Here is a 144,179-nt window from a genome sequence, read left to right on the forward strand (position 1 = left end):
TTCCATACAGCAGGAGAGATTGGACAAAAAACTTAAAGCAAATGAGCAGACAATGGAAAAATTAGTCAAAGAATGGGAACAGACGAAAATAGAAGTCTATGATAAGATCAACAGAAACAACTTAAGAATCATTGGAGTCCCAGAGACCCAGGAAGAAAATTTCCAGGAAGAATCAATGGTCAAGAACATCATTAAAGAGAAACTTCCAGAGCTAAAGAATATATGTGATCAAATCCTGCATGCCCGAAGAGTACCAACCAAAAGAGACCCCAGAAAAACCACCCCAAGACACATCCTAGTCACAATGACAAATCCCACAGATAGAGACAGAATTCTGAAAACAGCAAGATCAAAAGGGGAAATCATGTTCAAGCAAGCTTCCCTGAGATTTACAGCAGACCTGTCACCAGAAACGCTCAATGCCAGAAAGCAGTGGTGGGATATTGTGACAAGACTGAATGAAATGAATGCTTCACCCAGAATACTATACCCAGCAAAACTCACTTTCCGGTTTGATGGAAGAATACATGGTTTCACAGACAAAAAACAGCTCAGAAACTTCACAGACACAAAACCAGTCTTAAGAGAAAAACTGAAAGACCTAATCTAAGACAAGACTACCCAAAAGACACACCAAATTTTGAAATAAAGATGGCGTTAAATCCCAGGACAATTCTTTCTCTCAACGTCAATGGACTAAATGCACCAGTTAAGAGACACAGAGTGGCTAAATGGATCCAAAAACTCAATCCAACCTTCTGCTGCCTACAAGAAACGCACCTGAATAGTCAGAACAAACATAGACTCAAAATAAAAGGCTGGAGAAAAGTTATCCAAGCAAACAACACCCATAAAAAAGCTGGAGTGGCCATACTAATATCAGATAATGCAAACTTTATACTCAGGAAGGTTGTAAGGGACAAAGACGGACATTTTATATTAATCAAGGGGTACGTAGAGCAGGAAGAATTCACTCTCCTAAACATATATGCACCGAATGAGGGGCCAGCAAAATATTTAATACAACTGCTGACAAATCTGAAAAATAATATCAACAACAACACAATAATTGTGGGGGACCTAAACACGGCTTTGTCAACACTGGACAGGTCAACCAGACTGAAACCCAACAAGAATATACTAGACCTGAGGAGAGAAATGGAAGAAAGAGGCCTAGTGGATATATATAGGACACTCCATCCCCAGAAACCTGGATACACATTCTTCTCCAATGTACATGGGACATTCTCCAGGATAGACTACATGCTGGCACATAAAACATACCTCCATAAGATCAAGAGGATAGAAATTTTGCAGACTACCTTCGCTGACCACAAGGCTCTGAAATTATTTGTGAACTCCAAAGGGACTCAGAAGAAACACTTTAACACCTGGAAGTTAAACAGCCTCATGCTCAATAACCAGTGGGTCCGAGATGAAATCAAGGAGGAAATAAAAAGGTTCCTGGAAACAAATGACAATAAAGACACAAACTCTCAGAACTTATGGGACACAGCAAAAGCAGTACTGAGAGGAAAATTTATAGCTTTGCAAGCACACATCAGGAAGGAAGAAGGAGCTTACCTGAGTAGCTTAATGACACAGCTAATAGAACTAGAAAATGCTCAACAAAAGGACCCAAGAACAGGAAGACAGAAGGAAATAACAAAGCTGAGAGCAGAAATCAACGAAGTGGAAACTCAAAAAACAATCCGAAAGATCAACGAAAGCAGAAGTTGGTTCTTTGAAAAAATAAACAAGATTGATAGACCACTGGCAAACCTAACAAAGAAAGAGAGAGAGAGAAACTTGATAACTCGTATCAGGAATGAAAAAGGAGAGATCACTACTGATATGACAGAGATTCAAAGGGTAATCAGAAACTACTTTGAAAAACTCTACGCCACTAAAAATGAGAACCTGGAAGAAATGGATAAATTCTTGGACTCTTATAATCTTCCACGGTTGAAGGAAGAGGATGTAGCATATCTAAACACCCCCATCACCATTGATGAAATTAAAACAGTAATCAAATGTCTGCCGAAAAACAAAAGCCCAGGTCCAGATGGATTCACTAATGAATTCTATCAAACTTTCCAAGAGGAACTACTGCCAATCTTGGCAAGACTCTTTCATGAAATTGAACAAACAGAAACACTTCCAAATAGCTTTTATGAAGCCAACATCACCTTGATACCTAAACCAGACAGAGACGCTACCAAAAAAGAAAATTACAGACCAATATCACTGATGAATGCAGATGCAAAGATCCTCAACAAAATCCTGGCAAATAGGATTCAATGCCTCATTAAGAAGATCATCCACTACGATCAAGTAGGTTTCATCCCAGGAATGCAAGGCTGGTTTAACATCCGTAAATCTATCAACATAATACACAACATCAATAACAAGAAAAATAAAAACCACATGATCATATCAATAGATGCAGAGAAAGCATTTGATAAGGTCCAACACCCATTCTTGATCAAAACTCTCAGCAAGATGGGAATGGAGGGAACCTTTCTCAATATAGTGAAGGCCATCTACCACAAGCCAGTGGCAAATATTATCCTCAATGGAGAAAAACTGAAAGCCTTCCCTCTAAATTCTGGCACAAGACAAGGCTGTCCTCTCTCACCACTCCTATTCAACATAGCACTGGAAGTACTTGCTATAGCGATTAGGCAAGAAAAGGATATCAAGGGAATCCAGATAGGAAAGGAAGAAGTCAAGCTCTCACTGTTTGCAGATGACATGATACTCTACTTAGAAAACCCTAAAGACTCTATCAAAAAGCTTCTAGAAACAATAGACTCATATAGCAAGGTGGCAGGCTACAAAATTAACACACAAAAATCAATGGCCTTTCTATACACCAACAGTAATAAAGAAGAAATGGACATTAAGAAAACAACCCCATTCACAATAGTACCACACAAACTCAAATATCTTGGAATCAACTTGACTAAATATGTGAAGGACCTATACAAAGAAAACTATAAAACTCTGCTCCAAGAAATAAGAGAGGACACACGGAAATGGAAACACATACCCTGCTCATGGATTGGCAGGATTAACATCATCAAAATGTCAATACTCCCCAAGGCATTATACAGATTTAATGCCATCCCTCTAAAGATACCCATGACATTCTTCAAAGAAGTGGATCAGACACTTTTGAAATTCATTTGGAACAATAAACACCCTCGAATAGCTAAAGCAATCATTGGGAAAAAGAATATGGGAGGAATTACTTTTCCCAACTTTAAACTGTACTACAAAGCAACAGTTATCAAAACAGCATGGTATTGGAATAAGGATAGGTCCTCAGATCAGTGGAATAGGCTTGAATACTCAGAAAATGTTCCCCAGACGTACAACCATCTAATTTTTGATAAAGGAGCAGGAAATCCTAAATGGAGCAGGGAAAGCCTCTTCAACAAGTGGTGTTGGCACAATTGGATAGCCACTTGCAAAAAATTAAACTTAGACCCCCAGCTAACATCATGTACAAAGGTAAAATCCAAATGGATTAAAGACCTCGATATCAGCCCCAAAACCATAAGATATATAGAACAGCACATAGGCAAAACACTACAGGACATTACAGGCATCTTCAAGGAGGAAACTGCACTCTCCAAGCAAGTGAAAACAGAGATTAACAGATGGGAATATATTAAGCTGAGAAGCTTCTGCACCTCAAAGGAAATAGTGCCCAGGATACAAGAGCCACCCACTGAGTGGGAGAAACTATTCACCCAATACCCATCAGATAAGGGGCTAATCTCCAAAATATACAAGGCACTGACAGAACTTTACAAGAAAAAAACATCTAACCCCATCAAAAAATGGGGAGAAGAAATGAACAGACACTTTGACAAAGAAGAAATACGCATGGCCAAAAGACACATGAAAAAATGTTCCACATCACTAATCATCAGGGAGATGCAAATCAAAACAACGATGAGATACCACCTCACACCCCAGAGAATGGCACACATCACAAAGAATGAGAATAAACAGTGTTGGCGGGGATGTGGAGAGAAAGGAACTCTTATCCACTGCTGGTGGGAATGCTGTCTAGTTCAACCTTTATGGAAAGCGATATGGAGATTCCTCCAAAAACTGGAAATCGAGCTCCCATACGATCCAGCTATACCACTCCTAGGAATATACCCTAGGAACACAAAAATACAATACAAAAACCCCTTCCTTACACCTATATTCATTGCAGCTCTATTTACCATAGCAAGACTCTGGAAACAACCAAGATGCCCTTCAACAGATGAATGGCTAAAGAAACTGTGGTACATATACACAATGGAATATTATGCAGCTGTCAGGAGAGATGAAGTCATGAAATTTTCCTATACATGGATGTACATGGAATCTATTATGCTGAGTGAAATAAGTCAGAGAGAGAGAGAAAAACGCAGAATGGTCTCACTCATCTATGGGTTTTAAGAAAAATGAAAGACACCCTTGTAATAATAATTTTCAGACACAAAAGAGAAAAGAGCTGGAAGTTCCAGCTCACTTCAGGAAGCTCACCACAAAGAGTGATGAGTTTAGTTAGAGAAATAACTACATTTTGAACTGTCCTTATATTGAGAATGTATGAGGGAAATGTAGAGCCTGTTTAGGGTACAGGCTGGGGTTGGGTGGGGAGGAGGGTGATTTGGGACTTGGGTGATGGGAATGTTGCACTGGTGATGGGTGGTGTTCCTTTTATGACTGAAACCCAAACACAATCATGTATGTAATCAAGGTGTTTAAATAAAAAAAAATTAAAAAAAAAAAAAAAAAAAAAAAAAGAAAGAAAGAGAAAGTGAGGGGGAAAGAAAGAATGAAAGAAAGAAAGAAAGAAAGAAAGAAATAAATAAAGAAAGAAAGAAACCAAAAAACCAAGAGGTTAAGTGACTGACAGAAGGTCACAACAATTCCATCAAGAATCAGGAGGCAAGATCAAAAGTGTTGAATGCGAGCCTGGTGGCGGTAGAGGTAAGGTGTCTGCCTTGCCAGCGCTAGCCTAGGATGGACTACAGTTCGATCCCCCAGCTTCCCGTATGGTCCCCCAAGCCAGAAGCGACTTCTGAGGGCATAGCCAGGAGTAACCCCTGAGCATTAATTACCAGGTGTGGCCCAAAAACCAAAAGTGTTGGATGGTGAACAAAGTGTATCGGGGAAAATATAGCAGGATGGCATGAAAAGTCAGAAGCAAGAATGACTGAAGGACAGGTAAGGCCTGGTTGCCCCCATGCCACCTTGAGTCTCCTCACCAACCTTCAGCACAGGATATTGGCACATCATCAGTGTCTTGAGCTTGGTGAATGGATGAGTCAGCACACAGGAGGCTCATTAACATGTGTCATATTCTGAGTAACTCAGAGCTTGTCTCTCCAGCTGGGCAGAGGACTGGGACAATCTCTCTTTCCCCTGAACAATGGGGCGTGAGAAACTGTGGGCGCCTTTAATGGTGCAGGGTTCAGGGCCTGGGTCCGGAGGCGGCTCACTCAGGTCCAAACCAGGCTTCCTGTTCCAGAGCCCTTGGGCAACTGATTCCACCAGTCTGTGCCTGGATTTCCTCACCTGGAAAATGGGCAGATGCATCTGATACCTTCAAGATGTGGATCAAGACTCAATTAAAGGCACCAGAAAGATTGCTTTGTAGCCCGGAGCACAGACACACAGATGAAGGAAAGGACCCTGCAAGGGCTGGGCCCGTGGTCTGACTGAGAACAACTGAGGCCATGCACACCTCAAACCTAGGGAGATTCGAACCCAGGGAGATAAGTGAAGAAAGTGGTGATGCTAAGAGCTGTGGCTAGACAGTCACCCTGGGCTGGGGGCCAGAGTAGGAAAGGGGGGATCTCCCATAGGGGCAGGGAGGAGGAGCTAGGACCACAGCTCAAGTCCTCATGGGGGAGCTTCTGCTGGGAAAGCCCTCTGGAGTCGATAACACCTCCCTTTGTCTCCCTCCCCCACTCCCCGTCTGCTCTTTGACCAACCTAGAAGCTACTGGCTTTCAGCTTGGCAGTGGGGTCTGTTACTGGTTCCTATGTGAGCCCCAGAACCCCTAATCCCACACCCAGAACTCACTTCATAAAGAGGAAGGGAAAATGAAACTTGGGATCTGAAGGAATCTAGCAAAAGCCTCCTCAAAAGATGTCCAGCTTAAGCCCCGAATTCTGAGGTGTTGTAGACTGGGACCCTCCTTGCTAAGATGATCAAGAAACTTGAGAGGTCCCACATGACTCCATTCTGACTGGCCAGACACTCAGAACTGGTCTGGACACTCCTGCTTAACAGTTTGACCCAGCAAGATATACACTACATGCCTTTGCCTTCCAGATCCTAGGAAGATCTTGGGATCTTACTTCCCACTGCTCTCTTCCCAATGGGATAAAATCATTCCATGGGCATTTGCTTGTCTCTATATGACTAACTTAGAGCCTTTCAGAGTTGGTCCAAATCACTATGTGTAAGAAGCTAGAGCAATAGCACAGTGGGGAGGGTGTTTGCCTTACATGTAGCAGACTGGGTTGGATCCTCCTCATCCCATATGGTCCCCTGAGCCTACCAGGAGTTATTTTTTAAGTGTGGAGCCAGGAGTAACCCCTGAGCACAACTGAGTGTGGCCCAAAAACAAACAAACAAAGCACTATGCCTATTTCCTACCCTTTTTATGTGATAGGTTTAAGAATACTCTATAACACACACACACAAAAAAAAAAAACAATTTTTAAAAAAAAGAATACTCTGGGGCTGGAGAGATAGCATGGAGGTAAGGCATTTGCCTTTCATGCAGAAGGTCATTGGTTCAGATCCTGGCATCCCATATGGTCCCCTGTGTCTGCCAGGAGCGATTACTTGAGTGTGGAGTCAGGAGTAACCCCTGAGCACTGCCAGGTGTGACCCAAAAACCAAAAAAAAAAAAAAAAAAAAAAAGAAGAATACTCTATACACAATTTACTTTCTGCCCAAACAGAATCTGCCTTTGCTCACCCCTTCCAGGACTAACTAATCTATGAACAGCAGAAGTTTCCTGCCTGGTGCAGTTCAGGTCGAAAGTGCCTCTAAGGATGTTAACTGGGCTAACTAACCTGCTTGGAGGCCGTCCCTGTGTTCATCTGTTCAGTGCGCACCTGCAATAAGCTGACTTTGCTCTACCCAAATAGTGTCATCCTTCTGGTAAATTCTCTGACTACCCCACGGCTAGACTCAGCAGGGCTTGAATTCAAGTGCCTCCTCCTAACGTTGAGGGTCCACATTCTTATTTTTGCAGAAGCTGGGTTTGGAGACCATGTTTGGCTCTGCACTCAGGGCTTCCTCCTGATGATGCTGGGGGAGCCATATGAGGGGATATAGTGCAAATTCAAACCTGGCTCTGCCAGCCTGTAGGCCAAGTACTCTCCCTGCTGTGCTCTGGCTCTGACAGAGGATCTTCGATCTGCCCTCCAAAGGAGCAGCCCCCAGGAGCTGCTGTGCTGTGGCCTCTCTAGGCCATTGCAGAAGGAGTGACCCAGAGCTGGGAGCACTCACCTTCTGGAGAACTGGGGTACCCTACTAAGCCGACATGCAAGTTAGTGGGACTACAAATGGCAGCTGACTTCTCAGGAGAAGCTACAATCTGGAATTTTAAGTTCAACCCACCGTATTCAAAATATGGACAAAGAAATAAAATCCAGGTGAGACCTGGTTTCTCGTTGGGCCAGAAAGCTCAGGGGCCTTTGGACATTGGAGGCTGAGGTCAAGGTCATCTCAAAAGGTCACAGAATCAGCTTCAGGGACTCCCACTTCACTTTCTGATGTCAGGTCATTCTTGAATATTAAGAAAATGAAAGGTTGGGGCCGGTGAGGTGGCACTAGAGGTAAGGTGTCTGCCTTCCAAGTGCTAGCCAAGGAAGGACAGCGGTTCAATTCCCCTGGCGTCCCATATGATTCCCCCAAGCCAGGGGCAATTTCTGAGCACTTAGCTAGGAGTAACCCCTGAGCATCAAATGGGTGTGGTCCAAAAAAACAAAAAAAAAAAAGAAAATGAGAGGCTGGAGTCATTGTACAGCGGTGTTGGATGCTTGCTCTGATGCAGCCAACCTTAATTCAATGCCCAGCATCCAAAGTGGTCCCCCTACACCACCTACCAGTCAGTGATCCTACCAGCCAGTAGTAAAAAAAAAAGGATGAAAGAATGAGGAGGAAGACCAGGAGAAGAGAAAGAGGAAGAAGATAAGGAGGAGGAGGAGGAAGAGGGGAAGAAAGAGAAAAGAAGGAGGAGGAATTGGAGGAGGAGGAGGAGGAGGAGAAGAAAGAGGAGGAGGAGGAGGAAGAGGAGGAGAAGGAGGAAGAGGAGGAGAAGGAGGAAGAGGAGGAGAAGGAGGAGGGCCTTGGGAGTTCCAAGGGCCAAGAAAGAAGCCCAGGTGTGTTAGGTCTGGTTTGTGCCATGGATGAGTGGAAGGCCCCAGTATTACTCCTGTATGTGAGGGAATCAAGAGGGGTTGTGAGCTCAGATTCCACCCATAAAGGCTCCCTCTTTTATACAGGGGTCTCAAACTCGAGGCCCGCGGGCCGCTTTGTGGCCCTCAGTACAACATTTTATGGCTCTGCCCTGGAGGAATCTTTCTTGGTTTTGTTTTTAGTTGTTTGGGTCGCACCCCCGAATGTTCAAGGCTTCCTACTGACTTTGCACTCAAGGATCACCCCGACTTTGCCTCCTGTGGCCCCCAGGTAAATTGAGTTTGAGACCCCTGCGTCTACTCCCAGGCAGAGCCTAATGGGGGCCTCCTTTTCCTTCCCAGTGTGAATGGTGATCTGAAGCCACTTAAGAAGCAATTATGGAGCTTCAAAAGTGAATCTGCCGGAAACTCTTGCGAGTGGGGCAAAAAGAGCCTCCAGAAACATCGCTCGCCCAGACGCCATTTTCAGGGAGGGACTTCAGAGCATAAAAACCGGCTATCCTTTGCAAAAGCTGGCTCCCTGTGTGTGACACCAGGCGGGGAAAATCCGCGAAAGTACACCGGCCCAGTGGGGCTCAGCTGTGAAAGACTGTGAGTGTGACCTGTCTATGTCTGTCCACTGTCCTCTTGCGTGAAACTCTTGCGAGTGGGGCAAAAAGAGGCTCAGAGGAGCACGGCCGCTCCGCTTCGCTACGCGGCCGTGCACTCTTTCTAAGGAAAGAACTCCATTGCAACAAGAAGGAAAAATCACACTAAGAACGGCGCTATATCACAGAAGCAAACATTTCTCTCTGGACTGTCTTCTCTGTTACATGCTCGGGCCTAAGATTTGACCCAGTGTGAGGCTTCATCCACGGAGGACTCCCCTCCCTTAGAGGCAAGTCAGCCCATCCAGAAAGGGAGGAGCCAGAGGAGTGTGCTGCCTACATCATATAGACAATGAATACCACTACAACACGTAGAAAAACCCACAATACAAATGTGACAATGGGGAAACAGCGCAGGCCAGCATCAGACATAGAGAATGAAGATGACAATTCTGAGGACCAGATAATGACTGAACAACTAATCAACCTCTCAGATAAGGACTTTAGACTAGCAATATGGAAGGTGCTCAACAGACTCCAAGAAACCATGGATCGAGTTGAACAGAACACTAATAAGAACCAAGAAAATATGAAGGCAGAAATGACAAAACTCCAAACTGAAATAACATGTCAACTAACAGGCCTGAAAAACTCAGTAAACGAAGTGAATGACAAAATGGATAAGCTCTGGGACAGGGTATCAGAAGCTGAGAATAGACTTGGTGCTGTGGAAGATGAGATACATAACAATTCCATACAGCAGGAGAGATTGGACAAAAAACTTAAAGCAAATGAGCAGACAATGGAAAAATTAGTCAAAGAATGGGAACAGACGAAAATAGAAGTCTATGATAAGATCAACAGAAACAACTTAAGAATCATTGGAGTCCCAGAGACCCAGGAAGAAAATTTCCAGGAAGAATCAATGGTCAAGAACATCATTAAAGAGAAACTCCCAGAGCTAAAGAATATATGTGATCAAATCCTGCATGCCCGAAGAGTACCAACCAAAAGAGACCCCAGAAAAACCACCCCAAGACACATCCTAGTCACAATGACAAATCCCACAGATAGAGACAGAATTCTGAAAACAGCAAGATCAAAAGGGGAAATCATGTTCAAGCAAGCTTCCCTGAGATTTACAGCAGACCTGTCACCAGAAACGCTCAATGCCAGAAAGCAGTGGTGGGATATTGTGACAAGACTGAATGAAATGAATGCTTCACCCAGAATACTATACCCAGCAAAACTCACTTTCCGGTTTGATGGAAGAATACATGGTTTCACAGACAAAAAACAGCTCAGAAACTTCACAGACACAAAACCAGTCTTAAGAGAAAAACTGAAAGACCTAATCTAAGACAAGACTACCCAAAAGACACACCAAATTTTGAAATAAAGATGGCGTTAAATCCCAGGACAATTCTTTCTCTCAACGTCAATGGACTAAATGCACCAGTTAAGAGACACAGAGTGGCTAAATGGATCCAAAAACTCAATCCAACCTTCTGCTGCCTACAAGAAACGCACCTGAATAGTCAGAACAAACATAGACTCAAAATAAAAGGCTGGAGAAAAGTTATCCAAGCAAACAACACCCATAAAAAAGCTGGAGTGGCCATACTAATATCAGATAATGCAAACTTTATACTCAGGAAGGTTGTAAGGGACAAAGACGGACATTTTATATTAATCAAGGGGTACGTAGAGCAGGAAGAATTCACTCTCCTAAACATATATGCACCGAATGAGGGGCCAGCAAAATATTTAATACAACTGCTGACAAATCTGAAAAATAATATCAACAACAACACAATAATTGTGGGGGACCTAAACACGGCTTTGTCAACACTGGACAGGTCAACCAGACTGAAACCCAACAAGAATATACTAGACCTGAGGAGAGAAATGGAAGAAAGAGGCCTAGTGGATATATATAGGACACTCCATCCCCAGAAACCTGGATACACATTCTTCTCCAATGTACATGGGACATTCTCCAGGATAGACTACATGCTGGCACATAAAACATACCTCCATAAGATCAAGAGGATAGAAATTTTGCAGACTACCTTCGCTGACCACAAGGCTCTGAAATTATTTGTGAACTCCAAAGGGACTCAGAAGAAACACTTTAACACCTGGAAGTTAAACAGCCTCATGCTCAATAACCAGTGGGTCCAAGATGAAATCAAGGAGGAAATAAAAAGGTTCCTGGAAACAAATGACAATAAAGACACAAACTCTCAGAACTTATGGGACACAGCAAAAGCAGTACTGAGAGGAAAATTTATAGCTTTGCAAGCACACATCAGGAAGGAAGAAGGAGCTTACCTGAGTAGCTTAATGACACAGCTAATAGAACTAGAAAATGCTCAACAAAAGGACCCAAGAACAGGAAGACAGAAGGAAATAACAAAGCTGAGAGCAGAAATCAACGAAGTGGAAACTCAAAAAACAATCCGAAAGATCAACGAAAGCAGAAGTTGGTTCTTTGAAAAAATAAACAAGATTGATAGACCACTGGCAAACCTAACAAAGAAAGAGAGAGAGAGAAACTTGATAACTCGTATCAGGAATGAAAAAGGAGAGATCACTACTGATATGACAGAGATTCAAAGGGTAATCAGAAACTACTTTGAAAAACTCTACGCCACTAAAAATGAGAACCTGGAAGAAATGGATAAATTCTTGGACTCTTATAATCTTCCACGGTTGAAGGAAGAGGATGTAGCATATCTAAACACCCCCATCACCATTGATGAAATTAAAACAGTAATCAAATGTCTGCCGAAAAACAAAAGCCCAGGTCCAGATGGATTCACTAATGAATTCTATCAAACTTTCCAAGAGGAACTACTGCCAATCTTGGCAAGACTCTTTCATGAAATTGAACAAACAGAAACACTTCCAAATAGCTTTTATGAAGCCAACATCACCTTGATACCTAAACCAGACAGAGACGCTACCAAAAAAGAAAATTACAGACCAATATCACTGATGAATGCAGATGCAAAGATCCTCAACAAAATCCTGGCAAATAGGATTCAATGCCTCATTAAGAAGATCATCCACTACGATCAAGTAGGTTTCATCCCAGGAATGCAAGGCTGGTTTAACATCCGTAAATCTATCAACATAATACACAACATCAATAACAAGAAAAATAAAAACCACATGATCATATCAATAGATGCAGAGAAAGCATTTGATAAGGTCCAACACCCATTCTTGATCAAAACTCTCAGCAAGATGGGAATGGAGGGAACCTTTCTCAATATAGTGAAGGCCATCTACCACAAGCCAGTGGCAAATATTATCCTCAATGGAGAAAAACTGAAAGCCTTCCCTCTAAATTCTGGCACAAGACAAGGCTGTCCTCTCTCACCACTCCTATTCAACATAGCACTGGAAGTACTTGCTATAGCGATTAGGCAAGAAAAGGATATCAAGGGAATCCAGATAGGAAAGGAAGAAGTCAAGCTCTCACTGTTTGCAGATGACATGATACTCTACTTAGAAAACCCTAAAGACTCTATCAAAAAGCTTCTAGAAACAATAGACTCATATAGCAAGGTGGCAGGCTACAAAATTAACACACAAAAATCAATGGCCTTTCTATACACCAACAGTAATAAAGAAGAAATGGACATTAAGAAAACAACCCTATTCACAATAGTACCACACAAACTCAAATATCTTGGAATCAACTTGACTAAATATGTGAAGGACCTATACAAAGAAAACTATAAAACTCTGCTCCAAGAAATAAGAGAGGACACACGGAAATGGAAACACATACCCTGCTCATGGATTGGCAGGATTAACATCATCAAAATGTCAATACTCCCCAAGGCATTATACAGATTTAATGCCATCCCTCTAAAGATACCCATGACATTCTTCAAAGAAGTGGATCAGACACTTTTGAAATTCATTTGGAACAATAAACACCCTCGAATAGCTAAAGCAATCATTGGGAAAAAGAATATGGGAGGAATTACTTTTCCCAACTTTAAACTGTACTACAAAGCAACAGTTATCAAAACAGCATGGTATTGGAATAAGGATAGGTCCTCAGATCAGTGGAATAGGCTTGAATACTCAGAAAATGTTCCCCAGAGATACAACCATCTAATTTTTTTTTTTTTTTTTCAACCATCTAATTTTTGATAAAGGAGCAGGAAATCCTAAATGGAGCAGGGAAAGCCTCTTCAACAAGTGGTGTTGGCACAATTGGATAGCCACTTGCAAAAAATTAAACTTAGACCCCCAGCTAACATCATGTACAAAGGTAAAATCCAAATGGATTAAAGACCTCGATATCAGCCCCAAAACCATAAGATATATAGAACAGCACATAGGCAAAACACTACAGGACATTACAGGCATCTTCAAGGAGGAAACTGCACTCTCCAAGCAAGTGAAAGCAGAGATTAACAGATGGGAATATATTAAGCTGAGAAGCTTCTGCACCTCAAAGGAAATAGTGCCCAGGATACAAGAGCCACCCACTGAGTGGGAGAAACTATTCACCCAATACCCATCAGATAAGGGGCTAATCTCCAAAATATACAAGGCACTGACAGAACTTTACAAGAAAAAAACATCTAACCCCATCAAAAAATGGGGAGAAGAAATGAACAGACACTTTGACAAAGAAGAAATACGCATGGCCAAAAGACACATGAAAAAATGTTCCACATCACTAATCATCAGGGAGATGCAAATCAAAACAACGATGAGATACCACCTCACACCCCAGAGAATGGCACACATCACAAAGAATGAGAATAAACAGTGTTGGCGGGGATGTGGAGAGAAAGGAACTCTTATCCACTGCTGGTGGGAATGCTGTCTAGTTCAACCTTTATGGAAAGCGATATGGAGATTCCTCCAAAAACTGGAAATCGAGCTCCCATACGATCCAGCTATACCACTCCTAGGAATATACCCTAGGAACACAAAAATACAATACAAAAACCCCTTCCTTACACCTATATTCATTGCAGCTCTATTTACCATAGCAAGACTCTGGAAACAACCAAGATGCCCTTCAACAGATGAATGGCTAAAGAAACTGTGGTACATATACACAATGGAATATTATGCAGCTGTCAGGAGAGATGAAGTCATGAAATTTTCCTATACATGGATGTACATGGAATCTATTATGCTGAGTGAAATAAGTCAGAGAGAGAGAGAAAAACGCAGAATGGTCTCACTCATCTATGGGTTTTAAGAAAAATGAAAGACACCCTTGTAATAATAATTTTCAGACACAAAAGAGAAAAGAGCTGGAAGTTCCAGCTCACCTCAGGGAGCTCACCACAAAGAGTGATGAGTTTAGTTAGAGAAATAACTACATTTTGAACTGTCCTAATATTGAGAATGTATGAGGGAAATGTAGAGCCTGTTTAGGGTACAGGCGGGGGTTGGGTGGGGAGGAGGGTGATTTGGGACTTGGGTGATGGGAATGTTGCACTGGTGATGGGTGGTGTTCCTTTTATGACTGAAACCCAAACACAATCATGTATGTAATCAAGGTGTTTAAATAAAAAAAAAAATAAAAAAAAAAAATAAAAAAAAAAAAATAAATAAAGTTCTAAAAAATTAAAAAAAAAAAAAAAAAAAAAAAAAGTGAATCTGCCTCATTAACCACCCCAGAGTCTGGGAGGACTTACTCTGAAATTAAATCAAGCCCCTTCTCATCCTTTTTTTTTTTTTTTTTTTTTAGTAATATAACTACTGTTTATTAGGAGCTCTGTGTTTTTAATTACAGCAGTGAGGTAGGAATAGAAAAAAAAATTAGGTGACAGAAAACATTTCTCCTGGCCCACATCTGAGCCTGTATATTCCCCTTTTTATTCTAGAGCTAAACACTGCTCACATCTGATACGGAATCTTCTAGAACTTTGTCTATACTAACTCATGCATATTCAAACTTACCTGGGATATGGACTGAAGGGCTGGAGCACATGCCTGGCATGTGTGAGGCCTGAGTTCAATCCCAATTACACATGCCTCACTGAATGCCAGGTGACCCCTAGTACCACTGGACCCAAACAGTTTATCACTGAAGCTGTGCACTGGACTACACAGCCCTTACCCCAGGCCAAGTATCATTGGGAATGATCCAGTGTCCCCAGAACCCTGGGAAGGTGCCCTTATTATCTATATAATAGGGATGCCAGGGATCAAACTCAGGTTTCCTACATTCATGGCATCATTTTCCCACTAAGGCAGGTTAGTACTGTCTCTGATGATGATGTATGTTTGAGTAGTAAAAATAAAAAGGGTATTTATTTGCTAATGTTGATGTGGGATGACATCAGGGAGCCACACAGAGCAAGAGCAAACCCAGGGCCTCATATATGACAGATTTATATTCTTAAGCCACATGTATGATACCAGAACCACATGTATGATACCAGAACCACATGTTTGATGGTATGATGGGAGTTTGTCTTTAAGATTTTGGGCTTGAGTCACATCTGGTGGTGCTCAGGGGTTAGTCTCTGATCTTTGCTGGTGCTCCAGGGTCACTGTGAGGACCATACTTGGTGCTGGGCCTGCTGTAGGCAAAACAATTTCCCAGCTACTGATCTCTCTTTCTCAGTTTCTTTTGGGGGGGCCATGCCTGGGGTCAGGGGTGCTCAAGGGGTTACCCCTGGCTCTGCACTCAAAAATTACTCCTGGCAGGCTCAGGTAACCATATGGGATGACAGAGATCGAACCCGAGCCTGTCCGTTGACAGTGTGCAAGGCGAATACCCTATGGCTGTGCTATCACTCCAGCCCATACATTCATTTTTAATGTTAGATTTAATGACAGAACACCCACATAACCCAGCGATACTACTTGGTATTCTGTCCCCAAAACACCAACATGAATATTCAACAGGATCTGTGCACACCTGTGCACTCACTTAGTACAATAGTCAAGATAGTGAGAAAATCCAAGTGCCCAATTATGGGTGAATGGATCCAGAAGTTGTGGAACATAAATGCAATGAAATAGAATGTATCTGCAAGGAAGACCAAATCATACAATTTGTCAGTGCATGGCTAAAACTTGAAGGTGTTGGGTTGAGAGAAGAGTGTCAGAAAGAGAGGGACAGATCCAGAATAATCAATCTGGCATGTGTGGGACTTAAAGATGCACAGAAAGGAACCAACAAAGGGCCAAAAGCAGAGTTAGGCTCAGAACTGAGTTCGGCAGGAAAAGTTTTAAACATGAGTGGTCTTCGAAGTCTTGGTGAAACAAAGTGGATCTTCTGGTGACATGGTATGAAATGATGTGTGCACAGAAGTATCATTATCAGCATTATAAATCACCTCAATGAAGTGTTGTTGTGTTTTGTATTTTTTAAATTTATTTATTTGGGCTACACTTGGCATTGCTCAGAGGTTAGTCCTGGCTCTGCACTCAGGAACCATGCCTGGCAGGCTCAGAGGCCTATATGGGAGGCCAGGGATAGCTCCAGCCCCAAAGTTTTTTAATAAATGCTGTTTTTATTTTATTTTTTTTGGTCATGTATTTTATGCTAGCACAATAATTAGCACTAGTATTTAATCTAGATATTTGTGTGTTTTTTTTAAAGACCCTTCACTAGGTGCAACATTCCCATCACCAATGTCGCAAGTGTTCCTCCTCCCCACCCCACACTGGCCTGTACTCTAGACAGGCTATCTACTTCCCACATTCAGTCACATTTTGTTATGATAGTTCTCAGTGTAATTATTTCTGTGACTGTACCCATCACTCTCTGTGGTGAGCTTCATGTCATGAGCTGGACCTTCCAGTCCTCCTCTATTTTGTCTCTGAGAATCATTACACAAATGTCTTTTATTTTTCTCAAAACCCTTAGATGAGTGAGACCATTCTGTGTTTATCTCTCTCCCTCTGACTTATTTCACTCAGCATAATAGATTCCATATACATCCATGTATAGGAAAACTTCATGACTTCATCTCTTCTGTTTTTTTAGCCATTCATCTATTGAGGGGCATCTAGGCTGTTTCCAGAGTCTGGTTATTATAAACAGCGCTGCAATGAATATAGGTGTGAGGAAGGGATTTTTTTATTGTATTTTTGTGTTCCTAGGGTATATTCCTAGGAGTGCTATAGCTGGATCATATGGGAGCTCAACTTCCAGCTTTTGGAGGAATCTCCATATCGCTTTCCATAAAGGTTGGATTAGACGGCATTCCCACCAGCAGTGAATAAGAGTTCTTTTCTCTCACATCCCCGCCAGCACTGCTTGTTCTTATTCTTTGTGATGTGTGCCAATCTCTGTGGTGTGAGATGGTACCTCATAGTTGTTTTGATTTGCATCTCCCTGATGATTAGTGATGTGGAGCATTTTTTCCATGTGCCTTTTAGCCATTTGTATTTCTTTTTAAAAAGTTTTTAGATAGGGCCTGGAGAGATAGCACATCGGTGTTTGCCTTGCAGGCAGCCGATCCAGGACCAAAGGTGGTTGGTTCGAATCCCGGTGTCCCATATGGTCCCCCGTGCCTGCCAGGAGCTATTTCTGAGCAGACAGCCAGGAGAAACCCCTGAGCAACGCCGGGTATGGCCCAAAAACCCAAAAAAAAAAAAAAGTTTTTAGATAAATTAAAAACAAACACCCTCTCTGTCCTATCTCTCTGGCCCCAAGAGTTTCACTTTTGAAAGATAAAAGTTATGTGACCTACCGTCCTCTTACAGGTGCCCCAATTCAGAGCCAGAGTTCCTTTAACTGGCCTTCCAGGACCTCCCCTATGCTAAACCCACCCAGCTGGGCTTGGGCTTCCTGACTCCTCCTCACTCTCTTTTCTGCTGCTGATCTCTCTGTCTCTCTGTGTGTCTCTCTGTGTGTCTCTCTCTGTGTCTCTCTGTCTCTCTGTATCTCTCTGTCTCTGTCTCTCTCTGTCTCTGTCTCTCTGTCTCTCTGTCTGTCTGTCTGTCTGTCTGTCTGTCTGTCTGTCTGTCTCTCTCTCTCTCTCTCTCTCTCTCTCTCTCTCTCTCTGCAGAACTTTATCCTGTTCAGGACCTTAGCAACTGCTGTACCCTTAGCCTTAGTCTGGAACTTTCTCCCAAACATCTGTGGGGTTGCTTCCTCACCTATCTGAAATCCCCATTTAAAAATCCAACTTCCAGAGGCCAGAGTGATAGCACAATGAATAGTGCATTTGCCTTGCACATGCCATGCAGGATTCAACCCCCAGCATCCCATATGGTCCTCTAAGCCTATCTGGCCCCAAAACAAACAAACAAAAAATTTAACCTCTAGGTACCAGAGTGACAGTACAACAGAGATGTCTTTTGCCTTGCATGCAGCTGACCTGAATTTGACTCCCACATCCCATAGGGTCCCCCAAGATCCACCAATAATGATCCCTGAGTGCAGAATCAGGAGTAAACCCTGAACACCACCGGGTGTGTCCTCCTCAAAAATTCAATCTCCACCCCCTCTCCTTTGGGCCAGGTTGTTTTTACCCCTCTAGCAGCCCTTGCCATCTTGAAGAGCCAGATTCTGCTTCTGATTTCCCTACCTTCCATAGGACGGAAGCTGTTTCCAAGACTTCGAGCCTTGACCTGACCTTTCTCTGGGTTCCCAGATGCAACTACAGCTTTTTAGTCAAGAGTCCAATTCCATTCACAGATCCTTTTCTCTGTGTCAAGGCCCTGCAGCTTAGGACATTATTTCATCTGGGTTAGGAGGGAGGGACAAAATGGCAAAAATATGTGCAGGCAATGAGCTGGACAGCCCAGAGCGATAGAACGTCAGCTTGGCTGCACCTTTGACATCTGGGCTCTGGGGCTCAGCTTCTGGGAACAGAATGAGAAGTGCCATCTTGGCAGTGAGTGGGGCCTTCTGCAGCCAGCAGGGCCCAGAGACGGGGACTGGCTCAAGTGAGGGAACAGGGCCTCACTCAGCTATTCCAAAGGCAGGCAGAAGCAGGCTGGCTGCTGTGTGGACATCGAGCCAGGCTCTTGGGGAAGCAGGTTTCCCCACCTGCTGCTCAGCTGTAGGGGATCCAGGCCAAGCACAAACCAAAGCTTCAAGCTTGTATCTTTCCTAGAGAATTGGTATGGATTTTTAGGTACTATTTCCTGATTTTTGTTTTGTTTTGTTTGGGATCATACCCAGCAGTGCTCAGGCTCTGCACTGAAGAGTCACTCCTGGCAGATTTCAGGGGAACTGTATGAGATGCCAGAATCAAACTTGGGTTGGCTGCATGTGAGATAAGCACCTTACCCACTATACTATTTCCTGATTTTTTTAAACATCAAATTATTTTTTAATACCACATGATCTGACAACATGTGGTTTGAAAACTGGATCTCTCCCATTGCCCCCCACCATTCCCAAACTCCAGGATGCCTAGCTACTACATTTCTGTGGGTTTAGCAAAATGTTTCCACATCAGACTTGGTCCTAGGAATATCTGGTTTTGCTGTGTTCTTTGGACATTCTGACATCTACAAGTCTGTTTCTTTAGTTATTAAAAGGGAACAGAAATAAAGCTGCTTCATCAGATTGTTTTGGAGACCAGAGGAGATTTAGCAGGCGTCTGGCAAATAGGAGCACTAGCAGGAGAAAAACTAATGGACAAGAGGAGGAACATCGAAAGAGAAGAGTGAGCAAAGGGCCTGGAGGAAAGGAGAACTAACAGTGGAATAGACTGGGGTTCACTGGAGCCTGGGGAAGATGGAGGAGAAGAGACTCAGGATTCAGAAACTCAGTTATTGAGTCTACCAACCTTCCAGAGATCTAGAGCCTGGGTTGACACTGCTCTGAATCTGGAAAAGGCTCTCTATCTCAGGGAATGGCTAAGCCCGAAGCCAGGGTCTCCCACTATGCACCTAAACACACCACAGAGGACTCTATAGCAGGTGTGCTCCTGTGTGCTTGCTCTTCTTAATTGGGTCCAAGCATACAGACTGTCAGGGGTCTGTAAATAGATGAATTAATTGACTCCCTTCTTTGGCAGTCTGACTAAAATTTTCACCTGAATCAGTGAGGAGTATCTGGGCTGCAAGTAACAGATAATTTAGGAAGAAGGAAACTTATAAGATGACACCCAGCTATTAACCCAAAACAAAGGCTTTCCCCCATCTTCCTTTTTCCCTTAAATCTCTCTTTAATATGTAAAAGCACATCTGGGTTTTACTCCATCCTGCCCCACCTGGTTGAATTTTGTACTGGGTTTAATAAAGAAAGAGAAGTTCTGGCTTTTGGCTCAGACAGAGACAGCACAAGGCGAAAGCAGATGTTGACTCCAAGACTCCTCCTGACTGGCTTGGTTTATTAATCCTTTGCAGCTACCCTACCTGCTTCAGACCTGTCTGCCTGAAGCTGGAGATCTGGTGTGTGGAGTGATTTCACAACATGGGGATATGTTTTACAGTAACTCATGGATTTAAAACTGGTTTCAGGTACTGCTTGATAGGGCTCCAGTGATGAAAGCATGACCTAGTTTCTGACATCTTTTTGATTGGGATACCATCATCATCATCATCATCATCATTATTGTCATCATCAATCATCATTACCATTTTGGTTTGGAGGAGCTCAGAGGTTACTCTTGGCTCAATGCTTATGAGCTGTACCTGAAAGTACCCAGAAGACTTTGCAGGTACCAGAATGGAACCAAGTATGCCCCATGCAAAGCATCTCTCCAGCCCATTTGAGCTACTTTTCTGGCCATTAACCCCCTGTCTGTAATATAGGAATCACTCTGGGGAAGAGAAGACAGACAGAGCAGTAAGGGGACAAGGCACAGAAATCCAAGAATCCTCTCCTTCCCCCTCTGCCTAAGAATATGTTGGGAATGAGAGGTGAGGAAAGGGGTGACTCTAAAGCTCAATTAGGATCAATTCCCTAAATGATGCCCAGGCCCCTTATTCCTGCAGGACCAAAGAAAAGGACCATCTACCCAGTCATTTCTGCAGTCTTGTTTCTACTGGTTCTGGAGGGTGTGGTATCAGATACCCTTACTGATTGCAGCTAGGCAGCTGATCTTGGAGCCCCTTTCATATCTCCTAAAATTACACCAGTTAAAAACAATAATTGTTCTTCCACAATAGAATGCACATACTCCCCTCTCCAGAACATTCCTTGGCACAGAATCCTCCCAAACCACTCATGAATCTACCTAGATACTACTAATTTTTCTGGCTGTACCATAGTTCACCCCCAAGTCTGTTTCTGGAAAACATTTTCATTAGATGAAAACGTCCATAGGTTCAAACACCTACAAAATACCAGAATGGGTCCGCTTTGACATCCCTGTTCAGGCCATATTCCAAATCAACAAAGTATATATATAATATATATATATACTCTGGTGTATTCCTGGTGTTCCCCAAGAACTCCCCAAGCACAGGGTGGGGGGTGCAGTTCTGGTTGATCCTGGCAACATGGGGCCAAGAACATCTCTGTTAGTTCTGAACATGGAATCTTCAGGCCCACATGGTTAGGTCACGATCGCTGAGGGATGACACCTTAAGAAGAAAGGAAGCTCATTTATTTTTCTCCAATCCAAGTTGTCAGAGAGAACATATCTCTCTTTGTTGACAACTGGCTTAAAAAATAAATCTTAAGAGAGATAGCATAGAGGTAGGGCGTTTGCCTTGCATGCAGAAGGATGGTGGTTTGTATCCCGGCATCTCATAGGGTCCCCCAAGCCTGCCAGGAGCGATTTCTGAGTGTAGAGCCAGGAGTAACCCCTGAGCACTGCCGGGTGTGACCCAAAAAATTAACTAACTAAATCTTAAGAAACCAGAACCATAACAGGTAGGGTTCAATCCCTGGCATCCCATATGGTCCCCAAGTCCTGCCAGAAGTGATCCTTGAGTACAGAGTTAGGAGTAACTCCAGAGTACCACCAGATATGCCCCCACCAAAAAAAAAAAAACTTAAGGGGCTAAGTAGAGGGCTCAAAGGGCTGGAGAGCATGATTTGCTTGTGGGATTCCCTATGTTCAATTTTTGGCACTCCATGGTCTCCACCCAAGTGACCCTTGACCCCTGAGCTGAGAGTAGTCCCTGAGCAGACAGATATGGCCCAAAACTATGCTAACTAAAAATACAACCTTAAAATAATCAACCAGTCTGTAGCTACGAAACCCACCTCCCCTTGCACCAACCCCACACTGGAGGTCATGACACCCAGGAGGGCATATCAAGTAGCTCTATTTCAGGGTTACATTATGCTAAGAAAGGAAAGGGGCGGGCTCTTGCTTTGCATACTGCTGACTTGGGTTAGATCCCAGCATCCCATATGATTCCCTGAGCCCCACCAGAAGTGATTCCTTTGTGCAGAGCCAGGAGTAAGTAAATCCTGAGCCATCAACGAGTTTTGCCCAAAAACCAAGGAATGAAGAATAGATAGGGAGAATTCTCCAGACTACCATGCATTGTGGGAAACTGTATGAGATTGTTATTTTTGAAGGTCAAATGTCCTTAAATACCAACATTCCATGTGGTCACAGACTTTTTCACAGTGGTTTCCATGACCCACAGATTCCTGGGGACTGGGGGCAAGCTTCGTCAAGGCCCTTTCAAGATTGTATTGTCAAAATGATTTTCACGACATTCACATGCTGCTTCCTCTTTTTTGTTTTTCTCTGACTTTATTTTTGTTGTTTGTTTGTTTGTTTCTTTAGGTGGTGGGGCCACACATGATGACGTTCCGGGGTACTCCTGGCTATGTGCTCAGAAATCGCTCCTGGGTTGGGGGACCACATGGGATGCCGGGAGATCAAACCATTGTTCGTCCTAGGCTAGCACCGGCAAGGCAGATGCCATACCACTCTGTGCCACTACTCTGGCCTCTCTGACATTATTATTATTATTATTATTATTATTATTATTTTGGTTTTTGGGTCACACTCGGCAGCTCTCAGGGATTACTCCTGGCTCTATGCTCAGAAATCGCTCCTGGCAAGCTCGGGGGACCATATGGGATGCCGGGATCTGACATTATTTTTAACTAACAAGAAATAGTGGGCAAAATTAAAATAAAACTGGATTTCCTGCATTTATTTCAACTCAAGCAACACTTCGCAGGACACCAAACTCAGAATCAGGTATGAGAATCCTGCTGTCTTTTAGGGAACTAGACATAAACAGGATTTGCAAAAAGGTTCGATGTAGTTTCCTCCCCCCCCCAAGCATTTTTTTTATACTTTTCTTATGATAGATTGACACATTAACAACAGATCCTCAAAGTACCTCTAAATTTCCCAATATAGCTCACAGAATCAGAAACTCTGGGGTATTGTGAACTTGTGAAGAGCAAAAATGCTAAAATTTTGATAACTATTGGGACAACCCTCTAGAAATAGACAGGAAAGGAAGTCAAAGAATCAACAGAATTAGAAACATCTAAATTTGTGGAGCTGTTGCTGAGTCCAGAGAACGAGGGGCTTTTAGAAAAATTAGTTTCTGTTGCTATTGTTGAGGGGATCACACCAGGGATACAGAGGATGCTGCTCATGGGCATATGATGCTAGGGATGCTCAAAAAGTACCACTTGGTTTGGACCAACTCCCAAGTAATTTTGTTTTGGTTGTTTTGTTGTTGTTGTTTGCTTTGTATTGTTTCTGTTTTGGACCACACCCAGTGATACTCAGGAGTCACTCCTGGCTCTGTAAGGAGGAATCACTCTTGGCAGGTTCTGGGACCATATGGGATGCTGGAGATGGAACCAGGTTGTAGCGTGCAAGACAAGTACCCTACCTACTATGCTAACACTCCATACACCAGAAAAAAAATGTTTTTAAACACAAAGGAACCCATCAACTGCTTCACTAAGTTAACATTTGACATTTACTTGTCATCTTCATAAGAAATTAAACTTTTCAGCAGAAGCTACAATCCCTATAACTGCCACCCTTTCTGAACCACTCAGTATCCTGAATTCCAGTGATTTCTTTCTCAGTATACCATTTTACATGTCTTACAGTAGCTGCAATTGTTGCTTGAAAAATTGCACTGAAAATAATTCAAACCACACAAATTAATATTGCACAGGCTCTGGGTTTATACTGCCTGAGTTCAAATCCTCCTGTGTGACATTGGGCAAAGTATTCAATCTCTCCAGTTCCAAGTTCCTCATCTGTATAATAAGGATAATATGATTTCTCATAGGGTTGAGATTTATACAAATACCTAACAGTGATGGCTAACCTTTTTGAGCCTGAGTGCCCAAACTGCCACACAAAACCAAAGAATTTCCTCAAAAGTGCCAGCACGTTGGGGCCGGCGAGGTGGCGCTAGAGGTAAGGTGTCTGCCTTGCAAGTGCTAGCCAAGGAAAGATGGAGACCGAGGTTAGATTCCCCTGGTGTCCCAAATGGTCCCCCAAAACCAGGGGCAATTTCTGAGCGCTTAGCCAGGAGTAACCCCTGAGCATCAAATGGGTGTGGCCTGAAAAACCAAAAAAAAAAAAAAAAAAAGTGCCAGCACGTCAATAAAACCTTAATAACAAGATTTTAGCATCTAAAAACTATGCGGCACGTGCCGCAAATCTTAAGTGCGGACCTTCCCGCGTGCCAGCTGCAAGGCCTCTGCGTGCCACCACTGGCACGCGTGCCATAGATTCGCCATCGCGGATAGGACAATATTTGAGCCAGAATGAGCATGATTTAAAAAAAAAAATGTTTGCCAACTCTCCTGTTCCAATTTTTCTTTTCCTTTGTGAGTCTGAAGCCTGTGAAAATTCATGTAAATAAATGGAATATATTCTTAAGGGCTGAACTATATTCCATCCAACAAATGATCCCCATTTTATTTGTTTGTTTGTTTGTTTTTGGTTTTTGGGCCACACCCGCTTGACGCTCAGGGGTTACTCCTGGCTATGCGCTCAGAAATCGCCCCTGGCTTGGGGGGACCATATGGGACGCCGGGGGGGATCGAACCATGGTCCATCCTACGCTAGCGCTTGCAAGGTAGACACCTTACCTCTAGCGCCACCTTCCCGGCCCTTGATCCCCATTTTATAATGATACCTTTTACCCCGCGGTCCTTACACATCTTGCTTGAGTGTTGTGGGGTCACGAACCTGCGAAGTCACAGGAGCATGAGTTTGTGTTCTTTGGAGCCACCATTACATAGGAAAGGGAATCGTCATCCAGTGGGAGGTCAGGAGGTTTGCAGGGGGTGGGGTGGAGGGGGGAGGCTATGTTTGAACTCACTGACCCCAGCCCCAGCCAAATGAGAAGAGAAGCAGCAGGGAAAGGACGCTAGGGAAAGCCGGAGTCCTCAACTAGAAGAGGCTTTTTGTGGTTTTGCCAGGGTTTGCTTGGAGGCCCTAAATATGTGGTGCTTGGGATCACAGTGGAGTTTCTCCAGCCCTTGTGGTCCAAGGCTCTAAATTCACTTGCTCTGTGAATTTTTCTTTTTTCCATTTTGGCTTTTTGGACCACACCTGGCTCAGGGTTTACTCCGGACTCTGCCCTCGGGGATCACTCCAGGCGGCGATCAGGGATGCCAGAGATCACAAGAATCAAGTGAGTTCCGCGCAAGGCAAGCGCTCTATGCGCTAGAACCTTTTGATACATGGATTTCTAACTCGAACCTGCTACCTTCGGGCCTGCAGGCTGGGCTGTGGGTCCTGGAGTTCCGGCGGGGAAAAGAGAAGGGAACGGTGGCTGAGAAATCTAAGGGCAGCCCAAGGCTGGGAGGCCTCTGGAAAAATGAGCTGCACACCCCACTCCCTGCCTCGCCCTGGAGACAATCCGCCTTGGGGATGGGCGCGGGGAGCGGTGTAGAGGTGCGGGGTGCGGCTGCACAGGTGTGTTTGTGGTGTTTGAGGGACGCGGGCCAGGACCGACCCGCGCACAGGCGAGGGAGGAGCCAATCTCTTGCTGGTGCGGGTATTGTGCGGGAGTCGGAAGGCCTGTGACAGCCCTGCTCTTTTTGCGGGGAGGAGGCGGCCTGGGCGAGCCCATTTGGGTGCTTAGGGAGAAGGGGCGGGGGCCGGAGAGATAGCATGGAGGTAAGGCGTTTGCCTTGCATGCAGAAGGACTGTGGTTCGAATCCCGGCGTCCCATATGGTCCCCGAGCCTGCCAGGAGCGATTTCTGAGCTCAGAGTTAGGAGGAAGCCCTGAGCGCTGCCAAGTGTGACCCCCAAAACCAAGAAAGAAAGAAAAGAAAAGAAAGAAAGAAAGAAAGAAAGAAAGAAAGAAAGAAAGAAAGAAAGAAAGAAAGAAAGAAAGAAAGAAAGAAAGAAAGAAAGAAAGGGAGGGAGGAAGAGAAGAAAGAGGGAGGGAGGAAGGAAGGAAGGAAGGAAGGAAGGAAGGAAGGAAGGAAGGAAGGAAGGAAGGAAGGAAGGAAGGAAGGAAGGAAGGAAGGTGGGAGGGAGGGAGGGAGGGAGGGAGAAGGACACTGCAGGGGCTGTGAATGTGGACGTGGTAGTTGCGGGAAAGGTGCAGGATGCGGGGATGGAGCAGACGGTTCTTGGAGCCAAGAAGGCGCGGGCGACTCGGGAATAGTGCGACGGGGCGAGCGCTTTAGGCAGCGGAGACCAGGCTGGGACGCGCGGGGAGCAGGTGGGGAGCGCTCGGGAATTGGGGGACTGGGCGGCAGGATGGGACAGGTGGTTTTAGGAACCGAGAGGGGGCGGCCGGCCGGCCAGGGAAGCGGGCGTGGGACGGACTGTTTGGGGAGCGGAGATGGGGCGGGTCTGGCCGGGCCGCGGCTCGGAGCTCGGCAAATGAGGGCCGGGGCGGGCCGTTTGGGAAGCCGAGACCGGGGCGGGCGGATCGGGGAGCCGGGCCGGGGCGGGCCGCGGGGGAAGGAGGCTCGGCAAGCTCCGCCCGCGGCCGCTCCCCGCCTCCTAGCCCGCGCCCGGGCCAGGAGCCGCCGCCGCTGCCGCCCCGCGCTCCCCGCGCCCCGACGCCGCCGAGCCCCGCCGAGCCCCGCCGCGGGACGCAGGTAGGAGCGCGCGGGGCACCGTCACCCGCCGCGTCCCGCAGGAGGACGCCTTGGCCGGGGATAGGGGTCTGTGCCGCAGCAGCTGACAGCGCTGCGAGGGCCGGGGACTGGGGCTCGGTGACAGGTCACAGGTGACAACTGCTAAACCCCAGCGAGCGAGGGAGCGTCGGGCCAGCGCTGACGGGCACCCGCGCCCCTGCCAAGCCCCGCGCTGCTCCAGTGTCGCAGAGTGGGGGGCCGCGGGGCGAGGGGAACCCCCAAGTCCTAGAGGGTTGAAACCCTTGGAGTTGTGTTCTGGGGAAACGTGGGGTGTCTCTGAAGGTCTTACAGCCGCCCTGTGCTAGGACAGAGGTGGGGCGTCCAGAAAAACAGTTTTGAGGTTTGGCATGAATCTCTCCTTACTCTAGCGTGGAGGGAGAAACTGAGGCACGGGAAGATGAGGCACAAGAGGCCTCTCAGCGGCCCCAGGCTTTGCCCACTCAGAAGTGGCCCGTTGGTCCCTGGTGGCTGCGGATAAATATTACCAAGGTCTTCCCCCGAAAGGGGACAAGGGGATGGGAAGTAATTTCTCATTCTGGGGACTGTTCTTGGATTCACAAATACCCAGCAAAGTTAACAGCGAAAATACATTGCATTTTATTTTATTTTATCGGGGGAGAGGTCAAGATCTAGACCACACCTGTTAGTATTCAGTGCATCCTAATTCTGAGATCAGGGATCACACCTGATGGACCATATGTGAAGATACCATATGCCTGGGATCCAGTTGGGGTCTCCACCACATGCCAGACATGTGCCTTCACTCCACCTCGTTTCTCCAGCCCTTGCTGAGGGGTTATTTATTTATTTTATATGTATGTATATATATACATACATATATATGTATGTATGTATGTATGTATAAAATACATATATATGCCTTCTGAAGGACATTTAAGTCACATGTGGTTTTTCTTCCCGCCTCTTCTCTAAATCGATATCTCTGGGTCGAATAGAGTTTTTGGTTTTCTTCTTTGTCCTGAACTGTCAGCATCTAAGGATGCTCAGCTAGGTCCCCTTTATCTCCATGACTCATGAATATGTTTGATACACACACGTGTACACTTGCGTATACCGTGTCTAAGGAATGCACTGCACAAGAGTCTTCTCATACACATGCTCCTCACATACCAGCAGAGGCACAGCCCTACCCAGGGGCACACACACCCCTGTTTCCTTGTGCCAGTGGCAAGGAAACTGGCACTAAAGGCTTCCTCCTTCAGCTGTGGTCGCTGCTGAATACAATGTTGGGGACACTGTCATGGCACAGTGCTGCCCACCCCCCCAACTCACCCTCCAGCCCCAAGGAATCACAGGTGACAGACTGGGGTGGGGAACCTTTGTGCACAAACGGCAGGATCAGGCACTGGCAGAGAGTGCATATGCCCCTGTAACAGGGAGCAGAGTTGGGTGGGTGCCTGATCACAGACAGCTAAGGAGAAGCTGGAACCAGAGTCACCCTCTGTGACATCCCAGTTGCATCTTCCTCACTCAGCAGGCATCCCCCTATCTGAGGAGGTGCAAAGGTCAAACATGGATAGAACTCATGAAGCAGGAAACAGAGAACCTGGACAGAGACCCCACAGGGGCATAGTGGGAAAGGCGCCTGCCTTCCATGTGGCTAAACCAGGTTCCGTGCTGACACCTCATATGGCCCCCTGAGCCTTCACAGAAGTGAACCCTGAGCACAGAAATAAGAAGTAAACCCTAAGTATTGACAGGTGTTGTCCAACTCCCCCCACCACCACCACCAAATGAGGAGATCCCAAAATGGCACCTAAGTGGGAGGATGCTCTGATACCCCACATGCAAGTTGGGGATCTCCTGAGCGAGAGTGCAGCTAGTTGGGGGTCACACTCAATTCTCAGGGCACCCAGAGGTGTCTTAGTACAGCCCATGGTACCCTAATCTATAATGTAGCAGAGCTGAATCCTGACCAGTGAGGTGACTCATGGGTGAGGCCCTGCACACCAGAGAGAGACAGAGAGACAGGGATCTAGACAGAGTCAGGGACAGAGACAGAAAGTTCTTCACTTTGAGATTCCAGGGGTGCAGCCATGGTGAAGCCTTAGCCCAGACCTAGGAGTAACCCCTGAGCATTGCTGAGGGGTTATAGGGTTTATAATTTGGGTTACAGACCCAATTCAAACAAAAAAAAAAAGCTATCCCCCTCCCCCCCATTACATATAAAACGATCTCTGGATCCTCCTGAGACAAGAGGGTCTCAAAGCTGATGCCTCTGCATCCTTCCAGAGGTGACCCCTGTATTTGAGCAGATGCCCCCAGGGCACCCAAGTCCCTCAGCCCTGATATTCATAAAGGACAACATGAGCATGAATCAGATCAGACTCTGAGCCCTCCCACAGATGAGGGGTCTCAGGCAAGTCAGAGGCATTTTGTGACTTGGTTTCCTCCATGTTCTGCAGAACTAAAATTTAGCACTTGCCTTAAAAGGTTATTTATTTATTTATTTATTTTGGTTTTTGGACCACACCCAGCTGCGCTCAGGGGTTACTCCTGGCTATCTGCTCAGAAATAGCTCCTGGCAGGCACGGGGGACCATATGGGACACCGGGATTCGAACCAACCACCTTAGGTCCTGGATCGGCTGCTTGCAAGGCAAACACTGCTGTGCTATCTCTCCGGGCCCAAAAGGTTATTTTTTTGTGTTTCAGAGTCAGCTTATAGCTGTGTCTTCCAGAATGGTGTATAGGGTGTGATCACTGTGGGTGCCATGCTACTACTGCTGCTGGATCATTGTGCGGTTCACTGCCTGATCCCCCATGTGCATCTGTCTTCAGACAATGCTGGGCAGAGCTGGGGATATGCAGAGAGCTGGAGTGCCTGCCTGGCATGCACAGGGCCCCAGGGTTAATCTCTGTCACCACATGGCCTCCCAAACACTCCTAGGCATAGCCTTGGCAGTCTCTGGTGCTAGTAGGGAAGACTCCCCAGTACTGTGTAAACACAAATGGAGGGTGAGAAAAAATGTAAGTGGTGGGGAGTGAAGGAAGGAAGGGAGAGAAGGAAGAAAGAAGGAAGGGAGAGAGGGAAGGAAGGGAGAGAAGGAAGGATGAATGAGAAGGAGGGAGGAAGGAAGGAAGGACTCAAGGAAAGCAGGAAGGAATCAAGGAAGGAAGGAAGGACATTTCAAGGAAATGTGGACTTCCACAATGGGCTTTGAAAGATAAATAGAAATTCTCAGGAGCATCTAGTAAGAAAGGCTCCTCAACACAGAGTTTGTGTTTGAGTTTGTAAACAGCCTTTACAAAGTGAGCGATGGATTGAGAAGTGACGAGTTAATCCAATGTTAGTCTCCCATCGCTTGTCTCAAAGTACTCGAAGAGGCAGGAAGACAGGTCTGGAGAATAAAGAAAAGGGTCTTAGCTGGAGAGGTAATACTGGGATAAAGCCTTGCCTGTAGTCGATCCTGGTCCAACCCCTGGCACCACATACAATCCCATGAGCACTGCCAGGTGTGGCCCAACCCACCACCTGAAATAAAATAAATTTAAAATGCAATAAAGGACCATGAGTCAGGATGGAGTTTGTGGCTGGAAGGGGATGAGGTTGTGCTGGCTCCCCTTGGTACAGGTGTGCTTTTCTCTACTTATGGTGACCTGGACCTGCATTCTGTGATTCTCCTTTTTCTATGAGGCACAGCAAGCAGAAGTTCTGGCCCTGGAGCATACCTGGTAGTCAGTGGCAGAGCCACACTCTCTTTGAGCTCACTCTCTTTCTCACTATGTAGTGGACAAAGTGACTGCATTGCAAACTCCTGCAAAGGCTTGTTGTGGGGACACGGTGGGACAAACTTATGGCCTGACATGGTCTCTGATGTGGAACAACTGCTGTGACTTATTTGTTGGGTTGGGGCTATACCCAGCAGTGCTCAAGGGTTACTCCTGGTTCTGCACTCAGGAATTATTCCTGGCAGGTTTGAGAGACCATATGGGCTGTGGGGATGAAATTTGGGTTGGCGGTGGGCAAAGCACATGTGCTATGCTACCACTCAGGCCTCCATTTACTGTGATTTTTCATGGACTAAGGATCATGCCCTTCTAGCACTCAGGGTGACTCCACCACCTCCCAGTTTGGATGAGGGACCCCAGGGAGTAGATGGCTCCTAAATCAGAAGTCTGGGCATCACATGGAGCATGTTGCCCACACAGGACCTCAAATCCACCCAGGTCTTCTGAGCAGAGACTCTTGGCATAGGGCTGGCAGCCTGCCTCATGGCACTTTATGTACTTTGGACATGTGCTTAGATTTCCAAGTAACTGGCCTAAAGGAAATCTGCTGAGATCGCCAATTTCCTGTGCCCACCAGCACATGGCAGAAAGGCCAGAAGGTGAGGATTGAGTTCTACAGTGGAGAAGTAGAATGACATGGTAGGAAGAGTGACACTAAACAAAACACATGGAAGAGTGACAACTAAACCAAGAGACCCTAGGAGAAATTGCATATTTTGGGGCAACTAATTTTTGTTTGTTTGTTTTGTTTTGTTTTGTTTTTTGGTTTTTTGGGGGGCCACACCCATTTGATGCTCAGGGGTTACTCCTGGCTAAGCGCTCAGAAATTGCCCCTGGCTTGAGGGACCATATGGGACGTTGGGGGGGGGCGGAGGGGGAAGGATCGAACCAGGGTCCTTCCTTGGCTAGCGCTTGCAAGGCAGTCAGCTTACCTCTAGCGCCACCTCGCCGGCCCCAGGGGCAACTAATTCTTGAGAAAGGCACCAAGAGCATAAAATGGAGCAAGTAAATTTTTTTTCAGTAAATGTACTGGAGGTGGAGTGCTTTAAAGATAAAACAGGAGGTGAGGTGCATGCCAACCTTGAGCCAATTTCCTTGACTTAGGGGATTGGTCCCCCAAGCACTTAAACACCTGTTATTTTAATATATTGATACAGTTCATGTGTATTGGTAGGGGGATGGTGAGGCCTTTCTTGGCTCAGCTCGGCTTGGCTCAGCCCAGCTCAGCTCAGCCCTGCTCCTGCAGCCCCAACGGCCTGGAGGGTCTGAAGGTTACAGGGTGACAGCAGAAAAACTCACAAAGCGGTCAGATGAAGTTCCAGGAGTCAGCCAGATTTATTTCATGGTCCTAACCATACATTTTCTCACATGGCTTCTCTGCTAAACCTTTTCCAAGTAGCCACTTCTCGGCTCCTTCTCTGGTTCTCTCTGCCTCTGACTCCCTTTCAGCTGCTCTCCAGGCTTCCTTGCTGACTGACTCCCTGCTGCTATCCATATCTCAGCTGCCTCTGCCTTTTTTTCTCTCAAACTCTCTTCTTATCCTCTCTCTCTGACAGGCAGACTCCTACCCCCCCATTCCAGGTTGGGGGGGGTTATCATTCAGGTGGGATAAACAAGAAGTTGGGGGAGGGAATAACCCACACATACCTACTTACTTATCTGTCCATTATCCATCTGTCCAGCTGCCCTTCCATCTATCCATTCATCCATCCATTGATTCATCTATCCATCCTTCCATCAATCTACCCACCCAACTGCCCCTCCAGTCACCCACCCATCATCCACCCACCCATACATCACCCTACACCTCTCCCCTCATTCATCCATCTACCCTCACTCCTCCTTCTCCCCAAGCAGTTTAAACCCCCTTCTCTTCCCTCTGTTGACATTGTAAGGCTGAAGGTTGGATATGCCTTACTGTGCCATATGCAACCTTGCATAAGACAAGTACTCTTTTTGTTCTCTTAGTGGGAGAACCTTCATTCCCAGCAGTGCTCATGGGTTACTCCTGGATTGTTTCTTAAGGGCTGCTCTTGGTGGTGTTGAGGTATAATATGGTGTATATAGCAATCAAACCTAGATTATCCACACACAAAGCAATGTAATATTGCTACCTGCTGTAGTATTGCTCAGGTCCCTAGGCACAGGGTTCTGCCAAATTATCTCATTTAGTCTGCTCAGTCCTTATCATCTCATTCTGTCTTCATCCTCAGCCCATTCTCTCCATTATACTCCACCATCATTTCTATCCCCATCATCCCCTCTTCATCATCTCCACCCCATTCTCTGCATCATCTCACTACTCATCATTTCCATCATCTCATCATCTCCAAACCACCCCATCTCCAGAATTTCCATCATCATCCCAGACCTCTATCATCACTGCCATTATCCTGTTCACTCTTGTACAAGACCAGGTCAAGGCTCTCAGCTGGAGAAGCATCAGCCCCCAGTCCCTGCAGATACAGCCCAGAGCTGAACACTCTAGGCTGCAACCTCACTACTTCCTCCTCGGACTCTGTGCCTTTGAGCAGCTACCAACTCCGTCTGAGAAGTGGAATGTGGTCTGAGATTTGGAGGCACTCCAGGGACACCCAGGGCTTCTGTGTCCCGGGGGTCCTGAGCTGATGTGTATGAAGGTCCCGTGCTGAGGTACAAACTTGCAAAATCTCAAGCAAGTGTGCAACCCCTGACCCCTGACCCACAAGCTGAGGGTCGCTATTACCCACTCAACCTCCCAACATTCTTGCCAGGCCAGAAAGACTTAGGAAGGCTCTGGGCTTCCTACATCTACAGATTTGGGGCCTGAGCTCGACCAAGCCAGTTCTTGGTGCTGGTTAGCACCTCTTTCTCACAAGTCAGAGCTCTTCATGCCAGGCAGGCTGCAGGCAGAGGTCCAAAAGGATTAGGCCAAGGAGGCCACCCACAGCCCTGGCTCCCATCTTCCCTATCTGTTTCACTCCTGGAGATGACAGCCAAGTTAGGCCCAAGACTACCGAGCTTTATATGGCTTCAAGTTTTTGAGCCTGCCCCGCATTGCCATAACCTCAAAATTCGTCCAGGCCTGGGAAGGGTCATGGAGTGTTGAAAGGCTCAACCCTGCTTCCTCACTCCCTCACTTTCTGGTTGTGTAAGTTGGAGCAGGTGAGCCTGAGTGTCAGAGCAGGCTAACCCAGGGCAGCCTGGCCCCTCACCGCTCCCCAGTTTCCAGTCCAGTCCTCCAATAGCACCTTATGGCCAGTCTCCTGCAAAGCTGCATTCTGCTTTCTTCCAGGGTCCCCAGACCCTGCTGGCCCTAGGATTGAGTCAGAAACTTTTAGAAAGCTTCAGATTCAGCCCCAGACTCAAGACTTGGGGCAAGTGGGTGGGACCCCACTGTCCCTCAGGATTATGAGGAGCTACAGACCTGCCCCTCAGCCTTCATCCCTGCGCTGAGCCTTTCCTGCCCCATGTAAGCAGCTTTCCTGGCCAACCCACAGACCTGATTTTTGTGTCCCTGATGATATTTCATATTGGGGGGTGTTTCCTTAGAAATATTAGTTTCTCATGACAAATTGACCTTATTTCTTGGGGGCTTCGGGGGCTGTGTAGGAATCAAGCCCCAAACCTCACATACACGGCACATTCTCTGTATGCTGAGGGATACCCCTGATCCTGCCCATCTTTCTTTTTGAAGGGGTTCACATTCAACAGTACCCAGGAACTGCTCCTAGCTGGGTGTTGGGTAAAGAGTGGAGAGCAGGCCATGCCAGGGTTCAGACCTGGAGCCCTCCATGCTAGGCATGTGCTCCACACTTATGAGTCCTTACTCCCGGGCCCTCCGAACTCACATTCCCATGTGGCAGGATGGGTTCAGAAGAGTCTTTTATCATTTTTTAATGATCAGATACTGGGTGTCTGAGGGTGTCGAGGTCAAACCCGTCCCCCTGCCCCTAACACACTTAATGGTCAGAAACAAAACTCTAAATAAGCACATCTCTTTTTTTTTTAATTTGGGTCACACCCGACAGCACTGTAGTTACTCCTGACTCTGTGTTCAAAAATTGCTCCTGGCAGGCACGGGGGACCATATGGAATGCCGGGATTTGAACCACAGTCAGTCCTGGATTGGCTGCATGTAAGACAAATGCCCTACCACTGTGCTATCTCTCCAGTCCCCCTTTTTTAAAATTACTTTATTTAAATACCATGGTTACAAAGTTGTTCATAATACAATTATACAACATCCTTTAACTGGGCACATTTCCCACCACCAAGGTCCCCAGTTTCCCTCCAGCTCTCTCTCCTACCCTCTCACCTCTCTCTCCTATCTGCTTCTGTGGTAGACATTTAACTTCTCTCTCTTTCTGTTTCTCTCTATCTCTCTATCTATCTTCCTTTTAGAAACTGGTTTGCAATATAGTTACTGAAGGGGTATCATGCCTATCACTTCATCTCCTTTTTGCACCCAGTTTTTATCCAGAGTGATCATTTTCAACTATCATGTCCTAGCACTCCCTTCTCTGCCCACACTGCACCTCCCTCTTTGTAAACCAACACCTTTTCAATTGCAACATGCTCCTGAGCCCCTAGGTCTTGGTAGCTGCAGCTGGCTACAGGCTCTGATTTTTGCTACCCCACATGGTCTCAGTCCACCTGTGCTGGCCCTAAGGCCAGTTCTCTGGGCTTCCTTCCCTACACCTGCCTTTAGCCACAGTCCTGGGGGAGCTGGAAGGTGGGTTCAACCCAGATGTTCCTTCTTCTCCTTCCTGAGGTCCCTGTTGGGGGCTGGTGAATGATAGCCCAGAGGGTGGGTGTGGGGCCCAGCTGGGATCCTGAGTCTGAACTCTGCCTGGGTGTGGGAGCCTGGAGTGCCCCAGATGGTGGAATTTTTGGTTCCAGATTGTGCATCACAGAGGGACCTGGTTAGATTTGGGGCAATGCAGGGATGGAACCTGAGACCTCACACATGCTGGGCCAATACTAGTCCTCAGAGCCTTTCATCAGCTTGAAGACTTCAGAGACATCACAGGAACCGGAGGAAGCAGAATATCCTGGCCACCCAAGTCCACCCTTTTCCCCATTTCTAGGGCTTCTGATCTGTAATGTGACTGCGAAGGGCTGATGCCAGCAGCTCAACTATGGGGTCTGGAGTGGAAGTTGGGGGGGGGGGGGAGCTGTTCTCTTCCTGCTAGCTGTAGCCACTGCTCTGGGGGACAGAGCCCTCTCGTGGGTCAAGCTGGGCCCAGTGCCATCCACTCTAACTGCCTGGAACAAGAATGACCACTGGGGCCTAGACTGGTTCCCAGAGCCCTTGAACTTGAGAGGGCTGCCAGCCGGATCTGGATGGGGGAGCGGCAGGCCCCAGGACAGTGAATTCTTTCACTTGCTTCCTCCACCTTGAAGTTGCTGTGTGGGCCAAGGGCCCTGCCAGTCGGGCCCAGGCAGGCCCTTCTTTGTTCACGTGACAGGTGTGGCACCTGAGGTAGAGGTGGGGTGCAGTGTGTGTGCAGGCTGAGGCAGACCAGGGCTCCCCACACATACCTGTGACCTTAGACTCCTCTGGGTAGAGTGGGGAGGTGCCACCCTACAGGACTGACTCTCAGATTAAGGGAGATGGTGCGGGTGGAGGCTGTTCACCCTCCCTGACCACACAGGAGGGCTTAGCCTGTGATGGCCACTACCTGATAGGCTATTGATTCTGATTTTTCCTGTCTTCATCTGCCCATAGCCCCTCCCCCCTGCTACTCTACTATCCTCCCACTGCTGGGCAGACAGATAAAGTTTCTGTCGGGTCAGGTCCTTTCCATATTCACCTCTCAGCAATAACACACCAGTCCCTACATGGAGCCAAAGAGCCCTATCAAGTTCTCCAAGTGCCACATTAAGAAGAGAAGGCAGGGGCCGGAGAGATAGCACAGTGGTGTTTGCCTTGCAAGCAGCCGACCCAGGACCTAAGGTGGTTGGTTCGAATCCCGGCATCCCATATGGTCCCCCGTGCCTGCCAGAAGCTATTCCTGAGCAGATAGCCAAGAGTAACTCCTGAGCGCCGCTGGGTGTGGCCCAAAAACCAAAAAAAAAAAAAAAAAAAGGCAGGGGCTGGAGTGGTGGCATAATCAGTAGGGTGTCTGCCTTGCATACGCTAACCTAGGACAGACCATGGTTTGATCTCCCAGTGTCCCATATTGTCCCTCAAGTCAGGAGCTATTTCTCACTGCATAGTAGGGGTAACCCCAGAGCATTACTGGGTGTGGCCAAAAACCAAAAAAAGAAGAGAAGCCAATGGAGCCAGAGAGACAGCATAGCAAGAAGGGTGCTTGCCTTGCATGTGGTTAATCTGGATTCAACGCATCAATGCATCACCAGTGTTGCAGAGCCAAGAGTAAGCCCTGATCACAGCCAGGTGTGGCCCAAAAGAATATACAAAAATATACAAAAATAAAGACTGAAGATGGCTAGAGCACAAGCTTTGCATATTTAATCCTCCTCCTTGCAATGTCCCCTAAGCAGTACTAGGAATACAGTACCAGAAGTAGCCCCTGAACACTGCCAATAAAAAGAAGAGAAACTGGCAATGGACCAGTGTTCTGGTCCATACAGTGGGGAGAGAACTTGCCTTGTACATGTCGACCCAGGTTCGATTCCCAGTATCCCATATTCCTACAGCTCAGGAATAATTCTTGACTTCCTGAGCATCACTAAGTATGGTCCCCAAATCAAATGAATAAATAAATAAGGGGTCGGAGTGATAGCACAACTGTAGGGCATTTGCAGTGTATGCGGCAGAGCTGGGATGAACCCAAGTTTGATTCCTGGTATTCCATATAGTCCCCCCAGCCTGCTGGGAGCGATTTCTGAGCCTACAGCCAGGAGTAACCCCTGAGCCCAAGAACCAAATCAAATCAAATTAAATCAAATCAAATAATAAACCAGCAAAAATTAATTTTATGATAGATCTTATTGAACCCATAGATTTGAAATACTTCACCTTGGATCAATATTGGAAATCATAAATAAGATTATATTTTTGTCCACCATATTTTTTTGTTTGGTTTTGTTTTCGGGTCACACCGGCAGCACTCAGGGGTTACTCCTGGCTCTACACTCAGAAATCGCTCCTGGCAGGCTCAGGGGACCATATGGGATGCCGGGATTTGAACCACTGTCCTTCTGCATGCAAGGCAAACGCCTTACCTCCATGTTATCTCTCTAGCCTCTAACTCAGGTTCTTATGCCTCCTCTTTAGTCCTTTTTTTGGGGGGGGGGCACATCCAGTGACACTCAGGGGTTACCCCTGGCTATGGGCTCAGAAATCGCTCCTGGCTTGGGGGACCATATGGGACATTGGGGATCTAACTGAGGTCTGTCCTCAGTTCAGATCAGCCGCGTTCAAGGTAAATGCTCTACCACTGCGCTATCGCTCTGGCCTCTCTAATGTTTTCTTTTTTTTTTTTTTTTGGACTTTTGGGTTTTTGGGTCACACCCGGCAGTGCTCAGGGGTTACTCCTGGCTCTACACTTAGAAATCACTCCTGGCAGACTCAGGGGGCCATATGGGATGCCAGGATTTGAACCACCGTCCTTCTACATGCAAGGCAAACACCTTACCTCCATGCTATCTCTCCGGCCCCACTATATCTTATTTTTAAAACAGTGACTTGGGGTTTAAAATCCCCACCCCACCCCCGAAAAATCTGCTATCTCAACCGTTTCTGAGTGCACAGCTGCACATTTTTTTTTCTTGCAAAATCTCCCAACTTCCCACCTCCCTTTGAGTCCTGAGTCTCTAAGGTCAGGGGGTAGGTTAGTCCTAGGGAAAGCAACTTGGTGGAGCTCCCTCTTGTGGGGGGTACCTTGCATGTGAGAGACCCTGGATTCCATCCCTGGACCTGCTGAAGACCCCAGAATTCTGCGAATGCACAGCACGAGGAAACAAACCATAGAGGGCTGGAACGCATTAGTGTGGGTTCGAGGCCTGGGGTGGGATGGCCTTAGGAGCTGGATCATAACTGGGGAAGCTTCCAGAGGTGGATGAGCGGGGCTAAGGCTCCAGGCAGTAGGAACAGCAAGTGCGAAGGACCTGAGGCAACCTGACCTGGGTTCATTGAAGGAGGGAGGGAGAGAAGGGAGGAGGGGAACCCGAGGTGGGTGTTTTTGGGGCCAAGGGATCCTCCTGATGTGGTTTTATTCCAGATGCCATGGAAGGCAGTGGATAAAGGTGTCAGAGTGCTTGTGGCCAATTTGGGACACAGTTTTCTTCCTTTCTGCTGAGTAAAAATGAATGAAATCACAATCGAGGCAGGAAGGGTGGAAAGTGGTTCAACAAAGAACTGTTTCCATCACCTGCCAGGCCAAGCTCACCCCTTCCAGACCCATCACCCCATCCCTGCCTCGTAGAGAGCCCCCCTTTCCTCCTGCTCTCAAATTGCTTGCAGGTTCCTTCTCTTTCTTGCTGCTTTGATTCCTAGGCTGGGATGTGCCCAACACAGTGATGGGGTGGGGGCTTATTGTTTTCTCCCAGTGCTTCAGACTGAGGCTTGCTGGTAGGTTTGTCCTGAGACCTTCCTGGCCCATGAGCTGATCCATCGTGACCCACTTTGGTTGTTCCTTGGAGACCAGGAGTTCCCAAAATTCCCTCTTTTCATCAGCGCTCTCCTTGTCAGCCTTCTTCTCCAGTGCTCACCACTAGTGACTCATACTTGGATGTGGCTTAGCTAATACAAATTTCAACACAAGTATGTTAAAGATTCTCCCTCATGGACAGAGAGCTGGGACAGTGGGGAAGATGCTTGCTTGGCTCGCAGCTGACCCCAATTCAATCCTTAAAACCTTATAGGTGCCCCCAAGACCCACCAAGAATGATCCCTGAGCATTGCCAGTGTGGCTCTTCCAATGAAGAAATAAAAGACCCTCTCTCCAAATCCCAGCACAGTCTCAGCATGTAGGAGTTGGGGCTTTATTTATTTATTTGGTTTTTGGGCCACACCCGGTGACGCTCAGGGGTTACTCCTGGCTATGCACTCAGAAATTGCTCCTGGCTTGGAGGACCATATGGGACGTGGTCAACCGCATGCAAGGCAAATGCCCTACTGCTGCGCCATCACTCTGGCTCCAGGAGTTGGGACTTTAAAATGTGAATTTGGGGGCCCGAAGAGATAGCACATCGGTGTCTGTCTTGCAAGCAGCGGATCCAGGACCAAAGGTGATTGGTTCGAATCCCAGTATCCCATGTGGTCCCCCGTGCCTGCCAGGAGCTATTTCTGAGCAGACAGCCAGGAGTAACCCCTGAGCACCGCCGGGTGTGGCTCAAAAAAAAAAACAAAAAAAAAGTGAATTTGGAGCCAGAGAGATAGCATGGAGGTAGGGCATTTGCCTTGCATGCAGAAGGACAGTGGTTCAGATCCTGGCATCCCATATGGTCCCCCGAGCCTGCCAGGAGCAATTTCTGAGCATAGAGCCAGGAGTAAACCCTGAGCACTGCCGGGTGTGATCCAAAATCCAAAAAACAAAAAAATATGAATATGGGGGCTGAAGAGATAGGACAGTGGGTAGATGTTTACCTTTCACATGGCTGCCGCTGTTCAGTCCTTAGCATCCCATATGGTCCCATGAGCAGGGTCAGGAGTAACTCCCAAATATCTACAGATGTGGCCCAAAACCAAATAAATAAATTAGATATGAATTTGAAGAGGACACAGCTTGGCTCTCAGGGTGGGAGGATAGAGAAAAAACAGACACTGTGCTTCTGGCACCTCCCTGCTCCACCCCTGCACTCACCTGTGAACACATGTAGTCACACACACATTCACACACTCACATACACTCGTGCATACTCACGTTCACACACATTCACTCAGTCACACACTCACACTCACGTATACTCATACAATGAGTACATACACAGTGGAAAGTTTGAAAAAGGATCTAGCTCTTCCCCAACCCTTGAAACCTGTGCATAGCAGCTGAATCAAAGCCCTACCCTGGGCTCAGGTTTATTTATTGAGCACCTACTTTATGCACCAGGAGATACCCCCACTACCTCCCAGTAGCTGGCTAGATTGAGGGGTTTCCAGGGGAGCAAAGCAAGGAGGTGGCCTATTGGGGAGGGTGGTGGCCTCCGTATGATGGAGTCAGTTTGTATAAAGAGGGGTGCTAGATCTGGGGAGCGCATATGATCTGGGTCAGTGCAGCATATTAGCATGGAAGGGATTCCCAGAGGGGTTCATCTTTCCTGGAAGAAGGCGCTGCACACCCACAGTAAAAGCTGGAGCCAGCAGGGCCCTGAGAAGACAGGTTGACCCACAGGGTCACCCAGAGAGTAGACAGAACTGATCATGTCCCCAGATCCTTTTGCACTGCCAGAGGGACTGGGCTCCCTGAGAATAGCGACAGGCTGGGCCTTTCCCTTGCAGACATCCCAAGCCATTAGATGATCCAACATCTGGAAGGTTTCATCCAAAGGGAGACACTCATTAACCAATCCAGGAGACTTGGCCGACTTCAAACACTCTATGTTTATGGAGTCTATGGAGACCTGCCCTGGCCATTGCCTGTGTGTTCGCATCTTTCTGCCCAGACAAGATGAAATTGCCCATGTGTGCCCCACCCGATACCCTATGCTTTCCCTGTGCCCCAAGAACCCCATTTTAAGAAGAGCCAAGAAAGGGGGTAATGGAAGAGGCCAGACTCTACCCAGATCCCTGATTCCACAGCTCCCTTTTTGGTGGTATTTTGTGGTTTTTTTGTTTTGTTTTTGTTTCTTTGTTTTTGGGTCGCACTTGGCAGCGCTCAGGGGTTACTCCTGGCTCTATGCTCAGAAATCGCTTCTGGCAGGCTCTGGGGACCATATGGGATGCCAGGACTCGAACCACCATTCTTCTGCATGCAAGGCAAATACCTAACCTTCATGCTATCTCTCCGGCCCCTTTGGTTGTATTTTGTATGTGGTTGTTGGGAGATGGCACCCTTCCGTGCTCAGAGCTTCCTTCCATCTGTGCTCAAGTACCACTGGGTACCAGAGATGGGCCCAGGCTTCCTTTGTACAACAAGTACTCCAGAGACTCTCCCTAAACAGTGTTCAGAGGCTACACCTCAAGCAGATGCTTAGGAACAGCACCAGAATTTGAACCAGGGGTGTGTGTTCAGCCCTTCGAGTCCTGTCCTAAATCTCAGATTATTAGTAATAATAAGAAAACCAATTCTGAAATCTCAAGGGAAATACACAGAAACTGTGGAACTGAAGCTTCTGTGTGAGCCTCAAAGTATGACTAGGTTGATCTTGTTTGACTCTGGACACTGATTTCTGGGGGTGGGGGGAGCCCTCGCCCCCTCCCCTACAGTCCCCAGGGGCCCTGACACGGTCCAAGGCCCAGCAGATACTATCAGCTCTTCTTGCCTCTTGCCTTGGCCAATGGAACTGTCACATTTTTCCTTCCACCCTCACACCCTCCCCATGCAGGGCAGGGACAAGCAGGATTGTGGGTTTATGGACTTGCCAGCAGCACCCCCAGACCTGCCCTGGCCAGTGGATGAGCTGCCTTTCCATGTCACGGTGATCTTACAGGTCAAGGCTCAGTGTCCCTGCATTTTTGACAATAAGGAGAGTAAACACAGCACAAACACTCTGTCAACAAGGTTTTCCAGGCAGGAGCAGTCCAGGAAGTGTAGGTTCTGCCTCCAACCTCCCTGCCCCATGCCCAGAAAAGGGGGCCTTGGGGCCGGAGAGATAGCATGGAGGTAAGGCGTTTGCCTTGCCTGCAGAAGGACAGTGGTTCAAATCCTGGCATCCCATATGGTCCCCCGAGCCTGCCAGGAGCGATTTCTGAGCATAGAGCCAAAAGTAACCCCTGAGCACTGCCGGGTGTGACCCAAAAATACAAAAAAAGGGGGGGGGGACTTACTATTTGCAGGAAGCCTCATGCCACAGGAGACCCAGGTCAGTTCTCCTGGGTGACTACATCTTTTCCTTTGGATTTTCTGCTTTTGATTTGCTTTTAGGGGTCACACTTGATGGCAGTTGGGGATCGAACCCTCAGTTGGCCAAGTGGTGAGATGAGCACTTTAACCCCTGTAACTGTCTCTTCAGCCCTGGATATTATATTTTAAAAATATTTTTGTTTTGTTTTTTGTTTTTGGGCCACATCCAGTGACACTCAGGGGTTACTCCTGGCTATACACTCAGAAATTGCTCCTGGCTTGGGGGACCATATGGGGCACTGGGGGATCAAACCATGGTCTGTCCTAGGTTAGTGAGTGCAAGGCAGATGCCCTACCAATTACACCACTGCTCTGGCCTAAAATTTTTGTTTTAACTGGAAAGGAAGCAGAAGACAACTAGGGTAAGTATATACCCAACCAGAATTCCTGCAAATCTTCTTTCTGCCAATCATTTAATCTTTAATTCTGGCTAGACCCCCCATCTCTGGGCTCCAGAATTACCTCTAAATTCTTCAAAGCCTGCATTCTAGAAAAATTCTTTTATAATCCCTCTGACCTAACCAACACATTACTGAACATCAGTTTTTCCAAAGTTATACTTTTGCTTTTATCAGGCTAATATTTTATAGCAAGCTTTTTCTATTCCAGACTATCTTTAAAAAATGTTTTGGGGTGTGATAACACATTATAGGGCTTTGCACATAGCCAATTTGGATTTGATCCTCATCATCCCATGTGGTCCCCAGAGCCTGCCAGAAGTTATTTCTGAATGCAGAGCCAGGAGTAACCCTGAGCACCACTGGGCACCACTCAGCACCCAAAAACAAACAAAATTATTTTGGGGGTCAGAGCAATAGTAGAGCAGGTAGGGTGTCTGCTTTGCATGCAGTTGGCTGGGCTTGATGGCCAGCATCCTATATGGTTTTCCCCAGAGCCAGTCAGGAGTGATCCCTGAGCACAGAGCCAGGAGTAAGCACTCTGCACAGCCAGCACACACACACAAAAAAAAAAACCAAATATATGAGCTTTTATTATACAAGTCATATTGGTTTCTTGAAGGAAAAGTTAAAAACATAAGTAAACTTCAAAAAAATGATTTTAAATATCTTTCCACACAAAAAATAATATGATTGATCCCATTTCATGGTTTTGATTTTTAGTTTTGTTTTGTTTAGGGGACATACTGGCAGCACTCAGGAGTACTCCTGACTCTCTGCTCAGGGATCACCCCTGGCAGGGCTCAGGACCATATGGGATGCTGGGGATAGAATCTGAGTCAGCAGCATGCAAAATAAGTGCCTTCCCCATTATACTGTTGCTCCAGGCCCTCCTATCCCATGCATGTCTCCTATGCACCCAGACACCTCTTCTTCATCTGTAGTTATTTAAAAACAAAAAATTAGAGCTGGAACCATCACAACATTCCGCTCTGTGTAACTTTTCCTGCTGGGAAGAGCTGAGTCCAGGCAGAAAAGCCACTTGAAGGTTGTCATGGTGACTTTTCAGACCCACCTGTGGAACGTTGTGACCACATATGACACATGTGAACCTGACAAACTGGTGCTCTCTCTATCTTCCTTCTAAGCCCATTTTTGGAGACTCGGCTGATTGGCCAAGGCAGGTGCCTTCTTGCCTCTCCTTAACAAAACATTTCAGAAAGAAAGGTTTGGCTGGTGCTTAGGCCACATCTGCTGTCTTGGAGTTTGGGGTTTTCTGGCTGCAGGGGTCTAGGACACGTGCCAGGAGACTCTGGGTGCTGGGAAGTGGATACAGTCCTAGTCCCAGCACTGGGCAAAAGCAACAGAACAGGTTTTGTGGAAACAGCAGTGCCAACAACTGGGGGTTGCAGAACCCCGGAGGTGGGGGGACTGGTTGTCTCAGTGTTTCGAGTCACACTTATCTGGGGTGATGGCTTTGCCAGTCAAGCGAGAGTTTTTGCTGAATCTGTTTTCCGATACTATGCACTGTGTGCCCTTTAGACGGGCACAGGCACTGTCTTTCATCTCAGTAATTGTTTGCTTTGAGGCCTATTAGAAAACAGCTCTAATTAGTGCCTAGACCTGTGATTTCGTGGATATTCTTGCTTAGAACCAAGCTCAAGTGGATATTGGAGTAAAGAGCGAGTCAGCATAAGGGCAAAGATTAAGAGCAGGAAAGTATAATTGGCACCCAGGTGCTGCAGAAATAGGAAGGGTCAGCGGACCCTGGAGTGTTGAAGGGCTATTCCCTGGGAGCAGGGCAGAAAGAGGCCAGAGACCATCCTGCAGGCTGAGTGCTAGCTTTTTTGCTTGTTATGTTTTGCTTTTGTTTTTTTGGTCATATCTGGCAGTGCTCAAGACTTATTCCTGGCTCTATACTCAGGAGTCACTCTTGGTAGTGCTCAGGAATGCTGTAGTTTGACCTGGGTTGGCTGCATGCAAGGCAAGTACCTTCCTCAGGATTGCTGAGTGCCATATACTTTGCATGTGGAAGGCACATGGCTCACCTGGGTTCAATTCTTGCCTCCCCAAATGGTCCCCTAAGCATGCCAGGAGTGATTCCAGAGTGCAGAGCCAAGAATAACCCTTGAGCACTGCCAGTATGTCCCCACTTTATTTTTACTTTTATTTTACCCTTCACCTCCCCAACTTTTTTTTTAATTAAAATACCTACTATTCTTGGGGGCTGGAGTGATATAGTACAGCAGGGAGGGGACTTGCCTTGCATGTAGCTGCCCTGGGTTTGATCCATATGATCCCCTCAGTCTCACCATGAGTTATCCCTGAACATGGAGCCAGGAGTAAGCCCTGCCAGGTGTGACCCTCAAACAAATACCTAGTAATAAAATAAGAAATAGAATCTGCTACCCTGTGATGCTACCCCAATCACAGCCTTGCAGTGGGGTAGTGGGCGTGTCTCCTGCCCCAGAGACCACCTCACCCCATGACCAACAGGTATAAATCTCTCCTCATCTGACACCATGGAACGTCGAGAAGGGACAGGGACTGTTGTTCCATTTCACAGTGGAGAAAAGTGAGAGCCGGAGGAGTATCCAGTCAAAGGCTCTGACTGAAGCCTCCACTTGAGACAACACAACCCAACTGAGGTCTGACCCGGAACCAGAGGACCCCATCCCTGATAGGCCTATCAGGAGTCCTGGGCTCTTCACACCTGTGTCTGAGATCTGGGATGCAGCTGGGAATCCTCCCACCTTCTCCATAACCTGTAGTAACCTGTAGTGGACATCCATGGCTAGCCTCACACATGCTACTACAGTACCCACAGAGGGCAGTGACCCCAGAGTATCCCCCCATGGGTTGCACAAGTGTGGCAGCCTGAGCTGGCCCTGAGAGCCCAGAGCTGAGATGGCTGGGACGGGGATGAGCTGAGAACACCACTGGACTTTCCACCTGCTTCCCGATGTGCTTGGATCCTGCACACGACTAAGGACAGGGTGTGTTGGGGCTCCAGGGGCCCCAGGTTTCAGGGGTCCAAGGCAAAAGCCTCAGCTCACCTGAGACATTCCCGCACCTGCTGCAGCCAATTTCACTACACCTTTGGGTGCTATTGGCTCCTCAGCAGCTTTTCCTTCAGGCCATGATAGTTTCTGGTCTGAGTGACTGAGGTTCCTACCCCTACTGTATGTCCACATGCCATGCACATGCCTGTGCACACACATGTACATCTGCACATATGCACATATGTATACTCACAGGCCAACAAGTACACAACATGCCTCCACATGCACTTACATGCACACACATATGAGTTCCCTGTGCATGCAGACACCCCAAGCAGAGTCTTCATGGAGCAACTGTCACATCTGTTTATTCATTTATTTATTTTCTGGGGCTGAGGCCTCCTGAGCAGTGCTGAGATACTTGGGTAGAGGTGGGTACAGTAATTAATACTCTCAATATTGATACCACAAACATTAACACTATTATATCTACCTAAACTTTAATTGAAAAATGTTTACTAGGGCTGGAGAGATAGCATGGAGGTAGGGCGTTTGCCTTGCGTGCAGAAGATTGGTGGTTTGAATCCCAGTATCCCATATGGTCCCCAAGCCTGCCAGGAGTGATTTCTGAGCGTAGAGCCAGGAGTAACCCTTGAGCACTGCTAGGTGTGACTAAAAAAACAAAAAACAAAAAAAATGTTTACTGAGGAAAAAAATTAAAATTAAAAAATTGTTTAGTGAGGATTTGGAGAGATAGCACAGGGCACTTACCTTGCATGAACACAGTTTGATCCCCAATACCCCATATGGTTCTCAAGCCCCTCTAGGAGTCAACCCTGAGCACAGAGCCAGGATTCAGCCCTAAGCACTGCTGAGTATGGCCCACCCCCAACCCCTGCCCCATAAATACATGCAGAGGAGTGTCCATTCTTGAGGGCACCTAGCCATTTCATCCTTGGATTTCCTGAATGTGATGTGATGGAAGGGCCTGTGGGTCTGGAAGAACCGGAACCTAGAGAAAATGAGGTGCACCTATGTGCATGGAGACAGCTGAGGCCCATTGCCCCACTGCAGACTTCCCTGTCACCATGTCCTGAGCTGGGCCCTGGAGTGTGGTGGGGCTAGGCAGCCTTTGCTTTCTATTTCCAGATCAGCCTTTGACTCAGCCTTTGATGTGTCCTTTGACAATGGACACATCACAGTCCCACATGGCAGCTGAGCTCCCCATCTCTCAGCTTCAAAGGCTGGGGAAGATCCAGGAGGAAATGCTGGGGACAGTGGGCTTGAGCTACCTGTAGCAGAGGCATAGGAAGAAACAGGAGAGAAACAGGAGAGTAAAAGGTATTTGCTTTGCCCACAACCCACTGATTTCACCCCCAGCAATGCACAATATTATCCTCTGAGCATCTTGGATGGGTCCCCTCAATTCCTCAAAAAAAAAAAAAAGAAAGAAAGAAAACAGAACAGTTTTCTATATGTGGGCCAGCAGACTGTTTTGAAAGAACTCTGAGGGACTTTCTGTCCATCATGAAGTTGTTTTCACGTCTCTTACTTTAAAGATCATTCGGCACTTAACTTACTGCACAGACACATACAGATTAAGGGGAGCTGGAGCCTGTTAGCACAGGGAACACAGCATGGTGAGGGTCTTCGTTCAGTGCCTAATGCAGTGAGCAACCTCAGAGAGAGAGTAGAAATAGGGATCACAGATGTTTGGGGCCTATTGAATTAGCAGGTACTAGGGAGCATGGAACAGAACCCACCTTAGGAATACTTTTGTGAATGCCTATCACTAAGATGCCTTTTGATTTCTGTGAACAGGCTGGGCACACACATCAAGGGATGAGGGCCAGTTTTGTTCACAAAAGGCCAGCAGGTTAGAGGGGAGGGGACCGACTGCACTTCTGAGCTTTTTTCTGCTCAGAAAAAATCCCTTTAAAGACACATAAAGTCGCTTGTGGCTCGGGGATGGTATGAACAAGGCTATATTTGGAGCTGAAACTCGCAGGCCTTGCAGTCAACTAAGAATTCCTTAATTTGAGGCTGGAGCGATAGTACAGCAGGAAAGGCACTTGTCTTACATGTGGTTGTCCTGGATTCCACCCCCAGGCACCCCATATGGCTCGCCAAGTGAGTCCTGAGCACAAAGTCAGAGTGAGTCCTGAACACTGCCCAGTGTAGCCCCAAAACAAAAACAAGGGGAAAAAAATGTATTGAGTGTTGAAACTGCCGGAGCACCAGATTCACAGACAGGAGTGTGCTGGGACGATTATCAACATCACTTTTTGTTTGTTTGTTTTTGGGCCACACCCAGTGGCACTCCTGACTATGTACTCAGAAATCACTCCTGGCAGGCTCTGGGGACCATATGGGATGCCAGGGATCCAACCAGATCTGCCTCGTGCAAGGCAAATGCCCTCCCTTCTGTACTATCATATCATTCTTGCCCTCTTATTAATAGTCACTTATAATTAACTTCTCCACCCTTTCAGTATTCATGGACGCCTGGATTTTTCAATTGTTACCGTTTTTGAATAAGTTACCATTCATTGTGAAGTGGATTATTTTTGCTTTGTTTCCCTGGGGAGGGGGGGGTCGTCAGGGCAGCTATAGGCTGGGGTTAGTGGAGGAATCATTAGGTATCAGAGCTAAAAACTTGGCTCCTACATGCAGAGTCTGCACCCAGCCTTCGGGTTTTTTGTTTGTTTGTTTTGTTTGGGGGCCACACTTGGTGATGTTCAGGGGTTACTCCTGGCTATGCACTCAAAAATCGCTCCTGGCTTGGGGGATCATATGGGATGCCAGGGGATTGAACCACAGTCTGTTCTAGGTTAGCACAATCAAGGCAAACGCCTTGCCGCTTGTGCTAACGCTCTGGCCCCCAAGCCTTTCGGTTTTTGTTGTTTTTTTTCTTTGTGGTGTTGGGGGTCAAACTTGGGGGCTCACACAGGAGAGGACTGTGTTTGACTCTGAACTACTTTATCCAGACATGCAGTCTGGTGGAGTTGGAATATTCTCTATTGTCTCTTTCCAGGACACTCTGGAGACACCTTCTGTTGTCCCCACTTAGACTAAGATAAGAGCAGAGATGGGTCAAGGGACAGGGGTGGAGGGGTTCTGGCACCTGGAGAGTGGGTGTGGTGCAGTAACACTGTGTGCCTAAAACATTGAGAATGTAAGAGTGTACACCCTGTTACTGCCTTCAAAATAAATAAAAAGTGCGGCAGTACACTTCCTTACAATCTACCTTTTTTTTTTCTCTAGTAACTCCTTCCAGGAAGTAATGGTATTTCTACACCAAAATCTGAGTTCCTGGCATGCACTGGATGAATTTCTAAATCGGGATGTTGTCTTGGGCCCTGGACACCATTTAACTGCTCCGCTAAACCTGTCTCCTCTCTCTCTCTCTCTCTCTCTCTCTCTCTCTCTCTCTCTCTCTCTCTCTCTCTCTCTCTCTCTCTCTCTCTCTCTCTCTCTCTCTCTCTCTCTCTCTCTCTCTCTCTCTCTCTTCTCTCCTCTCCTCTCCTCTCCTCTCCTCTCCTCTCCTCTCCTCTCCTCTCCTCTCCTCTCCTCTCTCCCTCTCCACCCACATTCTATGGCTACTTCCATGTTTCAGAACAAAGAGACAGTTATGTTTTGGGGGCTACCCTGATTGAGCAGAAACATGCAAGATTTTTCAATAATCACATTCAAGTCCATTTTCAAGGGAACCTTCAATTAGCTCTAAAATTCCTGCTGTGCCAATAACCTTGGATAATTGAGGTTTTGCTATAAAAATAAGTACTGGGGGTTGTAATGAAACAATGTAATGACCTACATTTCGCAGGCATCATATAGGCATGCCAATGTGTGCAAAGCAGAAAATGAAAGGCCAGGGAGAGAAGGTTGGGTTTAAGTCCCCCGGAGAGTGGGTCAGGAATTGGGGAGTGGCTGCTCCCTTTTAGGGAAACAAGGGCAAGTCAATTCCGGTTGAATGTTGCCATATAAAAGTTTTCTGGGGGCCGGAGAGATAGCATGGAGATAAGACACTTGCCTTGCATGCAGAAGGACGAAGGCTCAAATTCCGTCATCCCATATGGTCCCCCGAGCCTGCCAGGAGCTATTTCTAAGCTTAGAGCCAGTTGTAACCCCTGAGTACTGCTGGGTGTGACCCAAAACAAACAAACAAAAAAAAAGTTTTCTGATTTTTTTTTTCTTTTGTGAGATGGTGTTGGTAATTTGGGCCTACACCATGCAGTTCTCAGGCTTACTCCTGGCTCTGCACTCAGATCACTTCTGGTTGGGCTTAGGGGACCATATGGTGTACCAGGAGTATAACATAGATAAGCTGCTTTTAAGGCAAGTGCCCTATCCGCTGTGCTATGTTCTGACTCCATTTTCTGAGTTTTCCAAATACGATAATCTAGATTTTTTAAATAAATGTGAAATTTCATTATTTTGAAATCCCAATAGAAGTGTTTTGTGAATGGCCAGAGCTATAGCACAGCGATAGGGCATTTGCCTTGCAAGCAGCCAACCTGGGACAGACCTGGATTTGAGGCCCAGCATCTCATATGGTCCCCTCACTTCCCTCAGACTGCCAGGAGCTATTTCTGAGCGCAGAGTCAGGAGTAACTGGAGTGCCGCTGGGTGTGGCCCCCAAACAAACAAACAAAAAAAGAAGTGTTTTGTTAAAGCTGTAGGTGTGATTTGCAGTATAATGACTCCAGGTAAGTATAGCATTTGATGCGTGGTTGAAAATGTGTGGTCCAATTAGCCACCCTCCCACTCAGGTAGAGACTATTTTCATCACCTCAAAAGTTTCCTTCCACCTTTCTAGTGGAGCCATTATTCACTGTCAGCCAAGCTATAATTACGCCTTTGCCTCTGTTATTGTCCAAGTATCTTTTTCAGGCTTCAGAGAAAGGATATTTCAGAACACCTACTCTTTGAGTCTTGATTTTTTTCCTTAGCCTATTTTTGTGTTTGTTTGTTTTTAACTCACACCCGGCAGTGCTCTGGGGTTAGTCCTGGCTCTATGCTCAGAAATCGCTCCTGGCAGGCTCCGGGGACCATATAGGATGCCGGAATTCGAACCACTGACCTTCTGCATGAAAGCCAAATGCCTTACCTCCATGCTATCTCTCTGGCCCCTCCTTAGCTTATTTAATATCCCTTATGTTTTTCTGTGTATCAGTGGCTGGTTCCTTGTAATGGCCAAAGAGTATTCCATTGTCTGGTTATGCTGCCCTTTATTTACTCACCTGTAGGTGGATATTTGGATAGTTTCCAGTTTGAAGCTTTTCATGAATATGGATCCTGTTGCTATCCATGATCTGGACTTATGTAAACGAACAGGTTTTCGATTCTCCCAGATAAAGTAAAGTCGAATTGTGAGATCCTAAGACCCATGTCTTAGATGCTTTCTGAGACTCACTGCCCTTGGCTTCTCCCTGGGAATAGACCCAAGTTGCCTTCCAGCAGGTCTTTGGTTTTGCTGGGAGGGTCCCACCTCCTCCAGTGGATTGATTAGTTGGGAGGGTTCCACTTTCTTCAGTCAGTTGGATGGAAGGGTCCTCCCCACCCCAGCAACTCTGGGTTCTATCAGTTCTTTCCATGGGTGGGGCTTGGGATCTCCCCGTGGTCTGGATTCACATTTCATCATGTCACTCACACGTCTCCTGTGCCATGGGACACTCTGGTATCTCTCTCTCTTTTTTTTTTTTTTTTTTTTGGTTTTTGGGCCACACCCGGCAGTGCTCAGGGGTTACTCCTGGCTGTCTGCTCAGAAATAGCTCCTGGCAGGCACGGGGGACCATATGGGACACCGGGATTTGAACCAACCACCTTTGGTCCTGGATCAGCTGCTTGCAAGGCAAACGCCGCTGTGCTATCTCTCCGGGCCCACTGGTATCTCTTTATGGGATTTTTTTTCCCAGTCTTTTATGCATTTGCCTTGCTGCGTTGCAAAGGTTCTTTGTATGTTCTCTGCCCCTATTCTTGGGCAGGAAGTGAGACCCTAGATTCCACCCCATGAGTTGCTTTTTTTTGGTTTTTGGGCCACACTCAGCAGTGCTTAGGGGTTACTCCTGGCTATCTGCTCAGAAATAGCTCCTGGAAGGCACAGGGGATGTATGGGATGCTAGGATTCAAACCAACCACCTTAGGTCCTGGATCGGCTGCTTGCAAGGCAAACACTGCTGTGCTATCTCTCCAGCCCCTGTGAGTTGCTATATTAACAGTGTTTGGAGGATGGGGCCAGAGCATTAATACAGCAGTAGGGCTTTTGCCTTGCTTGGGACGACTCGGGACAGAGCCAAGTTCAGTCCCTGGCATCCCACATGTCCCCTGAGCCTGCCAGAAGCGATTTCTGAGCGCAGAGTCAAGAGTAAACCATGAGCGACGCTGGGTGTGAACCCAAAAAAAACCCAAAACAAACGAACAAACAAATGAGTGTTTGGAGGAGCAGAAAATTTTTCTCTGGATAAAGTTCCATGATGTAGGCACTTTTATTGCTCCATTTTCTAGTGATGGATCCTCATTGCTGGAGGCTAGTGAGAGTTCATCCCCAACACTACAAGGCCATCTGAGCACAGAAGTGACCACAAAACCAAACAGCAACCACAAAAGAGTGAATTAGTGAAGACAATTAGTGAAGACAACTGCTTGCAGGGCCTGGATGATGTTGCTTTTGGAGATTTTAATACAATCAGTAGCTTGTTTTGTTTTGTGTTACTTTTGCTTTTACTTCTTTTTATTGAATTACTATGATTTACAACGTTATTCATAGTTGAGTTTCAGGCTTACAATTTTTTTGGGGGGGCCACACCTGACAGTGCTCAGGGGTTACTCCTGACTGTCTGCTCAGAAATAGCTCCTGGCAGGCACGGGGGACCATATGGGACACTGGGATTCGAACCAACCACCTTTGGTCCTGGATCGGCTGCTTGCAAGGCAAACGCTGCTATGCTATCTCTCCGGACCCACGCTTACAATTTTCTAACACCCATCTCTTTACCAGTGTCTGCTTTCCTCCGCCAATGCCCTATTCTCCCTCCTACCCTTAGCCTATCTCTGTGGCAGACACTATTTACCTCCATTAAGCACTCCGTCCTTTTCCAGAGAGACCACCTGTCCCATCCCTCTGCTACACCCCAGTGACAAGCTGCCTTTGAGCATTTGATATCCCTCTACCTTATTTCTTTATATCACACATACAAGTGAAATCATCCTGTAGACGCCTGTTCCTTTGCCTCCAACTAACATCACTCAACATGCTATTCTCCATATCTATCCACTCAACATCATACTCCTCACATGGAACCACACAACAGCAAATCAATGTCATCTTTCCTATGGCCGAGTAGCATTTTCTTATGTTGAGGAAGATGCGTCATGTTTTGCTCATTATTTCAGAGAAGAGTCCTCTGGGTAGCAGTGGGGGCCAGAACAGTCTGGAAAATATGGTCAATGGCTAGAGTGGCCCAACAAACGTGTGGGGTGTGATTTCTGTCAGAGGCAGAAATCGAGACAGGCATGGGTAGATGGAGCAGTCCAGGACACTCTGGGAGAGCAGCTGCTGTGTCTAAGAGAGGGACGGAGCTCACCGTGTGCTCTCACAGGGAGCGGCCATGGCGCTGAGGAAGTACCTGCTGAAGTGCCTGCACCGACTGCAGAAGGGCCCGGGCTACTCCTACAAGGAGCTGCTAGTGTGGTACTGCGACAACACCAACACCCACGGCCCCAAGCGCATCATCCGTGAGGGCCCCAAGAAAAAGGCCATGTGGTTCGTGATCACGCTGCTCTTCGCCGCCCTTGTGTGCTGGCAATGGGGCATCTTCATTCGGACCTATCTGAGCTGGGAGGTCAGCGTTTCCCTCTCCGTGGGCTTCAGGACCATGGACTTCCCCGCTGTCACCATCTGCAACGCCAGCCCCTTCCAGTAGGTGGCCCCAGAAGGGCCGTGGGCTGGGTCCTCCCTCCCTTCTCCCTCTCTCCCTCCTCCTTTCTTTTGTTGTTTTTTTTTTTTATTTGTTTGTTTGTTTTCGGGCCACACCCGTTTGATGCTCAGGGGTTACTCCTGGCTAAGCGCTCAGAACTTGCCCCTGGATTATAGGGATCATATGGGACGCCAGGGGATCAAACCTCAGTCCTTCCTTGACTAGCGCTTGCAAGGCAGACACCTTACCTCTAGCGCCACCTCACCAGCCCCCATTTCCTCCTTTCTTTCCTTCTTCCTACCTCCTTCCTTCCTTTTCTCTTCCTTTCCTTCTTTCCTCCCTTTCTTCCTCTCTCCTTCTTTCCCTTCTTCCTCCCTTTCTTCCTCTCTCCATCTTTCCCTTCTTCCTCCCTTACTTCCTCTCCCTCCCTTCCTCCTTCCTTCCTTCTTCCTTCCTCCTTTCTTTTCTTCCTTCCTTTCTCATTTTATTTCTTCTTCCCATCTTTCCTTCTCCCTTTCTTCCTTTATCTGCCTTCCTTTCTTCATCCCTCCCTCCATTTTCCTTTCTCCCTCCTCCTTTCCTTCATTCATTTCTCCCTCCCTCCTTTCTTCCTTCCTCTTTTCCTTCCTTCCTTTCTTTCTCACTCTCTCTTTTTATGCCTTCCTCCCTCTTTCCCTCTTTCCTTCCTCCATTGATTTCTCTCCTTTCCCTCCCTTCTTCCTTTTCACCCTTCTTCCCCTCCCCTTCCTCTCTCCCTCATTTCTTCCTTCTTCCCTCATTCCATCCTTCCATCCTTCTTCCTTCTTCTCCCTCTTCTCTTCCTTCCCTCTCACTCTTACTCTTCCCTCCTTTCCTCCCTCCTTTTTATCTCCATTTGTTTGCATCCCTTCTTTCCCTTTCTTCTTTCTCTTCCCTCTTTGCAATCATCTGTCACAGTGAGGAAAATTCCCAGTTCAGAAATATCCTGAGCTTCAGCAGCCCTGGTAGACACCTGAGAGTCCTGGCTACAGGCATCTCCAGCCCTGAGTCCCTCCCAGTTTAGGGAGCATCTACCCTGTGCTGTCCACTTTCAGGACTGGGACACTGGCTCAGGGGTAGACAGAGGCTTTGATATGGAGAAACTTGCTTGATCCCTGGCCCCAGAGTCAACCAAGCAATAAAGTCAAATCTCCATCCTACTTGCCAGCTTCAAAGGAAAGACACTCCTCTTGTCCCATCAAAAGGGAATTCATTCTCACAGTGATGACCAGTACAGGACAGTGGTGCCCCGACAAGCCAGACCATGGCGTGTGTCCAGGGAATGACCAGGACTCAAGCCCATGAGACCACACCAACTCAGAGAGGGGGGAAATTTTGCCAGAGATACACACTGGACCCTGGTAAGACTCAAACCCAGACTTGGTCTGACTCTGGAGCCACTCTAGGGAGGGTTAGTCTTAGAAGTAGCCATGAGGGAGCCCCATGTGAGAGCAGAGAAAGACCAGAGCACAAGCACAAGCAAAGTCCCAGGGGTCAGGGCTCGGGACACTCCAGCACTTAAAAGTCAGGTCGCTCTCTCTCTCTCTCTCTCTCTCTCTCTCTCTCTCTCTCTCTCTCTCTCTCTCTCTCTCTCCTCTCCCTGCCCATCTCCCCTACAGCACCCCCTCTTTAACTGGGTGATCCCCACTCCGGGGTGATTGACGTCAAAGTAAAAAAAAGTAAAAAAAAAAAAAAAGTCAGGTCCAGAGCACATTCTTGTTTAAAGGTCCCAAAGTGCATGTGGATTTTGTTGTTTCATTTCCAGTTATCTTTTGAGTAAGAGGAGTTGTCACAGGGGGACCCCTATTTGTCTCTGTGTTGGGGATCCAGCCCAGCACCTTGCACTGCTCAGTCGCCTCTCTGGCACTGGGAAGTCTTTGGAGCTTCTCAAAAGGCCTCAATGATGAATACTGTAACCAGAGCCCCTTTCAGGACACTGTGTATCCTCTTAGTCCTCCTGTGGAGTTACATGCTCTCATTAACCCCTGTGGCTTAAGAAAGCGGGTCTCAAACATACCCAGTGCCCCAAGTTGACAGTCATTTCATCTCTTTTCTGCTGCCCTGTCCTCTGTGTATGACACATGCTCAGTGCTCCCCAAGTACTCAAGGATGAATGAATGGTGAGGGAGGTGGGAAGGTGATGTTCTGTGCCCTGTTTCAGCCTGAGACACATGTGAAGCAGCACTGGGCAGAGCATTCTCTCTCTCTCTCTCTCTCTCTCTCTCTCTCTCTCTCTCTCTCTTCTCTCCTCTACTCTTTCTCTATCTCTCTTTATCTCTGAACACCATGAATTACAAAGACATTCCTGATTGAGTTTCAGGATTGCAACGTTCTAGCCCCCATCCCTTCACCAGTGTCCCTTCCCTCCAACAACATTCCATTTCCCTCCTACCCCCAGCCTGCTTCTGTGGCAAACACTTTTTCCCTTTTAGACAATGTGCTTTGCAAGTCTGGTACTAAAAGGGTGTCTGCGTATCACTTCGCCTCCTTCCAGCACTCAGTTCTCTTCCCCTTCCCAGCACTGTCACAGTGGCCCCTTCCCTAGCCTACCTGATCCCTACCCTGTTGCAAGCTTCCTACTTAGGCATAGTCCTCTGCCCTTGGTCTCTCTTGTCTCTGGACTTTATTTTCCTCCTCCATTGCTTTATTTCCTGGGCAGGGCATCTTGTGAGGACAGAGTGGGGGGCCTGGCCTGAACCTTGCCTGGATCCCCCTGCCCAGGTATTCCAAAGTGAAGCATCTGCTCAAAGACCTGGACGAGTTGATGGAGGCAGCCCTAGAGCGGATCCTGGCCCCCGAAACCAGCCATGCCAACGCCACTTCAGCCCTGAACCTCACCATTTGGAACTACATGCCCCTGGTCCTGATCGATGAGCGGAACCCCCGGCACCCCGTGGTCCTCGAGCTCTTTGGGGACAACCTCAATAGCTCAGTCAACAACAGCTCAGCCCCTGGGAAGTTCTGCAGTGCCCGGGTGTGCAAAGTGGCCATGAGATTGGTAAGTGGGATTACCTGGGTTAAGCATTAGGCCCTCAGTAGAGACCCTGGAAGTTTATCTTTTGTAACTGGAAAAAGCAGGGGACAGGCTGGGAGAGGCCTGCTGTGGACCATTGACTCATTAGGGTGTTGGTGACATATTTTAAGAAATTCCCCTGATTCACAAGGCATTGGGTTCCAGAGGGAAGCGCAGTCTGAGGCCAGGTCTCAAGGCCCGGCATGTCTTACATCTGTATTGGGTGATGGGTGAGGGAGAGGCAGGCTGAGGTGGACATGCCTGTGCCCTGTGGGTGGGGAGACAGTACCCTCAGTCTCACACACACAACACACACACACACACACACACATGCACACGGGCTATGTACCAGCTCCAAAGTCCAAGGAGCTAAGAAGAAAAGAGAGCTTGGTACCTCCTGAGAGAGTGTCTGGAGCTCCTTCATGAGTTGCTTTTCCTCCAGGTGTGTGGTTGACCTGTGTCTTCATATTTGTGATATGAGACCACGTGACTATGGATGTCATAAGACTATCTGTGTGCGCATTTGTATGTACATTCATGTAAACTCTATGTGTGTGCTTTGCTTGTGTAAATGTGCCTGTTCTGTGCTGTGTGCTATCATGTTTCCATGTATAAGCATGCCTGTTTGCACTGTCTATGTTTATCATAAGCGTGCTTGCCAATGTGTATTGTCTCACATGTGTGTGCATGTCTGTGTTTAGCTTCTGTGTGTTCTGTGATTGGACCTGTGTATGGTGTTTGATTGCACCTGTGTTCAGTTTGTCGTTCATGATTGCACATGTATGTTGGATGTGATCGCACCTTTGTATGTGTCTTTGTGTGGTTGTACGCGTGTGTTGTATGTGATTGCACCTGTGTGTGCTGTGTGTGATTGTACCTAGGCTTTGTGTGATTGCATCTGTATGCATGCGTGTTGCATGTGATTATACCTGTGTGCTGTCTGTGATTTCACTGTGTGTATGTGTTGTGTGTGATGGTACCTGTGTGGTATGTTATTGTATCTATGGTGTTGTGTGTGATTGCACCTATGTTTGTTGTATGTGGTAGCACCAGTGTGCATGTGTCGCTTTGTGTCTGTTTCACTGTGTGCACGTGTTACTGTGTTTGCGTGCGTGTGTGCTCTCACCTGTGTGGGGGACTTGGTCCTGGAGAGCATGGATCATGTTTCTAAGACTAGAGTCTTCTGTGGCAGTGGGGAGTGACCCCCCCTGCTCGGCCCCGCACCCACCGGCCCCTCTCGGCCTCTGCAGTGCAGCCGCAATGGCAGTGAATGCACCTTCCGCAACTTCACCAGCGCCACGCAGGCGGTGACCGAGTGGTACGCACTGCAGGCCACTGCCATCTTCGCCCAAGTGGCCCTGCAGGAGCGTGTGCGCATGGGGTACCCAGCCGAGCGCCTCATCCTGTCCTGCCTGTTTGGGGTAGAACCCTGCAACTACCGGTGAGAACCCCCACTTAGCTCCCTGCTCCCACCTGCTGAGGGAGAGTCGGAAGGGATGCCGGGAACCAGGACAGACAAATGAGAAAGTGGTTTGGGGGAACCCCAGGGTTAGGCCTCAACCAGGCGGTCGGGAATACAGTCCACAGCAGACCTGCCTCTTGAGAGGTCAGAGATGGATGGTTGTGGGTGGCTGCACCCCTGGCATCTGGTGCTGCTGATTGTCCTCCTCCCCCTTCTCCCAATCTTCTTCCCCTCCTCCTCCATCTCCCCTTCATTCTTCTCTCCCTCTTCCCCCTCCTCCATCTCCCCCTTTTCCTACCTTTTTCTCCTCCCCCCATATCCTCCACAAGGCTCCAGGGCTCCCTTCCTAGAGCTTTTGTGAAGGGTAAAAGCAAATTCGATCAGGCCAACCTTGGGCCTCTGAGTTTCCCCAAGTCCCTTGATATGAGAGGATGGCAGAGCAGGAATGCCTGTGACCCTAGACATCGCAGACCTGTCAGGTGGGGAAACCAAATCTGCTTCTGAGACTCCAGCTCTATCTCAGTGTTGGGGTCTTGGCGTGGGCAAGGGTCCACCAGCAGGGGGTGAGGGGTGCCTTACTGAGTGGCACAAGCCCTGTGCACTCCTGGTTCCAGGACACTCAGCCGCTCGGGTCACTTGGGTCTCTGCTCCTGAGGCCAGGGCCCGAGTTCAGTTCCCCAAGGCAGGTGGTGAACATGCTGGAGTGATGGACCCCTTGTCCCCCACACATGCACCCCTGCCAGGCTCTTTGCTGGTGTGGGCAGGAACCCAGGTGCCCCCCTTTCAGGCCAGTGGTCAAATAGCACCCCCCCATCATGAGGGGACCAGCTGAAACTGTATCAGCTGTGCAACCTTGAACACCCTCTTGGCTTTGCAGCTCTCTCCACAGCATTCTCACTGCTCAAGGGCTGTTTGTGGGTTCTGGGTGCACCTACCTGCCACCAGCCACCCTCTTAGTCCATGGACACTCCCCTGGATTCAGTCCTTCTCAGGTACCCTACATTCTCCTTTTTTCCTTGCCTGACCCATTTCTTTTTCACCCTAGAGAAAGGGGCTCTGGCATCCCCCAGTTCAGATGCCGAAACCCTAACGGACTTAGACAGGTCATGGCCCATGTCTGAGGTCACACAGCTGTTGCTTTGCCACATCACCTTTCTGCCTCCTCTCAACTTAGCAGCCTCAGCAGGTCTGAGCAAAAGGTGCCACTGCTGCTGGCACCTCTGCCTTGTGCCTGTTTTCCTGCCCATGACCCCTGCCTCAACTTCTTCATCCAAACTTCCGGCCACATGATTCTCTGCCATCCTGTTGACTGGGCTTCCCAGACAGGGTGGTATTGGGAACATGAGCCCCATATTTGGACCCTGCATTCCCCACTGCCTCCCCTCAGCCCAGGCCTGGGATCTGGCTGCCAGTACAGTGTGTGTGTGGGTTTGCTACTTGACCTCTCTATGCTTCATCCAGAGGAAGTGGATGGTGAAATGACCTCAGAGAACTCATTCCAGGCAGAACCTCCTGGCTCATGCAAAGAGCGTTAGCAATGTCCCTAGCACATGGCACCTTTTATAAGAATATTCAGGGTGGGTGGAATGATAGGATAGTTGACAGGGCATTTGCCTTGCACAGAGCTGACCTCGGTTCGATCCCCAGCACCCCATAGGCTACACTGAGTCCACCAAGAGTGCTCCCTGAGCACAGAGTCAGGGGTCAGCCTGAACACTGCTGGGTGTGGCCTGAAAGAAAAAGTACAGAAAGGGAAGGGGCTGCATCCAGCCTGTAAGAACCATGACCTGGACTCTGTAGGATTGTTACTGATTTTCTCTGGAATTTTCTTTTTGTTATTGGCATTTTGGGACTATGCCTGGCTGTACTTTGGATTACTCTTGGTTCTGCACTCAGGAATCATGCCTGTAAGCTCAGGGAGCCATATGGAATGCCAGGGATCAAACCCGGGTTGGCCACATGCAAAGCAAACACTTTACCTTCTATGTTATTGCTCTGGCCCGTGTCTGGAATTTTCTTACAAAATCTTCCCGGTTTGTTCAGTGGTTACCTCAGGGGTCTCCTGCATACCCCTGAATATCCCCCCATTTATTTGGTTTATATATAGTAAACACTATTCTTTTTTGTTTTTTTGGTTTTTTTTGGGGGGGGAGGGCCACACCTAGTGATACTCAGGGGTTAGTCTTGGCTATGCACTCAGAAATTGCCCCTGGCTCAGGGGACCATATGTTATGCTGAGGATCAAATCAAGATCTGTTCTGCATTGGCTGTGTGCAAGGCAAACACCCTACTGCTATGCTATTGCTTTGGTCCCAACACTTTATTTTCTTACCATCCTGAGGAGCCCCAGTTTCTGTCCCCAGAGAGGGCTTTCCTCTGGGGGGGGGGTGGTCACTACTCCAGGGCACCTGCCGCACCCCTATAATCAGCCCACTTCCTGCCGAGAACATGCATTTCCGGCTCATTCCTGGGGCCTTTCCAGCCCTAGTGGCTCTTGGCTCCTGGAGGGAGCAGTAGCCTCTAGAGTGGGGAGTGGGGTGGGGTGGGGCTCCAGACATGCCCCTGCTTTGTCTTCACTTTCAGACCCTGCCAGCCCTTTGATAGTTCTGCAATCCGAGCACCTGCAATACAAGGTGCAGGAGCAGCCCCTCAGCCTGTACCTCATCTCCTGTCCCCCCCCCCAGTCCTCATGTCCACCTCTCAAGTCTTCATCTCTTCCATCCCCCTCTCCTGTTTCCTGTCCTTCTTTCCTGTAGCCCCTTTTCTGTATCTCCCTTGTCCCTTGTAAGGCTGCTTCTCCTTCAATTTGGGGGCCTCTGCATGACCAGGGTCTCAGCTCCAAACCTCTAAGATCACATCTGCAATCCAAGACCCTGATCATGTGGACAAGATTCTCAAATTAGGCCATGATGTCCCTTATTTGGGGGGTCCTGATTAATCTGCATGCAGTCTTACAAGGAGCCCTGAGGAGCAAATGAAAACATCAGAGGGACGATGATTTCCAGATTCCCAGCCCAGGATGCCCCTCACCCTTTCCCTCGAATCCTGAGACTCATCTCTAATCCTCTCCCCACTCCAGGAACTTCTCGACCATCTTCCACCCTGACTACGGGAACTGCTACATCTTTAACTGGGGCATGATTGAGAAAGCGCTGCCATCCGCCAACCCTGGAGCAGAGTTTGGTGAGTCTGGGCTGGCACAGCCCCCCATGGGGCTGGAGGGGCAAGATAGTTGAGCAGGTAGTTGGGGATGGGGAGTGGTGGTACAATGCCCAGGGAGCAGCCTAGGATGGCTCTGTCACATCCTGCTCTGCCTGATAACCTGGGCAAGGCCAGAGCCTTAGTTTCCTGGTGAGGCCAGGGAGGGGAGAGAGCCCTGAGCCCCCAGAGCATGTGTCCATTACCGTTAGCTCAGGCGTGGCTGAAGTAGCTTCTGGTGAGAATGTGAAACTTTTTTTTTGTCCTCTTGGGTCGCACCGGGCAGTGCTTGGGAACTGTGCAGTGCCAGAGATGAAACCTGGGGGTTTCCCATAAAGTGCTTTATGCTGGGGGAGAAGGTAAGAAAGAGGTGAAGGCACTTGCCTTGCACAAGGCAGGCCCCAGTTCAAACCCCATTGGGGACTTCAATCTCTACCAGGAGTGATCCCTGAGTGCAAAGCCAGGAGTCCGCTCAGAGGACCGCCAGGTGTGGTCCCCACAAACATAAATAAATAAACAAATAAATGAAATAAATGTTTAAATAGATTATAGGGGTGGGAAGTGTCATGGCCAGGGCGGGACCCCTCGAGGCAGCAGCTGTAGTTTTTCTGTAGGTTGGGGAGCAGGGGTTTCCCAGGGTGCCAAGGAAGTGGGTTGCAAGGAAGTAGAGGTACCAGGGAAGTGGGGTTGCTTCACACGGGGAGGGGATTCAGCATCTCGACTGTCCCCACAGGCCTGAAGCTGATCCTGGACATCGGGCAGGAGGACTACGTGCCCTACCTGACGTCCACGGCGGGGGTGCGGCTGCTGCTGCATCAGCAGAGGTCCTACCCCTTCATCAGGGATGAGGGCATCTATGCCATGGCAGGCACCGAGACCTCCATTGGGGTGCTTGTGGTATGGCTCCCGGGGCCCGCCCAGTTCTTCATGTTATCCTGGCTTCCACCTCTCACTCAGGCTTTCGGGGAGGCAGGAAGAGGTGGCGGGGCTCCCCTGAGCCAGCTCTGTGCCGTAGGACAAGCTGGAGCGCATGGGGGTCCCCTACAGCCAGTGCACGGTTAACGGCTCAGATGTGCCTGTGCGCAATCTCTACAATGAATACAACACCAGCTACTCCATCCAGGTGAGCTCCAGTAGGGCCCTCCAAAGCTGTATGACATCCTGGGGCCTGTGGAGAGCATAAGATGGTGTTGGGGTGCAAGATGTGAGCTGAGGGTGGCTCCCAGCCTTGTGGACCGAGGCACATCAGGGGTGGTTCAATGTCAGCACTTCAGGGGGATCCCTCCCGCCCCTCCCTCAGTACTTCCTGCTCCCCAAGTCCTTCCTGTGGGGAGCACAGAGACAGCCCATGTTCCCTACCTTGGATTCCCTCATCCAAGCTGTGTGGCATCCCTGTGTCTGCCGGGGAGGGGAGGAGACAGAGAGCCTGGACATTGCTCTGCCTACCCAGAGTCACCAGAGGGATCAGCATGCCTACCCTGCCTAGCCTGGTTGGGACATGATGTGATGTTCCCCTGCTTATGTCCCCCCTCCCCCAGGCCTGCATCCGCTCATGCTTCCAGGAACACATGATCCAGAACTGCAGTTGTGGCCACTACCTGTACCCACTGCCCCCCGGGGAGAGATACTGCAGCACCCGAGACTTCCCCGACTGGGGTGAGGGGCCCCCACAGTGGCCCTTGCCAGTCCTGGCAGGTGGTGGACAGAGCCCATGATCGGGCACCTGATTCCACGTGCCTCTGAAGGGCTAGTGGTTGCATGTCCAGGAGCTGTGCCCACAGCAGACCATAGCTGTGACATGTAAAATCATGTGTTCATACCTGCAGACATGCCCCTGTGCACTCCTGTAGGCATTAGTCACCTGAGCTGTACCCATATGTGTGTGGGGGTCTGGGGCACTGGCATGGGGACAGGAGGAAGGCTCTGGGGCTGGAACTCTAACCCAGAACCACCCCCTCCAGACACTGATGGACACAGAGATCCCCCATGGATACCTTCTGCTCCCTCTGAGACGGGCCCCAGAAATGGGGACAGCAGAGGGAGGAAAGGCTGCGGGGCGGATTTGGACTGCTAGATGGTGAAGAGGTGGGAGGTGGGGTGGGAGGCTGCCCTGGGATAGTGCCAGCCCCTCAGCCTTACCCCCCAACTCTCTATACCCCCAGCCTACTGCTATTCTGCCCTGCGCATGAGTGTGGCCCAGAGGGAGACCTGCATCAACCTGTGCAAGGAGTCCTGCAAGTGAGTGCGAGGTGTTGTGAATGAAGGTGTCATGTGTGTGGGTGCCATATGGGTGTAGGTCATGTGGGTCAGGATGTCATGTGTGTCAGTGTCATGTGCGTGGTGTCATGTGGGGTTTTAGGCGCCATGCAGTGTGGGTCATGCATGCATCTTATGTGTCATTTGTAGTATCATGTGGGGGGCATGTGTGCCTCATTGTATGGAGGTCTTTGTGTTCTGTGGGGTATCATTGTGGGGAGTCATTATGGGGTGTCCATGTATGGGGAGACATTGTGGTGTATCATGTGTGGGGTGTCTTATGCATAGTCATTGTGGGGTGTCGTGTGTGGGGTCATGCATGCCTGGGGTGTCATGGATATAAGGCATCATATGTACGTGAGGCAACATGCATGCTATTGTGTACATGTGTCATTGGACATAGTGGGTGGTGCATGCACATTTATGTGTGTTGGGGTGCATGTGTGAGTGGGTGTTGTGTGTGTGTGTGCTAAGGGCGTCACACGGGCAGCTTTCTTGCCTCCGCAGTGACACGCAATACAAGATGACCATCTCCATGGCGGACTGGCCATCAGAATCCTCTGAGGTGAGCAGCCTATGACTGTGGGGGTCGAACCAGCCCAGGGGAGTGCAGTGACCCTGCAGGGAGAACGTGACCATCCTTTTCCTGCTTGAAGCTTGGCAGAGGCACAGAATCATTTAGAATAAGAACTGTAGAGTAGGAGAGGCCATCTCAGAGGGTGTCCAGGGAGATTTGGCCTAGGCTTGGGGCAAGGGGAGTAACCAGGTCAAGCCCAGCAGCTGGAAGTTGGTCAGGGTCACTGGACCTGCAGCTTAGTTATTGGAGACCCAACTACCTTTCCCCATACCAGGTGCCACCATGCATTCTAGAACCTTCCTCTCTGCCACTAGCCTCCTTCCCTCAGCCTTCCAGCATCTCCACATGTAGCCTTTGGGTGCTGGGATGATGCAGCTGTGGGGGTCCTACTCCACTGGCTTGGGCTGGGCAAAAGGCTGTGAGGTGCACCATTCATTTCTTCTCTCACCTTCTCACTGCCCAGGACTGGATATTCCATGTCTTGTCTCAGGAACGGGACCAAAGTGCCAACATCACCCTGAGCAGGTGAGTCTGGGCAGGGTGGAAAAGACAGATTTGGGGGGCAGGAGTCGGCCCTAAGATGCTCATCACCTTATCCCACTGGTCAATGAGAAGTGAAAGGGAGGCCAGCTAAGGCCTTAGTGCCCTAGCCACAACGGAGAGTCTGAGTCCCCATTTGTCACCTGTTTATCCCCTCATCCTTCCATTATCCTTCCTTCTGTTCCCCCTTATCTTGTCATCCTGTTTGGATGTCTTAGTCGTCCATGATTCATCCTGCTGCCCAACAGTCCACCAATCTATTACTCTCCATCCACCTATTTTCTTCTCTCCTCGCCTCTCTTCCCCTCTTCCCCTCCCCTTCCTTCCACTCTCCTCTGTTTTTCTCTGCTCTCCTCTTCTCCCTCTTCTCTACTCTCACTTCCTAGTCTCTTCTTACTCATCCACCTTTCATCCTCCCATCTAGCTACCATCCATTTGACCTTCCATTTTCCCATCCTCCCACTTTCTTCTCTCCTTTTATGTGTTCATCATATACTCTACCAGTCACCCACCCATCCTTCTATCCACTCTCTGCCCAGTCATCCGCATCATCCATCCTTCCATTCATATACACACAAACACAATCCTCCACCTCTATATCTTTCATCCATGCAACATGAATGTGCATTGAATTCAAGACAGACTCAGATGGAACAGTGTCCAGAGCAATGTAAACAGGGTTGGGGAGAATGGAAATTCTTCAAACAAGCACGCATCTAAAACATGTTAGCAAAAATGCTTAGCTGAGAGTCGAGACTTTCTGAGTACCATAGCGACAAAGGGTGCCAGACACCCTCTGCCCTGTCCCAGGTCTCCTGCTGTGGACAAGAATGAGATGCAGGAACGTGAGCATGTGTGGAGTGTGCATTCATGTGCTCATCAGTGAGCATGAGTATCCATGGATACTCATGGATATCCACGGAGCATGCGTCCATGTGCTCATATGTGACATGTGTTCACGTGTGTCTGTGTGGAATGTGTCCATGTGTTTCCATGTGGAGCATATGTCCCTGTGTGTGCTCATTTGGAGTGTGTATATGTGCATTGCTGTGGGAGCCCACCCCTGTGCTGTTCCTGCAGGAAGGGAATCGTCAAGCTTAACATCTACTTCCAAGAGTTCAACTACCGAACTATCGAGGAGTCTGCAGCCAATAACGTGAGTGGGGCAGTAGAGGGAGGCGATTCCTCAGGGGGTTGTGAGGGTCCTTGCAGGGCTCAGGGAGGTGCTCACCGCCCACTCTGTGCAGATCGTCTGGCTGCTCTCCAATCTGGGAGGCCAGTTTGGCTTCTGGATGGGGGGCTCAGTGCTGTGCCTGATCGAGTTCGGGGAGATCATCATCGACTTTCTGTGGATCACAATCATCAAGCTGGTGGCCTGTGCCCGGGGCCTGCGGCAGAGGCGCACCCAGGCCCGCTACGCTGGCCCGCCGCCCACTGTGGCCGAGCTGGTGGAGGCCCACACCAACTTTGGCTTCCAGCCGGACCCCAGCATCTACCCCGATGAGCAGCCCCCACCCATCCCGGGCACCCCGCCCCCCAACTATGACTCCCTGAGGCTGCAGCCCCTAGATGTCATCGAGTCTGATGGGGAGGGCGAGGCTGTCTAGAGACCTCCAACCTGTCTGTGCAGCCCAAAGACTTGGACAAGACACCAGGTCCTATACCAGGCTCCTCATTTGCCCAAGGAACAGGGTCCCCCCCAGGGTTTCTTTGCCAAGAGGGAGCCAACGCTGGAGGGTCACAGCACCCACAGGGAGCTGAGGTTCTACCGTTTTCCTGATCTGGAGGTGCCAGAGCCCCTCCGGACACTTCCCTGTAGGCAACAGATCCAGAACTAGGGATCTGGCCCTCGCCCTGTAGAAAGGCAGTGTGATAGAAGACAGAGAGAGCATCAGGGGGTGGGGAGGTGCCTGGTGACAGTGTCCTGTGCTAGAGAATAAAAGTAGGAAACACAGAGTGATGCTGTTTCATGCGTCCTGGGGGCAGTGCCTACTCAAACCTCCTTCTAGTAAGGACCATTCTAGAATGGCCTCATTCTTGCTTCTCAGGGCCAGGGACTGTGGCAAAACCCTGCTTTTCCACTTACACTTGATGGGAACCCTGGGCTCTGGGCATCCTTGAGTGGCCATGGCCTGGTAGGAACCCCTGACCCTGAGCCCTCTTAATGACCACCAGTGTTAAAGCAGTTTCCTTAGAATAGGGGAAAGGGGATATGGCCCAGACCCCAAGGACTGCACACTGCAGTCTCACCCCAGAGGTCCCTCCCTCCCTACTGTGACTCCCACTTTGACACAGAGTCCTAGTAGTTGCCCCCTTTCCCCGGGTGGAGCCTTTGTTACATTCAGCACTGGCCACAATGCATGGAGCACTCCTCGCAGGCCAACGCAAGGCCACAGGCTTGGTTGATCTTGCTTTGTTCTCGCCACCAGTGAAAAATGTCATCATCCCAAAGATGGTGAGATGCAGGGGTCACACTCATGACTGGCAACAAAGCTGAATATCCAGCCTTGTCCTCTTGGTGCTGGTTATGACACCACCTGTTCCTGAGCAAAGCCTGAACTTTCAGATTCATCATTCAAGCTGTAGGGCAACAGAACTGAGGATTACCCAGTGACTCCTGCGGGCCAATGGTGCTGTTATTCAGGACAGACTGATCCATGGTTTGGGGGAAAGGACATAGATTTCCAGCACAGCAGGCTCAGGGCCTCCCCCTACTTGCTTTCTCCCCTGGCACGATCTCTCTCAATTACATGGTGTCTGTGTGCAATTCTTGCTCTTTTGTTGGATCAAACCCAGGTCTCATGCATTCAGGCATGTGCTTTACCATGACACCACATCACAGTTGGTTCTGACACCCTTGGTTCTAAGCTCCAATACAAGGCTGAGGAGGGAGACCATGCTTGGCATCTTACACCACACTCCATGGGCTGGTGCTACTGCCCAGTTGGGTAGGGATGTTCAGGACTGGTGACCCCAGGAACATGGGTGGGCTGGCTTTTCCCCATGCCCAGAGCTCTCAGTTTAGGGCTAGGCTGCCTTACACATCAGGGGAGCATCGAGGGATGCAATGATGGAAGCCTGGTTCCCTTCTCAGGAGCAGCTTAGGTTAGTTCACTCCTCTGTAGGTTCCCAGAGATCCTGCCTACACTCCATCAGCACTTCAAAAGTCAACTAGCATCACCCCAAAATTAGTTCTCACCTTGGCCCCCAAAAGAATAGAGGGTAAGGATGCTGGTAGACACATCTGGGCACTCACATTCCCTTGACCTGGCTCTATCTCAGTGGCTTAGAGAGGCTGAATGGCTGTCTCCAGGCCAGACACTCCCACAGAGATCACCCCAGGCCTTCTGCTTCTAGGCATCAGTTTTTCCTTTCGAGTTTCCGGTTCTCACCTCAAGGCTGGAGCCAGGCCTCTGGGACAGCCGTGATCCAGGCCATGAGAAAACAAAATATTTTTCTTGCTCTGGGTTCATAGCCAACACTTGCTCGGGGCCAGCTAAACTGGTTCTGAGGATGTGAGGGCAAAAAGCGAGCAAACCCCAGGATGATGGCCCTGAGAGGCTGTGGGAACAATGGGGCCCCCTAGGGCCCACCAGGCTGAGACAATCTCAGACTCAGTCACAAATCCGCTCTGAACCTAGATTTGCCACATGGTGACACTGTGTGAGCCACTTCAATGGCTGTATCTGGCTTTGTGGGTATCAATTATGGATAAAGGGGGGACAGGTGACCCCAGGGCACACTCCAGTCAGGGAGAGAGAAGCACATTCCGTGTGTATGTATGTATGTGTGTGTGTGTGTGTGTGTGTGTGTGTGTGTGTGTTTGTGTGGCAACTGGGTGAACCCCACCACTGTATAGGCCCACAAGCTTCCCTAAGAAGCCACTTCCATGCCCTTAGCTGGGTGTGTCCCCAAACTAGAAATACAAACCCAGGGTCCCTACAGTGCTCTGGGCCTCTCCCCGTCCTGGGCTGGCCAGTGTCCAGGCCAACAATCAGCCCTGACTGGTCTGAGCTGGGGACTCTACACGATAAACTGGCACCTCGGACTTGTTCTGATTGAGATGTTCTTGGTCTGCGTGAGTAACCCCAGCAAGTAGGGGACAGAGACCAGGAGGCCTCCCTGTCTACCTCATCCCAGCAACTCCCCCAGTCGGGGGCACATCTGCTGACAAGGAATCAGGTGAGAAGGGGTGGGATATGAAGAGCTGGGTTGGGGTACAGGCCATGCATGTCTGACTAGCTGCAAACCCCAACACTGTGTTGTTTCCATACACCTCAGGGCCTCCCACTGCCCAATAGGGCTGCCCCCCCAGCACCTCAAGATGCTGCCTCACAGAACAGCCCAATGTACCACTGGTGGTTTAAACTGCTGTGCCCACAGACTACTCCTCCCAAGTCTACACATGCAACATTCCCTCAAAAACGAGTGACAAGCTTGTTTCATTTGTGTTTACTTATAATGTCATTAAAAAATGAGGGGAAAAAAACCCCACCAAATCATCTGGAAATCCTCTGCCAATAAACAAATCCTGTGATTTATAGCTGCTTCACTGATGAGGCAAGTCCCTTGGGTGCCATCTGTCAAGTTCCACATGTGCGGCCAGGCTGGTCAGTGGTCCATGCCACGCATGGCTGCCACAGTGGACACGAGGCGGCGTGGCAGGCCCTTACTAGCCTGAAGGAAACCCTCTGGCTTGGCCTTAAGGAGTGTGGCAAGGTTTTGCAGTGTTCGGGACGGCTGCAGGCCCAGGGCATCCATCACATTGATCAGGTAGTCTGGGGTAAAAACAAAGCTCAGCAGACAAACCCCCACAAACAAGATGAGCAAACAGTACAGCTGCCCCCAATGCTGCCCACCTGCTCCACCCTCAGGGCTGTGTTCGGGGTATTGGGCATGTGGGATTCAGGAGGCTAGAGTGAAGGATTAAGCACATACTATGCAGACAGGAGGCCACAGGCTCATGCCAAGAATTTTAACATTATGCAGACTTGGCTTGTCACCTGCCAGCTGATACTTTTAACCTTGACCCTCAGCCCAGACCCTCAACACAGACCCTCAGCGCCTGTCAGAGCTCTCTACAAGACACTTAGTTCCTGGCCCACTCCCTGCCCACATTAGTGACCACATGGAGAACTAACTCCAGGGATCAGGGGATACCTGAGCTCTTAACTGCTACCAAAGAGCCCATAGGGCTGGAGAGAGCGAACCTGGGTGGGTACAAGCTCTGCAGGCCGAAAGCAGCACCAAGGCTCCCCACTGCAGGGTCCAAAACTAAGAGTAGCCCCTGAGCACCTAAAGTTGTGGCTCTAAAACCACAACCATAACTACAGACAATGGGATGGGGCTGTGAGACCCCCAGGATAGCAGCCAGAGGGGCAGAAGTTGGGGCCCCTTTGACCTGCACCCTTACTTGACAGCACCAGGTCTCTGTGGAGGTAGGGAGATGGAGAGAGCTGGCAGGTATGGACAGAAGGGTGGGCTGGCACCTGGCAGGTCAGGGTACCCTGGGAGAATTCTGCAAACAAAGCCTACTAAGTAAGCAACACCTGCTTCCTCCCTCCAGCTCCTCTCCTGACCCACCAGGTCCCTGAGACATGACATGTCTGGGTGTCAGCCCTTAGGGAATCCAGCTTTCAGCTTCACCCCAAATCCCTGCTGGAGCTCAGTGGGGCCATTCACAGGGATTCTGGCATGTTGGGAGGACTTGGCTGCCCCCTCCCATTCTGGGTACCCACCGATGTCAGTGGCCAGCTGCTTGGTGGAGTGCGGGGTCAGCTGGGGGGATTTGGAGAATGACATCGCAGTAGGTCTGCATGGTGGCCCTGGCGATCGAGCCCAGCCAGTGGTCAGCCATGTTGTCCAGCTCAGGTAGCTCGTCTCCTGCAAGGGGAAAGAAGGTCACAGGAAGCTGAGCCCACTGGAGCCAGTGGTTCACACGTGGGATGTCCGAGATTCATTTGGAAGAAGCAGAAGGAGGGAAAACTCAGCACAGGAAGGGAGTCGTGGCAGGAGGAACAGACAGGCGCTGGGATACTTATCCTACAGATTCCAGAGAACCACCAGGCTATTATAATCACCAATGTCAAGTGATTAGCAGGAGAGTGAGGACCAGTACTGGGAATGAATGCAGAATAGGACAAATGTAGGAGGAAGGGGTAGTACGAGAGGGGTGGAGTGACAACATAAAGAGCCCTATGGCCTGAGAGATTGTATAGCAGGTTAGGCACTGACTGGCATTGCACACAGCTGACCCAGGTTCCATCCCCAGCATCAAATATGGTCCCTGGAGCACAGCCAAGAGTGATCCCTGAGTTGAATCAAGAGTAAGCCCTGAGCAAAGCTGGGTAAAGCCCAAAAACTAAACAAAAGAATTACCATGACAGGTTTAGAATAATCAGTATTAACTTCATAATACTGAAAAATATCTTATCTGCGCCAGAGTAATACCATAGCAGGCAGGATACTTGCTTTGCACGCTTGTGGCTGACCAGGTTCAACCCCTAGCATCCCATATCGTTATCCCCTGGAATATCCCCTGGGATATCCCTGAGTACTGCTAGGAGTGATTCCTGAGTGCAGAGTCTAGAGTAAACCCTAAGCATCACTTGGTATGGCAAAATAAACAAAACACAATTTCCAGATTAGGCCAGAGTCAGTATAGTGGTCAGAGCACTGGTCTTGATGAGGTGCATGCTGGTTCAATTCCTAGCACCACATGCTCCTTAAACACCACCCAGTGCAGCCCTGAGCACCACCACAGTGGCCCTGGTGGATACGAGCACCACAGAACAAATGCTGCACCCTATCCTCAAAGACCCCACAGGCCCAGTTCACTGAGAACAGCTATGAGACACTCCTGGGCACAGCCTCTCCCAGTATTTTTTTTTCCAGGTGATAAAGTGAAAAATGCCCTTCATCCCTCTCCTCACATCCCCTCCCCCTGCCCAGAGGCAGCACAGACTAGGATTCTGGCTGTGTCCAGTAATTTTTTCTATCCCCCTAATGTGAGCTGCTACGCTCTGCATTTCTGTCTGCCTAACACAAGTTTATCTAGGGAGAGCTCTTTGCACTTACCACTGCCCTCCATGGCGAGGTTCTGCCTCCCCTGGCAGTGACACAGCCCCAGCTATTCACCTGTTCACAAGCCAGGGGTACCCCGCATTTCTGCAATGACCTTTGGATGCAATTTTATTTTTTTTCAGATTGGTACTTTCTCTTGAGCAGATGAATTTTTTGTTTTGGGGACATACCAGGCAGAGCTCAAGGCTTACTCCTGGCTCTGCACTCAGGGATCACTCCTGGCAGTGCTCAGGGGACCAAATGGGATGCTGGGGATCAAATCCAGTCAGCTGTGTGCAAGAACTACCAAGAGACTACTGTCCTATCACTCTGGCCCAAGCAGCTGAATCTTTTACCAACCAATTTGTACTTTGTCTTTCTTGAAGAGGTGCTGCGGTCACAAGCAGAAGTACAAGAATTCACTCTCACTGCTATTCTGGGGGAAAGTGTGGTGCCAAAAACAGGACAGGGGCCAGCAAATGGTCAGCTGCATCTAAAGCCAGCACCATAACCCTGAACTCTGTCCCTATCCACTTGGCCTTTTCCCTTGGCTCATCCCCTCAGGAAAGTCATGTGTCTAATTCTACAAACTGTGGGGCCCTGTTGAAATCTGGGTGTTAATTCAGGTTTTCCTTTGCCCACGGAGAGAGAGAAAACCAGGATCCTCGGGGCACTGGAAACACATCACCCCCTTTAGGCCAAGACTCATGTTCTGCCAAAGAGAAGGGCATGCACTCCTTGGGTGACTCTTGTGAGCTTTGCCCTATGACAGAAGCTTCTGGGGCTGGCCCAATCTCTCTTCCTCACCATTTCTGAAGACAGTAACCCAGACCTTCCTTGGTGGGTGTTGGGAGATGGGCATGTCCAGGCACTTCAGGAACTGGGCTCAGCCAGGAGTGGGGTCCTTTGCAGTGGGCACTCACCTTGTTCAGGAGGAAAGGGCAGCTTCCCAGCATGCAGGGCCAACTCCAGGGCCGAGTCTTCCTGAGTCACGAAAGGCTCGAGATTAAGCGGGAGGGACATGATGTACTGGCCGATCTAGGAGAGAAGAGAGAATGGAGAATGCCAGTTGTCAGCGAAGGCAAATGCAGCCCCGACCTTTCTGGGACATGGATGGAACTGGATGCTGAGTGAGGTCAGTCAGGAAAGGAACAGACACAGAATGATCTCATATATGTGGGACTTAAAGAGGCACAGCAAGGGAGCAATTAAGGGCCAAAGGCAACACAGTGAGAGAACTGACCCACACAGCTGAATTAGGGGCACTGGGATCCTTGGGGAGAAAGATGAGTACAATGGTGATGGGTGTGGTGTTGGAATTCTTTATATGAGATACCATTAATAGTACTGTAAATCAGAATCTCAATTAAAAAGGATGGTGGAACAACAGCACAGCAGAGAGGGTGCTTGCCTTGTGCACAACTGAGTCAAATTCAATCCCAGGCATTCCATATGGGCCCCAACTCACTGCAAGAAGTAATCCTGAATACCAATCGGTACAGGCCAAACACCAAAACAAAAAAGCAGCATCTTCTCCCCCTCTTTAATTGCAACTGCTAAAAAATGTTTGCTCTGGGGCCAGAGATTTTGCTCCAAGGGCTGATGAGCACATGGTGTGTGCCTAGCATATTGTGTGTAGAAAATTTGGTTCCATCTCTGGTCCCCTGAGCACAGAGCAACGAGCAGCCCTTCAGCATTGTCAGGTGTGCCCCCTCACTCACGATAGTATATTCTTATCATGAAGATTTAGAATAAGAGCAAGATGGACTTGGAGTCAGCTGCAATTGGAGGTCTCAGGGTGCCAAGACCAGCCTGGTTTTCACTCTCACATTCTTTCTCTTCCCCAACAGCCCAACCAGGCATATGGGGAGACACAATACCCTAAGCCAGCAGCGCCCGGGCATTGTTAGTGACCAAAGATGGGGGGACAGCTGCTCGACTTGCTCCTCATCAGTGGCCAGGCTGGGCAGCACCTCTGGTAGTGGCAGCATTTAGGCTTCTTGGGTTCATGTTCTTGGAAGGACATTTCTTTAAAGGCAGCAGACTTTCCTCTAGCATTTTTCTCTCCCATCTGGCCATTTCAAATTCCTCAGCTGTGGCGTCTGGGTTGGTCAGACACAGGACAGAGGCGAAGTAAGAGTATAGCAGTGGATACCACAGAGGAAAAGCTTTTCTCCAGCCAACTGCACTCACAGGCTGTCCTTGAGCCCCTGCTTCAAGGACACTTCTGCCTGGGATCCCTATGATCAGCAGAAGAGCATTCTAGCCAGGCCATCCCCACTGTGTTGACAAGGTGAGGCTCCTTTAGAGACACATTTCGACACTCCAGATGGTCAAAGCAATCAGCCTCTGAGGAGGAGCTGGGATCCCTGGGGGTGCAAATTCCCAGGCTCTGGTCCCTCAGGAACACCGCCTGTGAGTTTTTCCAGAAATCAATTAGGAAGCAGCACTTTATCCTCCTTCCTTCTTAACGGGTGTGTCTCTTCTTTTCCTCACGGCCAGTGATGGGAATCAGAAGAGTGATGAGTTCTGAGGTCCCAGTGGCAGAGGCTGGCATCCCACCTTTACCATGGTGTGACCTGGGTCAGCTCACTGGATCCAGAAGGCCTAGGCTGCCTGGGCTTAGAATGAGGCTGTTGGTCTCAGGCCACGGTCCTCTAGTTTAGGATCTCAGGCCAATCCCATCACTGCTTATGTCCTTCCAGCAGCACGATTTCCCCGAATTAATGGCAATGGAGTCTGGGGCTAAAAATAAGATCCTTCCTGCAGGCAGCAGAGACCAGCCCTCATATCACCATCTCACCTGTAAGGGTCAGACCCAGGACAAAATCTGAGGCCCCAGAAACTGAAGCCAGTGAGAGTGATTGTCAAGGCATCTGTCTCCATGAAGGGAGCTGAATGCTGACCTGAGATACTCCTTCCTCATTGTTCAGAGAGTCATGACTTACATTAGCAGAGCAGAAGGCAGAGATGGAGATGGCCTCACAAAACCACCCTGGAGACCCTGGGCAGGAAAATGGCATGTGCCTGGCCCTGTTGCAGTACCTGTCCACAGTTTCTCACAATTAGTACTAAGCGACGGAGGAGCCAAAGAGAGAGTTCAGTGCGTAAAGCACTCGTATTTATTTATTTATTTATTTATTTATTTATTTTGTTTTTGGGTCACATCCAGAAGTGCTCAGGGGTTACTCCTGGCTCTACACTCAGAAATCGCCCCTGGCAGGCATGGGGGACCATATGGGATGCCGGGATTTGAACCACCGTCCTTCTGCATGAAAGGCAAACGCCTTACCTCCATGCTATCTCTCTGGCAGGGCACTCGTCTTGTATGGGGAAGACCTGGATTCAATCCCTGGAATCCTATAGATGGTCCCCCAGCCCTGCTGGGAGTGACTCCTGAGCATAGAAGGAGTAAGTGAACTCTGAGTTTCCCTTGTATGGCCCCAAAACAAGACAAAAAAAATGTCACGCAAATGTTGGGGTGACAGAAGACCTACCCCTCATCCCCACTGCAGGACTGGACCAGCTCTCTGACAGCCTGCAGCACTCTGCATGGGGCTAGCCAGGAAAGAACTCATGAGAAGTGAGGCAGACAATAACATAGAACCAGCCGGTCCTTCAAGTCAAAGCCTCATCCTGGGGTGACTGCCCCTCAGTGTGAGACAAGGTGCAATAGGGGGTGGGTCCCCCTATCAGCTGCTGACCAGAAGCCAGCTGTGTCTCCTTCCAGCCCTAGATGAGGGCAGGAATTAAACAGTAACGGCTAGATTGCAGAGGACTCAGGCTAAGCACATACAGTGCATGCAGCAGGCCTGGACTCCATCCCAGTATTGCCCTGTGCCTACAGCCCTGCAAGGAGACAACACCTAGCACAAAGCCAGGGGTGGCTCTTGAGGACCACCAGGCATACCCAAACCCCAGAACATGAAAACAGAATAAAAGCAGCGCTGAGGGATGATGCCCAGTCACCCCACAGGACCAGACCCATGGGAGCACATGGTAAGGAAGGAGGCTGAGACATGCTCACATTGCTGATGTACTCGAGTGGCGTGAGGCTGAAGGTGGGCAGGTCCTCAGTCAGCGTCTCCCCAATACCTGCCGTGTTCCAGCTCTAGGGAGGAAGCAGATAAGGTGTCATCCTGCAGACCTGGGTCACAGCCCAGAGGTTCAGTCTCATTTCATACAGCTTTCTTCCTTCCCTTGCACCCCTACATCTTCATGCCAGGAAAGAGGAGAAGAGCCTGGAGAGTTTACTTAGCTAGTTGAGCCTCCTGTGCTATTGCTTTTGTTTATTGAGCTTAGTAGGCTTCGATGCTTCTTGTTTTGTTTTGGAGCCACACCCGTTGGCGCTCAAGGGTTACTTCTAGCTCTGTACTCAGAAATTGCTCCTGGCAAACTCAAGGGACCATATGGGATGCCAGGAATCAAACCCGGGTCCATCCTGGGTTGGCAGCATGCAAGGCAAACACCGTACTCTGTGCTATATTTCTGGCCCAAGGCTTGAATCTATGTCATTCAGGCTGAGATAATGGACAAGCAGGGACAAAGCTCGCTGTGTTCTGGGACCTTGGATCTCAGAAGACAGGAGCCCTGCACCCCTCAAATTCCACACAGGCCCCACACAGAAATCACCATCTAAGCTAGTGGCTTCAAGGCCCAGGGGGTTGGAGGGTTATCACCAAGTCCAAACTCTCATCTCTATCTGCCCTCAGCACTGAGTCCTCAGCTGATTCCAGGCAGAAAGGACCCCAGTCCTCTCTGAGAGCCTGAGGTGATCCCCAGGATCATGTCTCCACCTGTCATGTCACGTGAAAACATGGACAAAGCCACAGGTGTAGGGGTGTATAGGAAGTGGGAAGCCTTTCCATTCTCAGGAGTGTATCCCCTTGACCTGGGCTCCCCTGGGACACACCTCCATGGGGCTCCCTCAGGCCAGCCTGGAAAACTAAACCCCTTGGGGGGGGGGGGTTCTTGGGACACTGCTGAGGTCACTCAGGAGCTGCTCAGTAGTCACCTGACGCCTGATCCGGTCGCTTGAGCCTTTAAGTACATTCCGGCAATGGAGTGACCACAATCAACTACTGGCTCCTGGCCCAGGCCAGCCCGCAGTTATCTGCACTCAGCTCCAGCTCCTGCTCCACTGCCCAAGGCCTTCTCCTCCTTCCCACACCAGCCCCGCTCCATGTTAGCTACACCCCCCACCCAACCACCACAGCACAGCACCCACCCACAAGCACTAGGCCCAGTTCTGTGAGACAAGTGAGAGGAACAAGAAAACAAACCAGGGGCACTGGGAAAGGCTGGCTGCAGGTCACGGGTATAGAGAGGGTTATTGGAGAGAGAATCAGACGTGGACCAGTAAGCTGAGAAAGGTTCCCTTCAGCAGATGTTTGTGTGGAGGAAAGAAAACAACCAACTATTGCAACCAGTTTGTACATTTTTCTTGTTCTTTTTCCTAGACTCATCCATGTGATGCTTTGGACAACCCACAGTGATTCTCAGCTGATACAGCCTACAGCTTAGTGCCAGGGGCTGGGGCATTGGAGATGCTTACACCCTACAATGGTGGGGACTTCCTGGGTGGTCCAGGCAGTGCTCATGGGGCTCCAGCAGCTACCAACAATACTCAGGAGACTGAGCCAGGGTCAGGCACATTAAACCCTCATTTGAACTTTAAGCCCCGCGTCTCTGCATGGGACAGACAGTGAGAGCTGCTCACTGTGGCCTCAGTAGGGTGGCAAGACAGGGGGCTGCCACCTCTTTGACTCCACTCTCTCTGTTCTTGCCTCTGAGGGCAACTCCACATTCAAGAATGATAAGAAAGAGACTGAAAGGGCCAGTCAGATATAAAAGGAAGTTAAGGTGCTTGCCTTGCACAAGGCCAAGCTTGGTTCAATCCACAGCCCCACATAGAGCTCCCCAATGACTGTCAGAAGCAATCCCTGAGCACTGCTGGGTGTGGCCCAACACCCACCCCCACGAAATTAACCTATCAATCAATCAATCAATCAAAATAATTAACAGAAAGGGCCAGAGAGATAGCACAGTGGTAGGGCATTTGCCTTGCAGGCAGCCGATTCAAGTGAGATGGTAGTTTGAATCCCAGCATCCCATATGGTCCCCTGAGCCTGCCAGGAGGGATTTCTGAGCTCAGACCCAGGAGTAACCCCTGAGCACCTGCCAGGTGTGACCAAAAAACAAACAAACAAACAAATAAAAAGTTAACAGAAATTCATGCTGGCCTGGGATCCAGGTTAGAGTCAGGAGCCAAGAGCGCCAGAATCTGAGCACTGCTTCCTGTGTTTCATAGGGGAACAGGGGTGGGGGTAGAGGTAAAGCACTTGCAGCTGACCTGGGTTCAATCCCCGACACCCCATAGAATCCCCTGAGTACAGAGAACACTGCTGGGTATGGCCCTCAAAAAGGGGGGGGGTCAAGAAACAAGGTATAGGAGATGGAAACAACAACATGGGGGAGGATGTAGGCAAAGAGGACCATTCAAGGATGGTAAGGAAGCAGTGCTGGGCAGTGGGGCAACCAAACATATCAGAGGACTGGGCTAGGTTCCTGGAAAAGGCCCCTAGAAGGCTCAGGGTCAAAGCACAGCCAGGAAGAGGGCAAGAAGAGCCAGTGTGGAAAAGTGCGGAACAGGGCAGAGACGGAGGGGCTGCGGGCAGGTGGGTGGGGTGAAGTGGTAGACAAGTGGCTTGAAGAGGGCGACAGGGAAATGCTGCGGATTATATTTCAATTGTTCCAAATTTCTTTAAAGTGTCCTTCAAATGGGCGTCATCTATCTATCCATCTGTCACCAGGCAATAGACGGAAACTTCAATAATCTATTTTGAAATGGAATATATAGTGTTGGTTTATATTCTTGTAAAGTAAAAGGGCAATACAGTTTACCAGCAAACAATAAAAACAAACACTGAATGACTGGGGTTTTAAGTTTTCAGATCCTTAAGGCCAAGGCCTTTGCCTTTGTATTGTGTGTGTCTAAGCTGGCACTCAGGAGAACCCTCTTAATCCCTGAGCTACCCACAGCCGCAGGGAGGAGAAATTTGGGTGCCCCAGGACTCGCCTGTGTCCCAAGCCCTGGAAAGCAGAAATGGAGGTGGGGAATGAGGGGGGGGGGGCGCATACCAAGCCCTTGGGTGTGTGAACTCAGAGAATCAAAAGAAAAGTTTCAGCACAGCCAGACACAATTTTAAGCACTAACAAATAAAAACAAGAAAACAAGGGGACAGAATGTTAGTACAGTAGAGTCCCCTGAGCCTGCCATGAGTGACCCCCACCCCCACCCTGTGTAGAGCCAGGAGTTAAGTCCCAAGAAAACCAGAGAAATAAGTTAGAGCCCCAGAATCCCATATGGGCTCCTGAACCCTAAGAGGGGTGATCCCTGAGTGAAGAGCCAGGAATACCCTGAGAAACCACCCGACCAAAATCCAAAGAAGGAGTAAGCCCTGAGCACCTATCCCCACTGGGTATGGGTCCCCCCAAAGACAAAGCAAAGCAAAACAAAAAACAAGCAAATGTGCTAATCCCTTGTCTAAGGGGGGATGGCGGGGAGAGAAGCAGGGAGGCTGCCAGGAAGGGAAACAGCCTAGTGATAGAAACCAAGCTCCCTTCCACGGGACTTCCATAGATCTTCCATATTTTCTGGGAAATAATCTCTTTTGTGTTGAAGAAAAACTTTCATTTGATTAGTTTTTGTTTTGTTTTTGTCACATCGAACTGTGTTCATGGGTTCTCCTGGTTCTGTGTTCAGGAATCACTTCTGATGGTACAAAGGAACCATGTGGGATTCCAGGAATCAAACCCAAATAGGCCATGTGCAAGGCAAAGGTGTTGTGCTTTTGCCTCAGCCCCCTGAAAGAACTATTCTTGACCTGGAGATAGCACAGTTGGTTGGTAGGGTGCATGTACGATACATGGTTGACCTGGATCTGGTCCTCAGCACCACACAGGGACCCCAAATACCACTAGAATTTGGTTCCCCAAGAACCACCAGGGACCACTTCTGAGCAGAGTCAGGGGTAGACCCTGAGCACTGCTGGGTGAGGCTCATTCATGCCCTCAAAAATTAAGGACAGGCTCAGAGAGATAGCACAGCGGTGTTTGCCTTGCAAGCAGCCGATCCAGGACCAAAGGTGGTTGGTTCAAATCCCGGTGTCCCATATGGTCCCACCGTGCCTGCCAGGAGCTATTTCTGAGCAGACAGCCAAAAGTAACCCCTGAGTACCACCAGGTGTGGCCCAAAAACCAAAAAAAAAAAAAAAAAAAAATTAAGAAGGAAACTAGGTCTCTCAGGTGCCATCCTTTGTTTGGTTGAATGACCTTTTCTTTCTAAATGAATTCACAGAAAACTTATGTATGTTTAGTTTCTGTTGGAAGTACATCCCAGTTCCTCCTCAGGAACTCTGTCATGTCAGCCCTCAGTGAATCAGAACACAGGGAGAAAGGCTGGTATGACCCCACCACATGCTGAGTGGGGGTCACTAAGGGGATTTACAACTCCTCCAGAACTGCTTGAACTTCTGAAAATAAGCGTACACAATGCTCTTTATTTTGGCTTGGTTTTAGTTTTTAGGCCACACTCAGCAGTCCTCAGGGGTTACTCCTGGTTCTGTAGTTGAAACCACTCCTGGCAATGCTGGGGGAGGGAACCATGTGGGAAGCTGGGAATGGAACCTGGGTTAGACACATGCAAGGCAAATGTCCTACCCTCTGCGCTTTTGTTCCAGCCCCCACAATTCTCATTTTATGTACACACTATGTCGTTAATTCTAAAGCCATTTGTATCAATTATGTATCAATTATGAGGTGCATGTTCCAATCAATACATATGTAAATTGGAGCGCACCTGACAGGGTTTGAGAGCTACTCTCAGTACAGTGCTCAGAGGACCATGTGGTGCTGGGGTCTGACAACAAGGCTGCCATAGGCAAAGCTTGTGATCAGCCTTTGAGCCATCTCCCCAGCAACCCTGAGCTTTGTCTTGAAGAGAACCAACTTTCCTGGGGCTGGAAAGATAGCACAGCAGGTTGGGTGCTCCCCAGCACCTTATCTGGTTCCATAAGCACTGCTAGGAGTGATTTCTGAGTGCAGAGGCAGGAGCATTGATGAGTGTGGCCCCCAAACAAAAACAAAGCCAACAGTAAAGAGCAGTGACATTGCCCTTAAAGAATGAGGATCCTAGAAAGAAAGAAAACTGGGAGTTCTTAAGCAGCTCTCAGTGGTAAAGCTGTGCTAAGTCCTATTGCTGGCAAACCTCATGGGACTCTCCAGTTTCTGCTGCCCGAGACTTTCTGCATCCCCCTGTGAAAGCTGAGAAGCTGAGGTACATGGGAGGATCCAGCCCCATGATACACTCTGAGGACATTTGGCAAGATAGGCACAGCTGCCTGCCATGCAGGTAGGTCTTCCCCACCCGCACCTGTGCCAGAGGGGACCACATGGCTAAGTTTTGAACAGTCCTGAAGTCCAGGAATTGTAGAATCCTAGGGTGGTCAAAAGACACTCAGAAACGAGACCAAGTTCCATCGGGTCATTTTAAGGCTCATTCAGGCATTTCTTTTTCTTTCCTTTCCTTTTTTTTTTTTTTTTTTTTTTTTTTTTGGTTTTCGAGTTATACCAGCAGCACTCGAGTTACTCCTGGCTCTGTTCTCACAAATCACTCCTGGCAGGCCTGGGGACTATATGGGATGCTGGGATTTGAACCACCATCTGTTCTGGGTCGGCTGTGTGCAAGGCAAATGTCCTACTGCTGTGCTATCACTCTGGCCCATTTCTTTTTTTTTTTTTTTTTTTGGTTTTTGGGCCACACCCAGCAATGCTCAAAGGTTACTTTGTTCTATGCTCAGAAATCGCTCCTGGCTGGCTCAGGGGACCATATGGGATGCTGGGTCCGTCCCAGGTTGGCTGCGTGCAAGGAAAATGCTCTACCGCTGTGCTATCACTCCAGCTCCTCAATCAGGCATTTCTGTGAACTGGGCGAGGGCTGAGGCCTGCCAGGGGGCAGCAGAGACTGGCTTGGCCTGCTAGGTCATTCCCTGAAAAGGAATTAGAGGACCATGGGGAAGGAGAAGGTTTGAGGCAAAGAAATGTAAGATGTTGGAGAAACAGCTGGGGGTGTTTTGGTGTTGCCCCCAAAACAAAACAAATACCAGCTGTGAGGCAGGGAAAGTGGCTCACTCTAAGGAAAGGGCCAGAATCTCAAGCCTGGCACCTCATGGAACCCAAGACCAAGACCCCTCATCACCAATGGCACCTGAAGACCAAATCCAGCCATTAAATTTAATTACATTAAAATTCCTGATCAAGGCACTGTCTAAAGCAGTGGTCCTCAAACTATGGCCCGCGGGCCACATATTGTATTTGTATCTGTTTTGTTTCTTCATTGCAAAATAAGATATATGCAGTGTGCATAAGAATTCGTTCAAGGGCCGGGCAGTGGCGCTAAAGGTAAGGTGCCTGCCTTGCCTGCGCTAGCCTTGGACGGACCGCGGTTCGATCCCCCGGTGTCCCATATGGTCCCCCAAGCCAGGAGCAACTTCTGAGCACATAGCCAGGAGTAACCCCTGAGCATTACTGGGTGTGGCCCAAAAACCAAAAAAAAAAAAAAAAAAAAGAATTCGTTCATAAGTTTTGTTTTTACTATAGTCAGACCCTTCAATGGTCTAAGGGACAGTGAACTGGCCCCCTGTTTAAAAAGTTTGAGGACCCCTAGTAGAGCCAAGTTCTAGAATCAATTCTTCAGAAAAGGGGGGGAAAGTCTAGGCTTGAGAGGGCTGCCTCAAACCCAAATGGTGGCAGGAGTTAATCAAGCTACAGTAATAATCCCACCAGGCGAAGAAACCAGGTCTGGGAAGAAAGCTTGGAGGAATCCCACTGGGCAAAGGAACCAGGTCTGAAAGAAAGCTTGGAGGTTGCTACAATTAAGATAAGATACTCTGGCCTGGCAACAACTTGTAGGAAATAGGACTGGGAGGAGAGGGGGACACTTCAGGAGCCAGGGAGAGGTGATTTAAGCTCCAAAGGGCAGCATCGGTGGAGAGGAAAAGGTAGAGGAAGTGCACCATGCTGGATTCTGCGCCCCTGAACACTCACATCCATTCTGCAGACCAGTAACAGCTGCTGTTTGATGCGCAGAAAAACCGAGTCAAAGGCCAGCTGGTGAGCCTGCTGGTTAAGGCATGTCAGGGCTACCCGGGATGTGGACAGCAGATTGTGGTTGCTTGACCCTTTTTCCTATAGAGAAAATGCAAGCAGCAGTCAGTGAGGTCCATAAGGTTGCCATCGAGGTGTTTGCTGGTTAAACTTGGCCTGTAACAGGGAAAAAAATAGTGAGGGGCTGTCAAGACAACTGTGCTCCCTGAAGCAGCTGCATTCCCCGCTCCCAGAACCACATGCTGAATCCTAGCTCCTTGGAACCAGCCAGGCTGGGGTCAAGGGGAGGCATTTCTTGTTAATTAACTTTCCCAGGTGGTCCACCACACATGGCTGGACCCCACAGCACACAAAGCCCTCTGGACAGAGGCCCCCAGAATTGCTGACCACCAGCCCAAGAGAGCACAGGGGTGGAAAATGTCGCCTTGGCTTTGCTACGACAAATCAACTGATTACCATGAACAGACAAATCAGATTAGCAATAAAGATAAACAAAGTGGCTGGAACCTAATCACGAGCATGGATGAATGAGCTCAGAGGGCTCCTTGCAAAAGTGTTTGTTAGGCTCAAAGACAGCCTGAGGAGGATGGGTGGAGTGGGGGGGGGGGAGGCAGACTGGCTAAAGTGCAGAGGTGGGGGAGCCCTGACGAAGGACCACAGAGTTGGAGGCCCATCAGAGTGATTTCAGCTGAGATCCAGGGCAATGGGACCAGCAGCGTCACTTCAGTCATGGGGGTGTCTCCCCAGGAAGGTTCTCCTGTCCGCGGATCCATGGGTGCCTGAATCTTAAGGTCAAGAGCAGCTTTGTGGAAAACAAATCCCAGGAAACAAAGGCTGGGCAAGACAGAGACCAGCTCCAGCATTTCCAGCCCCCTGACCTGGTCCCTAGGCTGGGTGTGAGCAGCCCGGACCATACACAGCATATCATATCCTCTTCCCTTTAGTGACATATGGCCATAGGGCCCTCACCCCATTTTTTTTTCTTCTCTTTTTTCAAATTTTCTTTTTGGTTTTTAGGCCACATAGTATTCATGGATTATTCCTGGCTCTGTGTTCAGGAATTAATCCTGGCGGGCTTGGGGAACCATATGGGATGCTGGGGATGAAACCAGGGTCTGCTGCATGCAAGGCAAATGCCCTACCTGCTGTGCTGTTGCTCCAGCCCTGCACCCCATTTCTTCAGCTCATTCGGTCCCAGTTTCTCAATTAGTCCTTAAATCACCAATATATGGGAGCCCAGTGTGAGGCCCATCCACACCCAGATCAGAGAGCCCAAAGAAGACAGAGCCTCCCCTGGCCTGAAGGCCAGACAGGCCCTACCTTGAGCATGTAAAGAATCTCCATTAGGCTGGCATACTCAGCTGGGCTCTCCTTCTGGAGATAATTATACTCCTGCCATGGGTTCTTGGCAGAACTCCTCTTGTCCGTCAGCAAGCTGTCCTGCAGGACCGTGAGGCTCCGAGGGCAGTAGGAGTCACTGAGGTACTTGCCTGCCACAGACAGGATCCTGCAAGGGGAGGAGGCCATATATTCTGCAGGGGCACAGATGAGGGCAAAGTGGGGCATAGCTGGGTTACAGGTGAGGTTGTGGATGGGGCTACTCACTGTGCAGGAAAGTCAGAGGTTTAGATGAGAGAAATAGGCACCTTATCATTTGTGAGGGGAAAAATTGCTTCTGGAGCCAGAACAATAGTACAGCGGGGAGGGCACTTGCCTTGAATGGGGCTAACCTAGGTTCAATTCCCAGCATCCTTATACCACCAGGAGTAATCCCTGAACAATATCAGGTGTGACCCAAAAACAAACTTTCCAAAAGCTTCTAAAAGGTTCTGCAACAAGAGTGATAGCATAGTGGGTTTGCCTTGAATGTGGCCCACCTGAGTTCGATTATTCGGATCCATATGGTCCACCTAGCCTACCAAGAGTTATTTCTGAGGGCAAAGCCAGAAGTAATCCTTGAGCATCGCCAGGTGTGGCCCCAAAACAAAACAAAAAGCTTCCAGAAATATGTGATGACTGACAACCCCCCCCCCGCCCTGCCCCAGCAGCCCCAGTCCCCAGCGACGACAGTAGAGGAATTTCTAGCCGACATAGCTGAAGCTCCCTATGATGGTCTAGTTCCCCACCAGTGCACCCTCAAGACTGTGGTCAGAATCATGCCCACATGCACACTAATAGGAGCATCAGACACTCCCAGATCCCAGCACTGCAGGAAATGGAAACAGGCCCAAATACTTCAGGGAGATGACTCTCTGATATGCTCTGTAGCTCGTAGGGGGCCCTTGGTTCTCCCAATACATGCCAAGAAATGTGTGTGTACAAAGCTCTGCCAACCTCCAGCCACAACCAGTGACTGTTTCCCAGTGGGTGAAGCCGAAAGGGGATTTGGGGGGGAGCCCTGTCCTACCATCCCTGATCCCCAACTCCTCCCAGTTCTTGTCTGGGGCAGGAGCCTTCTGGCTGCTTCCCTCTGCTACTCTCAAGGGCTCAGTGAAGGAGCTTCCCCAAGGGCGAACCAGGTTGTGTTCTAACCTCCAAGGACTCTTCATTGCCCCCAAGATACAGTTAGAGGACAGGACCAGGAGTGGCAGAGGTAGAATCGTACTAGATCCCAGCACCACGAGGGCCCTAAGCAATGAGTCAGGAGAAGTGCCAGCACCACTGAGTGTAGTCTGGATTGAGCATGGCCTGGACTGAGCATCACCTTGAAAATGGCCTGACCTGAGCTTGTCCCTGCACATAACTGACTGAAAGAACCTCAGCGGGGGCCTTGAGCCTCACAGATGGCCCATCATTCTGCCAACTGTCCCCCAGTAACCCCTACCTCCAACTCCCTGCCTGCCCTCTCATCTCATCTCATGGCCCCTTGTTGATGCTCCTAGGAACACCCAACTCCTCCCCCAAGTTTCTCCAAGCTTTCTCAACATCCCCCAGCTTCTAGCTTCTAGCTTCTCCCAGGCCCTGCAGGCATTTCTCATACATGGGCTCATTTCTTTAGCACTTCAGGGCAGAATGGGGCATGTTGTGATCCCAGAACATGAATGCCAACTCCTTACAAGGAGCTGGAGTGATAGTACAGCGGGAAGTCATGCAACCCAGTTTTGATCCCCTGCATCCCAGATGGTCTCCCTGAGCCACCTGAGAATAAAGCCAGTAGTAATTCTTGAGCACTGCCCAAAACCCAAAACAAAATAAAGCAAAACAAAACTAAGTTTCTTGCAAGGGTCTGATGCAGGAAGGTGCCCAACAATCTACCGTGGGGCGAGACACACTCTTGGGAAGTCACTGCTTGTCTGTGGAAGTCAGTGGAGGACAGGAAAAAGTGACATTGGCCTGTCACCAGCTTTTCCATGTAGAGGGTCACACTGCTGAGCCACTGCCAGGAGATAGGGGTGTTTGAAGAATTCAAGATGAAGATGGGTTGAGACCCCACCCAGCAGGTATGGTGGTGTACATCCCTGTGACCTTGTCTAGCCCCATAGATGAGCTGCGCCTAAGCCCTGGATCTCATGACGCTGTAACTGAGAACTCAATCCCATTGACACCAATGCCCAACTGCTCCCCACAGATATAGCAAAAACCCTGGTGGTCAAGTGATTCAATGAAACCCAAACCTGAGACCACCAAAGAGGACCTAGGGCAAGCAGAAGGGCCATGGCTGGAGAGGAATGACAGGATGCCCCTGACATTGCCACCCTGATGTAACACCCCTGACATGGCAGCCCAGTCCTTTACTCCATGCAGTTCCTTTCCCAGAAAGTACTCAGCCCCAGGAACACAGAAAGCTCCTGGAGTCCCCCCAAACATAATCCTCACACAGGGCTACCCCCACCAGACTTGCTGTTCCAGGAGTGAGTAGGGGCACCTGAGAGGAAAGAAGCCTCATGTGACCCCGACTTGCCCCACCTGCCCCATTCGGAGCTGTTCTGGAGTCAGTAGATTGATGGGAAGATAAGATAAGCTTTATGGGCAACTGCCACACACAGACATCCATGATGGGAACACAGGTGGTGACCGTGACTGCCCCCCCCCCATCCTAAATGTTCCCTCCAGAGCCTGGGAGACGCCCAACCTGCGAGGCTTGGCCTGACCACTCATGCATCATCTTCTCCCTCACCAGATCCATCCAGCTTTTTAGGATGCAATTTCACCTTCATTAAATGATTAAAGGGGTGGGGGTGGGGGTACCAGGCAATGACTCAGTGGCGAGCAGCTGCCTTGCAATGCCTTGCAATGGCCTGAAGCTTCTTCCCTGGCACCGCCCCACATTGCCAGGTGCAATCGTTGCTCTGCTGGTATAATCCTGGGGGGTGGGGTATATGAGGGGGTGGGACACACCAGAAGCAAGTGTGCTCCCCACCCCCACCCCAGGAGATCACTGAAACAATCACAACCACCAAGGAAGGGCAGAAGGAAAAGTGAAAGATCAAGGGTAGCTGAGGCCAAGAGAACCCTGGATGAGCTCATGGCTAATTTCTTTGATGTAAAAGTTATTTTATTGGATCCAGAAGATAGGGCAGGAAAGAAGGCGCTTGCAATCAACCCCGGTTCAATCACCAGCATCCCATAGTCCATAAAGGACAAGAGAGGAGAGAGAGGAGAGATGTGAGGGGGGAGAGAGAAAGGGGGGAGAAAGAGAGAGAGGGGGTAGAGAGAGAGAGAAAGAGAGAGAGAAGAGAGAGAGAAGAGAGAGAGAGAGAGAGAGAGAGAGAGAGAGAGAGAGAGAGAGAGAGAGAGAGAGAGATCCAGTTCGAGCCCTTGAAGCTAGAGCTCAGTCAATGTTATCTGTGAGGGTTGGGATAGGTCTACACTTGAACCCTGTCCCTTCAGTAGAGTCACTCCTGGCAGTGCTTGGGGGACCATCTGGGAGAACAGAGATGGAACCCAAGTCAGCTATATGCAAAGTAACCTCCCTTCTGACTGTACTATCACAAAACCCTGGGTTTTGGGGAGATGGGAAAACATACCCTGAGCCTCACAAGTACAAGCTCTTCAGCGGTGCTCCAGTCACTGGCCTGGGGCTCCACATGAGCAGCTTTTCCATGTAGAGGGTCACACTGCTGAGCCACTGCCAGACCACGAATGGAACGTTCTCGCCTCTCTCTCGAGGCACAGGTTCCCCTCACTCTGTGTACTGTGTGTGTGTGTGTGTGTGTGTGTGTGTGAGAGCACACATGTGACGATTTGGTATATTGGTGTGAGCACATAGGTGCGTATTATGTCTATATGAGCACATGTGTGTGGGGTGGGTATCTATGAGCATACCTGCAGGTGGCTGTCTGTGTAAGTATGTATGAGGAATCTGTGTGTCTCTGTGAGCACACAGGTGTGTGAGGAGGTGTGAGCATGTCTACGAGTGTACCTATGTGAGAGCATATGTACGTGTGTCTGTCTATGTAAGCACATATAGAGGTGTGAGGTGTCTGTGAGCACATGTGAAATTTCGAAGGTGTGTGGGAATGTGTGTGTGTCTGTGTGAGGGCACATGGTATGTGGACACTTTGATCAAGGCAGACAAGGATGGGCCTTCCGGTGAGAAGTGACTTCCTCCCCTGCTCTGAGAACAGAGAAACCAGCTCTACTTCGGGAACAAGGGCCAGTGCCAAAAGGAAGTAGGGGGCTGGTGCCCTTTGAGCAGAAAACCCATCTGGATGAGACAATGGAAAAGCCCTGGCAGGTGTCCGAGGGACATGGAGTGGCAGGGACACTTCCAGGGGTCAGACCCCCATCACAGCTGCCTTCACACACATCTACCCAGATCGCTGGGCCAGATCCCACTTTCTCACTCGCCAGCTGTAGCCCAGCTCCTCAGAGGACATTTACTCTGCATCCCAGTGAGTGACTTCCAAACAGGCAGCCATAGCCCAGCCCTTTGGAAGTTGGGAGACGCCATGTACTAACTACTCCCTCGTCAGGGATGAACCCAAACAAGGTGTCCACAGCCACGTGGATCCACACCCCACCCTGCACAAGGCCCCATAAATGAGCAGAGAGGGCGGAAGTGACACGTGGGCCTGGCCTGGGACTGACAGTCCTGGGCGCTGTGGCTTTCAGAGATGACCACATGCTGTCTGTCGCTGGCAGGGGGTGAGTGAGAACAGTCCCCACCCAGGCCCTGGGGACTCACCCGGGTCGACTCCTACCTGTTTGCAAGCTGCTGCTCCAACACCCCACACTGCCTCAGAAGCTCCCCACAAGTGGCCAGAATCCTAAAGCAAACAAGAAATACTTCAGGTTCTTGAGGCTGCAATGCTGACGTGTCTGGGACCAACATGGTCTCTGTCATAAAAATGTTAAGGATTCACTCCTTTCAGTGGCCTGGGCACTGGGAAGACTGTTAACCATCTGAGGGCCATCGGCAAAGTCCCACCAATTAGCAATGTCCTGAGAGGAGAAAGGCCAGCTCAGGGGTTTTGTGGACACATCTCTTGGACACCCTATAGAATAACTTTCAAAATGTCTCCAGAATATGGGGAGATTCTTGAGAAAAATGAGCTGGTGACACCTTGCATCTGGACTTAAAAACTAATGAACACATTTGTAGTAAAAGGTGCCAACATTTTTTTAATGTAGGTGAAAAAACATTTGACTCATAAGCCCCAAAAATTACTGTTTATTCACAAGGCAGACAAGAGTGTTCTGCTACTTAAAGTACGCGTCTCTGACCACAAACAAGGCAGAGCGAAAGATTAATCCCCGCGCTTCTCAGAGATAAACCTGGAAGTTCATCATATCTGTACTTGAATAAACCTTTATGCATGGACTCAGGCTCTGGCTGGTGAGTCCTTCAACACCAAACCATAATGTCAGGACAAATCCAAGGATTAAAAACATCTTAGGTCTGGTTAACTTTTAACTTTCTTTAAGAGTGTCTATCATCACCGGGTATCTAGGCATTCCATCATAAGAAAGGTTTATGAGAAACTGAAATATTCCACTTGCCCTGGGTGCCTCACAAGATTGCCCTGCTGAATACTTTCCAGTAGAGCAGCCAGATGTGGGGGATCAGAGTTACCATCTAAAAATACACACATACACACTCTCTCTCTCTCTCTCTCTCTCTCTCTCTCTCTCTCTCTCTCTCTCTCTCTCTCTCTCTCCTTTCTCTCATCCCTATGCTCTCCTCTCTCATCCCTACACACATACTTTCTCTCTCTCCCTTCTCTCCTTTCTCTCATTCCTACTCTCTCTCTTACTCTCTTTCTCCTCTCTCTCATCCCTACCCCTCATATGGTCCCCCAAGCACCATCAGAAGTGATTCCTGAGCATAGGACCAGGAGTCAGCCCTGAGCACTGCCAGGTGTGGCCCAACATCCAGCCCCCACCTCTAAATTTCAGTGGAGGCCCAAGGAAATCACTCAAACAGCTTCGGCAGATCCCTGGTGTGCCCGAGACACCAAATTTGATCCTCAAAGCACAGTCTTGGCCCTGAGAACCACCAGTTGTAACCCAGTGATCCTTGAGCCATATTGAGTGGCTCTCATGTCCCTGAGCACTTGTGGGGAGTGTTCTTGTTGCCCTGCAAATTTCTAGGGTGCTTTTATCTCAGTCCAATGGTGTTGTAGCCTGGTCAGGTGGGAGTGAGGGAGCCACAGGACAATGTCCTCCCCAATACAAACCACAGAGTCCCTAGCAATACCTGAAGTGACCCCCAAGGATAGAAGCAGGAGTAGCACCCTGACCAGAGCTGGGTATGATACAAAAGCTACAACTAAAAATAATAAAAGCAGCAATAATAATAATAATAAGCAACAAGTTATTTAGGTGAGAGCAGCCACTGCCAGGATCCACCCCAGAGCATTAACAGGACAAAAATGGACACAAAATTATAGGAGGGAAATCTCAAGCTAAACATGAAACTTGAAGGCAACTGAAGGACCTGCAAGGGGACCATAAAGAATATTTTGAATCATGTCCCACAACAGGGGCATCTGTTTTTGTGTCTTGTTAGCTGGTTGGTTAGATTTTGTTGCTGTGTGGTTTGGTGGTTTGTTCTTAGGGTCTAGGAGAGTGTTTCTCATTCAGGGGTCCTGTGAAATCTTGCAGGCCCTCCAGGACATTCCAAGAGATCCACAGGTGAAATCACATAGATGGGGGCCAGGGCATGAGGCTAAGGGACCAACCAGCTGGGCAAGATGGGCCTCAGAAAGGGAACAAGGTTGGAGGAGCAGCTGAGAAACATAGATCTACAGCATCTGCTCTTATTTTTATTTTTCTCAGTTTGGGGCCACGCTGGTCTAGTCCCAGTTCTGTGCTCAGGAGTGACCCCTGATGGTGCCCAAGGGACCACATGCAGTGCCTGGGATCAGATTGGCATTCAAGTATGCATGCATGAAAAGTGCCTGAAGTCCTGTACTGATTCTCTGGCCCTGCAAGTATCTGCATCAGAAAGGTCATGAGGAAGGAAGGCAGGAAGTCTTGTAAACACATACACTAGATGGCCCGTGGTCCCCGGCAAATGTATCCACCATTCAGATGGCCCATGGTTACCCACCAGACATAACCAACACTCAGATGGCACATAGTCACTCAGGTGGCCCGTGGCTGCGGCATGCCTGCATATACCTAACAGAGCTCTGAAAGATGGTCCAGTCCTCCTGGAAGAGGGCGTTGGCGGGGATGTCATCCAGCTTGCACTTCTTCCGTACTGACTGGAGGGCGCTGCTGAAGTCTGACACATACCTGCAGGGTAGAGGCAGAGGCTGGGCCAAGCCCGACAATACCAGATACTACAATTCAGCCAGTGACGAGAAGAGCATGTATGGAAGCACCTTGTGAAGGGAGTGACTCCCACCTAGCCTGCCCATAGCAGGATTTTCCTGATGGTACATGGCCATACAGCCTGTATAAATACTGGTGGTAGGGAGGAGGGATGAGAGAGGCTCCGACTGAATGAGAGCAAGAGAAACTAAACCAGTCAGTTCAATACTGCAGCACAGGATCACAGTGCCCACAGTGCTCGAGGGCCATCAGGACACAAGCTGGCACTGCACTGTGAGCTGTCTCCTGGCCCTGCGCAGCTTTCATGCTCCACAGGACAAAAGTGCTGTCAAGAGCCACCACAGGGTATAGCTCTGGGGACCCCCTGGCCACACCACAGGACCCAAAGCAGGACACATGCACTTTCCTCGGGCAGGCATCACACCCACCCAGACGTACTTGGCAAAGAGGGCCTTGAGGGCCGTGAGCAGGCCACAGGTGCCCAGGCCATGGGTGAAGCGCATGCAGCGGTCCACAGCACCAGATGCCAGCCCAAAGAGCTTGTTCACGGACTGGCTAAGTTCCTGCACGCAGTCCATGACCTCCCCGTGCTCCTGTGGGGAGACAAGTGAGGGAACAAGGCCATTGAGCCCCTGAGTGCTGACACCATCCCTTAGAGGGGAACCGGGAGCAGCTGTTGGCACCAACCCTCCCTAGAGAAAGAAAACTGCTTTGGTGGGCCAAGAGTGTAACTGAGGCAGAGAAGGCTGTGAATATGGTCTGAGGAAACAGGGCTGGAGATGTGGCACAGCAGGGAGGGCATAGGCCTGGCACAAGACTCAGCTGGGTTTGATCCCTGGCACCACATATGGTCCCTGGAGCCCCACCAGAGTGATCTCTGAGCACAGAACAGGAATTAGCCCTGAGCATTGCTGGGTGGAGCCCCAAAATCCAAAGAACAAGGAGGACCATATTTTCACTACTTGTCCATCAAACCTTCCCTTCCAGAGGCGGGAAGAATGTAGGGCTCCAGATCTGCAGTTCTGGGGATCAAAGCAGGAACTATTGCATGCAAAGCATGAGCCCAGTCCCTGAGCCATCATCTCCCTAGACCGCCTGATGAATTTTTGGGGGGTGGGTGAGGAGGCAGAGTGGGGAGATATAGTGTTAGGCCATACCTAGCATTGCTCAGGGTTTACCCCTAGCTCTGTGCTCAGGATCATTCCCAATGGAGCTCAGGGGATCAATTGGGGTGTTAGGGGTCCATCTCAGGTAGGTCTCATACAAAGCAAGTGCCCTCCCCTACACTATGTCTCCAACCCCTCAGTTCTCTTTACATAGTGGGGAGGGTTGAGCCCCTCTCAGTGGTGCTCAAGTGCTCTGGGCAGTGCCTAGGAAATCATTTGGTGCCGGGGCTGGAGCTGGGACTTGGGTGCTAACCATGTACTCAGGCCCACTGAGCTCGCTTGGTCTGACCACTGATTTTCTTTCTGGGAAAGAACCACATCTAGCAGAGCTAAGGGGTTACTCCTGGTTCTACGCACAGAAATTACTCCTGGCAGGCTGGGGGTGGGGGACTTATAGGATGCCAGGGATCAAACTCCAGTCAGTCACAGCAAGACAAATGGCCTCCCTGTTATGCTATCACTGGCCCGAGGTCACCAAATCTTAAAATGGCAAACTTGCTTCAGGCCAAATCACTTTAAAATAATGTTGGAACAAAATGATCCCTAAGCGGGCTATGGGGGCAACAATCCTACAGCAGAATCCACGCACACCAGGCTCCTGTGCCTGCTCACACAGTGCCAGGGACAGATCCAGGTCAACCACATGCAGATTAAGGACCTTACACCCTGTACTGTCTCCCCTCGGGGGTCTCCTCCTTTGGACTGGGGTGCTAACCATGCCTACAGTTGTTTCTACATGCCAACTGCCCTGGGGGCATTCCAACCCCCAGCCTGAGGGCCCGGCCAATGGAATATCATCTCTGGGCCTTAGGGACGTTACCAAAGGCACCGCACTCATCTGAACCAGGAGGTTCTTCTCTTCCAGGTCTCCGTACTGCAGCTGGAAAGGCTTGTAAGGGCCATACACAGTGTCTACCAGCTCTGTGACTTTCACCAGGTTGTACTCGTCTGTTGGCCCAGGAAAGGAAAAACCATCAAGAATGAACAACAGACAGCAGGTGGAAGACATTCCCTCACTCACTCCCTCTCCTCCCATTCCACCCCAAACTTCAACCATCACATCAGTGATAAGTGTGGGCTATGAGGGGCCAAAACCACAGCACAGCACGACTCTTTTTTTTTTTTTTTTTTACTTTGCAGGCAGCCATTCTGGGCTCAATCCCCAGCATCTTATCTGATTCTCTGAGCCTGCCAGGAGTGATCCCTGAATGCAGAGCCAGGATAACCCCTGAGCACTGCCAAGTGTGACCCCCCAAACCAGAAATATTTTAAAAATAAAATCTTTTTTATATTTTTGAGTCCCTCCAAGAATTAAAAATGACATGCAGTACTGGTAATCAATTCTGCAGGCCTAATCTGTTCCCAGCCCTTCAGCTCTGTCCCTTGCCTGCACTGATCTTTTCAGCTGATCTGCATAAGGTTTTATAATGACCTGAAGAAAAGTGGATGTGGGGGCTGGAGAGAAAGTACCACAGGTGGTTTCATCCTGGCACCCCAGAGGGTCCCTCTGAGCCCATCAGAGCACAAAGTTAGGAAGAAGCCTTGAGCATCCCAGGATGTGGCCCAAAAATAATCCTAAAAAAGGGAGTGGGCATGTCCCCTACTGTGGCTAGTTGTGGACTGGGCACACTTGTATCCTGGTTTCTCTACCTGCATCCCTGCAGGAGTGGCCATGGGGTGGGTATGGGGGGTACAGCTAAACCGATGTGGTGCGTGGGAAATAGACCATGCAGGGGTCCCTACCCCACAAGGACTAAACTTCTTCATTTGACAGCTGCATCTTCAGAGGCTGCCCAGCTCCTGGTAAGAAGGGAGGCAGCTATTGGTAAAGGGCACTCACGGGGCCCAGCCAGCAACGCTGCCTCCAGGCTCTTGGCGAAGTGTGCGGTGGCATCGTACAGCTCCAATAGGCGGCTCAGCTCCTGCTCCGGCCCAGCCTGCTCCACACACTCGCGCAGGCACTTGGGCAGAGATGGCACCAGGGCCCCCAGTGTCTGGGTCAGCAGCACTGTTACCACCTCATAGGGGTTCTTGAAAACCTGCAGTGAGAGAGGAAGAGAGAGAGAGAGGAAAGAGAGAGGAAAGAAGAGTGGAGAGAGACAGAGAGGAAGAGTAGAAGAGTGAGAGAGAAGAGATGAAAGAGAGGGGAGAGAGAGAAAGAGAGAAAAAAAGAGAGAGAAGAGTGGAGAGAGACAGAAAGAGGAAGAGTAGAAGAGTGAGAGAGGAGATGAGAAAAAGAGAGGAAAGAGAGGGAGAGAGAAAGAGAGACAGAAAGAGGAAGAATACAAGAGTGAGAGAGGAGAGACGAGAAAAAGAGAGGAAAGAGAGGGAGAGAGAGAGAGAGAGAGAAGGAGAGAGTTGCATTGCTGCAGGGGCCTCAGGGCAGGATGGGGTGGAGTTGGGTCAAGATGCTTCAACACCACTACCCCTACTCACAGCCTGGATATGATCCAGCCTGAAGCTAGGAGCAGGTTCAAGAAGTCAAGTAAACATAAGATAGGCCAGAACCATTGCACAAGGGCAGGGTGGTTGCCTTGGCCCAGCCAACCTGGTTCAATCCAAAAGACTGGGTCCCCTGGATACCACAAGGTTAACCTCCCCCCACCCCCAGGCACAGAGCCAGAAGCAACCAATGAGTACTTCCAGGAGTAGATCAAAATCTAACAGTAAAACAAGTCGAAAAATGGGGAGAAGAAATGAACAGACACTTCCTCAAAGAAGAAATACAAATGGCCAAAAGACATATGAAAAATTGCTCCACATCAGGGTGATGCAAATCAAAACAACAATGAGGTATCATCTCATGCCACATAGACTGGTACACATCACAAAAAAACAAGAACAATCAATGCTGGTGGAGATGTGGGGGGAAAAGGAACTCTCATTCACTGCTGGTGGGAATGCCATCTAGTCCAGCCTTTATGGAAAACAATATGGAGATTCCTCCAAAAACTGGAAATGGAGCTCCCATATGATCCAGCTATACCACTCCTAGGGATATACCCTAGGAACACAAAAACACAATACAAAAATGCCTTCTGCACACCTATATTCATTGCAGCACTATTTACAATAGCCAGACTCTGGAAACAACCCAGATGCCTGACAACAGATGAATGGCTAAAGAAACTGGTACAATGGAATACTATGCAGCCATAGCAGAAAAAATTAGGTCATGAAATTTTCCTGTACATGGATGGACATGAAAACTATTATGCTGAATGAATAAGAGATAGACACAGAATAGGTTCACTCATCTGTGGAATTTAAGAAAAATAAAGTACAATATTGTAATAATACCCAGAGATAATAGAGGGCTGGAAGGACCAGCTCACAATATGAAGCTCACCACAAAGAACGGTGAGGTCAGTTAGATAAATAACTACACTAACAACTATCATGGCAATGGTAATGAGTGAGAGAAATTCAATGCCTTTCTCGAATACAGGCAGGGGAAGAAGAAGGAGGGAGATGAGGGGCATTGGTGGAAGGAAGATTGCACTGGTGAAGGGGGGGTGTTCTTTTTTTTATAACTGAAACCCCACTACAAACATGTTTGTAAACATGGTGCTTAAATAAAAAATATTATTTAAAAAAAAAGTAGGGGCCGGGCGGTGGCGCTGGAGGTAAGGTGCCTGCCTTGCCTGCGCTGCCTAGGACAGACCGCGGTTCGATCCCCCGGCATCCCATATGGTCCCCCAAGAAGCCAGGAGCAACTTCTGAGCGCATAGCCAGGAGTAACCCCTGAGCGTCACAGGGTGTGGCCCAAAAACCAAAAAAAAATAAAAAAAAGTAAAAGTAGAATAACAGTGGGGTGTTTGTCCTGCAAGAAGCCAACCTAGGTTCGATCTCTGGCATCCCAGATGTGTAGCTAATCATCTTAATCAAACACTCTGTTTTAACATCCAGAGCACACACCCTCCTTTTCCTAATCCCTTTACTCTGCCCTCCCTAAACACAGAAGCACCTTATTTTAATCTCCTTTCACATCCTACCTGATTGGCTGACACAGAGTCCACACCTTACTCACCCCTAATATAAATATCCATTTCCCACTTACAATAAACTGAATTACTCTCTAGAAGTGGCTGGCGGATGCTTCTTTGTGAGTCGCCTGAAATCTGACCTCACCAGTGACTCCTACAAATTGGGATCTGATCTCACTAGCTTCCTTTACACAGATGTTCCCCAAAGCCCACCAGGAATGATTCTTGATTACAGAGCCAGAAGTAACCTCTGAGCTCCTTGAGTGTGGGTCCAAAGGAAGGAAAGAAGAAAGGGGGCAGTCAGAAGCGGGACCTGAGCACCAGTAGATGTGTTTCCAACACCCTCACCCCCAAAAACTCATAACAAATTCAGCAAATTTGCTCAGCATAAAATAAACACATGAAAGCCATTTCTATTTGAATATACCAATAACAACTGAATCAGAAAGAAAATTAAGATAAGAAAATAATAGCATAAAAAAGAAGCCCTTAAGATAAAAAGTAACCAAAGTTCTGCAACACATATATGGAAAGTGAAGAAATGCTGCTGAAAGAAATGAAAAATAAATAAATAAAAAAAACAGAGACCATAGAGAAAGTATAGCAGTAAGGGTGGTTGCTTTGCACATGGTTAAATCCCTGGCACCCCAATATGGCCCCACCAAGGTGTGTAGCCCCAAAAGCAAAAACCAATTAAGGAAGGATGAAAGGATGGGAAGAAGAAAACTAAATTTCTTTTTTTTTTTGGGGGGGGGGTTTCGGGCCACACCCGTTTGATGCTCAGGGGTTACTCCTGGCTAAGCACTCAGAAATTGCCCCTGGCTTGGGGGACCATATGGGACGCCAGGGGGATCGAACCATGGTCCTTCCTTGGTTAGCGCTTGCAAGGCAAACACCTTACCTCTAGCACCACCTCGCCGGCCCCAGAAACTAAATTTCTATAGGATTCAAAGTTCCCACATTTCATGACCCATATGCCTGATTTCATGCAGACACAGATGCATCAACATAAACTCCCGGATCTAGTTAACTATAAGCTCCTCCCAGCCAAGACATTTCCCCCAGCCCAGTCCCCCAAAATACAGAATCATAAAGACATTTTAAACATCACCCAGACAAACTTCTTCACTTGATAGAAAAGCCACAATGATTTTGGACAATAAAGGAAGATGACCATCTGGATAGAAACATGATGCTCCTAGTGCCAAGGGAGCTTGGGACTCAGCCACCTGTGCTCTCAACCCTCACTTCAGCCAGCCCTCACGTCAGCTCAGAGTGGAGGTACCATTGGCCCAAATACCCCCAGAGATGTGGTCAGCTCAAAGCACAAAGTCTGAGCCTAGACTCAGGCAGATTTGGGGGTGGCCACGCTCAGGACTGCTCAGGGGTTACTCCTGGTCAGGAGTGATCTTTGCCAGTGCTCAGAGATTGATATGTAATGCTGGGGATTCAAACCAGTCTCACAGCTCCTGAAGCCACATGAAGGCAAATGTTCTCCCTCCTGTGTTTTCTGGCCCAGAGAGGCATTTTTGAGTCGGGGATGGTGGTGGTGGAACACAATCAACTGTGCTCAGAACTTACTCCTGGCTCTGTGATCAGGGCCCACACCTGGTGAGTGGAGCTCAGGGGACTATATGAGCTGCCAAAGACTGAAACTTAGCCATGTACAAGACAAGCGCCCTCTCTGCTCTCCTATAGGTCTGGACCTGAGGGGAGGCCAGACATATGCATTTACAGGGCTCAGGCTCAGTTCCCAGCACCATATATTTTTCAATTATCACTGTCCTGGTGGCCCCCAGCATGCTGGAGAAGCACCCCCCCAACACAAGAATGAACCTGAATAGCACTTGTGAGATTGGCCTGCCCATGCCTTGTACCATATCAAAGTCCATTCATCACAGCCCTGACTGTCAAAGCTAATTACATTTCTAGGGACTAAACAGAGAAGACTATCTTTGCAATGCAGATCTGGAAAGGGGTTTAGGAACTGAAAAACAATAACCATAAAGCAAAACCTGAGGGGCTGGAGCAATAGCACAGCAGGGAGAGAGGGCGCTTGCCTTGCACCGGCAGACTCAGGTTCGACCCCCGGCATCCCATATGGCCCCCTGAGCACAGGCAGGATTACTTCCTGAGTGCAGATCCAGGAGTAAGCCCTGAGTATCACCAAATTCAAAACCAATAAACAAGAAGACTAAGCAAAACCTGATAAATTATGATTCATTAAAACCAATACACCTACTCCAGTCACAGACTAGAAAAAATGTATAAAACCTAGCTGACCAAGAATTTATATATTTATATAATATATATTTATATTTATATTTATAAGGGGAGAGGGAAGTCAAAACATTGATGGCCATCAGGGTAATGACAGATCAGGAAAGAGTCTGAGAGAACTTTCTAGGCAAGCAGGATAGGCACTTTCTAGAACATTTCAGGAACATTTCAGTGATTATGCTGTGTGTGTGTGTGTGTGTGTGTGTGTGTGTGTGTGTGTGTGTCTGTCAGTGGTCATGCTCTGTGTGTGTGTCTAGTGTTGAGGATCAAACCCAATGTTTCACACAAGCAAGGCAAAGTACTCAACTACTGAGCCACAGCACCAGTCCTGCAGGATGATGAACATTTGCCAAAACATATTTAAGATCATTGTATTTCACCATTTTACCTCCAATAGGGAAAAAAATAAACTAAGCAGGCAGGAACTCAGTGACATGATATGAGGCCCAAACAGTGGCCCCCTACCACCACCACCACCACCACCACCACCACCACCACCACCACCACACACACACACACACACACACACACAAGGGCTGGAGCAATAGTACCATTGGTAGGACATTTGCCTTACATGCAGCTGACCCAGGTTTGATCCTTAGCACCCCATGTGGTCCCCCTAGCCTGCCAGGCATGATTCCTTGAGCGCAGAGTCAGGAGTAACCCCTGAGCACCATCAAGTATAGCCCAAAAACCAAAAAAAGAAAATTTGGCCCAGGAACAGATGGATTCCAGACAGGGGGACATGTAATCAAGCCCACATGGTCACACAATCACTATGGAGCCCAGGAGATGGGCGCTGGCTGGATCTGTCCCTCAGCCAAGAAATGCTTGTGTGTTAGGCTTGGGGGCACCTGAAGGAGACAGTTTCCCTAAAGCATCTGGATTTCCACTACACTAATGCAGCTCCTAGAGGGAACCATCTCTAAGCACACAGGGTCCCAAAGAGAAATGGGGCCAATGCAATGCAGAAAGGCATAGGAGAGCCTGAACATGGGAAGGGGAGTGGACAGGCACCCCCAAAATAGACAGTCATGTGAAAATCTGCTGCAGAGATGGTTTTGGGCTTTGTTTGTCTCCGACCTAAGATTGAAGTCAGCTGGTTTTCAAGAAAGAACAAAGGACAGAGTGAAGTGCTGGGATGGCTTCAAGTGGCTGGAGCTTGGATGGGGGATCGCTCAGTCCAGCCCAACCCTCAGAGACTCTCAGGGTTTCTGAGGCCGCACTAGCAGCAACAGGGGGCTCAGGGGCCCACTGGGCCCAAGGATGCTCAGCAATGTCCAGGGTAACCATGGCCACCCAAAGCCTCCTAAATACAAAGCAGAGGTGATGCCAAAAAGCCTCCGCCCCTTTTAATTTTCTTTCTTATTTGGGGGGGGGGGGGGAGTGGGACACACCTGATGGTGCTCGAGAGACCCAGCTAAGGCTGGTGGCATGCAATGAGCACGCACCTACTGTGTCTCCAAAATCTAGTCGGCCCAGTCCTTCTTCCTTCTGAATATAGGTTGCCAGCCCCACTGTGCCCTAGGGACACAGAATCACTGGTGATGTGCCCGGACTCCAGAAAAGGCCCAGACCCAGGCGAGAAAGTTTCCCCCTGAAGTGAAGCTGCAGCGCTTCCCTTCCCTAAGTCCAAAAGGTTTGACTTTGGGAGGATCCTTCCCCCGACTCCTGACTGTGAGAACAGGAAAACGGGGATCTGAATCAGGCCGATTTCCCCAAAGATGAGAAGCAGCCATTCTCACTGCTCACTGGAGCATCACCTGATGAGCACTGCCCACCTGAAGATGGGGAAGGAATGACTTTCAGGAATTCCAGGCAGGGTGGGGCAGGAGGGGGTCCCTTTTGCTGCCTAGAGACAAAAGCTCCCCCCTTCGACAACGACAGAAGTGCAGAGGGCTGGGGAGGGGGCTGGGCCCCTGGGTTCAGTGCCCTGCACAGAGTGGGGGGCACTATGGTCTCGAGATGGTACAGCCTTGAGTCTCTGGGTTTCAGGGCTTTTCCTCTGAGTGCCCGAGGGGCGAGCAGTGGACAGAGCATTCCAGGGTGGCTCCCCAGAGAACCCCAATGAGTTTGTGTGTGAGGGGGGGGGAAACTCACCTGCATGGCCCACTGAGTCTGTGTGTGCCACGCTTCTAGCAGGGCATCATAGAGTCCAGTCATCTGCCGGTCCAGGGGGAGGTCGCTCTGACATAGCTCCTGCCAGGCTGCCAGCAACTCCACCTGCCAGGCCAACAGAGTGGAGAAGAAGGCTCAGAGTAGGAGACTAGCTGCCCGCTCAGCCCCTGTTTCTCACCTGCTCAGCAGCTACTGCCCATCTGAGCAGACTGTAGAGGTGTGTGTGGGGGAAGCACTTTAGTTCACTCAATTTCAACAATCCCTGAACACCTGACATTCTGTCCATTGAGAGGAGTGGTTTGGGGATAAGAGTTAGCTCACGGGGCCGGGCGGTGGCGCTAAAGGTAAGGTGCCTGCCTTGCCTGCGCTAGCCTTGGACGGACCGCGGTTCGATCCCCCGGCGTCCCATATGGTCCCCCAAGCCAGGAGCAACTTCTGAGCACATAGCCAGGAGTAACCCCTGAGCGTTACCGGGTGTGGCCCAAAAAAAAAAACAAAACAAAACAAAAAAAAGAGTTAGCTCACATCCCAGCTCCATGCTTGATCTCAGGATGAAACCTGGAGCTCCCACATGCATTCTAGCCCATCTTCCCACCAGGAAAGATGAACATTATTCACGGCTGCTCGGGGTATACTAAAGCTTTAGACATGAATCGTCCTCAAAAGACAAAAAGTAGGGGCAGGAACCATAGCACAAGGCAAGGAGGGTACTTGCCTTATAGCAAGGCCAACCTGGGTTCCATCCCCAGCAACACATATGGTCCCCTGAGCAAGCCCTGTCAGTGTTCCCTGAGCACAGAGCAATTAAGTAAGCTCTGAACACTGCTGGGTGTGGCCCCCCAACAAATAAAAAAAAAAAATAGATAAATAAAAGAGTAAGAGAATAAAAATATGAAACTACTTTGCTGTTTGTAAATGAAATCCAGCTGTAAGTTAGAAAGGCAGCAAGTTAGAAAGTTAGAAAGGCAGCAAGAAAGTTTTGTTTAAAACTGTTTAAAACTGGCAATGAAATGAATCCACAAGCTGGAACCAGAGCACCCCCTACTGGCCAATTTGAAGAATGGCAGGAGTTTTATCCTTGAATATGAAATTGGGGTTCTACAGCCCAGGTTGCTAAACAATATCCCCAGAAGTGACCACTCACTGCTCCTCCCTCACCTTGTGGCCCTTGTAGTAGTAGGCAAGAAGTTGGGGCATCCGGTCAACTTCAGTGAAAATCTTTACCAACATTTTGGCCTGTTCTAAGGGAAAAGAACAAGTCCATGTGTTAGAAGGTTTGCAGGTAAATGTCCATCATAAATAGTCCCCATGAGGAACCAGAGAGATAGCATCGTAGGAAGGGTATTTGTCTTGCACGCTGCAGACCTGGGTTTGATCCCCAGTGCCCCATATGGTCCTCCAAGCACAGCCAGAAGTGATTCCTGAGCACAGAACAAGGAGTTAGTTCTGAGCAGTTCTCAGCAAGACTCCAAATTTAAAAAAATTTTAATTCCCATTAAATAGGGTCCTATATATGCTGGCATTCATACGTTCTTACCTGATTATAAGTTAAGTCACGCAAAAAGAGTATAAATAGGAAAAATTATGTAAAGTTAAGGGCAAAACACATTACCCCATCAGACTCATGTTCTGAATAACATGTCCAAGACCCTCATGAATACAGGTCAGGTCACACTATCAGCAAAGCAATCACTGAAGGTGGAGAGTAAATTAATTAAAACAGAGCAGGGACTGAGGATTCAGAGAAAACCTTGGGCTAAACCACTGGAGGGACCTTTCATGCTCTCAGAGGGACCAGCCCTTTCAGTTCTGTGCTTCCTGCCACTACTTGCCTCACTTCCCTCTGGGCCCGACTTGGATCAAAAATTGTCAGCTCTAGAGGCCTAAGAGATAGCACAACAGGTAGGGCACTTGCCTTGCATACACTGACCTTGGTTCAATCCTTGGCATCCCATATGGTGCTCCGAGCAGTACAAAGAGTAATCTCTGAGTATCACTGAGTGTGCCCCCACCCCAAGAAAAACAACCTAGCAGTCCCAGGACTGAAGTGATAGCACAGAAGTTAATTTAGCTGACCCCAGTTGAGTCCCAGGCACCATATTTGATCCCCTGTGCACCACCAGGGGTTACTCCTGAACACCACTTAGGGGAGGCAGCCTTCCTCCTAAAAAAAAAAAAGTCAGTGCCTGAGAGAATTCCTAAAAACACCACAAAAAAACTCATTCAGCAGGTGAAAGATCCATGGTCCATGCTTCAGCCACTCAGGTGGATGATAAAACACTGAAACAGTCCAGGCTAGAGCTCAGAAACATTTAACTACTGTTAACACAACAAATGAAACCAAACAAACAAACAAACAAAAAAACCTGCAACTTTTCTAGCATTCAATCCCTTCCCACTGCTATTCCAGACCTGCTCCCCCTCCAAGATTTCCCCTCCAAGACATCCATATAGATAATGATATGCATACATATTCAACTAGTTTTATTTTTCTTTCTGTTGTTTGTTTGGACCATACTGAGGGGTTACTCCTGGCTCTACACTCAGTAATCACTCCTGGCAGTGCTCAGGGGATCATGTGGGATGCTGGAGATGGAACCAGTTTGGCTGTGCAAGGCAAGTGCCCTACTCACTATAGTATTGCTCAAACTCTCAATTAGTACTTCTTAGAAGATTTATGCTAAGGCTGGAGACATAATGCAGTGGGGAAGGGGCACATGCCTTGTATGGAGGCATACAGGTTCAATCCCTAGCATCCCACTGATGGTCCCCTGAGCCCCACCAGGCGTGATTCCTGAGACTAGAGCCAGGAGTAACTCCTGAGCACTCCTAGGTGTGGGCCCACCCTCAAAAAAAGATTTATGCTGGGGTTGGAGAGAGAGCACAGCAGTCAGGCATTTGCCTTACACACAGCCGACCTAGGACAGACTCAGGTTCAATTCCTGGCATCCCATATGGTCCCCTGAGACTGGCAGCCTGGCAGGAGCAATTTCTGAGCTCAGAGCTAGGAGTAAATCCCTGAGCACTGCCCAAAAAGCAAAAACAAAACAAAACAAAAGTAATATTATTAAGAAAATGATTTATGCTATACTGGGAAACAAAGAAAAAAAAAAAAAAGAAAAAACAGATCATTGCTTGATGAGCAGACTAATCAAACATTTTCCAATTTTATGGTTCAAGTACTTTTTTTGTTTGGAGATCACACCAAGCGATGCTCAGGGCTTACTCCTAGTTCTGCACTCAGGGATCATTCCTGGCAGGGCTCAGTTGACCATATTTGGTGCCATGGATTTGAACCAGGATCAACCACATGCAAGGCAGGTGCCCTAAGCCCAATACTATCTCTCCAGCTCCTAAATAAAAGTGTGATTAGTTAAGCTTTGTTGTGTGAACCTACACACATTCCAAGGGCCAGGTATTAATTCTTCCTTCTGGGTCCAGACACACACATCCCACTTCTCATCCCATCCCTAACCCCTTCCCCTGCCCATCTGGTGACCACCATATTTTTCAAACGTCTAATAACCTGCTTGCATTAATTTTATCATTATCATTATTATTATTATTATTATTTCAAGGTTCTGTGCTCACATTAGCTCCCTAGTTCCTTCAAAGCCTCCTTAATTTTCTTCCTAATGTTCTTTTCATATTCCATCTTGCATAAAATTATTTGTGTACTGTTCTCTCTCCCAGCCTCACCCTCCACAGGGCTAGAAGGTGAGCAACCTTATCTCATTCATCTTTGTTTTTCCTGATGCCAGGCCTCACCGCAGGAATATTTTTAATACTGTTTACAAGTTAGTTACTCCTCTGCAAAACACTCCTCCTTTGAATGCACTGATCGGAACTATAAAAAGCCAACAAACTCCACTAATACGTGTCCGCCTCCTTGGTGCTTTGAGGAAGGAGCACATAATTTGGTAAGCAGCAGCATTCCACACATATCAAAGAGCCACCTTAGGAACTAGGGGCAAGCACTTTCTTGCTTATCTACAGAAAGGCACGGGAAATGACTCAACCAGGGCACCGGCTGGATACACAGGACATCTCGGCTGCCACCTTCTGGACAGAGCACAGATGACAGGCAGCAGACTCGGATGAGAAAGCAAAAAGAGGCCTTCCGGAGCAGGCTAGAGGGATAGCACAGAGGGGAGGGTGTTTTTGCCTTGCACAAGGCTGACCCGCGTTCGAGCCACAGCATCCCAGTTGACCACCTGAGCCTGCCAGGAGTAATTTCTGGTGCAGAGCCAGGAGTAACTCCTGAGCCATCAAGCATAGCCCAACTTGGATTCAATCCTTGGCAATCAATGAAACACCCACATAAGCAAGTGAGGAGTAGCTCGTAAGTAAAAACCAACCAAACAAAATAACTAGAACCATGCAGGAGCAGGAAGACAGGGCCCAGGCTGTGAGTGTTAACTCTCTCCCTGCCACCATAAGAGATTACCAAGCAATGCCAGGACATAGCATAAGAAGTTCAAGTGCTAGGTCTTCACTTTATGCAAAAGAAATGCAGAAAAAATTGTGGATACCACTACAAAATGGCCAAAGGGATAGCAGAGAGGGTAGGCTTTTGCTTTGCATACAGCATCCCATTGGGTCCCTCAAGCCCTGTGAAAAGTGATGCTAGAATGCAGAGCCAGGAATAAGTTCTGAACACCTCTAGGTATGCCCCCCGCCCAATTCTTTTTTAAAACATTCAGAACATAATTAAGATTTGCAGAGCAAGGTTTTCCTGACTGAGTCAGAAATAGCTCAAAGGCTGGACTGTGCAAGGGGCCCAGGTTTCATCCCTGGCACCTCTTGGTCCCCCAAGAATTTTTGGGTGTGGCCCAAAACCCAATTAAATTTTAAATTTCATAATTAAAAATTAGCAATTTGGGCAGCTAGAGAGAGCGTGCACAAAGATTAATGCATTTGCCTAGCATGTAGCTGACCCTGCTTTCATTGTTGTCTCCGCATGGCCCTGTAAGCACTGCTGGGAGTGATCCCTGAACACGGAGATAAGAGCAGCACCCGTCAAGTGCGCTCCCCAAAAAGAAAAATAGTCTTTAATAAACAGCACAGGCTGAAGAGATAGTATAAAGTTTCCATAGTGACTCAAATCCTCAGCACTTTACAAAGCCTTTCGTGCACTGGCAGGAATAGCTCCTGAGTATTGCCAGGTTTGGCCCTAAAACAAATAAAAACCAAATTTAAAATGCAATTAGTAATTTGCAGCTGGGGAGCCAGCTCAAATAACTAAAGTTCAAGCTTTGCATGAAGGAAGTGTTGAACTATCTACACTGAAGGGTCCCCTGAGTACCAGTGGGAGCAACCCCCAAGCTAAACCAAGAGAAGACCCTGAGCATCACATGGTGAGAACCCCAAAAGTCCAGCACCCACAAAAAATTATCAAGTTGGCAGCATACTATGAAAAAAGCTCCAAACAGTGCAACATTCTAGAAAGTGACAGGGAGGGTACATGTTATAAATGTACACTGAGGCAGAGACACATATTGTTCCACATAGAGTATTGAGAAGTTGATAAAACTGTTTATCATAAATCACTCATAAAACTAAACTCAATAAGTATATTTCAGATCTGGATGAGGATAAGAGAAAAAGGATCATTATAATTAACTCAACAAAATAAATCATAAGCAAAGAATAAAGCATTAAAAGGAGCAAGAGAGGGGCCGGGCGGTGGCGCTAAAAGGTAAGGTGCCTGGGGCTGGAGAGATAGCATGGAGGTAAAGCGTTTGCCTTTCATGCAAGAGGTCATCGGTTCGAATCCCAGCGTCCCATATGGTCCCCTGTGCCTGCCAGGAGCAATTTCTGAGCATGGAGCCAGGAGTAACCCCTGAGCACTGCCGGGTGTGACCCAAAAACCACAAAAAAAAAAAAAAAAAAAGGTAAGGTGCCTGCCTTGCCTGTGCTAGCCTTGGACGGACCGCGGTTCCATCCCCCGGTGTCCCATATGGTCCCCCAAGCCAGGAGCAACTTCTGAGCACATAGCCAGGAGTAACCCCTGAGCGTTACTGGGTGTGGCCCAAAAACCAAAAAAAAAAAAAAAGGAGCAAGAGAGTGCTGAAGCGATAGCACATTTGCCTTGCACATGGCCAATCTGGGTTCTATTCCTAGCATCCCATATGGTTCCCTGAGCACCTGCACGAGTAATTTCTGACACAGAGACAGGAGTAACCCCTGAATGCCGCCACGGTAACCCAAAAAGGAAAGAAAAAAAAAAAAAAAGAAGAGCAAGAAAGGAGCCAGCGCCAAAGCACAGAGCCTAGGATGTTTGTTTGTTTGTCTTGCATATAGCCAACATAGGTTTGATCCCCAGCATCCTATAGGGTTCCCCGAGCCCTTAAGAGTGATTCCTGGGGCTGGAGAGATAGCTCAGCAGTGTTTGCCTTGCAAGCAGCTGACCCAGGACCTAAGGTAGTTAGTTCAAATCCCGGCATCCCATATGGTCCCCCGTGCCCGCCAGGAGCCATTTCTGAACAGATAGCCAGGAGTAACCCCTGAGCACCGCCAGGTGTGGCCCAAAAACAAAAACAAAAACAGAAAAAGAGTCATTCCTGAGAACAGTTAGGAGTAGCCCCCAAGTATGGCCTGAAAACAAAAATAGAAATGAAAACAAAAAAGTGGACAGAGTAGAGGAAGCAAGAGGAGGGGACACAGAGATAACACTGACAGGTGAAATAATAACTGTGACAAGATGGCACAGAGGGACAGAGGGATACAGGCTGGGTGGTGAAGCAATGAATCAAATATATATAACCAAATTCCATTAATGCTTTGTCTACACAGCCAATGCACCACAATCTGAACTTTTATCTATGCTTGAAAAATTACAACTAAAATGTTAAAGTGCCTGGCACTCCTGCTGCTGACACTGGTCCAACCCCCAACACCTCATATGGTTCCTCCAGCACTGGAGGAAGTGACCCACATGTACAGAAGCAGGATTGGCCCAAAATCCCTCCCTCAAATAAAATCAAACATAACATTGAGGGCTGGAAAACTAGCACATGCTTTGCATGCCAACACATTGACCAAGACCTTGGTTTACATCCCTAGCACCATCTGAGCACCACATTAGGGGTCATTGTGGACATAGCCAGGAATAGCCCCTAAGATTGATGGGTGTGATCCAAACTCCTCCCCTGCAAGCCCCAAAAAGATGTGGGGGAAAACAGCCATGCCTACCAGGGAGATGGCTCAAAAAGAAAGAGCACAGGATTTGCCTGTAGGATTCCCAAGTTTAGTATATGGCACCAAATGGTCTCCCCAAGCATCATATCAAGTATTGCCAGTGTGACCCATGCCCCCACCCCAAGACCCAAATGTTACAGATCTGTATCCAGCCTCTGCAGTCCAATCTACAGATTTATGATGGGGAGCTGGTCAACAGAGCTGGGCAGGGCCCCCACTCACCCACAGACTGGCCAGAGAATGCGGCAATGATCTGGGGGCTGGCAAAAGCCTCCAGCCTGTTCTTCAGCGCCTCCAAGTGCACACACTTCTCCGAGTAGTCGGGTGTGTCCACGAGCATGGCTAGGCTGTTCTGCATCCCGATGAGCTTGGCGGAGATGACAGCTATGTCCTAGGGAAAGAGCAGGAGAGATAGCCCCAATTTGAAAAGGCCTCTGCAACTTCAAGATGAGCCAAACTCAGGACTGAGGAGACGGTTCCAGGTCTAAGGCACTGGCCTTGTAAGTGGTTCGATCCGGACACCACCACAGAGGATTCTGGAAGTTTGCATGTCTTAGGTCAACAGAAGTTTTTTTGTTTTTGTTTTGTTTTTGTTACTGTGCCATATCTGTCAGCAGTCAGAGACTACTCCTGGTTCTGCACTTAGGGATCACTCCTGGTGGGCTCAGGGGACTCCAGAAGGTAAGAGATAGAGACCAGGTGGGCCTTGTACAAGGCAAGTAACTATTTATGCCCTCTGTACCATTTTCATGATACTCTATGTGCTATTCATTTTTCTAATTCAGAGTGGGACCAGAGATATAGTACTTGGGAATTGCCTTCAATTCTTGGCATCAAATATGGTCCTCAAGCACTACCAGGAGAAATTCCTTATACTAATAATGAGATTTATGTTAGAAAATTATATATCTGAGGGGTCGGAGAGATAGCATGGAGGTAAGGCGTTTGCCTTTCATGCAGAAGGTCATTGGTTCAAATCCTGGCATCCTATATGGTCCCCCGAGCCTGCCAGGAGCAATTTCTGAGCATGGAGCCAGGAGTAACCCCTGAGCACTGCCGGGTGTGACCCAAAAACCAAAAAAAAAAAAAAAGAAGAAAATTATATATCTGAAACTCAACAATGAATCATTGTAGGAGAAAGAAAGGAAGAAAGAAAGAAAGGAAGGGAGGGAGGAAGGAAGGAAGGAAGGAAGGAAGGAAGGAAGGAAGGAAGGAAGGAAGGAAGGAAGGAAGGAAGGAAGGAAGGAAGGAAGGAAGGAAGGAAGGAAGGAAGGAAGGAAGGAAGGAAGGAAGGAAGGAAGGAAGGAAGGGACAAACTAAAAAGAAAAAAATAAGCCATATTTAAATCTATTCTGTCTCTCAGACCTATACTAAGAATTTATTAAGCACTGCCCCTTGTTGGGGCTAAAGCAACAGTACAGCAGAGAGGGCACTTGCCTTGCACACTTGATTTCCAGTACCTCAGAGTCCCCTAAAACCTACCAGGAGTGATCCAGCGCACAAAGCCAGTAGTATTCCCTGAGCACTGCAGGGTGTAAGAGCTGCTCAAAAAAAAATAATAATAATTGCTTTTTGTTTATTTGGTTGGTTTTGGTTTAGGAAACACACAAGTGCTCAGGGCTTCCTCCTGGCTCTGCGCTCAGAAATCACTCCTGGCTAAGCTTAGAGGATCCTTTGCAGTGCCAGGGATAGAATCAGGGTCGACCATAAGCAGGCCAGTGGATTTACCCACTGTGCTTTCTCCCTGGCCCTTTTCTGTTGTTCTTACTGTGGGTTCGCCAGAGGCTACAATACAGACTGAGGAGACCCTGGAGTTTCTGCCCACCCTAAGTCTTGGTGGTTCTGAGTGCTCCCACTGAGTTCATGTGTTCAAGCCTTGAGTTCCCCCTAGACAAGCAGGCCTATTTCCACTACAGTCCCAGACAGAACACCAACCTGTGTCTTAAAAGTTTCCTCAATGTCTGCACTCAGTGTGCTCCACTTATCGGCTTCCTGCAGGGACTCAGCTGCGAGCTGCATTCGGGTCTTGACCTGGTCGATTTCCACCAGTACCTATGGGAGAAGGTACATGATTGCTGCCTCCTCTGAGATCCCAAACATAAGGACCACATTGGTGCTCCCTGAGGTGAAGGGAGTCTCAGACCCCATCCACCACCACAATTGAGAGACAAAGGGGGCTGCATGAGCCAAACAAACAAGCAGCGAGGCTGAGCTAGACAAGGCGGGCATGCAGGCATGCAGATGAGTAAAGGTGGGTGTGGGTTCCTGAGAACCCATATCCTGACTGAGCATGCAGACAGGCCGGAGTTCACACCTGCATTGATTGTGATGTATTCTGCTCAAACTTCCTGATGTCTTCCTTGACCAGAATCATCTGTTCCTTCAAGAAAGACGCCTCCTGCTTCAGGGCTTCGACGTCCCGAAGCACTTTGGGCATGTTCTGCAGAGCCTGGTGACTAGTCTCTATCGCCAAACACGAAAGGGAAAAGGTGAGACCCATTGCCAGGGGACGGCATGACTGTCTAGGGCAGGCCCTCAGTTTTCCAAGCCTTCAAGCAGACTTAAGGGATCAATGAATTGCGGAAGATCAAACCCAGGTCAGCTTCATGCAAGGCAAGTACTCTAACCATTATAGTTTTCTCTGGCCCCTGATGGATATTTTTTATTTTAGGGGGCACTTCTAACTCGGTGCTCATTCCCAGAAGTGTTCTCTAGCACTCTCCCATTCCCTAGACTAAATTAACAAGTAATGCACCAACAAGGGCCAAAATGATAGCTCAGCTGTAGGGCGCATGCAGCGGGCCTGGGAAAAACCTGGGTTCAATCTTCGGATCCCCCATGGTCCTGAGCCTGCCAGAAGCGATTTCTGAGCACATAATCAGAAGTAACCCCTGAGTGCTGCTGGGCGTGGCCCAAAAACCAAAATGAAAAAAGAAAAAAGAAATGCACCAACAGTTTGTGCCAATACGGGCCTTATCCCATCACTGATAAAACAAAATGCACTAGAGCTGAAAAGATCTATAATCAGGAAGTAAGGTAGTGCTGGTCCTGCATGTAGCGGACAACAACTCAACTCCCCGGCACCACATATACTCCCCTGAACACTGCTCAGAACTCCTTAGCGTAGAACACTTGTTTATCTGACCATCTACTTCCCAGGGTCAGTATGAGCCAAGCAGAAGAGAGATGTGCAGTGTATCTAAACAGCGTAGAAGGAACAAAATTCAGGGGCCAGAGTGACAGTACAATGGGTAGGGCTTTTGCCTCGCTGCAGTCAACCCAGGTTCAATCACTGGCACTACATATAGCCCACCAGGGGTGATCCTTGAACTCAAGAGACAGAATTAGTACGGCGCACCCCGAGTGTGTCCAAAACCAAACTACAACAAAAAAAAAGAATGAATAAAACTCAGGGGCATTGGGATTAGAGTGATAGCACAGTGGATAGGGCATTTGCCTTTCACATTGCCAACCTGGGTTAAAACCCCACCATCCCATACGGTCCCCAAGCCAGCCTGGAGTGATTTCTTTTTCTTTTTTCTTTTTTTTGGGGGGAGGGGGTTTGGGGGCCACACCCAGCAGTGCTCAGGGGTTACTCCTGGCTCTACGCTCAGAAATCGCTCCTGGCAGGCTCAGGGGACCATATGGGATGCTGGGGTTCGAATCACCATCCTTCTGCATGCAAGGCAAACGCCTTACCTCCAAGCTATCTCTCGGGCCCCCTGGAGTGATTTCTGAGTGCAGAGACAGGAGCACCACCAGGTGCGCCCCCCCCCCCAAAAAAAAAAAAAAAAAGCTCAGGGGCAAGAGAGGATGAGGTGGTGCTGGTATTCATATTTTCTTTATCGATGTCCATCAGAAGATGGCTAAAGTCTCCATTTGGGCCTCCCATCCTACCAGGCTTACTGCCACTAAAACTGCCCGTGGGTGTCAGTCTCACACACTTGCATGGGCGCTTGCCAAAGGACAAGGTCCACTGATGGCAATTGAAGATTATTCTATTCTAGGAGAAGAAGGGTAGAGGTGGGATACCTGCCGTGCTGGGGGTGGAAGCCAGCGCTCCTGTATGCAGCAGATGCTCTGGCCCTGGGAGCGTCCAGCTCCCCACAGCAGACTTCATAATCTTATTAAAGAAAACGCTATAGACCTGGCGCCAAGGAGCAGTAAAACAAACCCAGTACCGAGATGGTCCCGGAGCTGCAGCCACCAGGTTGAAGGCGACTCAGCACGGCTAGTTCCCATGTTAGCGCAGATATTGGTGCACCCTAGACCCGCGCGCCCCATCTCTGCACTTGAATCTCTAAACTCTGGATTCCTGAATCCCGGATCCCTACACCCCTGATTCCTGTATCCCGGCTCCATGCATTCCAAATCCCTGAATCCCAAATCCGTGAACCCCGTATCCGTGCACCCCTGAACCTAGATCCATCCATTCACCCTGGTTCCCTGCACCAGGAATCCCTCCGATTGCTGCACCCAGATCTGCGCACCCTAGTCCCTGAACCCCAGGTCCTTGTATGCACCTCTGGCCCCTGCATCCCGGATCCGATCACCCCGGTAGGGTTCCTGCACCCTACCACACCCTCCCATCGGTGCAGTCCCAGCCCCGCGAGGCCGCGCCGCTCACCCTCCACGGCGTGGTTCACTTCTTGGATGAAGAGCTGCAGCTTCATGACCAGGGTGGCCGCGTGGCTGTCCGCCTTCCCCGCCGCCGCCTCCTTGGGCCCGGCCCTGAAGGCCGCGTTGATCCAGTCCTTCACGTCGAAGTCCTCGGCCAGGAACTTGGAGAAGTCCATGGCAGCTCACTAGCCTTGGGCCTCCACGTCCAAGTAGCGCCTAGTGGCGCCGAGTAGCTCCGAGGCCGCGGAGGCCGGCGGAGTTGCAGGAGCAGAGACGCTGCCCCGGGACCGGCCCACCCTTGACACCTGCCATGAACCACTTGGCCTTCGGTAACACCCGCCGGGATCCTCCTGGCAGCCGCTAGAACTGACCCTCGCCGCGCGCCGTACTTCCCCCGGAAGTGGCTCCCTGTTACCATAGTGACTGATCGCGCTAGATTACGTCAGTTCCGGAGATATGCCCTTCCCCCACCAGTGGAAGAATGCCCCGCAGGTTCTATGCATGGGGTGATGGCTGGATGCATAGCTCTGTGCTCTTTCAAATGTGGTTGATCCTCAGTATACTGGGCTATTTGGTGAATAGCATTTAAAAATTCTTATTTATTTTAAATCACCGTGAAAGTTAAAATGTTATTGATAGGGCCCGAGCGATAGTACAGTGGTAGGGCGTTTGCCTTGCACTCAGCTGACACCGGATGGACCCTGGTTCAGTCCCTGCATATGGTCTCCCGAGACTGCCAGGAGCAATTTCTGAGCAGAGAGTCAAAAGTAACCCCTAAGCACAGCCGGGTGTGTCTCCCCTTAAAAAAAAAAGTTTTGGGGCCCGGAGAGATAGCACAGCGGCGTTTGCCTTGCAAGCAGCCAATCCAGGACCAAAGGTGGTTGGTTCGAATCCCAGTGTCTCATATGGTCCCCCGTGCCTGCCAGGAGCTATTTCTGAGCAGACAGCCAGGAGTAACCCCTGAGCACCGCCGGGTGTGCCCCCCCCCAAAAAAAAAAGTTGTTGATAATTAGGTTTCCATCACACAGTGTTTCAACACTTAACTCTTCACCAGTTTTCTTTTCTTTTTTTTTTTTTGCCACAACGTTGCACATTATTAACGATATTTTTGTTCATTTTATCGTAAAGCTAGGTTTTCTAAAAAAGAAAAGTAATGGCATGGGTCATTCTCCAGGATAGACCACATGCTAGCATATAAAACATACCTTCATAAAATCAAGAGGATAGAAATTTTGCAGACTACCTTCGCTGACCTTTGCTGCTCTGAAATTAGATCTGAACTACAAAGGGACATAGAAGAATGTTGAGAACTGGAAATTAAACAGCCTGCTACTGAGCAACCAGTGGGTCAAGATGAAATCAACTAGGAAATCAAAACTTTCCTGGAAACAAATGACAATGAAGAAACAAACTATCAAAATCTATGGGGAACAGCAAAAGCAGTACTAAGAGGAAAATGTATAGCTTTGCAAGCACACATCAGGATGGGGAAGGGACATACCTGAATAGACTAATGATGCAACTCCTAGAATTAGAAAATGATCAACAGGGGTCGGAGAGATAGCATGGAGGTAAGGCATTTGCCTTTCATGCAGAAGGTTATTGGTTAGAATCCCAGCATCCCATATGGTCCCCTGAGCCTGCCAGGAGCAATTTCTGAGCATAGAGCCAGGAATAACCCCTGAGCACTGCCGGGTGTGACCCAAAAAATGAAAATGATCAGCAAAAGGAACCAAAAATATGGAGACAGCAGGGAATAACAAAGCTTAGAGGGAAATCAATGAAGTGGAAACCCAAAAAACAATCCAAAAGATCAACGAAAGCAGAAGTTGGTTCTTTGAAAAAATAAATAAGATTGATAGACCACTAGCAAAACTCACAAAGAAAGAGAGAGATAGGGGGGCTGGAGAGATAGCATGGAGGTAAGGTGTTTGCCTTGCATGCAGAAGGACGGTGGTTCAAATCCCGGCATCCCATATAGTCCCCGGAGGCTGCCAGGGGTGATTTCTGAGCATAGTGCCAGGAATAACCCTTCAGCACTGCTGGGTGTGACCCCCCCCAAAAAAAGAAAGAGAAACTTGATAACTTGTATTAGAAATGAAAAGGGGGGAGATAACTATAGATATTGCAGAGATTCAAAGGGTCATCAGAGACTACTTTGAGAAACTCTATGCCACCAAATATGAAAATCAGGAAGAAATGGATAAATTCTTGGACTCCTATAACCTTCCATGGTTGAATAAGGAAGATGTAGCATATCTAAACAACCCCCTCACCACTGAGGAAATTAAAACAGTAATCAAATGTCTGCCCAAAAACAAAAGCCTAGGCTCAAATGGATTCACTAATGAATTCTTTCAAACCTTTCAAGAGGAACAACAACCAATCCTGTCCAGGTTCTTTCATGAAACTGAAAAATCAGAAACACTTCCAAATAGCTTTTATGAAGCCAACATCAACTTGATACCAAAACCAGACAGAGATGTTGCCAAAAATGAAAATTTCCAGTATACCTGATAAACACAATGCAAATATCCTTAACAAAATTCTGGCAAATAGGATCCAATGCCTCATCAAAAAGATCATTCACTACAATCGAGTAGGTTTCATCCCAGGAATGCAAGGATGGTTTAGCATCCATAAATCTATCAACATAATATACACCATCAACAACAAGAAAAATAAAAATCACATGATCATATCAATAGACACAGAGAAAGCATTTGATAAGGTCCAACACCCACTGATAAAAAATCTCAGCAAGATGGGAACTAAAGGAACATTTCTCAATATAGTTAAGACCATCTACCACAAGCCAATGGCAAATATCATCCTCAAAGGAGAAAAACTAAAAGCCTTTCTTCTAAATTCTGGTACAAGATGGGGTTGTCCTCTCTCACCACTGCTCTGCTATTCAACATAGTACTGGAAGTCCTTGCTATTGCGATTAGGCAAGAAAAAGATATCAAGGGAATCCAGATAGGAAAGGAAGAAGTCAAGCTCTCACTGTTTGCAGATGACTTGATACTCTACTTAGAAAACCCTAAAGACTCTACCAAAAAGTTTCTAGAAACAATAGATTCATGTAGCAAGGTGGCAGGCTACAAAATTAACACATAAAAATCAATGGCCTTTTTATACACCAATAATGATAGGGAAGAAATGGACATTAAGAAAACAACCCCATTCACATTAGTGTCACACAAACTCAAGTATCCAGGAGTCAACTTGACTAAAGATGTGAAGGACCTATACAAAGAAAACTATAAAACACTAACATCATTAAAAATGGCAATACACCCCAAAACATTGTACAGATTTAATGCGACTCCTCTAATGATACTCATGACATTTTTCAAAGAAGTGGATCAAACACTTCTAAAATTCATTTGGAATAATAAACACCCTCGAATAGCTAAAGCACTACTTGGGAAAAGAAATATGGGAAGCATTACTTTCCCCAATTTTAAGTTGTATTACAAAGCAATAGTTATCAAAACAGCAAATATTCCACTCAGATTAGGCTTAGGAATAGGCTTAAGTACTCAGAGAATGTTCCCCAGACATACAATCACCTATTTCTGATAAAGGAGCAAGAAATTCTAAACGGAGCAAGGAAAGCCTCTTCAACAGGTGGTGTTGGCACTACTGGTTAGAGTCTAAACACTTGCAAAAAAGTGAACTCAGACCCCCAGCTAACACCATGTACAAAGGTAAAATCCAAATGGATTAGGAACCTTAATATCAAACCTGAAACCATAAGGTATATAGAACAGCACATAGATAAAAACAGTCCATGAGATTGAGACTAAAGGCATCTTTAAGAAGGAAACAGCATCTTTGACTGGTATGTTGGGGGCTCTGGGCAGGACAGCTAGCCATCGGCCCCCTGGGCTGACCACTTAGTCCAGGGGAACAAGACCCCCCCCCACACCAGGCAGGTCTTCAGGGCCACGCCTGGTTAATCGGGCCCTGGGGGGAGGGGGTGAGAAATTCCTCCCTATGCATCCAAAATCTACAGAGGCACGGCTGGGCTCAGAACACTCCGCATGCCAGGATTTCTGGGCATCTTTGACTGGTATGTTGGGGGCTCTGGGCAGGACAGCTAGCCATAGGCCCCCTGGGCTGACCACTTAGTCCAGGGGAACAAGACCCCCACACACACCAGGCGGGTCTTCAGGGCCATGCCTGGTTAATCGGGCCCTGGGGGGAGGGGTGAGAAATTCCTCCCTATGCATCCAAAAACTACAGAACCGCGTGGGGGCTCGTGTCCCCGCGCGTACTTCATGTATTGAAGTATTCCTTATTCTTATGTTTTGCGTATCTAGAATATTCATTTTTTATTCTGCCCTTTCACACACCCCTACAAAGCTTTTTTTTACTCCTTAACTCTCTAACCCCCCAAAACTTCACTAACCTACATTACTCTTTTTAACTTCAGTAGTATACAATCCTAATCACAGACCAAAGCCATGCATTGTGTGTAACATCCCCAAACTGTTTCAAGATACATAAAATGGACACGTATTTCTTTAGAATATTTTGTGTTCTTTCTCTGACAGGTATAATTCTTACTAAATGTTGTCTTATGCAGTGACGATTCTAACCACTTTTTATCTTCTCTTTTTGAGCTGTTTAACAAGGAATTTTGGTGAAAGAGTCCCCCAGTTTAATGCTTATGATTGAACCATATCATGGGAATCGTTGGAATTGTTCTTATGGCCCCCATATGTGCCAATAACACCATGTGGCATTGCTCCTTTTTTGCATAGGCACATTAAAATGGGAAAATACTATACATACAAATAAGATCCTATCTAATAGAGATTGGAACACAAAATCTTGTAGTGCAAAGGGACCTTACACCCTGAACATTGACATAACGACCTGGCACAGACCTCTGAAGAAAGGGCATTTTCCATTCACCCCTGAACCAGGGAAGCCATCCACGAAATATCCAGGCTGGTATATAACATCACCTGGAACCAATCCTCTACCACGGAAGACCCTACACTGCTCAGACATCGACCTGCTCAAAAGAGACTTCCCTTAACACTGAGAAGACTTAACAACAACAACGGATCTGCTTACAGGACAGGGCTCCCTGCATTGCCCTTTGATTGTGAGGTGAAACGAGAAGACGCTCCACAACCTGACTTCAAAGTAGGATATGCAGATTCCAGGATAATTAATACAGAAACATGATACCAACAACAGAGACTGTATGAAAAAATAAAAGTGTGTTGGCACTACAGACAATGTCTTGGATTGGACGATCTAACTTGCTTGGAGCCTAGAGTTGGTCTTATGCCAGGAAACTTCAGGGGTCAGGTCTCTTTGTATTTAGGCCAAGGTTATTCTTTTCCATTCCCATCATATTTTGGTGGGCCTATGCAAACAACAATTGCCACTCTAACACCGTTTTTACTGTGCTCCTTTGTCTCTAATCCTTAAAAAAAACACTTAAAATTTGAGGTTAACTTAAGCTAATATGCATGTACATTGAAATGTAAAAAAATACTATGCCTCTAATGTTTAAGGAGCTATGTAAGTTTTATGGCTTTAGATTGCCTTGTGTGCTGTTAAGAAATATTATAATGTGTTACAATCTGGGGACTTGAGGGACAAAGTAATTGTACATGGATTCTGTCTTATTTATCTTAATGTTCTTTGGCTGAAATTTCAAAGTTAAGATATCAGCAAGGGGACTTCTGAGAATTATGTTATGGGTGATTGTCCTTCCACTGTAACTTTACTTTGTCCTCTTTGCATCCTTGTTCTCATAATTAAAAATTAAAAAATTAAAAAAAGAAGGAAACAGCACTCTCAAACAAGTGGAAGCAGAGATAAAAATATGGGACTATATTAAGCTGAGAAGCTTCTGCACCTCAAAGGAAATAGTACAGGACCCTCCTTCCTTTCCTTCCTTCCAGAAGCAAATCCACCAGCCGAGGTGGAGGAGGTTTCCCAACCTTTCCTTTTTTTTTTTTTTTTTGGCCTTAAAGGAAAATTCAGTGGGTTTCAGATCAATAAAATCACCAAAAATCCCTTGAATTCTGTAATTATAACTGGAGTCACTGAGGGGAAATTCACTAGGAATTTTCCTAGGTTTGACTTTGGAAAAACCTTCATAGGAAGAGTAAAGAAGAAATTCAAAGTAAGAGACTAGAATTGAATAGGATCATAATGTGCTGGTCAAACAGGTGCTAATATGTACTATTTATCCATTTTTGCACTGTGCTTTGGAGTGCAGTAGCTGAGAGGATTACATACATAGCTCTTGGACACCTTTCAGTATGACCGCCTCCTGGTTAAAAGCTATCCTTCATCCCAGATTTTTCCAACTTGACCCCTCCCTCCTTCCCTACCCCATCCTATCCTTCAGCATCCTCAGAGGGCTTGTTTCCTACTGAATACCAGTTCCCGTGTTCTACATCTTCATTAGCCTCAACTTCTCGTCACACTGCTTTGTAATCTTGGTTTTCAAATAAAAAAACGCATTTTGCCATGGTTTGATACTGTGTTCAGATGAGTCAGACTATCTTCCTCCCTCTGATTTAGATGGCTTAATGTGACCATCTTCAGTTGACTAAAAGTTGCACTGAATACCAAGATTTCATTTTTGCTTATACTGTCATAGTCTTACTTTGAACATGTATATCTAGTATATACTGCCATATGCATACATATATGTGCAGTAGAGATATGTATATATAATATACTACAGCATACTATACTTTTATTCACCTGTTACTGAACAGTTGGAATTTTTCCCATATTTTGGCTATTGTACTAAGTGATGGAGTGAGCTCAGGTGTGCATTTATCTGCTCAAAAGAAAGCTTTTGGTTTTGGTGACAGATGCCAAGGGGCAAAACCACTAGCCACAGGAAGTTCTAGGCAAGTTCTACTCTTACTTTTTTTTTTTTAGAAATTAACAGAGTTTTCTCCTTTCTTTCTTTCTTTCTTTCTTTCTTTCTTTCTTTCTTTCTTTCTTTCTTTCTTTCTTTCTTTCTTTCTTTCTTTCTTTCTTTCCTCTTTCTTTCTTTCTTTCTTTTTTTTTGTGGTAGGGGAGGAAGTCATGCTTTGTAGAGCTCTGGGCTTATTCCTATCTCTGGGTTCAGGCATCACTCGATTATATTCAGTGGACTTTATGGGTGCCAGGGTTCAGAGTAAGGGGAATCAGCCACCTACAAGGCAATTGCCTTCATCTTTTTCTGTCTGACCTTTAGAGACCATTCAGTATTCTTTCAGAGCTGGTTTTGGTGCATCAAGTATCTTTAGCCATTGGCTGAACATGCTTGTATCACTCTCAAACCTTGAGTGAAAACCTTGCAAGATTGAGGAATTTCTTTATAGTACTTTGACTATGTATTTCATTTAATTCTTACCTATAGGTATCATTTGTAAACATATAATTTTTATGATGTTTCTGTTGTATCTGATGGATTGCATCTCTCTTGCCATTATCAGTCTCTATTATTCTACTTTTTTTTTTATTCCACTCTTGATTACGGGTCTAGGTGTTGTTTATTTCTTTGAAATCTTTGGGTCTTCTTAATCTTGCACAAGTCTAGCTTTTCAGACTGAGGAAGTTCTCAGCTATCAGCTCTCCCACCAGCTATTCCCCCCTCCCCACTTTTTCTTTCCTCTCATTCTGGACTTTGTATTATTTGAAGGTGTTCCTCCCGCTATTATGCACTAAGAATTGAAATTTTCTTCATTCTAAAAATGAGTTTCTATTTACCTCTTCTTTATTGATGATGTGATATACCCTTTCTTTAGGATCACTAATTTGATTTTTAGCTTCTGCTATTTTGCTCTTAGATATGCTACTACCTTCTTTAACTCACCCATTCCACTTCAACTGAAATTTTTTTGGGGGGTCACATCTGGCAGAGCTCAGGGGTTACTCCTGGCTCTACACTCATAAATCGCTCCTGGAAGGCTCGGGGAACCATATGTGATGCCGGGATTTGAACCACCGACCTTCTGCATGAAAGGCAAACGCCTTACCTCCTCCGCCTTGCTATCTCTCTGGCCCCTCAACTGAATTTTTTAATTTATTTTTTTCTTGCATATACCACTCCCCATACAAAATATAGACCAAGATAAGAGCATATATTGAGGTGGACTCAGGGTGGGTTTACTGTGCTGCTCGATATTTACACCATCAGTGGAAAGAATACAGCCTGTAGAAAGCACAAGGAGGGGCCAGAGAGATAGCATAGAGGTAGGGTGCTTTCCTTTCATGCAGAAGGACAGTGGTTCGAATCCCCGCATCTCATATGGTCCCCTGAGCCTGCCAGGAGCGATTTCTGAGCACAGAACCAGGAGTAACCCCTGAGCGCTGCTGGGTATGACCCAAAAACCAAAAAAAAAAAAAAAAAAAAAAAAAAAAAGGAAAAAAAAGAAAGCACAAGGAGGACAAATTCCTTTGTTCCTTCTTTCCTTTTTTCTTTCTTTTCCTTCTCTTTTCTTTCTTTTCCTTCTCTTTCTTCTTTCTCTTCATTTTTTCTTTCATTCTTTCTTTCTTTCTTTGATTTGTTCGTTTGTTTTTGGGCCACTCCCAGTGCCACTCAGGGGAAGCTCCTGTTCATGCACTCAGAAATCACTCTTGGCTTGGGGACCATACAGGATTCTGGGGAATCGAACCATGGTCCATTCTATGTCAGCTGCATACAAGGCAAACGCCCTACTACTGCATCACAGCTCCAGTCATTCCTTCCTTCCTTCCTTCCTTCCTTCCTTCCTTCCTTCCTTCCTTCCTTCTTTCTTTCTTTCCTTCCTTCCTTCTTTCTTTTCTTTCTTTCAAAAGTCTTTTGAGGTTATTGTATCACCCTTCCAATGATTTGTTCAGTTCAGTAAATATCAAGAAAATGGTTCTGAAGTTATTTTCAAATGTTGAACTGTCTGCAGTACTTGAGGGGTTACTGATAACTCTATGCTCAGAAATCACTCCTGGCAAGCTTGGGTACCATATGGAATGCCAGGGATCAAACCTGGGTTGGTAAATGGTCAGCCTCAGATAAGGCAATCACCCTACCCACTGTGCTATCACTCTGGCCCTCCAGTTATATAGTTTAAAAGAAAAACATACGGGGCCGGGCGGTGGCGCTAAAGGTAAGGTGCCTGCCTTACCTGCGCTAGCCTAGGACGGACCGCGGTTCGATCCCCCGGCATCCCATATGGTCCCCCAAGCCAGGAGCGACTTCTGAGCGCATAGCCAGGAGTAACCCCTGAGCGTCACCGGGTGTGGCCCAAAAACCAAAAAAAAAAAAAAGAAAAAGAAAAACATATTTTACATGTGCCCTGAATTTCATACCCCACAAGAATATCTCAAAAGACTTAATGGGAATGCCTATATTTCCTTTGTATATTTAATAACTCTATAATAGTACCTCTTAGTGTGTTTATTCCCAAATGTAAAGGTAGTCTCCTCCATCACTTTTTCTTTAATTATTTTTTAAATTTATTTTTATTTATTTCTTCTATTTTATATAGAAGAATATATTTTATATATATATTTTTTATATAGATCAAACAGGCCATGGGGGCCAGGCTATGTCAAGGAGTGCAGTGTGAGTGCAAACACATGTTTCCTAAGAGGAAGGCAGAGGGTTCCTTGCAAGAGAAGGTCTGACATTTCCTTTTGTGCTCCCTGTCTCGTGCCCACCCACTCATGGGAGGAGTCCATGGACAGAGTTTGTCTCCACACCGAAGCCAAACTCTGGGCAATGCTCCTAAGTGGCTGCCAGGACTGATGTCTGCCCTCTAGTATAAACTGCATTTGCCCAACTGCAAGTGATAGGGGCCTCACCAAATATCAACGTGTCTTCATATCTGCAGGAGCCCCACCTGGCTCTGTGCTCAGCTCCTATGGCCATTCATTATCAACAAAGTTTATATCCTAGACCAAGGATTGTTCCTGATTGTGGTGCAATAGACTAGCCACATCGACCTGCAATGCCAACACTTGATGGACCATGTGGTTTGCCACCTCTAGTCCCCAGCCAGATTCATAAATTGATCTCTGGAGCTGTGTTTTCTTTGTTAAGGGCGAGAATAATCCCCCCTCATTCCTTCAGCTCCTCAAGAGTCCCAAAGAGAAGCAGTGACCATGCATTTCTCAAAAGGTGAGAATTTAATCTGGTACCAGAGGTCAGTGACCAGGAGATGGAGCTTCAGGCCAAGACCTCGGGCTCTGTTTAAGAAGAGTTTTTATAGGGTATCCTTCAAAGAAGCAGGCTACATCATTTCAAACAAGCATTATCATAAAACAGGCTACATTATTTCAAACATCATCTTTTCTTTTTTCTTTTTTTTTTTTTTTTTGTTTTTTGGGCCACACCCGTTTGATGCTCAGGAGTTACTCCTGGCTATGCGCTCAGAAATCGCCCCTGGCTTGGGGGGACCATATGGGACACCGGGGGATTGAACCGCGGTCCGTCCTACGCCAGCGCTTGCAAGGCAGACACCTTACCTCTAGCGCCACCTTCCCGGCCCCACATCATCTTTTCTTATCTTGCAGCCACCCAGTCTTGTCTTAGGGGCTAGTAAAACATTAAAACATCAAGTAATAGTTTTACAATGTTAGTGAAACATTAAAACATCAAGTAACAGATAGAACAGGCCTGTGAAACAATGTCCTAGAGTTACGTTGGCATCCCCCACAACAAAGAAGAATATTCCTAATAAGTGAAGTGTGGTTACTTACTAGAATTTCTACAGACAACAGTGAAGGGGGGAGGGGGTAAACTCATAGAGGGAAAAGCAGAGGCTCTGCTTTTCTGCTTTCCCTATATCAATCCCCACTTCTCTTGTGTGCCATAACTTTAACCCTAAAGTTCAGTCATCTTTCCCACTTCCGGTCCTTGATACTGCTGCCTAATTACTAGTAATTTGACTGCCCCTATATGGTCCTGAATAAAAGGAAGTAGGCGATTAACCATGCATGGGCCTATAGTTAGCAAAAGCAATAAAATAACAAGCGGGCCTGTAATTGCAGAAATTAAGGTGATAAGCCACAGGGAATTATTAAACCAAGATTGAAATCAGTCCCCCTGTGCTCAGGAATTTCATTCCTCTCATCTAGTAGTTCCTTTAATTTGTCCACTGATTCCTGTACCACCCCCGTATGGTCAGTGTAGTAACAGCATTGTTTTCTGGGGGCCACACACACAGTCCTCCCTCTTGTTCAAAAAGAAGATTGAATCCCCTCCTGTTCTGGAGCACTACTTCTGAGAGAGAGACAAGCGAGTCCTTGAGGGTTCTGACTGAGGTTTCAATTTCCCTTAAATCTTGCCTAATTGCTGTGTCTAGTTGATCGACTTGTTCTGCCCCTTTGATAGTTCCCATCTATGGCAATGCTCTCATAACTAGGTGAGGCACTTGACAGGCAAAGCCAGCAAGATTTAGTGAGTTCACTTTGGGTGGCAAAAACAGCTGTAAACAAACACAAAGCCATGGCCCAATTAGCCTTGATGAGGATTATTTCCCCCTGCAACTATATTGGTCACTGTAGTCTTATTGCAATAGTTTAGGTAAGGGGAGAAGACCTTGGTGGCCTCTCCAGGGGTGAGTAAGAGGCATGTGCCCAAACCTTATATTCCCTAGAGGATGGTCCTGATTGCCTCTTCCCCTCTAGCCAAGAAGAGGTATAGGGTTGTGGGGCATACACTGACTCTTTAAGACAGTTAAGCTGCTGACTTCCTCCTTATTTACCTTAACTAATGATTCTTACTAGAGTTAGTCTGGGTACATTTTTATAGAACCTATTGAGATAAACAACTTAGGTTGACAGCACTCTGCCTGAGATCTTTAGCCTTAGCCTCAGATCCAGCTCCCTCTGTGCTGCTCCCATCAGGCTACTCTGATGCATCCTTATATCCAGCAGGGAAACTTTCTCTTCCCAGAACCCGTATTCATTTTTCTTAACACTTACACCTTAGTAAGAACAGATTTTGTATATACCTAGAGATCCCAAACAAATTACACCAAGTCAAGGTTTAGGGGAGGAATCCCCATGGTGACAGTCTGGCCCACAACACCCCCATCCAGTCTGGGTAGAAGGGTGTCATTTTTGTTAGTTACCGTGCAGTCATCAAGGTCACTGCCGAAGTAATACCAGGATTGTCTGTCTTCTGTTCTGGTCCTGTGAGCTAAGTCAGCTGTATCTTCAGGGTTTTCTTCTTATTTAGGCTGTGAATCCACCATGAAGAAAAGGAGGTTTCTGCTTCCTCTTCAATCCTGCAACTTAAACAGCTGTTGGGGTGGAGAGAACAATAGAGCCCTAAACTGCAGTTGCCTTTTCTACACTGGGTCAGACAGAGATGAAGACATTTTATACCTTGTTTTTTTTTTTTTTTTTTTTTTTGGGCCACACCCTGTGACGCTCAGGGGTTACTCCTGGCTATGCGCTCAGAAGTTGTTCCTGGCTTCTTGGGGGACCATATGGGATGCCGGGGGATCGAACCGCGGTCCGTCCTAGGCTAGCGCAGGCAAGGCAGGCAACTTACCTCCAGCGCCACCGCCCGGCCCCCCATTTTATACCTTGTAATAATTTTTTTTTTTACCAGGAAGCATAATTTTTGCTCCTTCCCTTATACCACCCATCTTTGTTAAATGTCAGTGTCGATTTATCCTTGCTACCTGCTCCAACCTCTGGGATAGATAGGCATAGTGTTATTTTCAGTTGTCAACTTGGCTCATTGATTCCTGTGGCCCTTCTTTTCCCCTTATTTCCCTGGAAGCTTTTTCTGATGACCATTCTGCTCCATTTTTTCCCTAGAGATTTCATCACCCTAGAAGTCATTAAAGAGAATGTGGTTGAAGATCAATTTTCTGTAGTTACTTCAGGCTGGCAAGGGACTGTAGTCCCAATTTCTAGATAGGGTGAAATCTCATATTTACCTAAATGAACAGTTAACTGGTTCACTTCTGCAGTCTTAACACCTAAAAAGGATCAGATCAATTAGACAGGGGAATATTACTTAACCCAATTAGGCCCTGGAGCAGTAAAGGGTACAACTTGAATGGCACAGCTGTCATTATTGTCTGTAATTTAGCACAAATTAAGCAACCGAAATCAAGGCATTATAGCGTTATCAATAAACACAGCTCTGAGTTACTTCAGCCAGACTAATGCTTGCATTTACAATTTATGATCTGGTCTAGTACAACTAGTAAGAACATTTTTACATAAGTTACTTCAAAGAGTGGGTTTTAAGTTAGACCCACTAGAACAAGGGTCCTCAAACTTTTTAAACAGGGGGCCATTTCACTGTCCCTCAGACCATTGGAGGGTCTGACTATAGTAAAAACAAAACTTATGAACGAATTCTTATGCACACTGCATATATCTTATTTTGCAATAAAGAAACAAAACAGATACAAATACAATATGTGGCCCACGGGCCATAGTTTGAGGACCACTGCACTAGAATGTGTTTAATTTAATTAGCTACAAAAATAGTTTTTCTCTCCACCTTTATTTTTTACCTTACCAGATATTTGAATAACTTTTAGCTTTTTCCTTTGCACAAGTACAATATTGCTGGAGAAATCTCCATCTGGGGCACCCCCATTCTTTATTTTGTTTGTTTGTTTGTTTGTTTTTGGTTTTTGGATCACACCTGGCGGTGCTCAGGGGTTACTCCTGGCTGTCTGCTCAGAAATAGCTCCTGGCAGGCACGGGGGACCATATGGGACACCGGGATTTGAACCAACCACCTTTGGTCCTGGATCGGCTGCTTGCAAGGCAAACGTCGCTGTGCTATCTCTCCAGGCCCGGCACCCCCATTCTTACAGAGCATTTCTGAGGATAGGTTGGAGACACAGCAGGTTTATCATGTCGTAGTCACTCAGGCTTGGCTGATGTTGGACAGTTCAGCATAATCTCACGAATGGCCTTGGGCATCTCACCTCTGCAGGAATTTTCTAGAGGTCTCGCCTGTCCCACTTCCCTTCAGGTTTGGAAGAGACTCTGACCTCGAGTCGTCTTTTCCTTTTTCTTGAGACTGAGGGTTGAAGGTGAGAGCAGGTCCCACAGGCTGTGGCCAGTTAGTGCAGGTTCAGAAACTCCTAGGAAATCTCCAATTTCCTTACTCAGGCCATTCATCTTAGTGTCTTCCTGGTCTTTACAGCCAAATGCTTAAGGGTGCCTGCTTGTCTCACCACCTCAAGCCCAATTATTTCACCGAAAGAGGGTTTTGGGAGTCCCCTTACTAATTTTAAGATTTCCTATCTGCACGGGAATCACTCCTCATGCAGAGAGGAAAGCCACCTGCTTGTATCTTATGCAAAGCAACATGATGCTGTGACATAAAAACAGTACTAAAAGGTTACTAAATGTAACTAATGTTAACTAAAATGTTACTTAAATTTGCACAGAAAATCCTAAACCCATTTGATCGTCTAGGGTCTTTTTACAATAAAATCTTCCATATTTCTAATTAAGTTTAAACTATGACCATATTCATAAAGCTTCTTGTAATACACTTATTAATATCCTTGGCAGAAAATTATGAAGAATTGTAAAAACATTTTAATCATGCTTAATTCTACATATAAAAAATAGGGGCGTTGCAAGAGCAACCAGTCCTTTGGAGCTGGGATGATGGAGAACGGTGCCATGTACAACCCCAGCACCGAGGAGGCCTCGGCTGGCCGCTCGCCCCGCCACCGCCTGCCCGCCGCCTGCCTCCCTGTACCGCTTGTCGCCCTGGTGCTGTCTCTGCTGGCCTTTATCTGTGAAGAAGTGGTGTCCCAGTGTACTATTTGCAGAAGACTTTACTTCTTTGAGTTTGTGAGCTGTAGTGCCTTTCTGCTGAGCCGCCTTATATTGGTCGTCTACTGCACCTCAGTGTATGATAAAGTTGAATCTCCCAAAGTCAGGGTATCAGATTTTTATATTACTGCTACACAGGAGCTGTGTTTTTCTTGGCATCCCTCATTTTTGCCTTCACTCAAGACCAGACCCCAACTGAATATGCTGCAATTGTATTTGGGTTTCTGGGGAGTTTTGTGTTCATAACAGATGCTGTCGTCATGTTCATCTCAAACTGACAGGAGGACAAGCTGAACAAGCCCGAGGCGGCTCCTAAGGCCACCCTCACTGAGCCTCTCAATGCCTGAGGAAGACACAGCAAGTGTCAGCTGAGGCAGAGGCCATTTGGTGCCTGAGACCTGGCAAGAGGTCTAGGAGGGCTTTTATTCTTGATAAACCACTTCATTGGGGAGGAAAAGGGAAGGGCATCGTGGCAGTTACATCAGTCACCACAGAGGGCTTTATTTTGCTTCAGGCATTTTGGGGGCTTGTTTTTTATAACAATTGAAATGTCAAATGGAGTGCTTAGGGTTTTTTATGTGTTGTTTGGTTTTTGATATGGGGATGGATATAGTAATTGCTTCTTTAAATCGCATAAGCTCAACTGATAAATTATTATCAATGTCACTTGGCCTCGCTTTAGAATTGTATAAACAGCATGATTAAGTTAATCCATTTAGAATTTTTTTTTAAAGTTACTTAGTTTCGACTTAGTTTTGAAAAGAAACAAAATGTGATCATTCTTCTCATATGTATGACTGTCTGCACCTTTACCCTTGAAATACTTCTAGCTTGGAGACTAAAGTGGTCACATACTTTCCAGAATGTGAGTCCCCATACATTTAACTTGTGTGGTCTCTCATTTCATCATAATTCATATTTCACTGTATGCTGGCTAGTATTTTACTACTCCCTAAAGTGGATTCATTGAAGTCCAGCTGATGTTGCCAGACAGAAGCTGCTGGCAATATACTACTACATTTTAGTGATTTTAATTACTTGTGTGCTATTAGTACTCTGTGAACACATGCACACACTCTTCTCTGCCCACCCACAAGAGCAATTTTTTAAACACTCTTTAGTACAGCATTGGTTATATCAGAACTACTGCCACTTTCACAGCGGCTATCTGGGTCTGTCAGGAGCAGCATGTAACAATCATAAATGGAGTTGAGGGATGAAGGGAAAGACAGGCTATGCTGAGATGACTGCTCTATTTCAGGTTATTCTTTCTTTTTTTGTTATTTTGTTTTAAATTTGTTTTGGCTTTTGGTTTTTGGGTCACACCCAACAGCGGGTGTGCTCAGGGGTTACTCCTGGCTCTATGCTCAGAAATCGCTCCTGGCAGACACGGGGGATTCAAACCATTGACCTTCAGCATGCAAGGCAAACACCTTACCTCATGCTATCTCTCCGGCCTCTCTTTTCTGTTATGTTTTGTTTGTTTTGCTTTGTTTTGGGCAATACACATTGATGCTCAGGGGATCCTCCTGGCTATGCACTCAGAAATAGCTTCTGGCTGAGGGGCCATATGGGAATCCCAAGGATCAAACTGAGGTCTGACTTAGGTTAGCCACGTACAAGGCAAATGTCCTACCGTTGCACTGTCATTCGGCCCCTCTCTCTTTTTGGAGGGGGGTTGTTCAGTTCAGTTTAGGTTTCTGGGTTTTTTGGTTTTGGGTTTTTTGGCTTTTTGAAGAAATTATTTTATGTTTTTGTTTGTTTGTTTTCTTAGGAACAGGCATCCAGAAAGTCGAGAACAATGACTTCAAGTGTCATCTAGAAAAATGTCATCCCATTGTAGAGACCCAGGGCAGTTTCACACTATAGAGCCCTAAGGAGAATAGATATTAGTGTCTTCTCAACAAAAACCACATTTTCATGGGACACCCTCGTGGAACCACAGACACCTGTAGCACCTGCTTCAAGATTGTAGTAATTCTGGGGAATGTTTCCCGACACTGGCAAGTACATCAATATTCTGGCATCTCCTCTAAGTATCACCACATGATAGGTTACTATCTATGAGAGGAGTCTCTTATCTAATGTCATCAGTGTGTTTAGACAGCAGATCCTGCTAACATGCCTCATGGAGGGGAGGCTATGTCAGGCCACATCCCTAGTCTTCATTATTAACAACCTACAGGTACTTCCCAAGAGCAACAGGCCATTGTGTGGGACACCGTGATAAGCATCTGGGGAGGGGCTGTTCCCAGTTATGGAGGTGTGCAGCAAGCCTGAGAAGGACACTGAAGTTCCATGCAGGACAATCATATCCCTTGAATGTTCTTCACATCGCCATTTTGCACAGTCCCAGAGTCATTGCTTTTCCCCTATAACCTTTGGGACCCCAAGGGTAGGTGGCAATACAGTCAGTGTTTCTTTCCAACACCTCTATTCAGTATCTCATCTTAGAGCTAAGGATTGTTCGTGGAAGAACATCACTACTCATGCATCCTTTCCAGAGGAACTAATGAAATAGGCTTAGTGCCGCCCACAAACATTCAGACACATCTGCATGTCCACTTCTGGTTCCTGACTTCCAGTTAATTAGGGTACAATTTCTGCTACTGGGGGCAACTAAATTCTTGATTCTCTTCATGAAAGACTCTTGAACAGTGGACGTCAAACTATGGCCTGTGGGCCACATATTGTATTTGTATCTGTTTGGTTTCTTCATTGCAAAGTAAGATATATCAGTGTGCATAAGAATTCGTTCATAAGATTTGTTTTTACTATAGTCAGACCCTCCAATGGTCTGAGGGACAGTGAACTGGCCCCGTTTAAAAGTTTGAGGACCCCTGCTCTAGAACATTGACAGAGCAAGGGGTTGTTTATAACTTTCTAAAAACTGAAAGCCCTTCAACCTTGTTCAAACAGGTAAGGGAGCGCCAGGTGTCTGGTCCCAAAGGAGATCCAGGAGATGGTAGGGGCCTCCAAAAGCGGTGTCACCCCCCATCTTTCCCCTGAACTCCACTATTCGTAGTGTTAGGAAAACAAACCAAGTCAACAAAATATTGCTTTTTTTGTTGATCATTCCTCTTCAGATGACATACAACAAAAAACCATTTTAATAATATTCAGGAATGGATTTCTTCGGCGATGCGGTGATCTGACTCCGGAGCACATTTCTCCCCCTCTACGTTCTGCATAAGAGCTGGTTCCTCTGTCCCTAAAAAAAGAGGGAAAGGCCATGTGTTTGGGGGGAGGGTGACGAGGAGCTCTAGGCTACACTGCAGCTGAGTGGCTAAAAATGTGTTCCTATCTTCATCAAAAGGCATCGTGAGATGTTGCTCCTATTGGAACTCTCTTACTCAATCCGAGACCAACGGAAGAAATCATAGGTCTGGTTGTTAACCTTGGTGTCTTCTCACTGTGGCAACTGCACTCTGCAGATGAAAAATATTTTGTGCTCCTCACAACACTTGCCTGTTCCCTCTATAGGGTTCACTGCAGCTGAGTGGCAGCCAAGGTATTCCTATCTCCATCAACAGAGATCATAACACATCGACTCGCTGGGCACACAACGACACCATGACTCTTCGTCAGTCAGTGAGCAATGTAAGAGTTGCTAGGAAAATGGCGCTAGAGATCAATTTACCAATCTTGTTGTTCATGGTGGGCTGCATGGCAGGATCCCTGGCAGAAAGCCGCAATGATGCTGTCTGCCTGGCTGTTTCGCACAGGGGCCCAGGATATTCGCTGCTGGGCTCATCAAGTGGCAAGGGAGCCGAGACCAGAGGTGGCAGAGTGGGCTCCTGAAGGTAGAAATACATGTTGGTGTTTGGTGAGGCCCTTATTGCTAGCAATGGTCCAAAACAGTTTAGGCTAAAGGGCAGACATTGGTGTCTCGAGCCATTAAGGACAGGCCTCAGAGTTTGTCTGCAGTGCTGCACACCCAATCTGTCTATGGGCTCCTTTGTACATTTGGCACAGTAAAGACAGCATGAGGGGACACGGCAAATCATCACTTGATGGAACCCTCTTGCCTTCCTCTTGTGAAGACTGTTTTACCTCACACCTCACACCTTGACACAGCCTGGTCCCCATGGCCTGCCTGCTCTAACCTGACATCCTTCCCAATCTATCGAGACAGGTTGCTTCTATCTTGTGGCAATGCACCACAGAGACCCCGCCCGGGAATGTGGACTCATGGCAGAGCCAAGCCATGGATGATCATTCAGAAAGTTCTCTGGGAACACATTTCCTAGTCTTGCTCTGGGCGGGTGGCTTGCACTCCAGCACACCAAGGTACAACGACTTTTCTTTCCAGGGCACACACAGGTGCTTGAGAATGTCACCAGAGGCCAACAAAGGAAAGGATGCACCCAGAGGGATGGAGAGACCTCATGTTCCATTGATGCCTATGCCTAGTGTCAAACTCTTATTCCCTCAGATCGACACTGTGTGTGAGAGTGGTTTGAATCAGGATGGAGGCTCGTGCTAGGATGACAGAACAGTGGTGTGATGCCACAATTAAGGGCTACCAGGGGAACTGTCTTGGGCCCACTGTCAAGTTCCTGTCAAGACCCTTGCAATAAGGAAAGAGCCTGAGCAGAGGGTAGGTGTGGAGGCTCATTGTGTGAGACATGCTTATCTCAAGGCAACGGCAAGCAGAAGACAAATATGGAACATGCCAGTAGACAAGTGAGGAGACAAGTAGTTCCCTCTGGGTGAATGCTTACCTCTTGTGCTTGTGACACGGCTGACCTCTGAGGAGCCATCGAGGCTAGCAAATTCTCCACTGTCTCCTCGAGTCTATCCAGTTGGGATAGACCAGCTGGTGGTTCCCAGCTCATCTGGTGATGCACTAAGAATATCAAACACAGAACTGTCCATCAGGGATCTGGCATGCTTTTGTGCAGTTAGACACCCAAACTCATACTCCTATTCTATGCCAACCTCACACCCAATTCACTCTTTTGTCCTGATCATTTGCTCGCCAGAGAGACAGAGCATCATCATCGTGATTGTATATCTGCCCGCGTTTAATGGTGCAATCAAGACGTACATTTTCTTCAGAAAATGGAACATTTTGAGGCAGAGAACATGGTTGGGAACCGCCAGGACAAGATATGCACTGCTCTCTGTCTCCAGGAATGTTGGTGACCCCAATTGTGGAAACTCTGTGAAATGGCATCAGAAAGATATGCCACTGTTTTCTGCCATTAGTGTCAATGAGCCCCGGGGAGCCTTAGGAGCCTAGTAGTGAGGCCCTGAATGTGTAGATCCATGCCACTCTATGGAGTACTGAGACACGAGTGCCTTGCCCTCGAATACAATGTCTGTGCTGGTTTTCTGAAGTGTCTGGACTCAGGACTGATTCTGGAATGCCTGGAAAATAGTGGATGCCTGCCAGAAATTCTACAGTTGTCCTACAGGGCCAGGAACCCCTCTACCTCGCCCTGTCACAGCACTATACCAAGTTGCCTGGCTCCTGGTGCTGCCTCCCTTAAGCTTTCCCCAAAGTAACAGTGGTCAGCATGAGGCTCCTGACTCTAATTACAAAAAGACTCATTTTTTGACATGGGTCTGGGTGTTAACTGGCTTCTCACTGTGGGTAATGCACTCCTACAGAGGAATACTTTGTGAACCTCACAACACTTGCTAATTTTCACTCTAGGTTTCACTGCAGCTGAGTGGCTGCCAAGGTGTTCCTATTTTCATCAATAGAGATCGTGACACATTGTCTCTCTGAGCACTCAGGACACCATGACACTTCATCAGACAGTGACCAAGGGAAGAGTTGCTAGAAAAGTAAATCCAGACATCAACTTACCAATATGGTTGTTCATGGTGGGCTGCACAGCAGGGTCTCTGGTATTAGGCCATAATGATTGAGTCCGCCTGGCTATTTCGCCCAAGGGCACGGGGTATTCGCTCCTGGGCACATCATGTGTCAAGGGAGTAAAAGCCAGAGGTGGAGGCGTGGGCTCCTGCAGGTAGAAAGACATATTGGCACTTGGTGAGGCCACTATCGCTGGCAGTGGCCTAAAGCAATTTATGATAAAGGACAGACATCAGTGTTTCAAGCAATTTCGACAGGTCTCAGAGTTTGTCTACAGTGTGCAGACACAATCTGTCTGTGGGCTTCTATGATCATTTGGGCTGGCAAATTTCTGTCAGCATGAGGGGACACGGCAAATGGTCACTTAACGGAACCCCTTGCCTTCCTAGTGTGAAGACTGTGTTTAACCTCACACCACACACCTTGACATAGCCTGGTCCCCATGGCCTGTCAGCTCTGACATGACATCTTTCCCAATCTAGCAAGGCAGTTTCCTTCTATATTGTAGCAATGCACCATAGAGAAGCCTGCCCGGGAATGTGGACCCATGGCAGAGCTAAGCCATGGATGATCATTCAGAAAGTTCTCTGGGAACACATTTCCTAGTCTTGCTCTGGGCTGGTGGCTTGCACTCCAGCAAACCAAGGTGCAACAACTTTTCTATCCAGGACACACACAAGTGGCTGAGAAGGTCTGAGTCCAACAAACAACCCAGGGGAAGGAGAAACATCATGCTCCCGGATACCTGTGCCTAGTGTCAAAATCTTGTTCCTTCAGACACTACCCTGTGTGTGGAGAGTGGTTTGGACAAGGACAGAGGCATGTACTAGGGATGACAGATCAGTTGTGTGATGCCACGAAGCACGGGGTACCATGGTTACATTCTGGACCCACTGTCAGCTTCCTCTAAGGACCCTGGGAATGAGGATAGAGCCTGAGCAGAGGGTAGGTGTGGAGGCTCATGGTATGAGACATGCTTGTCTTGGAGCAATGCCAAGCAGAAGACAAGTATGGAGCATGCCAGTAGACAAGGAGACAAGTAGTTCCCTCTGGTGAATGCTTACCTCTTCTGCTTGTGAAACGGCAGACCTCCGGGGTGGCAAGGAGGCTAGCAAATTCTTCACGGTCCCCTCGAGTCTCTTCAGTTGAGATAGACCAGCTGATTGTTCCCAGCCCATCTGGTGATGCACTAAGAATGTCAAACACAGAACTGTCCATCAGGGACCTGGGCATGCTTTTGTGCAGTCAGACACACAAACCCATTCTACTTTCCTATGCCACCCTCACCCCCACTTCACTCTTTGGTCCTGATCATTTGCTCGCCACAGGGACAGAGCATCAACGTCGTGATTGCATTTCTGTCCAGGGAGAATGGCGCAAACGAGATGTCCGTTTTGTTCCCCAAAATGGAACATTTTGAGGACGAGAACATGGTTAGAAACGCCAGGGCAAGATATGCAATGATCTCTGTCTCCAAGAATGTTGCTGTCCCCGGTAGGGGAAACTCTGTGAAACAGCATTAGAAAGGTGTGCCACTCTTTCTGTCTTTAATGTCGAGGACACCCTGGGAGCCTTAGAAGCCTAGTGTCGTGGCCCTGAATGTATAGAGCCATGCCACTGTAGGGAACACTGAGACACGGGTGCCTTGCCCTAGCGAACCACATCTGTGCTGGTTTTTCCAATCGTCTGCACTCAGGGCTGACGCTGGCATGCCTGGAAAATGCTGCATGTCTGCCAGAAAGTTCTACATTTGTCCAACTGGGCTAGAAACCCCTCTGCCTCGCCCTGTCACAACACTGTACTGAGTTGACTTATCTCCGGGTGCTGCCTCCCTCAAGATTTACCCAAAGTAACAGTGCTCAGCATGAGGCTCCTGACTCTAATAACCAAAAGGCCCTTTGCTCAGAATGGGTCTGGGTGTTAACCTAGGTGGCGTCTCACTGTGGGAGTTGCACTCCTGCAGAGGAATACTTTGTGCTCCTCACAACACTTGCCCTTTCCCTCTCTAGGGTTCACTGCAGCAGAGTGGCTGCCAAGGTGTTCCTATCTCCATTAAGAGATTGTGACACATCAGCTCTCTGGGCACTCAACAACCCCATGACTCTTCCTTGTCAGTGACCAATGAACAGTTGCTAGGAAAATGACTCCAGAGATCAGCTTACTATACTGGTTGTTCATGGTGAGCTGCATGGCATGGTCCCGGGCAGAAAGCCGTGATGATGGTGTCATCCTGGATGTATTGTAGCCACAATCAGGGGTGCCCAGTGGCCCAGAATATTCGCTCCTGGGGTCATTATTTGACAAGGGAGCCAAGGCCAGAGGTGGTGATGTGGGCTCCTGCAGGTAGAAAGACATGTTGGCATTTGGTGAGACCCCTATCAATGGCAATGGCCCAAAGCAGTTTGTGCTAAAGGGCAGACATCAGTGTCTTGAGCCATTTGGGTACAGGCCTCCGAGTTTGTCTTCAGTATACAGATACAATCTGTCTATGGGCTACTTTGATCATTTGGGGTTGGCACAGTACTGACATCATGAGGGGACACGGCAAATCGTCACTTGATGGAACCCTCTTGCCTTCTTCTTGTGAAGACTGTGTTTAACCTCACACACACCTTGATACAGTCTGGTCCCAATGGCCTGTCTGCTCTGACCTGACATACATCCCAATCTAGCGAGGCAGTTTGCTTCTATCTTGTGGCAATGCACTACAGGGAAGCCCGCTCGAGAATGTGGACCCATGACACAGCCACACCATGGATGATCATTCAGAAAGTTCTCTGGGAACACGTTTCCTGGTCTTGCTCTGGGCGGGTGGCTTGCACTCCAGCACACCAAGGTGCAACGAATTTTCTTTCGAGGGCACACACAGGTGGTTGAGAAGGTCACCTGAGGCCAACATGTGAAAGGATACACCCTGGGGGAAGGAGAGACCTCATGCTCCCTGGATGCCTGAGCCTAGTGTCAAAATCTTGTTCCCTCAGACCCGACCCTGTGTGTGGATAGTTGTTTGAATCAGAATGGAGGTATGTGCTAGGATGTCAGAACAGTGGTGTGATGCCACGTTGCGCAGGGTACCAGGGGAAGCATTTGATGCCTATTTTCAGCTTCCTCTCAGGACCCTGGGAATAAAGACAGGATCTGAGGAGAGGGTAGGTGTGGAGGCTCATGGTGTGAGACATAATTGTCTTAGGGCAATGCCAAGCAGAAGACAAGTATGGAGCATGCCAGTAGAGAAGTCAGGAGACAAATAGTAACCCTTTCCGCTGGGTGAATGCTTACCTGCTGTGCTTGTGACACCGCATGCATCTGGGTTTCCAGGGTGCACAGCTTATCATTCACTATCACTTTGAGCCTTTCAAGGTTGGATGGTGGTCCCTGGCTCATCTCTATTCTCTAAGGATATCAAACACGGGGACTGTATGTCAGGGACTTTTGTATGCTTTTGTGCAGATACTCAAACCCATTCTCCTATCCTAAGGCACACTCACCCACTCCCTCTTTGGTCCTGATCATTTGCTTGCTAGAGGTACAGAGCATCATCGTTGTGTTTGCAAATGTATGCACTGATGGGGAAAGTAACAATGAAAAGATATCTCAATAGATCAATAGTATCCAGAAATTAATGTATACAGTAGTGGCCACAACTCGTTAAGTTGGTGATGCTCTTCCCTGAATCCTAATCACAATTAGTACTGAGCTCCTGTCCAAGTACTTAGTTTTAGGGGGAACCGCAGCATTAGGTGTGTACTTACAGTTTTCACAATGATCCCCCAGATTAAGATAAACCATATTTTAATATTATTCTTCGATTTTGATGTTATCAAAATATAATCTGGAAAAATTTGGGGGTAGGGCAGGAGAAAGATGGAGGGAATATAGGGAAGGGAAAAGGGAGGGAGGAAAGGGAAGGAAGAAGGAGAGGGGGGAAAGGGAGGAAGGAAAGGGAGGGAAAATGAGTGGGGGGCAACTGGGAAAGAAGGGAGCACTCAGGAAAGGTACTGTTTGATTTATATAAGTCTTTGGGGGAATGGGAGGCTTCAAATAGCTAAATATCTACAAATCTTTTAGCAGTGATCAAAATCAACAGTTGATCCGCAATCACAGTGAAACTAAAACCCTCAGCAAGAATAGAACTCTCAGCTAGTTCTATTCCCAGATGTATCACAATGGGCACTCCATTCTCCTTCCTCAGATTACCCCAGTAACCACAGGAACAGGACCCTCTTCTCTTCCTTCCTTTTGAAACACATGGAGTGTGGACAAATAACATATAAATCTGATTGATGATGAGAACAGAAGCAGGTTCACCAGCAAGGAGGAGGTTTCCCAGTCTTTCCATTCTTTTTGGCCTTAAAGAAAAATTCAGTGGGTTTCGATCAATGTAATCACCAAAAACCACTTGAATTTTGTAATTACATCTGGAGTCACTGAGAGAAAATTCATTAGGAATTTTCCTATGTTTGAGTTTGGAAAAACCTTCATAAGGAAGAGTAAAGAAGAAATCCAAAGTAAAAGAGCTAGAATTAAATAGGATCATAATGTGCTGGTCAAACAGCTGCTAATATGTAGTTTATCCATCTTTGCACTGTGCTTTGGGGTACAGTAGCTGAGAGGGTTACATACATAGCACTTGGATACCTTTCAGTACCACCATCTCCTGGTTGAAAGCTGTCTTTCAACCCAGGTGTTTCCAACTCGACCCTTCCTTTCTTTCCTACCCCATCCTGTCCTTCAGCACCCTCAGAGGGCTTGTTTCCTACTGAATACCAGTTCCCATGTTCTATGTCTTCATTAGCCTCAACTTCTCTCCACACTGCTTATTAATCACGGTTATCATATAAAAAGCACGTGCTTGTCATGGTTTGATATAGTGTGTTCAGATGAGTGAGACTATCTTCCTCCCTCTGACTTAGATGGCTTAATGTAACCATCTTTAATCGACTACAAGTTGCACTGTATAGGAAGATTTCATTTTTGCTCATACTGTCATAGTCTTACTTTGAATATGTATATCTAGTATATAATGCTATCTGCATACACATAAATGTGCAGTAGTGATATACATATACTATATTACAGCATACTATAACTATATTTATCTGTTACTGAACAGTTGGGATTTTCCCCATATTTTGGCTATTCTAAGAGATGGAGTGAGCTCATGTGTGCATTTATCGGTTTGAAAGAAAGCTTTTGGTTTTGCTGATAGATGCTAAGGGGCAAAACCACAAAGGCACAGGGACATTCTAGGCAAATTCTACTCCTACTTTTTTGAGAAATAATGTGTTTTCTTTCTCTTTTTCTGGGGGGGGGCGGGGTGAGAGGAAGTTACGCTCTGTAGTGCTCTGGACTTATTCCTAGCTCTGGATTTAGGCATCATTTGCTTAAATTCAGTGGACCTTATGGGTGCCAGGGATCATCGTAAGGGGGATCAGCCACCTCCAAGGCAATTGCCTTCATCTTTATCCATCTGACCTTTGGTTTATAAAGATCATTCAATATTCTTTCAGAGCTGGTTTTGGTGCATCAAGTATCTTTAGCCCTCAGAGGCCTAGGGAGCGCACCCCCAAAAAACTGCAGTCTGAAGTTGCCCAGCGAGTGAGTGAGTAAAGTCTGGCTGTGGGGGTCGCCAATCAGAAAGCTGAGCCCTCTGGCCTGCAGAAGCTCCGCCCTCCTGTGCTTTGATGACTCTGAGGAATCCAAGGGAAATCTTTGCTGTGCCTGTTTGTCTTTCCTGAATACCTGAAGCTCTCCTCAGAGGCCTAGGGAGCACACCCCCAAAGAACTGTCACCTAGAGGCTGCAGAAGAGCGTGGCCGCTCTGCTTAGCAGCCACCCACTCTTTCTAACTAATGAATCCACCACAACACACAGAAAACATCATATTACAAGCATGACAATGGGGAAACCTCGCAGACAAACACCATGCAAAGAGAATGAAGATGATAGCTCAGATGACCTAAAAAATTTCAACCATCTGATTAATCTCTTGGATAAGGAATTTAGAATAGAAATAAAGAAGATGATTGTATAACTCAAAGAAAGCATAGATTGTTTGAACAGAACACAAAGACAGAAATCAGAAAACCCCAAACTGAAATAACAGATCTGAAAAAAAATGGTAGCTCAACTGAAAAACTCAGTGAATGGTCTCACCAGCAGGGTAACAACAGCTGAGGACATAATCGGCGTGCTAGAACATGACATGCAGAAAAACTCAACACAGCAGAATTGGAAAAGAACATTAAGACAATCAGGCAATGGAAAAATTACTCGAGGAATATGAACAGATAAAAATAGAAACAACATAAGAATCATTGAAGTCCCAGAGGCCTAGGTAGGAGATCTCCAGAAAGAATCAACTGTCAAAGACATCATCAAAGAGATACTCCCAGAGTTAAAGACTACATGCAATCAAAAACTGCATGCCCAAAGAATACCAGCTAAAAGAGACTCAAAGAAAAACACCCCAAGACACATCCTCAATGACAAATCCCACAGATAGAGATAGAATACTGAAAGCAGCGAGATCAAAAAGGGAAATTACATTCAAGGGAGCATCCCTAAGACTTACAGCAGACATGTTACAAGAAACTCTCAAGGCCAGAAGACAGTGGTGGGATATTGTGACAAGACTGAATGAAATTAATGCCTCACCAAGAATACTGCACCCAGCCTGACTCACGTTCAGGTTTGAAGGAAGGATACATAGCTTCATGAATAAACAACAGCTCAGAAACTTCAAGATGAAAATCCAGCCTTAAAGGAAAAACTGAAAGGTCAACTTTAAGATAAGAGAGACCAACAAACACAGCAAACTTATCTACAAAGATGACATTAAATCCTATGACAATCATCTCCCTCAATGTCAATGGACTAAATTCATCAACTAAAAGACACAGAGTGGCAAAATGGGTCAAAAAGATGAATCCAACCTTCTGCTGCCTACAAGAAACACACCTGAATAGTCAGAACAAACATAGACTCAAAATCAAAGGCTGGATAAAAATTATCCAAGCAAACAACACCCTTAAAAAAGCTGGGGTGGCCATATTGATATCTGATGACACCAACTTTATACTCAGAAAAGTTGTGACAAAGATGGGTATTATGTACTAATCAAGGGATATGTGCAACAGGAAGAAATCAGACTATTAAATATATATGCATCCAATGAGAGACGAACAAATTATCTAATACAATTACTGACCAATCTGAAATAAGACATCAATAATAACACAATAATTGTGGGAGACCTCAACCCGGCCCTGTCAACACTCGATAGGTCAACCAGACTGAAACCCAACAAAAACATACTAGCCCTGAAAAGAGCAATGGAAGAAAGAGGACTAGTAGATATATATATATATATATATATATATATATAGAACACTCCACCCAAAAAAACCTGGATACACATCTTCTCCAATGTACATGGGTCATTCTCCAGGATAGACTACATGCTGACACATAAAACATACCTTCATAAAATCAAGAGGCTAGAAATCTTGCAGGCTACCTTTGCTGACCACAAGGCTCTGAAATTAGATGTGAACTACAAAGGCACACAGAAGAAAAACTTTAACAATTGGAAATTAAACAGCCTGCTACTGAACAAACTGGGTCCAAGATGAAATCAAAGAGGAAATCAACACCTTCCTGGAAACAAATGATAATGAGGACACAAACTGCCAGAATCTATGGGATACAGCAAAAGTGGTCCTGAGAGGAAAATTTATAGCTATACAAGCACACATCAGGAAGGAAGAAGGGGCATACCTGAATAACTTAATGACGCAGCTCATAAAATTAGAAAATGACCAACAATAGGAACCAAAAATAGGGAGACAGAGGAAATAACAAAGCTGAAAGCAGAAATCAATGAAGTGGAAAACCAAAAAACAATCCGAAAGATTAACGAAAGCAGAAGTTGGTTCTTTAAAAAAATTAATAAGATTGATAGGCCATTGGCAAAACACAAAGAAAGAGAGAGAGAAAACCTGATAACCCGTATTAGAAATGAAAAGGGGGAGATCACGACGATATTGCAGAGATCCAAAGGGTAATCAGAGACTACTTTAAAAAACTTTATGCTACTAAACATGAGAACCTAGGAGAGGTGGATAAATTCTTGAACACTTGTAACCTTCCACATTTAAGTAAGGAGGATGTAGCATATCTAAACACCCCCATCACTATTAAGGATATTGAAACTGTAATCAAATATCTGCCCAAAAAGAAAAGCCCATGCCCAGATGGATTTACTAATGAATTCTTTCAAACCTTTCAAGAGGAGCTACTACCAATCCTAGCCAGTCTCTTCCATGAAATTGAAAAAACAAGGGGCCGGAGAGATAGCATGGAGGTAAGGCGTTTGCCTTTCATGCAGGAGGTCATCGGTTCGAATCCCGGCGTCCCATATGGTCCCCCGTGCCTGCCAGGTGCAATTTCTGAGCCTGGAGCCAGGAATAACCCCTGAGCACTGCCGGGTGTGACCCAAAAACCACAAAAAAAAAAAAAAAAAGAAATTGAAAAAACAGGAGAACTCTCAAACAGCTTTTATGAAGCCAACATCACCTTGATACCAAAACCAGTCAGAGATGCTGTCAGAAAAGAAAATTACAGACCAATATCCCTGATGAATGCAGATGCAAAGATCTTCAACAAAATCCTGGCAAATAGTATCCAATGCATCATCAAGAAGATCATACACTACGACCAAGTAGGTTTCATCCCAGGAATGCAAGGATGGTTTAACATCCGTAAATCTATCAACTTCATACACAACATCAACAACAAGAAAAATAAAAATCACATGATCATATCAATAGACGCAGAGAAAGCATTTGATAAGGTCCAACACCCATTCTTGATAAAAACTCTCAGCAAGATGGGAATGGAAGGAACCTTTCTCAATCTAGTTAAATCCATCTACCACAAGCCAATGGCAAATATTATTCTCAATGGAGAAAAACTAAAAGCCTTTCCTCTACATTCTGGTACAAGACAAGGCTGTCCACTCTCACCACTCCTCTTCAACATTATACTGGAAGTGCTTGATATAGCGATCAGGCAAGAAAAAGATATCAAGGGAATCCAGATAGGAAAGGAAGAAATCAAGCTCTCATGTTTGCAGATGACATGATACTCTACTTAGAAAACCCTAAAGACTACCAAAATGCTTCTAGAAAAAATGGACTCATATAGCAAGGTGGCAGGCTACAAAATTAACACACAGAAATCAATGGCCTTTTTATACACCAATTATAATAGGGAAGAGATGGACGTCAAGAAGACAATCTCATTCATATTAGTGCCACACAAACTCAAATATATTGGAATCAACTTGACCAAAGATGTGAAGGACCTATGAAAGAAAACTATAAAGCCCTGCTCCAAGAAATAAGGGAGGACACACGGAAATGGAAACACATACGCTGCTCGTGGATTGGCAGGATTAACATCATTAAAATGGCAATACTCCCCCAAAGCATTATACAGATTTAATGTGATCCCTCTAAAAATACCCATGACATTCTTCAAAGAAGAGAATCAAACACTTATGAAGTTCATCTGGAACAATAAACATCCTCAAATAGCTAAAGCACTCCTAGGGAAAAGAAAAATGGGAGGCATTACTTTCCCCAACTTTAAACTGTACTACAAAGTAATAGTTATCAAAACATCATGGTAGTGTAATAAAGACAGACCCTCAGATCAGTGGTATAGGCTTGAGTTCTCAGACAATGTTCCCCAGACATACAATCACCTAATTTTTGACAAAGGAGCAAGAAATCCTAAGTGGAGCAGGGATAACCTCTTCAACAAGTGGTGCTGGCAGAACTGGTTAGCCACCTGCAAAAAAGCGAACATAGACCCCCAGTTAACATCATGTATGAAGGTAAAATCCAAGTGGATTAAAGACCTTGATATCATACCTGATACCATAAGGTACATAGAACAACATGTAGGTAAAACACTCCATGACATTGAGACTACAGGCATCTTCAAGGAGGAAACTTCACTTTCCAAACAAGTGGAAGCAGAGATCAACAGATGAGAATACATTAAGCTGAGAAGCTTCTGCACGTCAAAAGAAATAGTGCCCAGGATACAAGAGCCACCCACCATGTGGGAGAAACTATTCAC

General features: G+C 47.6%; 2 protein-coding genes and 1 pseudogene across 2 annotated transcripts; 2 read left to right on the forward strand and 1 right to left on the reverse strand.

Moving 5' to 3' along the window:
• Positions 1-53,719: 53,719 nt before the first annotated feature.
• SCNN1B (sodium channel epithelial 1 subunit beta) lies at positions 53,720-66,705 on the forward strand. Its single transcript, XM_049789534.1, has 12 exons — positions 53,720-54,036; positions 56,774-57,050; positions 58,316-58,506; positions 61,607-61,710; positions 62,459-62,622; positions 62,741-62,848; positions 63,264-63,381; positions 63,888-63,963; positions 64,489-64,546; positions 65,022-65,083; positions 66,179-66,254; positions 66,346-66,705. The coding sequence occupies exons 1-12, from the start codon at positions 53,726-53,728 to the stop codon at positions 66,703-66,705; spliced, it is 1,905 nt and encodes a 634-aa protein (XP_049645491.1). The 5' UTR covers positions 53,720-53,725.
• A 2,830-nt stretch (positions 66,706-69,535) lies between these two features.
• Positions 69,536-113,783, reverse strand: COG7 (component of oligomeric golgi complex 7). Its single transcript, XM_049789507.1, is given in 18 exon segments — positions 69,536-69,876; positions 70,837-70,882; positions 70,884-70,981; positions 73,084-73,198; positions 76,188-76,271; positions 83,267-83,407; positions 84,647-84,833; positions 89,470-89,535; positions 91,892-92,008; positions 92,486-92,640; positions 94,034-94,161; positions 95,054-95,252; positions 101,580-101,702; positions 102,756-102,838; positions 109,020-109,188; positions 110,733-110,849; positions 111,112-111,260; positions 113,425-113,783. Coding segments are annotated over 18 exon segments (2,313 nt in total). The 5' UTR covers positions 113,594-113,783; the 3' UTR covers positions 69,536-69,709.
• Positions 113,784-128,033: 14,250 nt separating this feature from the next.
• Positions 128,034-128,676, forward strand: LOC126031281 (CKLF-like MARVEL transmembrane domain-containing protein 6; annotated as a pseudogene).
• The last annotated feature ends 15,503 nt before the right edge of the window (positions 128,677-144,179 follow it).

This window comes from Suncus etruscus, chromosome 15 (genome assembly GCF_024139225.1).
Source record: "Suncus etruscus isolate mSunEtr1 chromosome 15, mSunEtr1.pri.cur, whole genome shotgun sequence".
NCBI lineage: Eukaryota > Metazoa > Chordata > Mammalia > Eulipotyphla > Soricidae > Suncus > Suncus etruscus.

What these genes read in the sequence shown, in the direction of transcription:
- SCNN1B (XM_049789534.1), top strand. Translation starts at nt 53,726, where the DNA reads ATGGCGCTGAGGAAGTACCTGCTGAAGTGCCTGCACCGACTGCAGAAG. An exon ending in CAACCCTGGAGCAGAGTTTG is followed by an intron (nt 61,711 to 62,458) that starts GTGAGTCTGGGC and finishes CTGTCCCCACAG; the next exon opens with GCCTGAAGCTGATCCTGGAC. An exon ending in CCGAGACTTCCCCGACTGGG is followed by an intron (nt 63,382 to 63,887) that starts GTGAGGGGCCCC and finishes CTATACCCCCAG; the next exon opens with CCTACTGCTATTCTGCCCTG.